Genomic DNA, 118174 nt, shown 5'->3' on the forward strand with positions numbered 1-118174 from the left:
TTGGGACATTCCCACAAGGGTCTCAGTGTGTGAGGCTCTGTCCTCCTGCTCTGTGAATGACCACAAGTGCCCCCCTCTGCCATGGGGCTGAGGTGGGGGGCGGGGCCTGCTGTTCTACAGGGGGGCCTAGACTGTGATCAGGATCTGAATGTGGTCAGAGCCCCAGAGTCCTGTTCCAGGGGTAGAGGACAGAGCTCTGCAATCTCTCTTCACTTCCCTCCCTAGGTTCAATGGGCTCATGTCCTGGGGGCTCCTGCTTACCACCTGCTTCTGTTCCTGGATCTGGGCTGTGCTGGCCACTTTGCTCTCTGTGTGCCCTGAGGGCTGGGTTTCTCTCTGGCAGAGGTCCCCTGCTGTTCCCCCAAGTTGTGCCTGGTGTTCCCCAGTGTGTAGCTCAGGAGACTCCCCCGCTGCTGTGAGCTGTGGCTCCCAGTGCCCTGGGGCTGCCTCCGGGAGGCTGAAGTTCCTTCGCTCTGTCGGGCTGCCCCTCCAACCCCAGGGAGCAGAGCCTTTCTGCTCTTTTCCAGGTTACCTTGAGTAGGAGAACTGCCTTACTGGGTCCCTCTGTGAGTTCTGTCTCTCAAAAGTTTAGAGTCCTTAGCTTATGAGTTTTGTGAGAGAGCACCTAAGACTCAATCCTTTCTTGTCACCATCTTGGCTCCGCCCACAACATTGAATTCCATGATTGAGATTAACCTCAAATCCAGCCTCAGACACTTAATATTTACTTAACTGTGTGACCTAAGGCAAGTCACTTAACCCCAACTGAACTTGCCAAAAAAAAAAAAATGGATACAAGCTCTATTTGTCTCTGGGTAGTCATTTTTGCAGAATAGGAGTTCGAATAAAAGACTCATGGGATGCTAGGAGAGACAAGATAGCAGGACTTAAAGCATTTGAAGAACAGTCAAGTGGAAGAGGGATTGAATGTGGTCTGTTGGCCCCAAGAAGGAGAAATCAGAGAGGCCAAGGCTTCATCCTAGGAATAAACTCCTAATAAAGCCATTGCAAAGTGAGATGCATTGCCTCAGGACATTGCAAGCTCCAGTCTGATCTTTCCAGCAAAGGCGAAATGAGCATGTGGGTGTTGCTAGAACATGATTCCCTTCAGGTCTGATGCTGTAGTTCCTTCCAACTTTGGAATTTTAGGAAGCCTCAGAAGGCAAGATGGATTAATCCCCAACTAAGTACATGAACCTCTGAGCAACTTCTGCTTTGGTATCTACAGTGAAAGAAATTCCTAGAGACTGGAGAAACCCTTTTCACTTTTTTACATGCAACCAGCTACTTCTTATTTGGTTTCCTAACAGAACAAGTTTAATTCTTCCATGACAGCAAAAATTGAGTATCACTATCTGGTCTCTATGTCTTCTCCAAGTTCTTTCAGCCTAATCCTCAAGCAGTCTTACTTCATCTCTGCCACCACACCACTACCTTCCATCATAATGTTCTTCCTAAAATGCACTCTGCTGCACATGTCCCCTCTAGGTGTAGTCTCCCCATGAGAGAACAGTTCATCTGCTCCTTTGTCCTGGACACTATGTCTCCCTTAATGCATCTAAAATCACCTATCTTTTGGGCAGTCACATTACACCTTTGCCATGTTAAGCTTGCAATTCATTATGACCTCTGAGATATCTTTTAAGTGAATTGATATAAAGTCAGGTCTATCCCAATCATATAATTTTTTTTTGAAAGGCAGTGAGGTTCTTGCCCAAGGCCACACAGCTAGGCAATTATTAAGTGTCTGAGGCCAGATTTGAACTCAGGTACTCCTGACTCCAGGGCCGGTGCTCTATCCACTGCACCACTTAGCTACCCCCCAATCATATAATTTTACAATTGACTTTTTTTTCACCCAAGTGTAGGAATTTAGGCAGTGTAATAAAATGAAAGGAACACAGGACATGAGTCAGACCAGACCTGGACTTGAATCCATATACCCTTTTTTGCTTACTAGCTTTTTGCTGTTCAATCATTTTTCAGTCATATCCAACTCTTCATGATCCCATTTGGGGGTTCTCATGGCAAAGATACTGAGTGGTTTGCCATGTCCTCTAGCTTATTTTACAAATGAAGAAACTGAAGCAGATGAGGTTTGGTGACTTGTCCATGGTCACACAGCTAGTGTCTGAGGCCAGATTTGAACTTGGGGACAGAAGTCTTCCTGTACCCACTGAGCTGTTTAGCTACCATATAATCACAATCATAATCCCTCTGAGCCTGTTTCTTCATCTGCAAAATAGGGTATCTGTGGTAACTAACTCAAAGTTGTTAGAATCAAGTAAGATAACATGAAATGGAGTTTGTTTAAAAAAAGTCTACATTACAGAAATGTCAGATGTTCTCACTACTCAATCCAGCTTGTTGGAATCTTTTTGGATCATAGTTCCAATAGCCAAGGTTCTAACTGTCCTCATTCATGTTATCTGCAAATATGAAACATCTGCCTTCTATTGAATGGTTATTATAAAACGTGAAAAGAGGCAAGAGACAAACAGAAAACTCCCTCCAGGTTGACAGTTATCCATTAATCATCACTCTTTCCATTAGGTGTTTCAAGCAGCTCTGTATCCACTCAATTGTACTTTTATTCAGCCCACATTTCTTCCATCATATCCACAAAGATAGTATAAGAGATGTCAGCAGCTTTTCTAGAGGTCAGAATTTTGTTATTTAAAAAATCCCTTTTTGAAAAGTGTAACAAATATTTCCACATTGAACCTTTTGTCATTGCTTTTATCCCTGACTCCTCATAGATCATGTTAACTATCAGTCACTTCTAAGTATGTTTGTTTTTTCCTGGATTCTGGGATGAAATCATCCTGGCTCTAGAAACATGAATTTATAAGGTTTTTTTTTAACTGCCTCCTCACTTTTTCGTGAACTCCTTTATGCTTATTCTAAGTCCTTCCAATTTGAAGACCATTTACCTTGACACCAAGCCAACAAGCATTAATGGCCTACTTTGTCTTAGACTAGTAGTGATACAAAGACCAAAATAGTCCTTGTCCTCAGAAAGTTTCCGATCTCAAATAAATTATTTTTATATTGATCCTGGAGAATCACTAGATTAATGGTGGGGCAGAAGAGTGACAAGACAAGGTCTGACTTAAGAATTTTAGGAAGATCACACTGATAAACAATTCAAGGATGAACTGAAAGGGAAAGACTTGAAGCAGAGAGATCAGCACTGCAATATCCAAGCATGAGATGATGAGTTCTTGTACCAGGGTGGTGGCACTGTGATAAATGTAGAATCAACAGGATTCAGCAACAGGAGTTGGGAGATATCTAGGATGCACACCCTAGGGACTTAGAGTACGTCTCCCAAATGGTAGTCTCCCAAATGGTACCGAGGGAGTTAGGAAGAGTTTAGCAGGAACATAATGATTCATTTTTAGACATGTAGAGTTTAGGATGTCTGGGATGCCTAATCTGAGATATGCAATAAGGCAATTGGAGATGCAAGCCTGGAGATCAGGGAAGAAGTTAGAGTGAATTAATAAATCTGAGAATCTGGTTAGATATTGAATCTATGGGATCTAATGATCATCAAATAATATAATAGGGAATGAGAAGAGGGTCCAGGACAGTCACTTTTACTGTGTTTGACCCAAATAAAGATTCAAGAAAGGTGACAGAGAAGCAGACATGGGTGGGAGGAGAACCAAGAGAGTGGTGGTCAGAAAACCTAGACAGAAGAGAGCATCAAGGACAGGGTGATCCACAGCATCAAGGGTTATAGAGAGTCACAAAGGATGAGGATTGAGAAGAGATCACTGGCAACTTTGGAGAGAATATTTCCAATTGACTGATGAAGAATTAAGAAGAAAACAGTCATTGGTTTTAAACAGCCTTCTCAGAGTTTAGCTACAAAAGGGATATGGGACACTAGCTGTCAAGAATGAGTGCATTGTGAGGATTGGGGGAATATATGTAGGTGGTAAAGAGGAAGCTAGGACATGGAAAGACTGAAGATTAGTGAGATATGATAGGAATAATAGAGAGAAGCAATCTGCTGGAGGAGATAGGATAGAAAGGGATTACTTATATGTAAACACAGAGGGATTTGCCATGGCAAGAAGGGCCACCTCTTCATGTGAGACAGGCATAAAGGAAGGTAAAGTGGGGGAAGGCATCTGAGTGGTGAGATGGGGTAGGGAGAGAGAAGAGGCTCCGTGAATGGCCTTAATTTTTTTTTTCAATGAACTCAGGCAAAGTTCTCATCTGATTGGAGGAGAAACCAAGGTAGGCTTGAGGGGGATGAAAAAGTTTGGAAGAACCACTGAAGAGTAGGACAGCAAATTGATTAGGGAGGTGTAAAAAGGATTCATTTGCTGCAACAAAGACCCAATATATAACATAAATTGGTTTATTAATTTTTTCCAATTTTGTTCAGCAATGTATGAATGGGAGGGAAGGCAGGAGTCAGTGGGAGTAATCCAAGATGTAGTTCATAGAAAATAAATAAGTTAAAGAACTGAAGAGTTAGAGATATCTGATGGAGTATATTAAGGTACTTTGGTATGAGAATAGTTAGAGAGAAGAGAAAGACTGAGCAAGCTGAATCCATTGAGGAAGGAAGGAGAATTGGTAGATAGATAACAGCCATCAGAATGTTGACAGAGAAGATAAGAATAGAAAAGACAAGTAGTTCTGCTTCCTCTGTTCCTTATTTAAAATTACAACAAGCAGTTGGCCTCTCCCTTCCTTATTCTTGTTCACAACATCACCAAAAGAGTCATTTTTATTGTTCTTAGCATTTTTTGTGATTGTCAGCTACATCTAAATTTTAACACTGTTGATGGTACTCTTTTTTTCTTACCAGAAAATCCCTTCAAATATTTATTCAACATTAGCAGTTATTCAGGTATTCAGACCAGTATTTAGTTTTTTTAATTTCACTTTTTCTAATTACATGCAAAAATAGTTTTCAGCATTCATCCTTTTCACATTTTTCTACCACTCTCCCTTACCTCCCCCTTCCCCATGGCGGCAAGCAATGATATAGGTGTACTTGTATAATTGTGTTTAACATATTTCCATCTTAGTCATGCTGTGAAAGAATTAGAACTAAGGGGGGAACCATGAGAAAGAAAGAAAAAACATAAAAGAAGTCTTAAAAAGTGACCATACTTTTTTCTCTAGATGTGAATGGCATTGTCCATGGCAGGTCTTTTAGGGTTGTCCTTGATCTCTGAACCTCTGAGACCAGTTGCATCCATCCTAGTTGGTCATCACCCCCATGTTGCTGTAACTGTGTACAATGTTTTGGTTCTATTCATCTCACTCAGCATCAGTTCATGCAAGTCTTTCCAAAATCTGGACACTCATGAGTTTTTTTAATTTATTTTTATTAAAGATATTATTTGAGTTTTACAATTTTCCCCTCAATCTTACTTCCCTCCCCCCACCACAGAAAGCAATCTGTCAGTCTTTACTTTGTTTCCATGTTGTACCTTGATCCAAATTCACTGTGATGAGAGAGAAATCATATCCTTAAAGAAGAGACAAGAAGTCTAAGAGGTAACAAGATCAGACAATAAGATATGGTTTTTTTTCTAAATTAAAGTCCTTGAACTTTGTTCAAACTCCACAGCTCTTTATCTGTATACAGATGGCACTCTCCTTTGCAGACAGCCCAAAATTGCTCCCGATTGTTGCACTGATGGAATGAGCGAGTCCTTCAAAGTTGATCATCACCCCCATGTTGCTGTTAGGGTGTACAGTGTTTTTCTGGTTCTGCTCATCTCACTCAGCATCAGTTCATGCAAGTTTTTCCGAGTTTTTCCAAAATCTGGCCACTCATGAGTTCTTATAGAACAATAGTGTTCCATCACATACATATACCACAATTTGTTCAGCCATTCCCCAATTAATGGCCATTCACTCACTTTCCAATTCTTTGCCTCCACAAGCAGAGCTGCTATAAATATTTTTAAGGTCTTTTTCTTTATTTCATGATTTCTTAGGATATAGACCCAGGAGTGGTATTGCTGGATCAAAGGATATGCACAATTTTATAGCCTTTTGGGTGTAATTCCAAGTTTCTCTCACTTCATAACTCCATCAACAATGCATTAGTTTCCCAGTTTTCCCACATCCTCTCTAACACTGATCCTTTTCCTTTTTTTGTCATTTTAGCCAACCCTATAGGCATGAGGGGGTACCTCAGTTTGTTTTAATTTTCCTTTTTCTAGATCAATAATAATTTGGAGCATCATTTCATATGTCTATATAGATATCTCTAATTTATTCATTTGAAAAATACCTATTCATATCATTTGACCATTTATCAGTTGGAGAATGGGCAGCTAGGCAGTATAATAGATAGATCACTGAACTTGGAGTCAGGAGGATGGGAGTCCAAATCCAACCTCAGCTATGTGACCTTGGGCAAGTCACTTAACCCTACTTGCCTTGTATCCAGGGCCACCTCCAGTTGTCCTGATTCATATCTGGTCACTGGACCCAGATGGCTCTACAGGAAAAAGGGAGGCCGGTGACTTAGCCAGCATTACCCTCATTCAAATCCAATTCTTGTGCTTGTCATGGCATCACCTCCCTGATGTCATGGTCTTCTTCAAGAATGAAGAACTATTATTATTATTATTATTATTATTAATAATAATAATAATAATAATTGAAGAATGACTTGTAAATTTGATTCAGTTCTCTATATATTGTAGAAATACATACTTTATCAGAAACAATAGCTGTGAAAAATTGTTTCCTAGCTTTCTGTATTCCTTCTAATCTTGGTTGCATTTGCTTTATTTGTGCAAAAACTTTTTAATTTAATAGAGTCAAAAATTATACATTTTGCAAATTATCATGTTCTCTTATCTCCAGTTTGGTCATTAAACTATTCCTCCTAACTGATTTTTGATATCACCCTTTATGTCTACATCATGTACCCATTTTTACCTTATCTTAGTATAGGGTGTGAGATGATGGTCTATGCCTGGTTTCTGCCATCCTGTTTTCCAATGCTCCCAGCAGTTTTTGCTAAATAATGAGTTCTTATCCCAGAAGGTCCAGTCTTTGGGTTTATCAAACAGTATAGTCATTTACTACTGTTTCTTTTGTACCTAATCTATTCCAACTTCTCTACTTCTTAGCCAGTATCAGACCTTGATATAGTATTTTTATAAATTATATTTATAATTTATATTATTAGTTATCATTAATAAAATTTTATTAAATATTATTAATATAAATATATAAACATATTATAAAGTATAGTCACTTTATAATATAGTATTAGATCTGGAACAGCTAAACCACCTTCCTTTGCATTTTTTTTCATCAATTACCTTGAACTTTTGTTGCTCCAGATGAATTTTATTACTATTTTTTCTAGCTCTGTAAAATAATTTTTTGGGAGGGGGGAACTAGGTGGAAAAGTGGATAGAGCACCAGCCCTGGAGCCAGGAGGACCTGAGTTCAGCCTCAGACACTTAATAATTACCTAGCTGTGTAAACTTGGGTGAGTCATTTAACCCCACTACCTTGCAAAGACCCAGAAAAAAACATTAATTCCATCTAAGAACCTCTGAGAAAAGAATATCCTAAGCACAAGGGCTACTAGAGTATCTGGGAGAAATGAAACAAAAACAGAATAGCTAGGGAGCAGAAAGTGGCATATAGAACAGAACTTAAACTTAGTAAACCTTACCCAAGAACTGAATACCCAGAAATTTAGAATGAATGAACCAAACAGAAAATAACAATTCAATAAGATGACAAGAAATATGAAAACAAAACAAAAAGATTGGCACCACCAGCCCCCCCCAAAAAGAAATTAAAAATGTAATATTAAAAGTATTAAAGTATTAAAAAATGATCAACCTGGGGAAAAGTTTGAATTAAATTAATTAACTAAAAGTTATTGTGCTCCTTGAAAATCATGACCAGAAAAATCTTGACTATCATTATAAATGAAAACTGACCAGAAATTTCAGAATCAGAGAACAAAGTAAAAATAGAAAGAAACTGTCTTCTGAAAGAAATCCACAAAGGGAAAATTCTCAGCAACATCATAGCTAAAACTCCTAAAGGAAATCCTTAAGAAATAGTACATCAAGAAACAAATCATAGGAAATTTTATCAACTGAGATAACATACCAAAACTTATGAAATATGACTAAAGAAATTCTTATGGGGAAAAGGGGAAATCTATATGTATTTTCATTGACAAAAGTGATAAATAACAAATCAATGAACTAACTTCAAAAAAACAAACCTAGAAAAGCAACAAATCAAAATCTGTACATTAAACACTAAAAATAGAAATTCTGAAAATAAGAGATTAACAAAATAGAAAACAAAAAACTCAAAACCCATTTGAATTGATAAAAAAAAGTAGCACTTATTTAAAATTTAAAAAGTAATAAAGTTAGCAAATTAAAATTTAAATACAAAGTAAAACCAAATGGTTCCTATCAAAAATCTAAAAGAAGAATTCACGATATCTGAAGAAAAAATAAATTGCCAGAAATTATTATAATAATTACATGCCCAGGGGCAGTTGGGTGATGCAGTGAATAAAGCACCAGCCTTGGAGTCAGGAGTACCTGGGTTCAAATCTGGTCTCAGACACTTAATAATTACCTAGCTGTGTGGCCTTGGGCAAGCCACTTAACCCCATTTGCCTTGCAAAAAAAAAAAAACCTAAAAAAATACTTAGCTGTGTGACCTTGGGCAAGTCACTTAATCCTACTGCCTTGCAAAAAAAAATTTTAAAAAACAAGATTATATCTCAAAGACCCACTTATATCTGTAAAGTAGATGAATAGTTACAAAACTATAAAACATTCCAAATTGTGTAAGAAGAAATATTATTATTTAAAGAACATAAAATCCGAGGGGGGGTAATGAACAAGCAATAAATGAACTCTCAAGAAGGGAAAAACCTTTAGAATCAGGATATATAAGTGAATTCTATAAACTATTCAAGAAATAATTAATTCTAGCATCATATATATGTGTATATATATATATATATATATATATATATATATATATATATTACTTACAACATTTAAGAAAACAATCTTTCCAATCTCTTTTTGTGGTACAAATATGTGTTTTTATTTTAAATCTTAATAGTATTTTTAATTACAGGCAAAAATAATTTTCAACATTCATTTTTGTTAAATTTTAAGTTCCAAATTTTTCTTCCTCCTTTCCCTCCCTCCTCTCCAAGAGAACAAGCAATCTGATATAGATTATACAGACAATTATGTTAAACACATTTTCATTTCAGTCATGTTGGAAAAGAAGAATCAGAACAAAAGAGAAAAAACATGAGAAAGGAAAAACAAATTTTTTTAGAAAAGGGAATATAGTATGCTTTTGTCTATATTCAGACTCCATAATTCTTTCTCTGGATGTGGTTAGCATTTTCCATTACAAGTCTTGAATTGTCTGATCTGACGATGTAGACAAGCTACATCTATCATGCTGATCATCACACAATTATTACTGGTTCTGTTCACTTCACTCACTCAGCATTAGTTCATGTAAGTCTTTCCAAGTTTTTCTGAAATCTGTCTACTTATCATTTCTCACAGAACAATAATACATTCATATACCACAATTTGTTCAGCCATTCCCCAACTGATGGACATCCCCTCAATTTCCAATCCTTTGCCACCACAAAGCTGCTATAAATAGTTTTGTCCATGTGAATCTTTTACCCCTTTTTTTCCTGATCTCCTTGGGATACAAGCCTAGTATCAGTATTGCTGGCTCAGAGGGTATGTATGTATAGTTTTGTAGCTTTTGGGGCATACATCCAAATTGCTCTACAGAATGGTTGGATTAGAATACAACTCCAACAGCGGTACATTAGTGTCCTAGTTCTCTCACATCTCTTCCAACATTTATCATTTTCCTTTTCTGTCATATTCTTTTCATCATTTCTTACAGCACAATAGTATTCCATTACATTCATATACCACAACTTGTTCAGCCATTCCTCAATTGATGGGTACCCCTTCATTTTCCAATTCTTTGTCACCACAAAAATAGAAGCTATAAATAGTTTAGTATGTGTAGGTCCTTTTCTCTATTTTATGATCTCTTTGATATACACAAATATGGTTTGATATATACTCTGGGGAGAGATAAAGCAGAGAAAGGAAACTATAGACCAATATCCCCAAACGTCAGTGTAAAAATATTAAATAAAATATTAGCAAATAAGCTATGACAAAATATTAAAAAGATTCTCAATTATGATCAAGGTAGATTTATTCCAAGAAGACAGGGTTAGTTCAGTCGAAGAAAGAATATAAGTATAACAGAGTATGTTAATGACAAAATTATTTTAAAAAACCACAATTATTATATCAATTGCTACTCAAAAAGTTTTTGGTAGGGGCAGCTAGGTGGCGCAGTGGATAGAGCACCAGCCTTGGAGTCAGGAATACCTGGGTTCAAAACCAGTCTCAGACACTTAATAATTACCTAGTTGTGTGGCCTTGGGCAAGCCACTTAACCCCATTTCCCTTGCAAAAACCTAAAAAAAAAAAAAAAAAAAAGTTTTTGGTAAAATCTAACATCTTTTTTTCCTGTTAAAACAACATAAAACACAGGAATAAATGAACTTTTTCCTAAAATGGTAAAAAAAAAAAGGAATCTCTAAAACCATGTGTCAATATTTTTTGTAAACAAAACAAAGCAAAATCCTAGAAACCTTTCCAATAAGATTTGGGGTAAAACAAAGATGCTCAGTATTATTGCTATTACTGCTAGAAATGCTACCATTAATTAATGGACTTAACATAGGCAAAGAAGCAATAAAACCATCAGTTTTTATAAATAACATGATGGTCTACTGAGTCAACCCAAAAGAGTCAACTAAAAAACTAATTAAAACTATTTATATCCTGCAAAGATGCAGAATATAAACAAATCCACATAAATCATCAGTTTTGTATATCACTACAAAACCCCCTCAGGAAAAGAAAGAAAGCCAAATTCCATTCAAAATAACTACACAATGGATAAAATACCTGGGAGTCTTATCCACTAAGACATACACAAAAGAATGACTACAACTATCAAATGACTTTTACAAGTTGAATGACCTAAATATTGGAAAAAATATTAATTGTTTGTGGGTAAGCCATAGCACTATAATAAAATTGACAATGCTACCTAAATTAACTTTCTTATGCCATATCAATCAATCTACCAAAGGATTATTTTCTTGTTTTTGTTTTTGCAAGACAATAGGGTTAAGTGGCTTGCCCAAGGCCACACAGCTAGGTAATTATTAAGTGTCTGAGCCTGGATTTGAACTCAGGAACTCCTGACTCCAGGGCCAGTGTACTATCCACTGTGCCACCTAGCTGCCCCCTACCAAGGATTATTTTATACAACCAGGAAAAAATAATGAAATTTGTCTGGAGGTATAAAAATGAATAATTTCAGAGAGATAATATTTTTTTAAAAGGGGGGTGCAGTTAAGTGGTGCAGTGGATAGAGCACTGGCCCTGGAGTCAGGAGGATCTGAGTTCAGATCTGACCTGAGATACTTAATAATTACCTAGCTGTGTGGCCTTGGGCAAGCCACTTAATCCCCTTGGCCTTGAACACACACACACACACACACACACACACACACACACACACACACACAGCAGGAAAAGAGTCCTAGCAATAACCAGGTTTCAAAATATAATACAAAGTAGTAGTCATTAGAATAATCTGATAATGGTTAAAAACAGAGAGGGCAATCAGTGGAACAAATTAGGTATATAGCCTCAAAAGGCAATGAACACAGCAGCATAATGTTGGATAAATCCAAAGATCCCATCTATTGAAACAAGAATTCATTATTCAACAACTGATGGGAAAATGAAAGCAGTTTGGTAGAAATTGGTTATAGACCAAGAATTTCATATAATGTATCAAGATAAGCTCCTAATGAGTACATAAATTATATAAACAAATTAGTGGAGCCTGGAAGAAATTACTTTTCAGAACCATAGATAGAAGAAAAGTTCATGACCAAATAGGTATGGAAAGGATAATGTTGATAATCATAAAATTTTGAGTTTTTGCATAAACAAGGAAAATACAGTTAAATGAGAAAGGAAATAGGCAATAAGGAAAAAACAATTGGTAGAAAATTTTTCTTATTCAAATCTCATATCTATGACATAAAAGGAACTGTTTCCAAATTTATATGAATGAAAGCCATTTCCCAATAGATGAATAATTAAAGGTTATGAATAGACAGTTGTGAAAGGAAAAAATCCAAGCTTTCCATAGACATAAAAAATTGTTTGAAATCACTAATATTTAGAGAAATCCAAATTAAAGGATTCTAAGATTTCTCTTCAAAGCAACCAAAGATGACCAAAAAAATAAAATGACAATTGTTGGGAGGGCTTCAGGTATTAATACACTGATGGTAGAATTATGGCATTCTAGAATGTTATAATTTGGAACCATGTTCAGAAAGTCACTCAATTTAGCTTCTTATTAAACCTATACCCCAAAAAGATCAAAGAAAGAGGAAAAGGACTTATAAGGTAGAGAAACATTTATAGCAACTTTTTGTAATGGCAATGAATTGGAGACTAAGGGATGCCTAATTTATTGGGCAATGGCTAAAGAAATTGTTATACAGGGCGGCTAGGTGGCGTAGTGGATAAAGCACCGGCCCTGGAGTCAGGAGTACCTGGGTTCAAGTCTGGTCTCAGGCACTTAATAATTACCCAGCTGTGTGGCCTTGGGCAAGCCACTTAACCCCCTTTGCCTTGCAAAAAAAAAAAAACTAAAAAAATTGTACAAATATAATGGAATAGTATTTCACCATAAGAAATTATTAATTTCAGAGAAAGTGAGAAGACCTATATGACTGATGCAGAGTGAACTGACCAGAATTTAACTAATCATTTATATAGTAGCCACATTATAAGGGTAGTTTTTGTGTATCTGTGTTGCCATACATGGGTCCACATGGGTCTACCTAGATGTGACTACGTGGACTCACAAGGATGTGTGATGAGGAGGTGGCAGGTGAGGCAGAGCTGAGCCAGGTGTTGGCACTCAACCTTTTACAATCAGAGGCAAGGTGAGGTTGTGCCTCACCTGCCGCCCCCTCACCACCTATCCCTGAAATAGAGGCATGACTCTTCCTACTCCTCTCCAAAGTAGATTTTGATTCCTGCCATGAAAGGTGTAGGAACCTGGGACTGGCCACTCTGCTCTCTTTTCAGAGAAAAGGCACCAGTCTAGAATTATATTTATTCACTTCCCTAAATATTGTGAAGGAAATAATTTTAGATTCAAACTTCACTCTGGTTCATTATTCCTTAATGGAGGAGTGCCCAGAACTTTAAGGCTTGTCTCCCCTTTCTACCAAATGGTGGACCACTCATAGCAAATAGAAAAAAAAAATGATCCAAGACAATAACAAATAGAAATCTGAGAAGTTATATAGATGAGAATATTCCAGAAAATACATGACGCAAATAGCTATATCCCATTGGGAAGAAGATATTTTGGTTCAACTGAGAAAGTCCCAGATCTCATCCAAGTAAAAATTACCCAAAGTCTCTACTGTAGCAGGCTGAGCATCAGCTCCTGAAGGGTCCGCTTCTTCCTGGTCTTTCTCTCCTTTCATGAACTTGTCCTAAAAGAGAAGTTAGAACCAAGCATCCCTCCCTTGAAGCTGGGAGTCCAAAGCCTGAGATTTCTCCTCTCCCAAGCTCTCACCAACCTTGCCGAGACCATCAAGTAATCGATCTCCACCAATAAAGAGAGGCTTACACAAAATAGACTTGAACCTCCAGTACACAAGGAAAAAGAACTTTGAAACAATTTAAGATCTAATCAATGGGGGCAGCTAGAGCACTGACCCTGGAGTCAGGAGGACCGGAGTTCAAATCGGACCTCAGACACTTAATAATTACCTAGCTGTGTGATCCTGGGTAAGTCACTTAATCCCATGACAAAAAAAAAAATCTAATGTCAGGGTCAACAAAAGGACTCATAAGAAAGCATAAACCCTTTTATTAACAGAGATTATGGACTCAGTACTTCTGGGGGAAACATGGGAATTTGTTTTGTTTGACTATGCATAATTGTTTCAAGGACTCTCCTTTTCTACAATGTGTTGCAGAAGGGAGTAGCTGGTAAGAGGGAAAGGGGGTTAGCAAAAGAGTAACCATTAAAAAAAAAGAAATGAATAGAAAGAGAAAAGGGCCATTGAGGCCATAGAAAAGAGAACAGATCAGAAAGACAAGGACAGCTTTGAAAGCTATAGGCTGAACTTCTTAAAGAAAGGCAAACTGTACATACTAGAGAGCTGGGAGTTCCATATGGTGATCCTCTTTCTGTTCTATTCTATATATGAAACTGCCCATTTTATTTGGTGGTTGTCAAGTTAGGAATAAAAATATTTTTTTTTTTAAAAAGAGAAGTGGAAGGAATTGGGAGGAAGAACACATGTTAAGAGGCTGGCCGTGGTAAAGAGAAGGGTCACCTCATTGTCAGAGACTGGAGGCTTTAAAAGGGTCTAGAGAAAAAGAGAGAGACAGAATACAGACAAGGAGAGAGGGAGACAAAGAGACAAAGACAAGGAGGGAGAGGGGGGACAGGAGAGGAGAGGAAGACAGGCAGAGAAGATAGGGAGGAAGGGAGAAAGTATATGTGTCAGAGAGGGGAGAGGCAATAGTTAGGTTTGAGGAGAGTAGAAGAGGTTTGAAATAGCTTCTGGAACAGAAGAGATAAGGAATCAATTAGGGAGAAATAAAAGCATTTGTGGTTTCGGGGAGGGCCCTATTAAGGTGGATGGCATGAATTTATAATGTACTCAACTGACCCAGTTATATGCTTCTTCTTGTACCACGAATTAGAGGCAGAGGACTCAGTGGGAGTCATTTAGGGCTGGAGTTTGACAAGGGATGAAAAGGGATTTCAAGACTGAACTGGTAAGGAGGAAAGAAAGCCTAGTCAGAGCTGGGGTACTGCCCCAGAAAGTAGGAGGGAGAAGGTTTAGTTAGATGGAGAAGCGGCTCGAAGGGAGGTGATGATCAAATAGAGGAATGTTGGAATTTAGATGAAAGGAATGGCACTCTTGGGGGTTAATGGTGAGGTCTGGTGTGCGTTTCTGTGTGGTTGTGGTCCAGTGAAGGAGTGGGCCCTGGGAAATAAGGAAGCCTAGGTACTGGAGGTTATGCTGAAGCATATGGGTAGGAATTGGGCTGGAGGAGGGAGACTGCGAGCCAGGAGCTGAACCTTTGGGAAAAGGAGAAGAGGCCCAGGGCATAATCATCTAGATGAGTGGAAAGCACTAATTCCATGTACTTTCAGAGGAGAGACTGTTGAAAGTCTGAAAGTGGCCAGAGGGAGCTCAACCACAGAGAGCACCCAGAACTACAGGGGGGGGGGGGAGAAGAGAAGGTGCCATCGGTGTGGTGCAAGAGAAGAGGGTGCACCAGTTATTCCAGAGATAGCAGTCTCATGGCTAATAGAAGGAAGTACTGTCAGAGAAAAGTCCAGGACAAAGGAATGAAGGGAAATCCATTTACAGACAAGAGGGTACAGTGGCTGGTGATTAAAAAGAACTGAGGGAGCAATTAGGTGGCGCGATAGAGTCAGGGGGCCCTGAGTTCCAATTTGATCTCGGACACTTACTCGCTGTGTGATCCTGGGCAGGTCACTACCCCAAGACCTCACCCAATACAACACAGTAATTGAACGCATCTGGCATTTGCTCGCCACACTTCTAGCCCCAGCATGTGGCACAGTGCCTGGCTCTTAGTGGGGTCTCAACTGTTTGCTGATGGATTGATTGACAGCCAGCTGCCCTGAACAGTTTGACGATCAGCAGTTAATTCTGGAAGCCTTCTAGGAGGCAAGTCTGCCTGTGGAGTGTGGGATGGGGTGCTTATCTTCCCTGGCTTAGCAGCTTCCTTATCTGTAGGGAAGGACCCCCATCTCTCTGTGGGGCTTGGATCTTGTTCATTTTTTCATCCAGAGAAGTCCTGGGCCCAAAGGTCCTTGTCTGTTTGGGGTTCCGGGTTCAGGAGGGCTAGGAGGCTCTGGGAGGGGCAACCCGGGCTGAGGAAAGGGAGGGGAATGGGCCTGCAGGTGGGCTTGGGGGAACCAGCTGAGAGAGCTCAATCTGAGAAATCCTCTGTGGAATGTGCTCTGTAGTGGGGGGCCAGGCTGGGAGTGGGAGGGAGGACAGCCAGGTCCTGCTTCTGTCGTCCCTTCCATGTCTCCCCCAGGATGGGCTTCCCGAGGCAGATGGGAGGGGAAGGGGAGAGGAGGAAGAGACAGGAGTGGTTAGCTCCATGATGAAATGAATGTGGGGGTGGAGAGCAGACAGCTGGGTGGAGCCCCACTGGCCCTTAAAAGCCAGCTGACAAAGGGCCAGCAAGGCTCCGGACCAGCCCCGCTGCCACCATGCACAGGGTCCATGAGGAGGTGGCCCTCCTGGCCACGGTCACCCTCTGCGGAGTCCTGCTGCAAGGTGAGGCTCAGACCCCAGGCCCTGCTCCTGGGGGTCCAGGGAGGATCAAGCTGGAGCATTCTGCTGGCCAAGCTGGTGCCCTCAGACCTCAGGGCCCCCTGGGGAGGGGAGCCCCCCAAAGCCTAGCAGGAGAGGAGGCTGCAGCAATTGGGGAGACCTGGGAATGGGACTGCAGCCAGGTGACTTGGGGGGGAGGCACCCTATGTGGCTATTTGAACAAAGACACATGGACTTCAGTCTGATCCAGTTCCCCAGCCCTACTGGTAGCCTCCAAGGTCTGGTCCCATGGGCAGCAGGGGTGGAAAGACCCCAGAAGAGTGTCTAAGGCAAGATCACTGGGGTCTCCCCACTAAGGTCTGGGCTGGGGGGCTGGAGGGGAGGGGCAAGGTAAGGATGGCTGGCCCAGAGACCAGATTTCATTGGGAGAGGGAATTCCTGATGAGGAAAGCACCAACTCCTCAGCCTTCTTTGGAGACTGTGGGTAACTTGCCTCCATGCTGGAGGCAGAATTTGAACCTAGGTCTTCCAGACTTGGTCTAGCCTTCTCCTCAAAGACTTTAGTGAGGGTGAGCCAGGGATTCCAGCACAGAGCCCTGGGGCGTCTTCTTCACCCTGCAAGCCCCTCCAGAGCTCTAGGCTGAGACACAGCTCCAGCACATCTGGACCCAGCCAGGACTTCTCCGTGATTTGACTAAATTTTGCAAACCAAATGAAGAGCAAGGTCCACCTGGGCTCACCTGCAGGAGACAAATGTGTGTCCACAGTGTAGCTGTACATCAAGGCGTCACCAGGAAGGTGCCCAGGATCCTCGGGAGATCCCTTCTCCTTTAGGAGGTCTTCCAGGGCAGCCTGGAGGCAGGGGGTGGGAGAGCTGACCCCATCCCACCAGGGTTTCTGACCGAGCTCAGTATGACAAACTCATTTCTGTCTTGGGTAAGCCTTTTTGAGAAAACAGAAGTTTTATGAGGCAACAAGAGAACTTGATGCTATCTCTAAAGAGAGATTGCTAACAGGAGGAGGACCAGATGCTAAGTCCCCTGCCCACTGCCCCAAGTGTTGGTGAGGGGACCCAGAGGCCCATCGGGTCCAGGGAGGCTGGAAAACTGACCCATTCTCTTCCTCTCCTCCTCAGCCTACTTCTCCTGGCAGGTGATCCTGGCGAGGAGGAGATATAAGGTGTCACCCCCAGCCACCACCGGCCCCCCTGAATTTGAGAGGGTCTTCCGAGCTCAGTAAGGACTCTCCATGTGTGTGTGTCCAGGGCTTTGCACAGGATCGGGGAACATGTCCAGGTCTCCTTGGCCAGCTCCTCAGCTGAGGTCTGAGGGGTTAAATCTGAGACCTGACTGATGGAGCAGATCCTGCCCTGGGATTTCTGGGGGCCTGGCCTTCTGGGTCAGAGGGAAGGGGGGTCCTAGAGCTAGACCACTGTCCCTGGCCCCACCTCCCTTACCCAAACCCCTCTTTGCTGTTAAGAATATAGAAAGAAGCTTAAGAGTTGACCCTTCCCTGAGCCCCATTTCACAGCCCTGAGAGAAAGAAGACCACCAAGATTGGCAGAATCATAGTCCCCTGTGGCTCTCAGCCCCCCAGCTTCTTCCTACGCCCCCTTCACTGCCCCAACAGAGACCTAGGGTGGGGAGAGGGGTCTTGGGTGAGAGGGGAAAGGCAAGCTCAACTCTGAGCCTCATCCTCCTCCTCCTGCCCCGTTCCCCCTACCTCCTGCTGCAGGGCCAACTGTGCCGAGTATTTCCCCCTGTTCCTGGCTGTCCTCTGGGTCGCGGGCATCTTCTTCCATCAAGGTATGGGGCTCTCCTCCAGGCTCACCAGGGGGCACTGGGTGTAGACTGAGAGGCTCCCCCCACCCCCAGGCCCCCTGCCCACTCCCAGGCTCTCCAAGCCACAGAAGGCATTCCTCAGCACCAGGCACTCCCATGGGTGAGGTTGCTGCGGGTCACCCCATTGGGCTCATGCACAGGATCAGGTTGCTGGGTGCCCCGACCCCCACTCTCTTCCAGGGGCTCAGAAACTTCTATTTTTTCTCTGGAAAAGGTACGGCAGCTGCCTGTGGCCTGCTCTACCTGGGAGCCCGGTACAGTTACTTCCGTGGCTATGCCGCTTCTGCCAACGGGAGGTGAGCCAGGACTCGGGGTGGGGAGGCAGAAGGGCCGAGGGGGCATCCTCGTGTTGATCTTTACCCCTCCACTCCACAGACTGGCCCCCCTCTACTTCAGTGCCCGTGTCCTCTGGCTGCTGGTAGCTCTGGCTGCATTTGGTCTGACCTTCCACTTTCTTCCAGCCTCCCTAAAGACCACCATCCTGAGGGGGCTGCAGTGGCTGGTTGTGATGGGGTAGGAAGTGGGGAGGGACTCCAGGAGGACAGAGGTATGGTTGGAGAATCCTGGCCTGGGAGATGGAGAGGGAAGTATAATGCAGACACTCAACAAGGTTTGAAACGGAATTAAACTTTTATTACAATTCACGTTTTATATAATTATATATCGACATACGTGAAAAAATCAAATGTATCCAATAATAAAAAACACAGCACATTAGAGTAGTATGATGCATTCCAGTGTACGGCCGCCTAAGCCCAGAGAGGCCCCCAATTCCGCCAGCGCACAGCCAGGGGCCAGGGCTGGGCAGCACCTTAGGAAAGGCCTGTCCCCTGGCACCCCTACCCCTCATCATGCCCAGCTGGGGGACCCAGGCACCCTGATCCCCGGCTCCTTGGCCCCACTGAGGAAGGGATAAAGGGCAGGTATCCTTAACTGTCCCAGGGCCCCATCTGTCTGGCCCAGCCAGGCCTGGCCCAGCCCAAGGAGATAGCACCAGCTCCTTAGGACTAGAGACCCCCATGGGGCCCGCCCACATCAGACTGGTGAGCGCCAAAGATGGCCTGGGGCCATGGGGCTCTTCCCCCACTCCCAGCAGCCCCATGTGTGACTCAGTTCCACTCTACCAAGGGCAGTGGAGGAAGGGAGGCCCCAGAGAGACCTCCCCTATCCTACCCTTTGCCCCCAGGGCTGTCTTTGGTCCTGTCACCTCCAGATCTTGTACCCTGCTAGCTTCTGGAGCATGGGCACAGGCTCCCCACAGGGTGCTGGGGAGATGCTGGGGCCGGATGGGGTTGTGCAGCCTGAAAGCTCTGCTCCCTCTGCCCTCCAATGCTTAATCAGCCTTTTTCAGGAAAATCTGAAAGAACAAAGCAGGTGAGGGTCTGGGGGACCTTGGAAGGACATATGCTAAAAGGCCTCAGAGATATGGGGACCTCCCAAAGACCATGATGTATAGAGCAAAATGAGAGAGAGGCCTTCAGGGACTCTTACCTCACTCAGGATGACCCACACTGGGGAGTCGGTCTGGATGGACAACCGGATAGCTTCCAGAGGCCCGAAGGCTGGATCCACCTCACCCTCAGCCACACCCTTGGAGAAGGAACCTGAGTGGAAAAGTACTTCATGGATATACCTGAGAGCCCCTAACCCTACCTGGCCACCTCAAAAAGGGCCCAGCTGGGAGCAGTGAGCAGAGAGAAACCAGCCCTACAAGATGGACACCAATCCCTTCCTCATAGTCAAGTGGTGAATAAGAGGTGGCATGTCTATGGTACTCTAAGGAATGCTCTACAAATGTCTCATTTGATCCTCTCAACCCTGGTGATAGGGGGCTATCATCAACTCCAGTTTACAGATGCAGAAACTGAGGCAGACAGCAGTGAAATGATATGCCACGCAGCTAGTGCGTCCCCTATCTGAGGTTGGATATGGAGTAAAATCTTTCTTATCCATGTCCAGGGTTCTACCCACTATCTAAGTGAAACAGATGTCCTTGAGGTTCCCTCATACTCATCTTCCTGACTTGGACCTACTCACCGATCTGGAGGTAGCCATCTGGGGTCCTGGGATACCTGAGTGTGGCCCCTCGGCCCTCCTGCAGGGCCTCCTTGTCCAACTGTGGATTCTGGAGGGCAAAGGGCAAGAACAGGGAGCAAATGGTCATCATGGATGAGCCAGGGAGATAGGGACAGAAGAAGTGATTCCACGTTGGGTCCCAAGGTAATCTGTCCAAAGCAAACCCTGGGCCTCTCCATTGTCCATCAACCCACCAAAGCTCTCTCTTGTCCCTCCCACCTGCCTGTCCCACCAAGCTACTCACATCAAAGGGCAACACCTCCACTGTGGTGTTGAACAGCTTGTCCTGGGGGTGCTCAATGTTTCCACTTCTGAAGAAAAACCTGTTTGACAGAGATTCACATGTTTGTAAAACCGGAGGCACCCACAGAGAAAAAGACAGAAAGAGAGACAGAGACAGACAGAGGCAGAGAGACAGGGTCAGAGAGACAGAGACAGAAAGACAAGAGAGAGACAGAGAAAGACAGAAAGACTCAGAGCCAGAGCCAGAAGGAGAAAGGGAGAAAGATAGGGGGTACACAGAGAGACAGGCCCCCAAAAGAGGCTCCAGAAGCAGAGACAGAGGGAGAGAGGCAGGGACAGGGAAACACTCCCAGATCAGTCTTGGATGCAATGTCCAGGGTGAGGTTTTGGGGGGCTCCCAAGTTGATGAGGGATGAGCCCCTTCCCTGGGGGGCAGGGGGCTGGGGGGGGCACTGACCTCTCAAGGCGCAGGGGCTGGAAGAATCTGAAGCGGATGAAGTCTCCAGCTATAGGTGTGAATGCCCAGAAGAAGTCTTCACGCAGATAGGCCTTCTCCAGGGTGAAATGCTGGTAGGTCTTGAGGCTAGTGCTGACCTCAGCAGGGGGGTTCATGTGCTCCTTTCTCAGGGCATGTTTACCAAAATCTTTGTCCTGGACACAAGCAGATGGTAGGGAGAATGTGTCAAGACCAACACAGTGAGCAGGAAGCCCCAGCACAGAAGAAACCCCCAGGGGGGGAGGCAGGGCTCATCTCTCCTGGCCTCTAGCCTAACAATGTCTAGAGAGGTCAGGGTCTCCCCTATATTTAGCCGAAGTTCCTCTGATACTGTTGACCCCGCCTCCCTCAGACCTATAACCTCAGGATCCAGCCCCTACCTAAAGGGCAGGCCCTGAAGGTTCAGGGATGACTTCAAAGGATCCCTTTAGTCAATCAATAGACAAACACTTAATCACCATCCACTCTGTGCTAGACATCACACTAGCTCTGGGAAGACAGAGACAAAAGACACTCTTCTTGCCTTCAAGGAGCTTACCATCATTTGTACAGATAAGAAAATAATAGAAAATAAAGATTCTTATGAGAGGGAAGCACTGACCACTGGGGTAAACAGGAAGAACTTCCTGAAAAATTCCAGCTCATTCCCAGACTCCTTTGCAAAGGAGAATATTGGATGTTACATATTTTTTGATACTTTAATTGGTTTTACTGGCGCTCTCTCTCTCAACTGGGGTTGACTTGCCAAGGTCATATACCAAGTGTCTGAGGTTGCATTTGAACTCAGGTCCTCCTGAGTCCAACGTCACCCTTTCTTATTTTTTAATTTAAATCATTTTGTTACAAGAGAAGAGGGAGAATACAAAGGAAAATAAAGATGATGTAAAAAAAACATATCAATAATTTTTTTGAAAGGAAAGTCCTCTTGAAGGAAGTAGTATTTGAGTTGAGCCAAGAATAGTGCTCAAAGTTAGAGGTTCTAATTAGAAAAGGAAAGAAGGAAGTCCCAAGCATGGGGAATAGCCAAGGGAAAAGTGTGAAGAGGAGAGACTGCATCTTCTGTATGGAGAATGGCAAGTAGGCCTGTCTGACTTGAGCCAAAGTCTGAAGAATTACGTATCATCATTCTGAGGAAAGAGGCTGAATGTAGACTGTGAAGGCTTTGAATGCCAGAGAAAAGTAATGAATTACAAAAGTGATGAAGAAGAAGATGCTAGAACTTCCTGAACACCAAGGTGACAAGGTCAAACTTGGGCTTTAGGAATATCAATATGGCAACGTGTGGAGGATGGATTGCAGAAGGGAGAGACCTAATGGAGGGAGGCCAAGGTTACATCATTCTGGTAAGAGCCAGTCTCAGGATCTTGGGCACTGACTCAACCACGGCCTTCCTGGCCATGGTCCTGCCGGTATCAAGGTGACCGTTCTCACCTGAGAGTTTATCTTTATCAAGGCCCAACCCCTCATCATCCAAACCCCTAGATCCCACTGCCTCCTGACCTTTCTGGAACTAGTTTGCTCATAGAGCATACCCACAATCTCTCTTTTGTCCTCAATCTCTCCTTGTCTATGGGCTCTTTCTATACTGCCTACAAAAACACTCAAGTCTGCTCCATACTGAAACTACCATTTTCTTTTCTGGTTCTGGAAAAGTGGTTCTCCCCATTAAGTTCTCTAAGTTCAACAGCTCTTTGACAAGGATCTAATCCATGACTTCCCAAATACAAGGCTGCCTGAAGCCCCAAATGACCATTTGTTGTTAAAGGCATAGTCTTGGTAAGAGAAGGTCAACTAAGACCCTGAGGCCTCTGCGTTTCTATAAGTGAACTGCTAATGAAAGCCTTTACCTTGACAATGAAAGTGGCCTTGAAGCTTGGCATTACCAGTTGAAGGACTATGTTTTGAGTGCCAAATGGACCAGAAGAGAACCCATTGCAAAGTACAGAGAATCTAGCCAGCTGGGGCTCTTTTATTGGTTCTATTTGACTTTCATAGCTCAAAGACTCTAGTCCCCAAGACTGACAAGCCAGAATTACTGGCCCAGTGCCCCCCATTATGCTGCCTTCATCCAACCACAATAGGCACCCTGAGACCTCACCAAGCCCCTGCATTATCTGTCCTGCCCCTTATGCCTTACCTTGACCTCAGCTCTATGGTGACCCCAGCACAAAATTTACAAAAGCTAGTAACACTCACCAAGGACTTCTGATGGTCCCAGATACAACATGAGGGTCTGGAACAAGGGAAGGGAATAATCTGGTTGTTCTCCACTGTGGTCAGACTCTTACTAGGTTCAGTTCTAGGGGCTTCAGTTCTTAAGGACTTTGACAAACCAGCCTACAAGGATGACTAGGATACTTAAATGGACTACAGACCAGGCCAAACAAGGCTCAGTTGAAGAAAACAGACTGGAGTAGAGAACACTTCAGTAGGAAGAGAGGATAGTTGTTTTCAAGGGTCTAAAGGGCAGTCAGAGACTTGTTCATCCGGTTGCAAAAGGCACAAAAAGTACCATTGAGCAGAAACTGCAAGACATTTTCATCTCAATAGTGAATATAAAAGACCCAATGACTAACACTGTCCCAAAGTGGAATGCATTCCCATGGGAGGTAATGAGCTCTCCATCAACAGTGCTCTTCAAATAGAAGCTGGTTGGTCACTTGGCAACAAGTTCTAGTAGAATTCTTTGCTCAGGAATGAGTTGAAATAGAATTCAGGTGGCAAACTCACAGCCCTCAAAATGTTGCTCTGATCAGATTGAAGTGCAATTGGGAAATGTTTTTAAAATACATCAAAATATAATACACTATGGGTAATACTAATTTGTGATGTTTTAAATCAACACAGATCTGTTTCTATTTCGGTTTGACATCCTGGGACTGGGTGACCTTTAAAGATGATGTGCAAACATTCTTGACCAATTGTGAAACACATGTGAGCGCTAAACCAAAAAATGAGAGGAGGAATGGTCACCTAGACTTACACATCCCACCACCACCCTAAAACCACTATACTTAATGCCACTGTTCTTAAGAGGTTCCATCCCATATGTCAGCAAACTTGTTGCAGCTATTTAGAAAATCTGGGGGGTGGGGGCAGTGGGTATTTTTTTCCTCACTATAAACCAAGGTAATGCCAGAAGCAGGTTCAGTCTCTTATTCCCCTTCTTGAGGAAGATTGGGAGGAGTGTGGATGGAATCAATGAACCCCCTTCTTTTAAAAGAATTCCCAGTCTAAGGGTCTGGATGGCCATCTTTTCGGTGGTCTTGAGGAGCAGAAGGGGCCAGCCAGCCTCAGCCTTTTGCTCTACTTCACTTAAAAAAAAATTATAGATACAATTGTTGTGGAACATCTACTTCCCAACAAACACCTGGACACTGCCCAGAAGAGTCAGTTTATCAATTATTAACACAACGGAGTGAGGTGTCCTTTAACTGAGTATGTTCCTGAGATTGATTACTGTATCTGATCTGAGATTTGCTGCCTCTCCACATCAACTTTATTTACATCATCAGTGTACCTATCTTTTAGTTTTACTTTCTTTGTATATGTACATTACTTCATACAAGTCTTCCTCAGTTTCTCTGAATTCTTTATATTTGTCCTTCTTTATATTCCATTACCTTCCACAATTTATTCATCCACATTTTCTAATCACTGTGGATATATTTTCTTTGGGTTTTTTTGTTTTCATAAAGAATGCAGATAGGGTCAGTGTGGGCACATGGATCTTTTCTTGCTGTCAATAATTTCCCTGATGTATATGCAATCCTGGGAAGAGGAATCTTGGATCTTTCAAAGCATATCTCCCAATCAGTCTTAATCACAGTAAAGCCCATTCACAGTTGCAGCAGAGAAACCTGCCTGTTTCCCCATCTTCTCTTCATCAGCCTGATGGGTGTGAGTGTAGAAGCTCAAGGCTGTTTTTCCTTTCCAGTTCCTTGTCCTGAATACCACAACTTGTTAGCTCAGCTAATGTTTCTGGGAACTTGGTGTCTACATTCCTTTCCTCTCCTACCACCCTGGGTCAGGCTAGGTCCTCCTATTTTTCCTTCAAGAGTTAAGTGAAAATGACTGGCAGGACATGCATCCCGGCCCCTGCCAGACAGATGTCCTATGTGTAATGGGTTCAAAGGTGGGGACACAAGAGGAACCTTGCAAGACATGGAGGTGGAAAGGGGTCAGCCTTCAGCCCTGCTCTAGCCCAGGCCCTGGGGTGAGTTATGTTTTTCACTTTAATTTTTTTTTTCAGGTTTTTGCTAGGCAATGGGTTTAAGTGGCTCGCCCAAGGCCACACAGCTAGGTAATTATTAAGTGTCTGAGGCCGGATTTGAACTCAAGTACTCCTGACTCCAGGGCCGGTGCTCTATCCATTGCACCACCTAGCCACCCCGATGAGTTGTTTTTCTTTCTGAATCCCAGGAAAGATCTCCAGGACTAACCAGTCTATCCACTCATGCTATAGAGAGGGAAACTGAAACCTGGAAGGGACGACAATTGTCTAGGTCTCCAAGGTCTTCTGACTGCTCTTTGGAGCCTGTATTCAGAGTGGGCAAGAGATCATGGGAGATGGGCTGGAGCACAAGGTAATGAGTGTTGAAGGAATGAGTCAGCAAAGTGTTTCTGGCCTTCAGTGCTGTGACCACAGGGAAACCTGAAGGTCTCTTGGGAAAATGTCTGACTCTGACTTAGGACTCTGGAAGGTTCCACACCAGCCTTGCCAACATCTCTGCCACCAGCCTGGACTGCTGCTTAGGAGATAGATCTACCTACCTCTAACTCACTTCTCACCCCACTGCCAGACTAATCGTTCAAATATATGTCTGATCATGATACTGTTCTTATTCAAAATTCTTCAGTGGCTTTCTATTGCTTACTGAATCAAGTTCAGACTCCCCTTTACCTGGCCTCCTCCTGCAATCACTCTTATCTTTTCAGCCTTCTTGTTCTCTATGTTCTGGTAGAATTCTATTCCTTGCATCTCTGAGCTAAATGAATAGAACGAAGGGACAGAAGGCAAGAGGCATTACCAAAGAAAGGCAGAGGTGTACCTTGAGTTTCTGGATCTTCCCAGCCAAGGAGGAATGGGTGCCCACATGCTGGAAAAGCGAAGGTTTGAAACGGATCCGAAGATTGGCCTTCTGTCTATCACAGTGCTTCTGGACAGATAGAGAGGGAAAGTTACCTTCAGCAGGAGAGAGTCAGAGAGATGGTGCAGACACAGAAGAACTGAGCTGCAGGTGGGTACATGTGGAAGGACGGACAAAAACATAATAGATATATAAGAATAGTGGTGGCCGTAACTGGCATTTCTAGAGATTTAAAGCTTGTAAAAAACCCTTACATATTTTATCTCATTTGTCTCTCACAACAGCTCTCTGAAGTAGGTATTGTCCTCATTTTTAAGATGAGAAAACGAAGGCTCTGCCACGGTTCACACAGTGTATCCATGTCAGGAAGAGGATTAGAAGCCTCCTCATCTTCCTGGCTCTCCAATTCACCCTTCTAACCATTAAACTACCTCTTGAACAGTGTATGGAAACCAAAGGTGATGAGGACAACAAGCTATGTGGACAGACAGCAACTAGACAACAGATGGAATGGACAAGTGGACAGACAGATAAGGCACAAGTGGATAGCTGGAAAGAAGAGGTGGCTAGGGAGGAGACAGGGAGGAGACAGATGTAGACATGGGACAAACAGAAGAGATAGATGATCAGAAGGGCAAGTTACACAGACAGCCCAGGCAAACAGATCAATGGGGTGGGCAAACAGAACTAAAGGTCATTGCTAGCTGGAGCAGAACTGAGGTAGCCCCCCAGCTCCCCCCTTCCAGGTGGCTCAGCACACACCCTCCCCACAGCTGGGGATAAGCTCGGTGTTTCCCACAAGTCAGTGTTCTGGAAAAACCTGTCCCAGCCCTTACTCCTGGGATGGTAAAGAGGCCAGTCCTTCTTCACCTTCCATGACCCTTGGTTAAAGGCAGGGAACTAGTCCAAGAACTGAGGTGTGCATGTCCTGGTACATGATCAGTAAGGAATTCTGGAGAATGTAAACGATTCAAGCCCCTTGCTTACAGCCAATAGCTCAGAAACTATGAGGCAAACATTAGTGAAGACTCTGATCAATTAATTAATTGATTAATCAGCAGAGATTAATTAGCCCAGGCCTCATGTTCTACCATTGGTTTGAGCTCCTTGTTACAGGTAGGAGGACCTGGGCTACATGAACTCATCTGAAAAATGGGAATGATAATAGCCCCTAACTCCCAGAAAGGGTTTTGAGAATAAACTTATATATTTATAAACTTTAAAGCTCTATATAAATCCTAGCTTAAAGAAATCATGCCCACAGACAAGAGGACAGAGACTGATGCCCCACAGGCCAACCTCCTGGAAAAGGGAAAGGTGAGGTGCTCAGTCTCCAGCCCCTCCCTCCTACTCACCGCATCCTTCTCTGGGTTGCAGACCTTCACCCACAGGATGTGGTCCAGAAGCCAGTCAATTGGCTTGTCCCGGTAGAACATGAGGATGAACTCCACAATCAGGCTCAGGTCCAGAGACTTGAACATCTTCCCTGAAAAGACCACCGATATTGCCTGAGCTGGGGGGGGGGGGGGAGTGGCGGGAACAGAAAGGAGGCCAAGGTGCCTGTGCCTTGCCCCACAGACCAGAACAAGGGACAACAGAGGGAGTTACCCAGAGGCAAAAATCAAGCTTTGTGTTAGGAAGAACTTCCTAAAGATGGTATTAATCTAACAGTAGAGCAGGCTGCCTCTGGGAGTCATGAGCTCCTCCTTCTCGAGCCAAGGGGGAATGACCTGGGAGCCTCTTAGGAGGGCAAGGAAATGCAGCGCAGGGCCAAGTGAGGGGCTGGACCTGGCAAGGAATGGCCGGGAGCCACCTCCTCCTGAACCCTGTCCTGGGGTTTTTGTAGAAGGATAGGGTGTGCTGGTCCTGAAGGGGCTGGCAGGAGGGGAGACTCTATCCCCATGTGCTCAGGCACCTGCTAATTAAGAGCATTACAAATAGTATCTTATTTGATCCTCACAACAACTCTCTTTATCTTCTTGTCCCTTATCCTATTATCCCGTACATTATACCACTGTTTGATCACTGTTGTGTCCTACTCTTTGGACACTCCTACCCATGGAATTTTCTTGGCTAAGATACTAAATAGTTTGCCATTTCCTTCCCCAGTGGATAACATGCATTATATTATTCTTTATCTCTTATTATCTTTACAGTTGAGTAAATTGAGGTAGACAGAAATAAAGCACCTTGTCCAGACAGCTGGTAAGTGTCTTAAGGCCAGATTTTTAATTTGGTCTTCCCAACTCTTGTCCCAGTGCTTGGTCCCCTGTACCAACAGCTGCCTCCGCATAGCCATGCTGCCTCCCCTGTAGAACCTAAGCTCTTTTGAGCCCAGAAACCCTGTCATTTTTGTCCTTGAATCCCCAGCAGGTGGTAGTGTCTGGTGATAATTAATCGTTGTTATTGAGTCATTTTCAATTTCATCTGACCCTTTGTGACCTCTACTGGGGTTTTCTTGACAGATATACTGGAGTAGTGTGCCATTTCCTCATTTTTACAGATGAAGAAACTGAGGCAACCAAGGTCACACGAGTCTAAGGCTAGATTTGAATTCAGGTTTTCCTGATTCCCAAGTGCTCTAGTCAATGAGCCACCTAACCCCTCCATTAATGATTAAGTGAGTGAGTATGGGGGAGCTTTAAGACCTATAGGTCATTCTGCTATCCAGTATACTTTATGATCTTACTAACTATGAGCTCCTGGAAGTGAGTTTATTGACTTTGGTTGGTCCAGGACAAAGGTATGCTTTGGAAACATGTGTTGAATTGGTTTCCAAAGACAGGATTTGTGTGTCACTCCCTAGGACTGTCTGTGATGAGATGGGGTTTAATTGTCTTTCTGGGCAGGTCCAGAGACTACCTGTGGGAACACACAGATGGTACAGCAGAAAACAAGAAGCAAAGGATCATAGAGTAGTGTCATCAGGCCTCAGAGGCCATTGGGACCAACCTCTTCATTAAATAGGAAAGGATATATCTTCTTATTCCTTATCCTATTATCCCATACATTATACTGTTGTTCGGTTGCTCTGTTGTGTCCTGTTCTTTGGGCTCCCGGACCATCCAGTCTACAAGATTTTCTTGGCCAAGATACTAGAATAATTCGCCATTTCCTTCTCTCATGGATGATATGCATTATATTATTCCTTATCTTTTATTATCTTTACTGTTAAGGAAACTGAGGTAGATAGAAGTGAAGAGTTATAAATGATATAAATGACAAGAGGTGGGATTTGAACTCAGGACCTCGGACTCCAAATCTAGTCATGAAAATCTAGCACATGAAAATCAGGAGGAAGAGGAAAGAAAAAAAGGAAAAGACAGAGGAGGAAGAGAAAGAGAAGACCTGGAGGCAAAGCAAAAAAAGAGGAAGAGGAGAAGGAAATGGAGAAACTGGCCTTGGGGCCAATCAGGGCAGGGGCACATGCGCTCATTACCAATGAAACCAAGCTGGGAAAACTCCAGGATCATCCATTCCTCAGAGGGCTGCTGTAGAGCAAAATTCTTCATGGTGCTCAAGTAGTTGGGTTTGGCCACAATGTCATCCTCCAACTGCAGAGGGGAGGGGAGGGGAGGGAGGCTCAGAAGCTGACCCCTCCCCATTCTCCTTCACCATGAGTGAATAAGGGTGTGTGTGTGTGTGTGTGTGTGTGTGTGGTGGGGAAGGGGTGTCAGGCTCCTCATTCCCCAACCCCTGGCTCTGCCCCAATCCTGCCCAGGACTATACTGGGATTCCCATACTGCCTCCTCACTGGCAGACTAGACACAGGATCACTTTCCAGCTGCCATCCTCAGAACCAGAGCCCCTCTCCAACATCTCCCTATAAATCTCCTCCCACCACACTCAACCCCAAGTGGATACAAACTAGAAGTGAAAGGACTTCCCCTCCCTTGCCCTCCACCCAGCTCTCCCGCTGCTGACCTGGACATAGTACATGCCCTTGGCCTGGGCATACATCATCAAGAAACAGTAGTCCAGGTTCTGCTTGGTTCTCCACCTGGGGGAGCGGAGAGGAGTGGCCAGAAGGTCAGGGGCCTGGACCCTGGATCCCAGCAAGGGTCAAACCTGTTCTGGGTAATCCCATGATGGGGGAATCTCTGTCCTGGGTTTACTGGGAGGGAGAGGGGTCTCTGGTTTGGGCTAAGGGTCAGCTCAGCTCCCTACTGGGACCCCCAGCATGGACTGCATCCCCATACTCCAGATGAGGAAAACCAAGGAGCATGCAGAGGAATCGGGAAGGGACTGGGTGGTTGCACTGATTACCTGACTCTTTCCTTAGGGTCTCCGAAGGACTCCCGGAGTCGAGAAAAGTCAGGATAAAAGTGTGGAGAAGGAGAAATGACTTCTAGGAGGCCAGAATGAATTTCAGTAGGGAACCTGGAGAGGGGGTTGAACACAGATCAGGAACCAATAAGAACTTCAGAGACCATCTAGTCCAATTCCTTCATTTTACACATAAGGAAACAGAGCCCAAGGAGGTTAGGTGACTGAGCCAAAGTGACACAGATAGTAAGTGGCAGGATTTGAACCCAGTCCCTATGTCTTTTTACTATACTCTACTGAGAAGGAGGCTACGTAAAACAGGATGGGCATATGGTCCCCAAATATTTATTATCAATCTGGCCCCAGAGAGGAGGGAAGTCCTGGAGAGAAGAGGAGGCAGGAATGTAGGGATGGACCCTACCAGGAGGAACTCTAGTTCAGGACCAGCCTCTTCTCCCTCTCAGAAGAACTCTAACAGTCAAAGTCCTGATGGTGTTGCCTACGACACAGGGAGGAAGGATATTCCAAAGTGAGCTGCCCATTCTGATAGGAGGCAGCCACAACGGAGGTTCGTGGGCTGCCAGAGCACAGAGGTGGGGTGGGTCAGAATCAAAAGGACCCTTCCCTACCTTAAATCAGAACCCCAGGTGAGGGTGCCTAGTGGGTGAAGCTAGACAGCCCCTTCTAACTGGACACCACCACACCATGCCCCAAGGCTTTGGTTGGCAGGGGGAAGCCCTGATGCTAAGGGAGAGCCCTGCAGATAGGCTGAGCCTGCTCCCACTTTTACCACATTTCTCATGGAAAGGGAATCATCAAGGAGCCATCCTGGTTCCCTATGAACACCTTACACTTGACGCCCAGCCTTATTTACCTTTCAGAGCTTTCCAGGCTCAGAGAAGAAAGCTGATGTGAAAAGCATTTTGGAAAGGAAGGAGGCTGTGCAAAATCAGACCTTGAACAACAAAGAATGGCTTGGAGGATGGGTGTGCATGTGCATGTGCGTGTGTACAAACAGATGTGAACACTGTATGCAGTGTCAGATTTTTAAAATTTTAATACTTTTTATTTTTCTTCCTCTTTTTCTTTTAAAAAATTATTTGTTATATAGAATGGATCTCTAGGAGGGGAAGAAATACAGGGGGAAATTTAGGCAAAGAAAATACAGAAGTTATCAATAAAAATCTATTAAAAAAAAGAAATGAAAATGAAAGAGAAGGATGGAGTGAAGCTATGTTGAGATGCTCTGGTCCGTGCTTTTATGGTGAACCAACTTCCTTCCCATGGGGCTAACCTTATTCCTACAGTACACTCAAGAGGGCTCTATTTTAGGAGTTCAAGACATCAATAGCAAGGTATTTTGAAAATTTCCATTTTTCAGTTGGCCAGACTTCTGTTCACACAGACTCCTGTCTCCTGGTCTTTCTTTGCCTTGGTCCCTAAGACCTGATACTGAAACCTCAAAAAAACTTGTGGGCTCTTGCCTTTCCCCTCAGATCCTGCCTCTAAGTTTAGCTCTAGCCCAGCCCCAGTGGTCCATGTGCAGTCCCAGCCATAGTCCCTTCTGGCCCTCCCCCACTCACAAGGATCAAGGGGTATCACTACTTACAAGGCCTTGATGTTCTCAGTCACCCCCATCGTGTACTGGGTATCTGTCTGTGAATGAAAACCAAGCAGTCTTAGTCATGTGCCCTTCTCCCCCAGACTGTGGGACCCCCAAAATGCCTGAAGGACCAGGTCTCCAGAATGTTATGTCTCCTTCCTTCAATACTTTTTCCCCCAACTCTGCCCCCCTCTCCCCTCCTACTGACAGAAATACAGATGCAAAAAATTTAAACTAAATTTTTAAATTTCATTTGGGAGGGGTGGCTAGGTGGTGCAGTGGATAGAGCACCGGCCTTGGAGTCAGGAGTGCCTGGTTCAAATCTGACCTCAGACACTTAATAATTATTACCTAGCTGTGTGGCCTTAGGCAAGCCACTTAACCCCATTTGCCTTGCAAAAAAAAAAACTAAAAAAAAATTTCATTTGGGTAAAGACTATCAGACTGCCTTCTGTGGGGGGTGGGGGAAGGGAGATTGGGGGAGGGGAATTGTAAAAATTCAAAAAGCCATTAAAAAAATTTCATTTGGGAAAGAACTGAGAAGCCAGGAATGGCCAAAACTACTGTATCATGGGATAAAAAAAATTAGAGTTGGATATAACCTTAGAGGCTCAAACCTAATTTTTATAAAAACAAAGTTTAGGTGACTTTCCCAAGGTCACAGAAGTTGCATGTAGCACGGCTGGGATTTGAAGCTCGGTTTTCTGACTCCCAGTTCAGTATCCTTCCCACTATCCCGTGTCACCAGACCAACTAGGCAGTTGGTGGAGAGGCCTTCTAAAATCATGAGCAAGAGGAAAGATAAGGAAGGAAGAAATCCAATGCCTGTAAGCTTGAGGACAGATGCCAGAGAGGAAACACTGCTCCAATCTCCTCAGTCAACAGGAAGACTCTTTAAACATCAAAGGGCGAGACAAAGGCTAAAAAGAGGGAACTGTAACCATCAGGAATTGAGGGTGAGGGCCTTGAAGGCTGTTTCATTTTTCACCTTGCAGCCTTGCATACATATAACAGGTGCCTTACTTACTAGATATGGTAGGCTGGGCCAGTCACTCTTCTGACTCAGTTTCCTCAACTGTTAAACCTTGGAGTGCTGTTGATAGGGATCAGAGTCCTACATCTGGTCCAAGGTAGCAAAGCTTATTACTTTCCCTTCCCTGCCATCTAGCTGGCCAGATGACTGGTTGGCTTGCCACTCTCAACGAATTCAAGATTCAGAGCTCAGAGAAACAAAACTTCAGGATCTTCAAATAACTCCAAGATGAGATCACCAAGCCCCAGTGACAAGCTCTGGAGATGACCTTATTTTAAAAAAAAGGAGATGAGGGTAGCTAGGTGGTGCAAGGGCAGCTACGTGGCACAGTGGATAGAGCACAAGCCCTGGAATCAGGAGGATCTGAGTTCAAATCTGACCTCAGAAACTTAATAATTGCCTGTGTGACCTTGAGAAAGTCACTTAATCCCACTGTCTTGCTAAAAACAAACAAAAAAAGGAGACGAGGGTGGACTTTGTGATGGTTGGTGAGCATGCAGAAAGGGAAAGGAGCCAACCCAAACTCCATCAAGAACAAACAGATGGAGGGGAGTGCCAAAATATTGTAGTGGAACACACTAGCTATGTGACAAAAGTCTCTTATGCCTTAACTCGGGACAAAACCAGAAAATGTGACAGACTGTAGGATGATATAGTCACATGGATGCCCAACTGGTTAAAAACCTGGCCCAAAGGTGATCTATGATCTGACTTTTCTCTTTGGGGTCTTAGCTTTGGATTTAATGGATCCACCTGGAGGGAGGCCTCAAATGGCAATTTCCACTCCGCCTGGTTCAACATTTCCAGCATTGATTTAGATAAAGCCACAAATGGCAGACTTTTCAAATTTATAGATGACATGAAGGCAGGAAATACAACTAATGCATTTGATGAACAAAGCAGGGGACAAAAAATGTGGGTCATAACAATGGTCTAAAGCCAAGAAGATGAAACCAGAGAGGAAAATGTAAAGTCAAGGCATTTAGGCTGAAAAAAAAAATCTAACTGCACTGGTTCAGGATGGGGAGGACATGGCCAGGTGGCAGTTCATATGGAAAAGACCTGGGGACAACTTAGAAAGGCTAGAACCCTGATCAACACAATGACCAACCATGATTATGCAGGACTAAAGACAAAGTATGTTCCCTATCTCCCGAAGAGAGGGTATTAAATCAGGGTACAGGATCAAACATGGCCAGTATAGGAATTTATTTTGCTTCACTATGCACATATTTGTTTTTTCTTTTTTTCCAATGGGAATACAAGGTGAAAAAAATAAAAAAAACCTGAAAAAAATTAAAGAAATGCTATTTTTTCAAGAAGCAATAAAAAAATTTTTTTAAAGGACCAAAGGATTTTAGCAACTACAATTCAATACAAGTTAACAGTGTAATTTACCAGTCAAAAAAATTCAATTTTTCTTTCATTAATAGCAGCAATTAGAAAAGGGGAAGTGACCAGTCTCATTGTACTCTGCACATCTTGAGTACTAAGGTTCAATTTGGGGCATCACATTTCAAGAGGGATATTACAAAATGGAAGGTCTCCAGAAGAGAAAAATGAGGATAGGAAGGGGACTTGAAACCATGACACATGAATATCAGTTGAAGCTATTGGAAATGTTTTAGCCTAGAGAAGATTGAGGGGGAACATAAGAGCTAAAAGGCTGTCACTTATTCATCCAAGAAACAGTTTCAAGAATGAATCATAAGGGTGATCCAAGAATAAATGAGGCAAGTTCCCTAAAACAGATAAGAGGGATTAGAATTGTTCTGTGGGTCCCCAGAAAGCAAATTAGGACCACCAGTGAATGGATGTTTCAGGAAAACCAATTTCAATTCATTCAATGATCCTAAGACCTAACAATTAGTTATTCAGAATGAACTGTCTTGTAAGCTAGTGAGCTTTCCATCATAAAAAATACTCAAGAAAAGATACAAAAACTTGTCAAAGACACTGTAGACAGGATTTTTGCAAAAGAAAGAAGGTTGGACATAACAATCACTAAGTTTTTTTCCAATTCTGTGACTAAAAGAAAAATCAAGTCACAAATGTAGAGCTAGAAGGGCCCCTAAGGAGCTTTCTAATCCAACCCCCTTATTTTACCCAGAAGGAAACTAAGGCCCAGACAGATTAAGTGATTTGCTCAGAGATTCATTGGAAGACAACTTGAGTACTATTTTGGAGTTATCCAAAGCTGGGTAATATGTGGCACTGACCCCGAGGACAGGGCCATCCATAAATGGAATGCCCCCAGTCCCTTCCTACCTTTCCACCTTCTTATACCTCATAACATCCTCCTCCCATGCTGTGATCCAGAGATTTCCCTAAAGCTTGATCAGGTGTGGCAAGGTTACCTACCTATTCCAAAATCTCCAGGGGCTTCATGTCACTTGAAGGATTAAATACAAAATTCTTTGTTTGGCATTCTGAGCTTTCATGACTGGCTCCTCCCACCTTTCCTGTCTTCTTGCACCTTACCTACATTCCCTCCTCATAACCCCTCCATGTACAGTACACCGGCCTCCCTCTGCTCCTGGAACAAGACTGGCCCTCTCCAAGTGGTTCTTTTCCCTGTCTGTCTTCCACATTTGGAAGTCTCTTATTTTGCTTCTTATTTCCATCTCCTGGTTTCTATCAATTCCAGCTAAAAACCTTCCTTTAATAGGGGGTCTTTCCTGCTCCCTCTGAATTCAGGCACTCCCCTTGCTGACTATTGCCAGTTTCTCTGGTAGAGAGCTTGACTGTTTGCATGTTGTCTTGGGGTCCCTGAGGCACTGTGAAGTCTCAGGGGTTTTGGGTTAAGTCGGCCTTTCTTCAGGCCATGATGTTTCACTCATATCTGACTCTTCATGACCCTGTTTGGGGTTTTCTTGACAAAGAGTCTGAAGCAGTTTGACATTTCCTTGAAGAAACTCAGGCAAATAAGGATACGTGACTTGCCCAGGGTCCCACAGGCAGTGAGTATTTGAGGCCAGATTTAAACTCAGCATTTTAAACTCAGATTTAAAGCTCAGCACCCTCTCGACTATAAAATTTAGCTACTTTAAGCTGGAGTGCAAGCTCTTGCTGTTGTTTGCCCTTTGTTTTTTTTTTTAAGGGTTTTTTTTTGTAAGGCAAATGGGGTTAAGTGGCTTGCCCAAGGCCACACAGCTAGGTAATTATTAAGTGTCTGAGACTGTATTTGAACCCAGGTACTCCTGACTCCAGGGCCGGTGCTTTATCCATTGTGCCACCCAGCCACCCCTGCCCTTTGTTTTTGAAGAGAACCAATGACATCACTGGGTGAAGTCTTGTCTTGGAGGAGCAAAGAAGGACTTGCAGGTATGAGAGACAGACAGGGAAAATGCCCCCTTGGAGAGGGCTGGTCTTGTTCCAGGAGCAGAGAGAGGCCTGTGTCCCTGGACCAGAGTACGTGGAGGAGGAGTTATGGGGAGGGAAAGTAAGGAAATTGATAAATTATATTTAAGTGAGGCAAAGGTCATCAGAGTCCAAGGACAAGTCAAGAGAACTGGCAGTGGCCTGGGATGCTGGGGATGAATGACCTTAGCGTCTTCCATGAGTGACCAGCTCCACGCCGTCCATAGTGCCTGCCCAGGCCACCTTCGTGGCCCTTGGAATAAGGTGTTCTTTGGCTTCCACTCTCCTGGGGCAAGTCTTCACGTGCTTAGACAGACACCTCTAGAGCCTGTCAGTCACCCTCAGCCCGGTTTAACTCGTCAGCTGAGCCGGTTTTACCAGGGTGGGAGCTCTGAGCATCCAACAGCTTCTTAGGGCCACAGGTGAGAATTGGGCAAAAGGTAGCTACCAGAGGTGAACAAGCAGCCCTCACACTGGAGAGGTGAGTCCATCCCTGCCTGGGGTGGAATGCAGGAGCAGGGAAGATGTGGGTTCAAATGATGCCTAGGACATGGACTAGCTATGTGACCTCAGCAAATCACTAAACATCCCTTGGGTCCTTAGTAAATGCTTATTGATGAACTGTGCTACGAACCCTGGTCTCAGAAATGTTATCAGGTGCAAGTGAGATGAGCAGAAACAGAAGAACCTTTTACACACTAACAACAACACAGGGCAACGGACGTGTTCATTTCAGCAGGACAATAATCAAAGGCAATTTTAAGGGACTTGTGATGGAAAATACCATTCATAGCCAGAGAAGAATAGTGGTGTTAAAATGAAGACCAAAGCTTATTATCTTCAATTTTTAAAAGTTGTCTTATGTAATATGTATTATGTAATTTTGTTATCTCTAATGTTTTCTTTCTTCCTTTTGGATTGGATTCTTCTCTCACAACTCGTTCAATTTTGATCTATGGTTCTCATGGTTACAAATGTAAAACCTAAATATCAGATTGTTTTTTGTCAGGGCAGGGGAGAGGGAATAACTCAAAACCTTTTGAAAAAAATGACTGGTAAAAACTGCTATTTTAAGTAGTTGGGAAAAAAAAAGTATTTAAAAAAATAAAATAAAAGATGTTATCAGGGCTGAGGCCTGGAGCCTGCAGGAAGAACCAGCCCTGTCTACCTGTGTTCAGTAAAAGGGTGGATGAAGGGGAGGTTCCTGAGCTGGGGCTGGTAGACCTGGAGACGAGTCAATGTCAAGGTCACAGCCCTCTCACACTTGCCTACCCCCACAGATCTGAGCCAGGTAACCTCTGGAAAGGCAGGCACACTCAGCAGGATCAGCCCTGCACCACATTCTCAGCCCCTGCCCCCTCCAAGGCCTCGGTCATAGGTGCCCCCCTCACCTCGGCAATCAGCACCACAATAACCGTATCCTCCTTCTCCTGGGCGCTGAGCTCCGAGATGAGTGAGTGCAGAGTGTCTGTCAGGTATGAGTGCACCTCCCGCCGAACACTCGGGATGCCCATCACGATGGACACTGCAGAGGCCCAGGGATGGGGGCTGAGGGGCTTCCCCAGCCCCTGGCCCCAGTGCTTTCCCCTTCCCACCATGCTCCACCCTGGCCTGGACCAACACCCCCGGAAGTCCTCCTCCTCCTCCACCCAGGCTGACTCAGATGGTCCCTCCCTGCCTGGCTACCTCCGGTGCGGCCCTGGCCCACGTGCAGGGCTGGCTGGAGGCTGCTCTCCTTGGACAGCAGGTGAGGCAGATGGTGGAAGACAGTGGGCAGGTGCATCACATGTTTGTGGGTGACGTTCCACAGCTTCAGCCTGGTGTCCTCTGAGGAGGAAGGGAAGGAGGATGGCTCAGACCCAGGGTCCCCAGGCCCATCTGGGCCCTTCCGCCTCTTCCCAGGAGCCAAGCTCCTGGTCCCCGTCCACTCACCAGAGAGGTGGCCCCAGGTCCGGTTGCCATCCATGTCCCGCAGGGTCTGCTTCTCCGACACGGCCCTCTTGATCTCATCCAGCACCAGGTTCAGCTCCTTGGAGCGCTTCAGGCTCTCTTGTTCAGCCGCGTGTAGGCGGTCACGGAGGGCCAAAAACTCCCGCTGATACACCTCTGCCAAGTCACCTGCAGGACAGAGGAGGGTGTCAGCCCAGGGAGGCCTTCCTGCCTGGCCATTGGGACCGCCTGGTCTGTGACTCTGGAGACATCCTGACCTTCTCTTGCCCCATCCTGGCCTCCATAACCATTCCTCAGTCACCTACAGACCCATCCAAGTCATGCTGCATCCTGATCCTACCCAGCCCTTCCAGCTTCCCCCAGGAGAAGCTATTTGAGAGCAGGGACCTGCTCATTTATTTGTATTTGTGTACAAACACTTAATAAATGTTTATCTATCTGTTTATAGGTAAGAAACCCTTTGCTTCCCTTCTCCTCTCCCCAGGTAATTGCAAGGTAAGTTCCTTAAGGGCAGAAGCTGGACCTGTGTTGCTTTTTGTCTCTAGCACACAAGTGATTAATAAATGTTGATTGATAGATCAAGTAGTTTGTCTGTCTTTGTCCTCCATGTTTCACACTCTCAGAAAAAAAGAACATTTCCTCTCTCCTTCACAAATTCCTCACATCTGCTCCTGCCCCTTTCATTCCTTCTACCTCATCCTACTCAGAGCCCCCTCCCCTGGAACTGGAAGCTCGACCTCAACACCCCCCCCCCAATCCATCTCAAGTCCCCCGATCTTCCTGCAGCTCATCTCTGGTCACAACCCCAAAGGCTCTGACCCTCCAGGGGCACCCTCTCTGCCTCCATTCCCTTATCCTGGCATTCCGGATCTTCCAGAGTCTGACCCCAATATTCCTGCCCCACCATATCTGCCCACTCCTATAGATGGTATTTATAAAGCAAGGCCCTGCATGATCTCACTAGAGGTGCATTCTGCAGGTATCTGGATTTCATAGTCTATGCTTCAGGAAATGAAGGCATCCTGCCCTCCTCTACCTTACTGCACCAGGAATATGGGAGGAGCCCTTGCCTCTTACTGACTCCCCTTCAAGGCTCAACCCACACCACTATGGTCTATGGGGGCCTTCAATAGCCTGGACCTCTCCAAACCGAGGCCTCTCTCCTTTTCAGTCTTTTCAGTATTTAACAATAACCTTTGTGATTACATTTCTATAGAGCACTTTGGCAAAGCTCTCTCCAAATCTTATCTCATTTTTAACTTCACACTCCCTAGGGAAGCAGGCGCTCTCTCCACCCCATCTTCCAGGTGAGTCACACAATGCAGCGCTTGTCTTCCCTCCAGGCCTTATCTTCCACCCTACATTAGGAGCTTCTGGAGGACAGGGACTAGGCGGGTCTCCCTCTGGAGTCTTAACCTCCTGCATCAAGGCAGGCACAGGTGTTGCTTTGTTAAGCAGCAGAGTGAAATGTTTCCAGACCTGCTTTGCAAGTCAGAGGAGCTGGGATCAAATCCTACCTCAGACAAGTGACCCTAGAACAAATCAATCTCTCTGGTCTTCGACTATGGACAATGCTATCTCCAGCCAGAGGAAGAAAAACAAAACAAAAAAAAGCTTCAGAATCTGAATGAACACTATAGCCACTTTTAAAAACATTTATGTATTTCTTTCCTATTTCATGGTTTTCTTTCTTTGAAGTATCATGTACAATCATCTTTTGGGTGTACTAAGTTGTGGAAATGATTATTTTATTCTATAAATTAAACATAAAATAAAATTTTAAAAATTAAAAATCTCTGTCTCAATTTCCTCATGTGTAAAATGAGGGGACTGGACTAGAAAGCTTCCAAGGACCCTTCCAGTTCCAGATCTACATCTTTATTCGTCTGTGGCACTGTGCTGCAGTCAATATCCCAATGAATGTTTACTGACTGATCACCCAAGCACCCACTACCCTGCTCTAGGCGCTAAGACTGTGAGACAAAAAAGGGCTTGATAGTCTACTGGCACTTTATCCTAATAAGTATGGGACAGGGAAAGTTGAGAATGGAACCACAGAATTAACAATGGGGAACTTCAGGGAAGGCTTCAAGGAAGAAGGGGAGAAAACGAGGAAAACTTGAGGAAAACAAGAATTGTGATCAAGGGAAAGGATGGATCTCATTCTAAGCTTGGACAAAAATCAGTGGTGAAGGGTAAATTTATAAAGGGAGCTGATTATAGTCATGCTTAGTTGGAAAAGAGAATTTTGTTTGTTTTATATTTAACTGCAACATTTTAAAAAATAAATTATTTGTTTCTCCAACTACATGGATAGTTTTCAACAATCATTTTTTGATAAAGTTTTGAGTTCCACATTTTTTTCCTTTCCTTCCCTCCTCTCTGCTTAACTAAGAGTAATCTAATATAGGTTATACGTGCGTAGCTATGTGAACTTATTTCTATATTAATCATGCTGTAAAGGAAGAATCAGAACAAAAATGGAAAAAATAAAACAAATTTTAAAAATTGAAAACAGTATGCACTGGTCTGAATTTAGACCACATAATTCCTTCTCTGGATCTGGATGCCATTTTCCATCACAAGTGCTTTAGAATTGTTGAAAAGAGGCTGTTTTAAAAGGAGCTGGTATAGAGACAGGGAGGGAAGGGGCTTAAATGACAAACGGGGGGGGGGGGTCTGGTCTCCTCCCAAAGCCACTAATGGTTTGGGAATACAGGAACGAGAGACTGAACCTTAATTTAAGAAGATTATTTCCACTCGAGCCAAGGATGGAGAAGTCTGAGTTAAGGCTAGGAGAAAAGCTGGGAGGTTGTTGACTTGGTCCAGGGGAGATGTGATGAGGGCTCAAACTGGAACCGTGGCCCTAAGAGCCAGGAAGAGTGAGAGATGACAGACACATGGACTTAGAACTAAAAATAACTCGGCAACCAACTGGCTACAAGAGAGTGAAGGAGAAACAAGACAAGGAGGATTCGAAGGTTATTAGGCCAGAGATCTCTCAACAGAAATGCAGAAGGCTGGAAGAGGCTGATTTGATTTTTGCCTAGGACATGTTAACAGATCTTCACTAAGTGTCTATAAGTTGACTTTCCAAGGGTATGTCAAGCTCGAGGAAATTACTATTTCAAGTCACTTAATTCAACATTCTAAGGATTTTATTATTAGCTTATGATGTAGACCATCTGATTTGAAGCTGGGCCTCAGAACACAGAATATTAAGAGTTGGAAGGGACATTGGGACACAGAAGGACAGAGTTGGAAAGGTCTTTAGAACATGGAATGTCAAGAGTAAGAAGGTCCCTTAGAACATAAAACATCAGGGATGAAAGGGACCTTAGAACACAGATTGTTGGCACTTGTTGAGGCCTTGAATGACATCTAGTTAAACCCATGATTTTATAAATGAGGAAACCAAGGTCAGAGAGAATCAATTTCCCTCACATTAAGTTCAGGCAGAGTCAGGCCCCCAATTTTTAATTTTTCATTGTACCACATGCTCTGATTTATTTTGACTAAAAATTATTTAATTTTTAACATTTTTAAATTTTTTTAATTTAAAAATTCCCAAATTCTCTCCCTCCCTATGCCAATTAATTTTAAAAGTTATATGATAAAATCAAATATTTTATATAGCAGTTCCAGGCTCCTACATGTGATCTTTTTTTAAAAAAAACACCAAAGCACACCATGAAATGTCCTAGTGATCTAATTTAATAAAAGCTTCACCTGATAAGAGACTTAACCTGGATATATGCACCCTGTAAGACCACAGAGCATAAGCTAGGGGACTTTGGGACACTGGAGTCTCTGAGCAGATTTTTTTTTGAAAGGTAGTATGGTTTAATAAATAGGACAATGAACTTAGATTCAGAAAGAATCCAGTTCAAATCCTGGTTCAGACATTTACTAGCTGTGTGAGCTTTAGCATGTTACTTAACATCTCTGTGCCTCAGTTTCCTCATTTTGTAAAATGAGGGGGGGGTTGGATTCATTGGCCTTCCAAAGTCCCTTCAGGCCTATAATCTTAGCTCTTGCCATCTCTTCTAAAAGGAAAAAAAAAACTTCTTTCTTGGTTGTGGAAAGAAATCACTAGCATTTCCTAATGGAATTCCTCTATTCTAAACCATTCCTAGGGCCGCTAGTGTGCTGCAGCCTGGGCCGTCTGTTCCTCAGGCCAAGGAGCATAGTCCTGGGTTGGCCCAGCATGAGTTTCCCTTTTGCAGGCCCTAAACATGTAGAATAATGTATATAAAGTATGCTGTAGCCAGGCAGTATTTTAAAAATAAACAACAATTGTGAATAGTCTACTTAGTACTAACTAAAGAGGTAGAGGGGATGCTAGCCTTGGACCAGGATTCAAATCCTACCTCGGATAATGATGGGCTGTCTGCCCCAGCCTGATACCCCTGGGCAGCTGAGAGCCACAGGGAGCCGGCTGGGAAGCCAATTTCCTGAACCTCACTAAACTTCAACTTCCTCATCAGTAAAGTGGGGGTAGTAATACTGGCAGTCCTAATTGCAGAGTTGTTGGGAGGCTCAAACAAGATAATATCTAGGTCAAGTGTTTGCTGAACTTTACAATGCTAGGCTAATTTTCTTATTATTCCTAGTTGACTTTTTAAAGCCCTTCACCACCTGGCTCCAGCCCATCCTTCCAGCCTGACTTCACAGGATTCCTCTCCATATGCTCTATGATCTAGCCAAGTTGGCCCACTAGCTGTTCCCCAGCTCCCAAATCCATGACTTTACACAAACAGTCCCCTATTCATGAGTCAATAAACATTTATGAAGCGCCCACTATGCTAACCACTGGGGGTCCAATGAGAAGCAAAGACAGTCCATCTCTCCAGGTGCACAGGCTACTTTGGAGACAACATACAAACCACCACGGACAAACAAGTTATACAGTATATAGGATTAATTGGAAATAAACAACAAATTTAAATCTCAAGGCATTAAAGGAGAGCTGGAAAGGCTTCCTGTGGGAAATGGGATTTATCAGGCACTTGAGGGAAGCCAGAAAAGCCAGGAGTAGAGATGAGGATGGAGGGCAAGGTCTGGCTTGGGCTGGGGGGACCGCCAGAGAAAGTCTCCAGAGTCAGGAGCAAAGAGGCTAAGAGGATTTTATATTTGATTCTGGAGGTGACTGGGAATCAGTGTTTATACTGACATCATCTTCAAACCTGACTTTAGGTCAGCTGGGAGGATATCGGACTGGAGTGGAGGTGGGGGGAGACCTGAGGCAAGATACACTCCCTCCTCAGTCCTAGGCTTCCTTCAAAGTTCAAGTCAAATGATCCATTCTACAGGAAGCCCAACCTTATTCAGCCCTGATACCATTTGTGGGTGGCCTCCCTCTCCCCAAAACTATTCTGTGTGTTTTACATTTAACTTTGTAGAAACTGTTTCCCCATTAGATTGTGAGCTCCTTGTAGGCAGGTATATTCTTGCCTTTCTCTATATTAAGAATACATGATCAGCCCTGAAGAAATATCTGCTGACTCCTTAAATTCCCCCCCTTCCCCAGCCGGGCCCAGTAGGATGTAAGCTCCTTGAGGACAGGGACTGTTTCATTTCTGTCTTTGTATCCTCAGTGCTTAGTACAATTAGGTCCATCTTATAGTTAGCACTTAATAAATGCTCACTGAATTAATGATTGTTATTATATATAGTATTTATTTTACTTGTTTATATTATTTAATATATTATATATATATATTATTATTAGCTCCACCTTGTTCTGTTCTGTTACCCAAGATGAATCATGAGGCAGTGTTGCTTCCATCTCAGAGGCTGAATGGAGAATAACACCAAGGAGATGGGCAATGGGCAACAAAGTGTGACTGGCTATGAGAGTGGGTGTGATTTCTTCATATAACCAAATGATAAAGCTTTCCTATTCCCTCACCTACAAAAGAGGAATGAGGGGAATCTATTGAGAAACAGGGTTGCACTATGTAAAAGGTGGTCCTAAAAGAATAAAGAAAAGAGGGATAGTAAATAGGACTGAACTTGAAATCAGAAAGAATTAGGTTCAAATCCCACCTTTGACAGTTATTAGCTGTGTGTCTACAGGTGAGTCACTTGACCTGAGACTCATTTTCCTCATCTGTAAAATAGAGAAAAGGAAACTTGTAGTACCCACACCACGTTGATACTGTGGGGATCAAATGAAATGATGTTTGGAAAGCACTCTGGGGAATTTTTAAGCACTTATGGCTTGTTGCTACTGGGACAATAGTTGGGAGAAAAGGGTATTCCAGATCAAGAAATTCATTTTTAAGTTATAAAAGGCTATTAGGGAAGGGAGTCAAAGGAGAGTCAGGTATTCTGAGGGTCAAATGAAAGGACATGTGTAAAATATAATTGTTATTTTTGAATCATTTTAGTCCTGTATGACTTGGTTTTCAGTTGGGGTTTTTCTTGGCAAAGATACTAGAGTGGTTTGTCATTTCATTCTCCAGGTCATTTTACAGGCAGGAAACTGAGGCAAATAGGTTTAAGAACCTTGCCCAGGGCCACACAGCTAGTAAGAATCTGAGGTCAAATTTGAACTCAGGTCTTCCTGACTCCCAGTCCAGTGTCCTATCAACTGCACCACCTATCCCTATAAAAGACAGTTCTACTGAAGCCAATAGAAGGGTGGTTCTAGGGTCCCCCAAGTTGCCCACTGCTCCCTCCTCCCTAAGAGATCCTTAGTATCTAGGACCCAAAGCCTACATTAGGTCAGGCACAAAGGTCTGGAGAAGTAGGCTACTTTAAGCTTATACTGGTGTGAAATGCCTCCTCCCTTTTGTTGGAGAGGTGGGGACCACGGGTATGGGATGCTGTACACATTACCAGACTTAACTGAAGGATGGAAATAACATATAATGGAAATGACACTGTATTGTGAGTCAAAGAACCTGGATCTGAATCCCAGTTCTGCCTCTTATTTATTATAGTTATGATATTGGACCTCAGTTTCCCTATTTCTAAAATGGAGGAAGGGAACCTGATGGTTTCTCAGAGTTCTTTATTAAAAAGGAAATGCACAACAGGGAAGGAAGCATATACTCAGAAAGGACTATCAGTTATAAAATTAATAAAAAAAAGTTAATTAACTGCTATGTGGTAAAAGACAGCAGAGAAGATGGAAAGAAGTTGTTCTAGATCCCTAGACTGGAGACCAGATTTTATAAGGGGGGTGGGGCAGGCAATGAAGAGGACTCCACAGGAAACATTAAGAGAGGGTCTTAAGGGAGAATTTGCTGATCCCAGCCAACCTCTCTGAACATCCTGTTTTTCTGCATCTGTTGAATGTTTTTATTTCTTGTTTTAGGGGACTAAGCAATAAAAATTCCTTTTTTTAGCCTGAGCTTGGACAGGCAGATGGGAGGAACTTTTAAACAATAATAGCTAACATTAATACAGCACTTTAAGGCTTAAAAAGATACCGTCATTCGATCTTCACAACATCTCTATGAAATAGGGGCTATTATCCCCATTGAATGATGAAAAAGTTGAGGCTGAGTGAAGTTATATAACTTGTCTAGGGGGTCACAGAGCTTTTTAAATACCTGAAAAGCAGGAGGGAAATTTAGGTTCTCCTCAGTTCAAATTTACCACCTCGCTATCTTTTTTCTAGAAGTGGCACAATGAGTAGAGTGTTGGGTCTCAGGTCTGGAAGACTCATCTTTGTGGGTTCAAATCCTGGGTAAGTAACTTAACCCTAACTGCCTCAGTTTCCTGATCAGCAAAATGACCCAGAGAAGGAAATGACAAATTACTCCAGGATTTTTGCCAATAAAACTCCAAATGGGGTCAGGAAGAGTTGGATACAATTGATATGACTCAACAATTTTTTCTAGCGTCATGACTGCTCTTTTACCAGGAAGCTCCTAAGAAAACAGACTTGCAGCCTACCCAAGAAAAGTTAGTCCAGTGTCTTCGTGAGTCTGGAGGACAACAGCCAGGCTGGACTCCAATCTTCCCTTTCCCTTGGAGCAGGCTCTTGTGTTTAAGGTTTGGATTTGCAGAAGCTTCATGCCTCCCCCCAGTTGATGAGTGTCCCCAGGAAAATAGAGACCAGAGCTGGTGGCATGTCCTGGGCATTTACAGGGGAAGGAAAAGATGGGGAAGTGACTCCAGCTCCTTCTTGATCTGTCCAACTCTGAACAGTCCCTGGGCTCATCCCTCTAGTCACCACAGAGAGGGCCTCAGCACCTGAGCCAGTAAGACCAAGGTCATAGAGTCAACTTCCCTTAGCCAGTCAACCTTTGTGTTCTACAGTCACAGAATAAGACCTGAGCATCTGATCTTGTTAATAATGTCTGTAGGGGAGAAGCCAATCATAATCCTAGCCCCACAGATCCCACATGGCTCTCGTCATTTCTTCTCTCCAAGGTCAACAATAACCTTTTGAGAAGTAAATCCAATAGTCTTCTCTCAGTCCTCCTTCCTCCATGAGGTTCTTGGCTCTCTCCTGGCTCTCTTCCTATCTTTGTAGGATCCTCTCCTATGTTCCACCCCACCATATGCTCAAATCCTCTTTTAATGCTGTTTCCCTGACTCCAACAGTAACCAAAGATATAACTATTATTTCTATGCAAACCACTCCCAAATCTAAGTATCCAGCCCTCCATTCTCTCTTGAGCTTTTGGTCACCTCCAGACTCATGTCTCAAATTCAATATATGTACAACAGAAATCACTGACTTCACCCCAAAGCCCACAGTTCTTGGTTGTTTATTTTATTGTCAAAGGCCCTGACACCATTCCATCATCTTGGTTCACAACCTTAGGCTCCATTCTCCATTCTTAATTCTCCCCCTTGCCATCCTTGTCCACCATCAGTTGTAGAGCCTCTGGATTTGATATACAGACTTCTCACATCTGTCCGCTTCTCTTCCCTCATTCAACCCCCAGCTAGTTCAAACCCTCATCATCTCTCTTCCTAAGACTATCCCAATAGACTCCTTGAGGACAGATGCAGTCTCATTTCTGTCTTTGTCTGGATCCCTGTGGCCTGCACACCAGATATTTGGTAAACATTATAAATGGAAGGTCTGGTGCAAGACAATGGGAGACAAGTAAGGAGAGAATGTAGAAATTCCCTCCTGGAAATGGGAGAGCGTAGGAACTGGACACTTGTGCACTTTTCTAAGCTGTATATTGTAATACAGAAATGTCACAACTGGAAAGAGCCTGGATGATTATTTAGCCTCTCTTTTTTACAGAGAAGGAAACTAAGTCTAGCAGATATGACCAATGGCACACAAAAGTAAGAGGCAAGATCTGAACTAGATCTTCTAACTTTGAATTCAGAGCTTTTTCCCATTAGGCCAAATTCGAGTTAGTTACCTGTGTTTTATTCTTATCCCACTAGTAGCCTACGAGATCCTTGAGAAGAGAGATAGTTTTATTTAAATTCTGAATCTTTCCTGGTGCCCTGCAAATTACGGTACCCACATAAGCACTTAGATGTTTATATTTCCCCAGTGTTTGTGCATGGGTCCAAGATCAAGTACGATGCTACTCAGAAAATCAAAGAAGGGATCTTCAAGATGATATTTGGTAAAATCTCATAGATTCCTCCTCAAGGAAACACAGCTACAGACCTCAGAACTCAACAGACTCTGGGTTTCTGTCATAATATTTTAGAGACACACTGCTTCCCAGAGCTAAGACTCAGCAAGGAGGTTCTGTTCTGAGATTGGCATAAGAACAATCCTTTTGGCTCTGGTGCTCTCACCCCCTGCCAAAGTGTATTGCTTTGACCAACCCCATTATTCACTGAGGGACTTCTAATTACAGCTCCCCCTATTTCCCAGGGACCCAAAAGCCAACATCTAATACAACTCTTGACGTGCTCACAGTCCCTGCTTCTTGAGACTGAAGCAGGTTCTGCCCTCTTGTTCCTGTCCCAGAACTCTGGTTCTGGACCCCCCAGATTAATCATGACCCCCAAGACTTGAGACAATCAACTTAAGAGCTGTGCCCCCAAAACACTGGAATTCCAACACATAAAATGAACCTGCCATGGGAACTGTAACTCAAGACCTAGAAGTGAGTATGTCATGGTCCAGCCCACTCAGATTTTGATATACATCAATAATACCTTTCCCGCAGCGAGGTAAGCCCTTCTCCTCCAGAAAACTTCCACTTGCAAGCATCATTTTCCTCACTCTGAAATTAAATACACCAGTTTGACCCCTGGCTCTCCAGCCTCTAGCCTGTTCTGTCTGGCTCCTGAAGTCACAGGGTTAGAGGCTGGTTCCAGACTGGTGGACACTCCTTATTGACCCTTTCTTGGACTACTTCAAAATCACAAACTACAGGTCAATAGGTTGGGATAAACCAGTGCACACGCAGCTCCACATAGCCTATCTCCACCCACTGAGACCCAGATGAGAGGATGTTGCCAAAGCTTTTGCAACTGAGGTGGGAGGATGCAGGGGAAGACCTCAAGGCAGGGCCTAGTCTTAGTCTCTATCCTCATCAAGAAAACCCAACCTGCTTGCTTGCTGGAAATGACCCCTAGAGGCCTAAAAGGACCTGACCTTAGATACTTACTAGTTGGGTGACCCTGGGCAAGTCACTTAATTTCTATGAGCCTCAATTTCCTCATCTGTAAAATAATGGGGAGTTCTAGTCCATGACCTGTAAGATATGGTCTTTTCCAGCTCTAAGTCTAGGATCCTACGACTTTAGAGACATGGTAGCCTATGCTCCATCCTGAGTTAGACAATGACCATTCCTTAAATCACCTAACCTCTATGAGTCTCAGTTTCCTCCTCTATAAAATGAGGATAATGATTCCTATTGTTCTACTCTCACAGTTGTTTTGAGGATTAAGTGAGATAAATTATAATACTGAGCCTTGTAAATTTTGTAATACTAGTTATTTTATTATTATCCTCATCATCAATGCTATCATCACTACCATAGGGCTTGTGAATAGCACAGAATCTTCCAAAGGCATTTTGGATCCTTCCAACCTCTTGGATTGTGCTTCACCCTTGGGAAGAGTAGGGGAGGTGAAAACTACACACATACTCTTTCATAAACACTCATGTTCTCAAATACTTTTACACTCACATTCTCACACTCACACATGGACACAACATTGCACACATACACACTCTCACACACATACTCTTTCTCACACACTTATACATGCTTTCACACTCATGTTCTCACACACACACACAGATTCTCACATTCACCCACGCACACATAGGGGCCTAGGAGGAATGAATCAGTACTTTGTTCCAATTAGTGTTTGTTTTTCTTCTCCTCCTTTCTGGCCCCCTTCCCTCTCAAGTAAACAGAACCTTGGTCACAGGCCCCTCCCCAGAGCCACCTTAGGAGATCTGTCTTCTATAAAGGTTCTCCTCACCACAGCCCAAGGAGGTTAAATGATCCATCCATCCATGAGCATTGATTTAAGCACCTACTCCTTGTTGTTACCATTTTAAAGACAAGAAAACTTAGACTTGGAGAGGAATCCTAGATTTCTGGGCAATGGAGCCCCAGGGAGTCAGCTAGCTCAACCAACCCCCTGCTTTAGGAGACAAGAAAATGTGGGTTTATAGCCTGGCCAACCTGCTCTCTTTCTTATCTCCAAGACCTTACTCTGGGCTCCAGCCATGTCTCCAGGCTCTCCCTCTCACAGGACACTCCCCATTCTGGCCACCTCCACTGGCCTCCGGCCTCCAGTCCTGGAATGTTCGCCCCCTCATCTCCGCCTCCCAGTGTCCCCAGACTTCTGCAAGAAGCATTTCCTAGCTCTCCCGGCTGGAGATGAACTCCAGTCTAGATAGATCTTATTCTGACACACCTGTCCGTGTGTCCTCTGGCTCACTGGGCTCCTTTGCTTGGATCCCCAGCAATTTCAGCTGTGTCTGACTCTTTTGTGACTCCATTTGGGATTTTCTTGGCAAAGATACAGGAGTGCCGTTTCCTTTTCCAGGTCACTTTACAGATGGGGAAACTGAGGCAAACAGGGTTTAAGTGGCTTGCCCGGGATCACACAGCTATTAGGTGTCTGAGGCCAGATCCAAACTCAGTCTTCCTGACTCCACTGCATCACCTAGTATATAGTTGGCACTTAATGCTGATTCGACTTTGTGAAGTCACTTGTCCATGATCTCACAGTTAAGTACTACCTCAAGTTTTCCTGACTCCAAATCTAGAGAAATTTATTGGACAGGGTCTGGATTAAATTGATCTTGGATACTGGTTTGGAGGCCTCTGACTCCCTTGCCTTTGCTAAGAGGGGCCAGGCTGACTGGAAGGTGGTAGCAACTAGATGTTAAGGTAAGCCACCTGGCAAAAGGCTGGAGGAACCCAGTATGAGCCCCTCCCTGGAGGGGCAGCCCTGTTCCTATGACCACAAAAGATGTTCTCTTAATGGTTGATTCTGTGAAATCTCCCTGAACAGGGACAAGGTAAACACAGGACCAAAAAAAAAAGAAAAAAAGACAGGACCAAGTAAACAAGGAACTGGTTCAAGTGCCCCTCCCTTCTGCCTGCCCCAAGAGGAAAAATAGATTATGCCACACACACACACACACACACACACACACACACCTAAATTCTGACTACCTCAGAGCTATATGAACAATGAGTTCTGCAGAGCCCGGGGACTCCGGGTATGGTCGGGCCGACAGAAGTAACCGGCCTCTGGGTTAGTTTTGTTGATCTGCTTCTGTTCCCCTTTCTTTTTTAGGACAAGGGTTGGCTCTTTGACTCATGGAGGAAGAGGGAATATTTTGGGAAACAAAAAGGCCATAAAGACAAAAGAAGTCAATAAAATTTGAAATAATAACAATGTTCTCTCACACACAGCATATTCTATGGTTATGAAAACTCTTTGCCTCCATCCTCCTGGTGAGAAAGGTCTTGTAAGGAGCATCCTCAGTTTTACAGATGAGGAAACTGAGGTGCAGAAAAATGAAATGTCAGAAGTCACAGAGGCCAGCACTTAAAAGGTCCCTTGCATGTTTAAGATTGGTGTCCTGACCACTCTTCCAGGCTGTGACAAGTCCCTTTCCTAGCTCCAAAGAAAGGGATCTGGGAAGGAGCAGCACCTAGGAAAGCCATCTGAGAGCTCTCTGGTTAGCCCCAGGCCCACCAGTCCTCAGAGAGCAGCCTCCCCAGACTTAGAGGGCAGGATCTGGTCTGAGTGTCAATCAATCAATCAATCATGAAGCATTTATTAAGTAACTACCGTATGCTAGAACTACAGTTCTAGGTGCTGAGGGGTGCAAAAACAGAAATGAAACAATCCTTGCCTTCAAAGAGCTTACATTCTGACAAGAGGAGACTACACAAACCTAAATAAATACACACAAATAATAGCAATAACTATGCTAGCATACAACTATATAAGGAATAAAATACAAAAGGGTTTTTTTGTTTTTGTTACAGAGAGAATATTAGTGGGGGCGGGGAGGGAGATCTGGAGAAGCTCCTGGGTCACTGGGATAATTTTGCAGGAAACAAGGGATTCCCAGAAGGGGAGGTGAGGGAGGAGTCCCTTCCAGGCAGGGGACAGCTGGTACAAAGGCTTGGCTGGAGGTCAGGAGTTTAAGAGAGGTGATAAATCAGCAGGGAGAGCCAGCCAAGAGCCTGTGCCAGAGGCCAAGGAGCCCTCTGCTTATCACCAGCTTCTGCAGCCGGGCAGCTGCAAAGCCTACCCTAGGGCATTCCCCAGCCTTACATCCGGCCCATCTCACTGGGAGGGACACATCTGGGAAGTGACAGAAGAAACCAAAATTTCCTATAAAACCCAAGCACCCACCCTGGAGCCTAAGGCCTTCTCAGAGCCCACCCTAGGGAAATGAGCCAGAGTAGGGGAGGAACCCCCCCCCATTGTTGAGTAGGCCTCACTACTAGGCCAGGCTTCTCCCGGGAGACTTTCTCCGCAGAGCTCCCTGGCTGGCTCAGGGATCAGCTAATGAGCCTTCCCACTCTGTACAGTCACGAGGCTTCCCTTAGGGAGCCAGGCCCACGAGCAGGCTTCCTGAGGATGATGCTGCCGGCTGAGATCCCAGGGATGGGCTGGACAGTCCTCCTACAGAGAAATTCCAACAAGAAGCAGTGGACAAAGCACTTTGTCTGGACCCATTTACCCAGACTGCTCCAAGTACCTGCAGGCACGCTAATTAATTTTTCTGGGCCTTAGTTTCCTTGTCTGTAAAATAAGTTGTGATCTAGTCATGTTAAGACTCTTGTGACTCCATCTGGGGTTTTCTTGGCCAAGACACTGGAGAGGTTTGCTATTCCATTCGGCTCATTTTAGAGATGAGGAAACTGAGGCAAGCAGGGTTAAGGGACGTGCCCAGGGTCACACAGCTGGTGTCTGAGGCTGTTAATTAAGTCTTTCTGACTCCAGGCCTGGAGCCACCTTTCTCAAAAAAATAAATAAAATAAAATAAAATAAGAAGGTCCCTTCCAGCTCTACATCTATGATCTTATCATCACATGAAAAAAAGACAGGGTCTTAAGGGACCACACTGGAGTTCAATATGAAGCAGCAGTATGATGCCACCCCCAATCCTGATGATGCACTGCTAGAAGCCTAGCCCTATGGCAAGGTAAGGACCTTCCTGCTCTTCTGTATCCCCTGGGCTCGGGCCAGGATATTACAGTGGAAGAACACTGGAAATGTGGTCAAAAGGGTTCAGAACGTAGGTTCAAATGCCATCTCGGATGCTTCTACCTAGGTGACCTTAGATAAGTCTTTCCAAGAGCCTCAATTTTCTCCTCTGTAAAATGAGAGGGTTGAGCTAGATGACTCCTGGAGAAGGTGAAAAGAGGATTCAATCTGGACCTTAGGGAGCTGGGTTCAATCTTTGGGGTAATCAGGTGTTAAGTGACTTGTCCAGAATCACACAGCTAGAAGTGTCTGAAGGTGGACCCGAACTCAGCGCCTCTCGACTCCAAGGCTGGGGTTCTCTCTAGCCACCACACTACCTAGTTGCCCCTCTGGGTTCCAATCTTAGGACTTATGTGGCCTAACCTCACCAGGCCTGACAATGGTCTACCATTCTTCCTACTCACACTCACCAAATTTTTATAAAGAGAATGTGCTTTGTGAACCTTACACAGCCAAAGGAACAAGAATCCTATCTAAGGAATCCTCATGAGAAATCAAGACCTAAAAACAGATCTAAAACCAACTGGGGGGGGGGTTCAATTCAGCATGAGGGAAAAAAAAACCTTTTTGATCCTCAGAACTCTGACCCTTAGAACTGGAATGGACAGGCGTTAATAATAATCACTGACACTGATATAGGTCTGAGCAAAGCAACTTAAAATTATCTCATTTGATCTTTAAAAAGGGCAGAGAGGTGTCCTAGAAGATAAAGCTTCAAGCCTAGAGTTGGGAGGACCTGAGTTCAAATCAGGTCTGACACTATGTGACCCTGGGCAAGTCACTTAGCCCTGTCTGCCTCAATTTGCCCATTTGAAAAATGAGCTAGAGAAGGACATGGCAAACCACTACAGTATCTTGGCCAGGAAACTACCAAATGGGGTCATAAAGAGTCATATATGAGTGAAAAACCATTGAGCAATAACTCTAATCCTTGAAACAACCTCTGGGGAAAAAAAGACGGGCAGCTAGGTGATCCAGGAGATACAGCACCAGCCCTGGAGTCAGGTGGACCTGAGTTCAAATTTGACCCCCCACACTTAATAATTGCCTAGCTGTGTGATCTTGGGCAAGTCACTTAAACCTAATACCTTAAATAAAAATTTTTTAAAAAAGAAAAGAAACAACTCCCAGAATGAATCTCATTTTACAGGGGAGAAAACTGATGCAGACCTGCCTAGAGTCACACAGCGAATGTCTCTGGGCAGATTTGACCCCATCTTCCTGAGAGGCAAGGTGCTTTTCCCCCTCAGGGAGATTATACCAGGGATTTCAGGCCTGGAGAGAAATCCAGAACTTCAGACTCTCTCTTTGGACTCTCAGATTGTTCTGAGTTGTTATCTGAAGCTGCAGTCCATGCTAGAAGGCCAGTCTCCTTTGTGTCTAAGGACCAAGAAGTTCAATGTTAGCAAAGGCTGTTTCTTTAGCCAGAGGTTCTGCACTCTGGGAGGGCTGGGAAGGGCAGAAACTCAAGAGTGTGAAAAGGTGGGGAGTCTGTGCTGGAGAAATGCCCCTGCCCCTCCCTCCTGGGAGGAATAGCCACTAACTAGGTACAAGGGAGCCTAGTCTGGGGAAGACCTGGAAAAAGGCCGTGCCCAGCCCGGAATGCAGAGGCAACCGCCCTCGGGGCATTTTTCTGTTGCTTAGTTCTGTGAAGGCCTCCGTTTGATGGGCCCAGAAAAGTATTCCTCTCCCCTCCATGGCCTTCCTCCTAACCAGGGAAAGATCACTGAGAGCCAGCACAGAACCAGCCCCGATGGACCCAGAGGGCCAAGGAGGCGCAGGGAGGAGAGAAACCCCCAGGGACGCCAAACAGCTTGAATCCTTCCCCCACAGGAAGGCTGCGTCTGGGTCAGACCTGGACCAGACCTGGGCCAGCCTGGCTGGCTGAGCCGCTTAGATCATTATCTGGAGCCTTTTCCATCCCATTAGTGGGTTTCACTCCTGGCCCAGATACCCTTAGCTGATTGCTCAGCCATGTCTGCTAGCTGCTTGTCTGCTAGCTGCTTCTCTATCTCAATCAGAATTATCTTTGTCCTTCATCTACTGGAAAGAAGACAGGAAAACTGTTTTGGAGGCCAGCCACTGGGGCAGCATCCCTAGCTACCCCAGCATATGGGTCCTCCTCACCTCCCCACCCCCACCACAGTCTGAACCCCAATTGCTGCAGCTGCCTTGGGTGAGATGGGGAGGGGGAGACTGTGGAAGTTCAGGACCATCTGAGCCCACAGAAAAGTACACAAAGCAACTCTGGCCTTCTGGCCCACTATCAGTGAGGAAGAAGCAAAAGGCTCCTGCAGAAGTTACCCAGAATATGATTTCTCTCTCATTACATTCAACTTAGATCAATGTATACCATGGAAACAATGTAAAGACTAACAGACTGCCTTCTGTGGAGAGTGGGGGAGGGAAGCAAGATTAGGGGGAAAATTGTAAAACTCAAAATTAATAAAATCTTTTGGGGGGGAGTTACCCAGAAAACTCCTCCATCTACCCCACCCTCCCAGGCTGCAGACCAGACCTCAACTCAGCAGGACTTAACTGCAGGCTGTGGCAGACTTTCTTCCTATGAAAGATAAACTTGAAGACAGAGACTGCTTCTTTTATGTCTGTGTATTCCCAAAGCCTCAAATGTGAGTTAGGTGGTGGGTTCCAAATGGAAATCAGGAATATCTGAGTTCAAATGCAACCCTGGATTGTTAACAAGGTGACCCTGGGCAAGACACTTAACAAATACCACTGTCTCAGTTTCCCCAACTGTAAAACGGACTTGATCATAGTACGTACCTCTCACAATTGTGCTGAGAATAAAATTTGGATAATATTTGTAAAAAGGGCAGCTAGGCGGTGCAGTGGATAGAACACCAACTCTGGAGTCAGGAGGAACTGAGTTCAAATCTGATCTCAGATGTTTGATGCTTGCTTAACTGGGTGACCTTAGGCAAGTCAACAAAAAAAACCCATATTTGTAAAATATTCTGTAAAACCTTAGAAATACTTTATAAAGATTAAGTACTTAATAACTGTTTGTAGATTGACAGTGGGCAGAGTGCTACATTTGGAAAATGGAAGACTTGGGTTGGGGGGAACCTGGCTCAGACACACCTTTGCCATCCCAGGAAACCCACTTAAACATCACAAGTCTTAGTCTCCTTCTTTATAAAATTGGAATAGCAGCACCTAACTCACGGGGTTTTTGTTACAATCAAATGAGAGGGGAACATATATATTATGTATGTTTGTATGTATGTATAGAAACTTAAATGATATATAAATATGAATTATGATTATTTCTTGTCTAGGCCATGAGCTCTGTTTTCATTACTGAACTTAGGCTAGCATCAGGATTCTGGGCTGCCATTTAAGGGAGGGGGTGACAGGGTGGCCCTCTGCTTGGGGCTACCCTTATAAAGTGCCTACTGAGGGTAACTAAGTGGCCCTAGAGCACTAACCCTGGAGTCAGGAGTACCTGAATTCAAATCCAACCTCAGACACTTAATGATTACCTATCAGTGTGACCTTGGGCAAGTCACTTCACCCTACTGCTTTGCCCCCCCCCCAAAAAAACAAAGTGACCGCTGGCCAGCCATTGTCCCTGATATGGCCTGAGGATAGAGGTAGCCTCAGAGGAGAAAGAATGCTAGATTGTTTTTATCTGGGGAGGGAGGAGAGGGTTGGTCCTCCCCACAAAATACAGGTCCTCTCACAACTCAATGAGCCTCCTACATCGGCCAAACACCCTGGCCATTAGTCATAGAATTCTTGGCTGGGACCCTTTCTTCACCTCCCACACAGTGTACCAGGGAACTTAGGGTCTAATGCTGACTTGTGAAGGAGGGCACAATGCACAGTCATACAAGGACAAATAGCTCCATGGCCAAGTCCCCAGAAGCAGAAACTCCTGACCTGGCGGGGGGGGGGCAGCTTAGCAGACCCAAAGGCCTCCCTACTTCCCTGGCATCCTTGTGGACACTGGACACCCAAGCTCTAGGATACCAGACACCACCTGTGACCAGTGTCAGTGGAGTACAGTGGTATCCTTTACAGCTATGAAATCAAACCCAGCTCAGGCTGGGTGTGGACTCTGGTTATATTTATCCACTCAACTCTGGGAAATTTGGGGGGAACAACAGGCAGGGTGTAACAGGTAGCATATGTTGACCATGCAGATGACCATGACACAAGATCTCTGAGGGAAGATCCTGGAAGAACCTCCCTGGAATCTCATGGGATCCTACATCAAAGGCAGTTCAGCAACCTGTCTGATGATAATAGGATCATGGACAGAATTAGAAAGCATCTGCAGAAACCATACATGCCAACCCTTCATTTTGGTCCCATCAGACTGAACAACCAATTTCATGGGCAAAGAATCAAGAAAACCTAAGAAGTTCTCAGGTCCCCCTGGTGCCAAGATCACTGATTACCCTCCAAGATCACAGATTACACTCAGTTCTTTCCAGATGGGGAACTTCCCTTGCCTATGTGGTCTCTTGTCTTTGGAGGCTACAGGACACACTCCCCCACTGGGATTAATCCTAGGTTATATTCCAAAAAACACAAGTTTGGAGTCCCAGACAGACATGCTCTGAGCCTTGAACCTGGAAAGCAGGGAGATCTTTGTGGTCTGTCTTCAGGGTCTGTCTGAGCACCCTAGCGTCTGACTCTGGAGAGGGCAAAGGGAAAGACAGTCAGCCAAAACCAAATGTGTTCCCCTCAGAACTGGGAGGCAGGGCCTGGCTTTTGGCTTTCCTGACTCATCCCAGAGGAGGAATGTTTCTAGAATGAAGCATCCATCTCTTGGCACAGCCCGATGCCTACTCACAGCACCTGTTTGTCTAGGGTTGGCCATCCAAGGATACCTCTAACTAGAGCTTTGGGGGTTGCCTTGGTTGGCCCACAGAGAAAGGGGGGAGTTTCACCCCCAAATTCAAAAACTTGGATGAACTGAACTATGGGGTAGGAAGTAGAACTGGCAGAACAAGAGACAAAATGATTTCAATAATATAAATGAAAACAACTACAAGGAGCAGCTGAACTCAGTCAACAGCAACAGCCCCACTTGATTCCAAGGAACAGATGATGAAATATGTTGCAGCTTCCCTAAGGAAAGAGGTGGGGGGGGGCACAAGAAGAATGGGAGCATTGGGTTTTCTAAATTGGCTTAGTTTCACTCTTTTCCAGAGGGTATATATTGAGAAATGAGGGTGGCATAAAATATGAAGGGCATCAATACAACTAAAAATGTGTGTTTCGAGTAGCTTTCAATTGTGTCCAATTTTTTGAGACCCCATTTGGGGTTTTCTTGGCAAGAATACTGGAATGGTTTGCCATTTCTTTATCCAGCTTGTTTTATAGATGAGAAATTGAGGAAAACACAGTTAAGTGACTTGCCCAAGGCCATCCAAATAATAAGTGTGGGAGGCTAGATTTGAATTGAAGAATATGAATCTTCTTGATTCCAAGTCCAGTGTCCCATCCACAGGGCCCCTTAGCTAACTCACAACTTAAAAACAAAATAACCATAATCTTAAAAAACAAAAATTCAGACAAGAGAACCAGTCAAGAAATAGACTATGTTCCTGGATCCTCAGCATCACTAGAACAGCATACTTTACCCCCTCCCCCAACACCCCACCACCCACCACAGTGCCTCATCAGCATCCTCAACTAAAAATCACCTCTCCAAGCTCCCCACGGGCTTTCGAAACAATCACTTTGCAATTAGTTCCCAAACAAAGTTGCAATTCTGGTGGTGGTGATCAGTGTTTTTTATAAGGATGCAAATGAGTTTGACTCTGCAGGGGAAAAATCAAATTAGTCAGAAGGCAGAAACTGAAAGATGGGAGTCATTAGAATCTCAATCCAACTCAGTCCACATCTGCTTTTTCCTAGGCCACTGGAGTATCAGCCGCCAGTCCGTCCCTGCTCTGTTTCCACTAGCCTGAAGTCAGCAGGAAGGACCACAAACAAAAGCATCTCCAGATACCTTTAATGACTCTGTAGCCTAAGGGATAACAGAACCTGCTTAGCCCAGGATCTGAGGAAAGGGAATAAACAGCCTGGGTCAAAATGTGGTCTAGCCTTCCTTTATAGCCTTCACCTATAATCCAGGATCTCCAAACAATTGAGGATCTCCCAGGTTCTATACTTTCCATTTCCACACTTTTGCCGGTAATAATCTTTCTTTCACCCATGCTCACTCTACAAAGATTTGCCTCAAGAGGCCATCTAGTTCAAAGCTCTTTTCTTAAGTGCCTCAAATAAGGTCACACAGGTAAGGATCCAAACAGGATTTGACCCAGGTGTGTTGACTCCTTCCTCTGTAACCCTTTGTTACATCTCTAATCCTACCCAACTTCAATAGGGCAACCCAGTCCAAAGATGAAATGGTCAGAGCATTGGGCTAAACAACAAAAGTCATACTTCAAAGCCCAACTCAAAACCCACTTCCTCTATGAAGTCCTCCTTGACCATCCCAGCCTTCCTCTTAGCTTCTAAGGCTAACTCAAGGCCATGAGGATTAGGAGTGATGCCTTCAGGATCCCCACAAACATGGGACATGGGAGTCAGTCCAAGGAATGACAGGATTCTTAGGCTGCAGAATGGATTCCTATGGATTTCATTCATTCTCTGGGTATCAAGAAGAGGAAAATGAGTGGAGATGGGAGGGGGCAACTAAGACTGGTCACTAATAAGCTTAATGGATAATAAGGGCTGCTATTTCTCATTGGGATTCATTCATTCACCCAATACTGTGAGTTTCTATTGCATGCAAGGTCCTATGTTGGAGATATTCCTCATTGGATTAACCTCACAGGTTCAATCCTACCTGAAGCTGATCACTACAATATCATCAAGTGGTTCTTCTAGAATGTTACTTTTCTCCAGAAATTCCTTGTGATTACATTTGAACCTCTCTTGCTCTCCTGGTTAGAAAGTCTTTCCTAAAAATGAGCTTAAATTTGATTTTCTCCTTCACTCCACTGCTGTGAGCTAGCCTCGGGATCAAACAAAATAAATCCACTTCTTCCAAAAACAGCCCTTCAAATATTTTGACTTTTGTGAGATTGTTGTGGGCATTCCCTTCCTCAATTCTGACCATGTGCATTTCCCTTTCCATTCTAGGTGATTTTTAAAAAAAAATCATTAATATCTTTTTGTTTTTACATCATCTTTATTAAACTAACCAGTATTCCTTTCCCTCCCACTTGCAGATAACTTTAAAGTAGTCAATCAACATTTAAGATACAGACATTGTGCTAGGTGCTGGGAAAACAAAGAAAGACAAAAAGTCCCAGCTTTCAAAGAGTTCACAGTCCAATAGGAGAAACACAGGCACACAGATTCTGTACAGCCAAGATAGAGCCAGAAAAAATTAGACAAAGTCTCAGAAAGAAGACACAAAGATTAAAAAGGAACAAAGAAAAAAAGGGGGGGGGAGCAGTTTAGAAAAACGAATATATCAGCTGAGTCTGACAGTACATACTTTTCACGTTTATAGTCTTCCCCACCCCAACCTCTACAGGAAAAAAAAAAAGGTTCTCTTGTGTATTTTTCTCATCTCATCTTTGGGACCATTGTTGCTCATAAGTATCCTAAAGCTCATGAATCTAGAATGGAATCATGGAAACAATGCAGGGATTTTAACCTAGAGGCTATTAACTTTTAAAAATATATATATTTAATAGCTGTTATTTCAATATAATTGGCATCCTTTATAATCCTGTATTTTTTGTTTTATTCATTTAAAAGCACCCCAGACTGCCAAAGGACTCTGTGACACACAACAAAGGTTAAGAACCCCTCTTGGAGGCCAACTGTCTCAATTTATAGGTGAGGATACAGAGCCCAGAGAGGTCAAGATCACAGTGTCAGAGGTAGCCTTGGAGCTCAAGAGTCCATGTTCTCTTTCCACGGTACCACACTGCATCCCAAGGAACTTAGGTAAGTATTGGCCATGCTTGCCCATAGATTCTCTGCTAGAGAAGCCACCTAACGTGCTAAAGGATTTCTTCTAAATTTTTTAGCATTTGCAGAGTACCAGGGTAGTCCTAGGTTGTGACATAACTGTCTGGTATACTAGCTTTTCTTTTGTAAAACATAAAATTTTGTTAATATCTTTTCATTTTATATTATCTAGTTTTCCTATTCTTTCACTACCTAGCAAGTTGCCCCCTATTACAAAGAATAAAAAAGGGGGGGGGAAATTCAATGAAACTATCAACAAATAGGAAAATAATCTGATATAAAAGCAGAGTGGGGCGGCTAGATGGCACAGTGAATAGAGCACATGCCTTGGAGTCAGGAGTACCTGGGTTCAAATCTGACCTCAGACACTTAATTACCTAGCTGTGTTGGCCTTGGGCAGGCCACTTAACCCCACTGCCTTGAAAAAAAAAATCTAAAAAAAAAAAGCAAAGAGTGCTTTACTTGGGAGGGAATATATATATATATATATATATATATATATATATATATATATACACATACACACACACACACACACATATATGTATACATACATACACACACACAAACATACACACATAAACACATATATAGGGAAGTAATTATAGTAACTATTTCACAGGATTGTTGTGAGGATCAATTGTGAAATAATTATATATATATATATATATTTGCAAAAAAGAACTTAAATCATAAATGATTATACCCTTTCCTTATGATTTTCCATCATAAAATAGTTGATTCAGTGCTAGACCTATAGTAGAAAACCCTGAGTTCAGGTGTTTTTTCCATATATGTGTGTATATATATATATATATATATATATATATATATATATATATATATGAGAAGTAAGGAAATTTTCCCTAAACCAGATTTTCGTATATAAATATACACATATATATTTATATATGAAGAGAGAGAGAGATTGTTCCCTGCACCAGATGCCGACTTCTGCAAAGTGGAGAGGACACCTGTTTCCAAGTAGACATTTCTTGTCCTTTTTTCTTGTCCTTTACATTACTTCTTTTGAAAAGGCCTTGATCACAAATATGCATAGCCTACTCACTGGTCACCAGCAAATTAGATTCTTTGGAGATTATGACATTGCATGATTCCACCTATACAATAAGGAGGACAAATCTAATTCCTCTCCTTCTCTGGATGCTAGAGACTTTAACATTAGATGGCTTGAATAATTATCCAAAAGACCCTGGAAATCCTAGATACATTTTCAGCCTTTTACATGTTGGAGAAAAGAGGTCCCCAAGTTTCCTCTCCAACAAGGTGGAATGTCCTCCTGGGTCAGGGTTCCTGACTGGCACCTTTGGCTTCCCTCCTCCCTCCCCAAAAGGGGCTTGAGAGAAACTTGGAATTGGAAAGCTACTGAGGGAGCCAGAGGTTCCAGTACCTTTAGAATATTACCTATGGGCATTTGGACCCTTGATGCTGCTCAACCCTATTGAAGAACCTAAAGCCTCAAGTTCTCCCCAAACCCCTAACCACTCCCACCCCAAAGCTTGAAGGAGATGATTTAAGCATATTCCTCAAAGGATACTGAAGCCATCCCACAAGAGCTCTGCCATCCTCCCTCCTTCATTCCTCAAATATTCTCATAGTCCTCACCCACTCTCTCCTCCCTCCTTTCTACTCAGGGGGGCATCCTATTCTGTGCCAAGGATGTTCTTGCTTCCTGGTCTCTTCCTTGGTAGAGATCCTCCTATTCCCTTTTGCTTTCTTTAGGACCTAGCCCCAACAATCATCTCTTTTTTCTTCAGTTTCTTTCTCCTACCTTATTCTCATCTGCTTAAAACCCACCCTCAAATGAGTCTCTACAAGCCTTCCCTCACCTCTTCTACACCACTAGTACCACCCCATCTCTCTATTCACTTTCAATCTTCTGGGAAAAGGTGGCAACGACCAAAAGACACCTTTAATTAAGGATAAGTGGTCTGATCACGGTGAAGTGGAAAATGAATGTTGGATGTGGAACCAGGAGCCAGGATTTGGGCACAGGCGTTTCTACCCAAGACCCAAGACCAGCACTTAATGTCTCTGGGGACCCACTTTCCTCATCTGTAAAATGGGGGAGTTGGCCTCCATGTTGTTTTTGTTATTGTTGTTCAGTTCTTTGAAACTTTTCATGTCCCTATTTTGGGATTTTCTTGGCAAAGATATTGGAGTGCTTTGCCATGTTCTTCTCCAGCTCATTTTTCAGATGGGGAAACTGAGGCAGACAGGGCTAAGTGACCTGCCCAGGGGCACACAGTATCTCAGACCTGATTTGAATTCATTTTCCTGACTCCAGGCATTCTAGCTGCTGTATCAACAGATCCATGACCTAATTCTAAACATATAATCCTAGAGATACTTTTAGATTTAACACTTTAACTGTTTGCCTCAGTTTCCTTAGCTGCAAAATGGAGATAATAGCATCTACTTTACAGGATTACTATGAAGGTCAAATAATTTCAAAATAATATGATATATATATGTATATATACATATATATTTACAAAAAAAGCATTTAACTCATAAATGATTATTCCCTTCCCTTCCTTTAGAGGTATCATAAAATAATTGATTTGGTAATAGATCTACAGTAAGAAATCCTGAGTTCAAATCCTACCTCTCTTAGTGACCCTGAACAAGTCATTTATCCTATCTGGGCCTCCATTTCCTCATCAGTAAAATAGGGATAATACTACCTAAGGTAGTTGAGTGAGGCTCAAATGAGATATATAAGTCAAAGCTCTTTTCAAACCTGAAAACTATCTGAACAAATAAATTGTTTTCAAACAAAAATACAAATTCACAAAAACAAAATGAGAAAACATTCCCAATAACCAATTATAAGAGAAATGAGAGTTAAGGCAACTCTTAAAGTTTCCCTTCTTCTCTAGCTAAATGGGAAAACAAAAATAGCATATACTGGAGGGCTTGTGGTTGATTGGCACACTAAAACTCCATTGGTGGAACTGCAAAGTAGTCCAACTCTTCTGGAAAACAATTATGGAACCAGGCTAGAAAAGTGAATAAATTATTCAGATCCATTGACCCACAGATATCACTCTTGGCATATTATCCCAAGTAGGTCAAAGATAGAAAGGTCCCATATATGCTAAAATAGTCCTAGCAGCCTATCACTCCCTCTAACATCTCTCCTCTCTCATTAATCTTCAGTCGTTCCCAATCTCCTGGCTGCTTCTCTACTGGCCTACAAATATCTTCAAAAAAAAACCCTCCCTTACTCTGTCTATCCTGCTGGCTATTTTCCCCTTTCCCTCCTCTCTTCTGTGGCTAAACGCCTTGCCATCTACAGTGGGTATCTCCACTTCCTTTCCTCTCACACTCTTTGCAGTCTGCCCTCTGACCTCATTATTCATCTAAAACTATTCTCTCCAAAGTTACTTTAAATCTCAGTTGCCAAATCTAATGGCTTTTCCTCAGTTCTCACCCTTCTTGACTACTCTGTAGCCTCTGACATTATCAATCCCTCCTTTCTCTTTGATCTTCTCCAGATTTTTGTGTCATTGTTCTCTACTGGTTCTTCTCAAGTCTCCTTTGCTGGAACCTTACCCAGGTCACTTGGATAACCCTTGCTGTCCCACAGGGGTCTGTCCTGGGTCCTCTTTTCCTTCTAGACTATCTCACTTGGTGATCAGCTCCCTTGGTTTCAATTATCATCTTTACACAGGTGACTCTCTGATCAGCTTATCCAGGCCGAATCATTAGTCTTCTATCTCTGTCAATTGGCTATCTTGAGCTAGATATTCCAGACACCTTAAAGTCAATATGTCTAAAACTAAACCCATTATTTTTCCCACTAGACTCTCAGATCTTCCTAACTTTTCTAATACTGTAGAGGGCAACAGCATCCTCCCAGTCCCCAGGACATGATGATTTTAGGTAACATCTTCAACTTTTCATTCTCTCACCTTTTATATTCACAGTTGCAGAGCTGTCATTTCAGCTTCACATCTTTCACATGTGCTCCATTTTCTCCTGTAGGGCTGCTGCCAGCCCAGTGCAGACCCTTGCCACCTCATACCTGGCTCACTCATGTCACTTCATCTCCAGATTCCCAATTTTTTTCACTGGAAATGCCTAGCCTTCTCTCCCTTCTCACCTCCTCCTCCGGCTTGTTTCCTTCAAGTTTCAACTAAAGTCTTCTCTTCTTCAAGAAGCCTTTTCTAGTCCTCTATTACCTTAATGCCTTCCCTCTTAGAGCACCCCCCCCCATCCTGCTTGTGTCTTCTTTGTAGAGAATGGTTTGAATGTCAGCTCTCCCAAGGGACTGGAAGCTCCTGGAAAGCAAGGACTGTTGTTTTGCTTAATTTTATTTTATTGTAGGGGAGGATTCTCAGAAACTGATAGCAATATTTTTTAAAAGGAAAACATAACAATAAAACTTCTTTTAAAAGGTAGTCATACCCATTGTGGATTTTAAATATTCACTTTCTCCTCAACCCTTTACAATCTGGTTTCTGTACCCAATTACTTTACTGAAATTGCTTTCAATAATGGCCAAATCCAATGGCCTTTTCTGAAATGCTCACTCTCCTTGACCTTTCTGCATTCTATGACATCCACCTCCTCCTCCTTGCCATTCTCTCCTCCCTTGGTTTCAGCTGCCATATTTCACAGGTTCTCTTCCCATTTCCTAATCTGTTCCTTCTGTTTCATCTTCTTCTCAAGCCCTTAATTCTCTAAGGTTGCTCCTGTCTCTCTCCTTTGACAATCTCTTTCCCACAATTTCACTTAGTATCTCTATGGAACTAGCCCCATCTCTTGGGGCTAGCCTTGATCTCTTCTGAGCTTCTACTCAGATCTAAGTCCTACCCCACAACCTGAATGGCCCATTGGCACCTCAAAGACCACAAACAAAGCAGAACTCCTCAGCTTTTCCCCAACCTTGCTCTTCTCCTTGATTTCACTATTTTTTTTTAACCCTAACTAGCCTGGAGCACCTTGGAGCTTGGTCTCAGGAAGCTTCCATAGGAAGGGCATACTTTTTCCCTGCAGTGACCATTATTCTTATCTTATGGTCCTCCACCAATCCATGTACCCTCAAACTTCTGCTCCCTAGGGTCCCATTATCACAGACTCTTGAATGATGCTCTCCCTCTCCCCATCTTCAACATCAGTCACAGTCTTCCATATCCCTATTGCAATAACTTGACCTGTACAGTGGGGTCTGTAGGCTTGGTTTCTTTTTTTTTTTTAATATTTAGCTGTATTTCAATATATAGCTGGTACACTGATGACCTAAGAGAAGCCTTCATTACTATTTACATGGATTATTTCAATAGCTTCTATAAAAAGAAGGTTCTCTAGCTGTGTTCTTTTCCCCCTGCACTTCATTCTTTACATCATTATCACACCAATCTTCCATATACATATGGATTTGTTCAAGCTTGCTGTGGGATAAATGTCATTTCTTTACTCAAGAAAATTCAATAGCTCCCTCTTGAACACAACTAAAATTCAAACTCCTTTGAAAAGCATTCAAGGCCCTCCAGGATTTTTTCAAATTTATTTGATAAGTATACCATTCAGCAAAACTGGACAAGTCTCAGTCCTATAAACAAACAAAAATCCTTCTTCCCTTTGGCTAACACTTAAACCCAAATTTTTATATACTACAAGAGTTTAATAAACGTTAGTACTGAATTAGTCGAAATGATTTAATTTCATCCTTGACAGGTTTTTGCCCTACCTTAAAGGAATCCAATCCTCTCACTGACCTTTCCAGCTCCCTGCTGGAGTCCTGCTATAGAGTGATCAAATGGTAGAGGCTGTAGGGTCTGCCCTGGGGATGTGTCCTCAAACCCAAGTAGTCCCTATAGATGGGTATCCCTAGGTGGAAAAAAAGCATCCCATATGGTCTCTTCCTTGGGCAAGAGGGGAATTCAGCTTTCTATAATCAGCTCAAACTAAGTGCTCCCCCTAAAACATTTCATTGGGTCACAGGGAATCATGAGGAAAAGCTAAAAACTACTTCTACCTACCAGCTTGGAGATCCCAATCCTAGCAGTTTCAAGGTAGACACATTCTTCTGTGGTCTGGGAAACATTTGGTCTGGTTTTCTAACCAGATACTTTCCTGTCCCAAACCCACCAGCAAATGGCAGAGAATAAGGTGCCTCCCACCCCTCCACCCCCAATCTGATCTGTAACTGGTTGGAGCCATCACAAGGGACTGTTAAAGAATCCTCCAGAGCTCAAAGTATTTCTGGCTTGCACTCAATGCTTTTCATGCCAGGATTCTGAGGTCTACATAGGCTTTAGGGGCTGGAAAAAATGATCTGAACTTGTCCTATCTCTGGAATGGGACCTACCTAAATCAATCTATGGACTACCTATGGGGAAAGAAGATAAGACAACCTCAGTTTTTTTGTGGGGGGATGGAATCTGAGAACTTCAAAATTCATTTCTTACCAGACCATTATATGGAGACAACTGCCTAAGAGGAGAAATGACTTGCTTTTCTGAGCTTATTCTCTCTTTGAATTTATTAAAATGGCTGAATCTTTGCTTCCCTGGCTTAGACAGTAAAATGTTACTTCCTGCAGGAAGGAAGGGAGGGAGGGTAGAAAGAGGCCCTAGTCCAAGTCTGGGGGATGCACAGGGCCTGTGGTTTCCTCACCCACCCCTGGAATCAACCACCAGACTGAAGTTCTCCAAAGAAGTGTCCAACCACAGCAAACTGAAGGAGGCCTCTGCCTGCAATTATTAAACAGTCTAAGGGGGACTACGTAAGTGAGTGGGGGGGGAACCTCAGCTCCAGCATAGTCTCTCATTTGACATTTGAGGAAGTTAAGGCCCAGGAAGCGGTTGTGACTCTTGCTTGCTCCCCTTTACTGGTACTTCCGCATCTGGGATCCCCCAAGGCTAATGGCTTCCTGTGATACAGATGGACCCACAGGCTACTATGGCAGAACAAACAGACGACTTCAGGAGGGCCAGAACAAAGCTGTAAAAGCTATGAGTTAGGTCTTGGAATGGACTGAAAGTCCTTTTATTCATTCAGAGCATTTATTAATTACCTATTATGTACTGGCCAGGCAAAGTGTACTTGGCACTGCAGAAAGTAAGACAAAATAGAAACAGCTGACATTCCTTCAGTTTTGCTAAGTTTGGAAATGTTTATTAGGGTGGGGGGAAGGCAATGACACCCGAAATCCAAGCTTCTCCCAGGTTTTCCCAAAGCTCTTTAGTGCCTGTGCCTTCCTTTAGTGATCATTTTTCTGATTTCTCCTGTAGATATCTTATTTGTACATAGTTGCTTGTTTTGTCTTCCCCAGGAGATGATGAACCCCCTGAATAGCAGAGATTGTTATTGTCTTTCTTTACATCCCCTAGAACTTAGTGTAGTGCCCTGTACACAGTAGCTGCCTAATAAATACTTGTTAGGGTAAAGAGAATCCAAGGCACCTCCTAAAAGGAATTCCAAAATGGAAACTTCCAGGTACTATAATATAACCCCAATCTGAGATAGCAGGTCAAACAAGAAATGTGTGTAGACCAAACTGACTTCCTCTGGCCACATTACCTTGCATGGAAGAACAGAGGTCAAGACACTCCCATGAATAGAAGGAATGCCTCCACTGATGCAATCTGGGATTCCTGAAGTATTTAAGTTTGGCATGTCCTTAGAAGAGAGCCAGCCTGAGATTCAAAAAGTTCTAGGTTCAAGCCTTGCCTTAAACTCACTGGCTATGTGACTCTGGGAAGACTCTTTAACTTCCAGTGTTCTCTCTTCTCTCTAAGACCAGACCCTGCAGAGCAGGTGCCAAACTATCTATTCTGAAGAAATCCCAGGAACAGACCCATCTCCATTGCCTGTAACTCAAGTTAGGATGGGAATTTTGGTCTTGTTTTCACCAAATCAAAAAGGGTAGTAAATGAGTATTATTTAATTCTCATTCTCTCATTTTCTCTCTCCCCCCCCCCCACCCTCTCTCAGAACAGCAAGCTCAGTAAGTGCTCAGGAGGGATGTTTATTAAGTCACACAAGCCAGTTGATCAGTTGATGACAGACTAAAACCAGTTCTCCTGACTCCCAAATTCAGACTCTTCCCCCGTTGCCAGCTGTCCTCCCTCGCTAGCTAGTGACAGGAGTGAATGCAGAAGAGTGCCCTTCAGCCTCCTCCCTAGCTTGGGTGGGCAGGGTGTGGGAGATCCTCTTGTCCACCTCACCCAGGTACCAGGCTCTCCCTCCTGCCCCACCTCACATGGTGTGATAGATAGGAAACTTTCCCTGGCTTGCCTTTCTTCCCCTCCACCCCTATTCCTAGGCCCTGACTGAAAACCAGAACCACCCCCCAAACTCCCCCCTCTCCCCAGCGGGGGCTCCTTTCTCTTGGACACCCAGGCACATTTGACACACTTGAGCCATGCACAGCCAAAGCCAGGAGTAGAAAGCTGCCCCTGAAGCTGGTTTGTCTTTTTTCCCCCTGCTCTCCTGGGACAGCCCCAGAGAGGCAGAATAGGGGTGGGGGGGGGGAGTGGGAGGGATGTGGAAGATCTGATTAGGGATCAAGTGTTGTTTTACATAACACAGACAGAGCCCAGTTGGGGTGAGGCCAGGCCAGGCTGAGCTCTGGGCGGGGTCAAAGAAATAAAGGGGAAAAACTACATCGAAATTCATTCATTGGACAAACAGTTCCAGAGCTCCTGGTTGGTGAAATGCAATTTTTACACACTCTGAGACAATCACAACTCCCTCTCCCCTACCTCAATAGAGAAGGACTAGATATTCCCATGGTCCTGGCTGGGGAGGAGGGGACCCTGGGACAGCGCTGTCACAGAGAGAGCTCTTCCCCACCCCCATGGCCATAGTACCCTCAGACTCAAGTAAATAAATTAGATTGAAATCTAGGAATAATAAGAACATTATATTTAGAGTCTGAAGAGCTTTGGTTCACTCCTTCACAATCTGCCGGGTAATATGGTTGTGACTATGGGCAAGTGACTTTCTCTAAGCCTCAGCTTCCTCATCCAAAAAAATAGGGGGAAGAGGTCGAGCTGGAATGGAAGAATAGGATGATCTGTAAGGTGGCTTCCAATTCTAAATCCTATGAGCCCATGACTCGCTGTTATATAAAGGACACCAGGAGACAAAGCTGCTTTTGAGATGGGACCTGCTCTCCAGTGTAAAACAAACTAGGAAGAAGGATATGCACACAAATAATGATGATGCTAAGCCTAAAGGAGAGGGTCACATTTAAGGAGAGAGATTTCATTTTAGTGGGAGAGAAGAGTCAAGGATGGGTTCTCAGAGGAGGTAAATTGTGAGTATAGCCCCTCACCAGGGCCTCTTTGGGGCTGGCACAGAGATGCTGGAAACAAACCACATCATGGGTCCCTCCTCCAAGCTTCTTCTGATCTGCTAGAAATCAACACAGGCCAAGCCAAGATCTGAGAGAAGGGAAAAACCTAGAGCCTCAGAATGACCCATGGAGCTTCCTCCTGGCTCAAGGGGAGTGAGAAAATATGCCCTACAGGTTATTGCCAGGGAGTTCTTATAGGCTGAAAAGGAGGTCAGTTCACCACCCCCCCAAAAAAAACCCCAACAGTCACACACTAAATGCCCCCACCCTACAAAAATCCTGGCTCCAGACCAGAGCCCAGGCAGCGTTCCAATTCCTGCCAGTGTCTACAAAGAGGAAAGGGTAAGTATGTAGTTCATTCAGGACACTGGGGGATGGGGAGGTTGGAGGCACATTTCTGAATCTACATCTTACACTAGGATTTGAAAGTATATTCCTATATACATCTAGGATTCCATCAATGGCGGGAGATGCAAGGGTGGACCTTCCCTCTAGCATACGGATCTGCCCCTCGTCTCCAACTTGAGAGAGGCAGGGGAGGCCACAACTTGCTAATGGTCTCACCAACAATTTGGATCAGAGGCAGGGCCTGATGCCTAGGTCCTACTGACTCCAAGAAGAGCCCCTCTACCCACAATGCCACACAGACTCTATAGTTTTAAATATCATCCTAGGATCATCGATTTAGAAGAGGTTCGGGGACCTTGAAGGTTCTCCTTATTTGACAGAGAAAAAAACGAAGGACGGGAGACACTGAGTGACTTGCCTAGGGTCACACAGCCAGGAAGATAGGGTTCCTGATTCTAAAGCCAGAGACCAATCCCCTTTAGCACACTATCTCTCCAGGTCTAAGAATCTGGTTCTGGGTCACAGGATGGCCCAAAGAAATGATCATAGCTGAGAAGGATGGTTCTGAAGAGAGGGGGCAGGTAGGCAAGCCAGAGGGTCAATAATGCCATGGGATCCTTGCTAAGGGGCAAGATGCAACCAGTTCACAATGCCCAAGATGACTGGTCAACAGATGATCCGTGCCCAATGATGACTTTAAAAGACTGTCACACCTTGGAGCTTAGGAGCTCTATAAATATACCTCCGAGTTTCAGGGCCAGGATGCTGGATCAGGAATCGGAGAAGCAAGAGACTCCGGGCCCCCTGAAGAAACACTTGGGGCTAACCCAGGGGAAAGGCTTTTAGGCAGTGTTTAGGGAAAGGGAAAGCGGATCCGGGGATCCCTCTGCAGCTCCTCCCAGGACGGATGGCCCAAAGGGCCCCTGGCAGGAATCGGCCAGATGGAAGAACTTAACCCTGGAGTCAGCAGCCATGTTGATTCCCAAAGGACCCCCCACCGCACCCGGGCAGGAATTTCCCAGACCCCCGGGAGGGTGAGACAAAAAGACAAAAACAAGGGAAAGGGGGTGGGGAGCAGGGCAGCGAGTCTGGGCGGTGGGTCCCACGGACTCTTCGTCACCCAGCGCCGGTCTGAAGAGAGGGCACGGGCTGAGGGAAGCTGAGGGGGGCAGTGCGCCGGGGGTCCCTTCCCTCAGCGCCGCCCTGGGGCAGGCCTAGGGCGAGCGGGTGGGCGCCTTCCCCTCGGCCGGGCCGGGCCGGGGGCTGCCGCCTGCCAGGCGCGGACACCGGGGCCGGCCCCGGGGGCGGGGAGACAAAGACGTGCCCTCCAAGTCCCCTTGAAGACGGGGGGCGCGGGGCACGGCAGAAGCCAGGCTCGGCCCGGGGTCAGGGTACGAGCGCCGAGGCCGCGGCTTCCTCGCCCGGGCCCGGGGCTCCGCGGCTCCGGGGCTCCGGGGCTCCGCGGCTCCGCGGCTCCGGGGCTCCGCGGCTCCGGGGCTCCGGGGCTCCGCGGCTCCGGGGCGGGGAGCCGGCCCTTCCCGGCCAGGTGGGGCGGCGCGGCCCCCTCGCGGAGGCCCTGGGCGGGGCCCGGGGGGCGGCAGGTGGGCGCCCGCCCGGCCCCTTACCTTTCTGGCCGCTGAGCGCCGCGTACCAGGAGAGCGAGAGGAAGGCGCACAGGCAGCCGAGCAGCAGCGTCAGGAAGGTGCCATGGCGGAGCCTCATCTCCCCCGGCTCGGGCGCGGCGGCGGCGGCGGCGGCGGGCGAGGCCGCATGTCCCGGGCCCGGCGCGGGCGGCGGGGCGGCGGGGCGGGGCCGGGGCCGGGGCCGGGGCCGGGCGGCGGCGGGGCCGGGGCCGGGCCCGGGGCGCGCTGCTCGGCGGGCGGCTGCGGCTGGCCCGGGCCGGGCGCCGCCGCGGGGGCGGGGGCGGAGGGGAGGGCGGGGAGCGCCGCCGGCTCGAGCCCGCGCGCGCGCCTCCCCGCGAGCCCGAGGAGGGCGGGGGGCGGGGGGCCGCGGCCGGGGCGGGGGGCCCGGGGGCGGCCGCGGCCGCCGCTTAAAGGGGCCGTGCTCGCCGCCCCGAGGGGGCTCTGCCGCCTCACCCCGGCGGGGGACGGGCCAGGGCTCTGGAGACTCTAGACCGTCCTGTCCCGGAGGCTGGCAGGACCCCCCCCCCTCCGCCCCGGCCGGGGTCCTCCGGTGCTGAGAAGGGAGCTCCGGCCCCGAGGAGAGGGAAGGGAGCGGGCCCAGGAGGCGCACCCCGAGGCAACACGAAATGAGCCCTTGAGCCCCTCGTGCCCTGGGCTGGGCACTGAAGGGGAGGCCGGAATGGGAGCTCCTAGACCCCGGGGCGAGGAGGATGAGGCAGAGAGAAGTGAGCAAGCGAAGGGCTTTAGAGGTGGCCCCACAGCGCACTGGGGCCTCTGGGATGGGAGAGCCAACTTCCACCAAGATCAGAGCATCATGGACTTAGAGCTAGGAGATGCCCAAGAGGTCAGCCAAGTCCAACCTTTTCTTTCTTTCTTTCTTTTTTAAACGGATGAGAAACTGAAGCCCAGAGAAGGGAAAGGATGGGAGTCAGAATTCCACCTTTGTGTCCCTCTGACTCAACGTTCCAGCAACTCTTCCATCGACAGCGCTGCCTCTGAGGAGGGGGCCTTCCAGGGACAGACAGCTAGGGCAAAGACCCACCCAGCAGAAGTAATGGGAAGCTCCGGAAGATTCCTCAGTGCAGGAAAATTGGGAACCAGAATAGCATCCATAACAATAGCTGACATTTTCAATCACACAAAACCACATTTGAGAATAATAATAACACAATGCCTCAAGCAACAAGGATCGGAGCAAGCATTATTATTATCCTCATTTTATAGATAGGAAAACTGAGGCTCAAAGAAATGAAGAGACTTGCCCGTGGCCACACTTACGAGTAAATACCTCAGACAGGATTTTGACCCAGTTTTCCCCTGCTCAAGTTCCGAGGCCCTTCCCAGGAAACCTTTGATGTCACCTAGTCTTCATTAGGAAGAATACACAGGCCCTGGGGGGTGACCTAAGGATGAAATAGGCAAAGAGAACTGCGAGGAAGCTGTTCTATAGACCAGGTGAGAAGTAACAGGAGTCATGAGAGGAGAGAGCAGCTTGGATTGCAGGGAGGGAATCAACTGTTGGATGTGCAGGTGCCGCAGAATTTGTACATGGTTAAAAGGAATGGTGTGAAAGACAAATCAAGTTTTAAACTCAGGTAGCTAGTACGATGGTTGTACCATCAACAGAAACAGGGAATTTGAGAGGAAAAGCAGGTTTGGGCAGGGGAGACAAGATGATGGGTTCCACACTGGCCATATTGAATTTGAGATGCCAACAGGACATTCATGTAGCTAGTAGTAGTCTATTAAAAAGATGGAAAGATTGGTGAGCTTTGTTCCTGCTGCCCTCCCCCCAATCTGGTTGCATAACTATACTCCAATCAATACTGCCATTGCCCAGGGAAGGGTGTGTCGATCTACTCCCCACTGGCCATCCTGGTAGCTTTCCAAACCCAAGTACTTCTCCCTAGTCACCACTGCCCTATATGTGTTATCTCCCCCTTGAGGACAATATCTGTCTTCACTTTTCTAGGGCTTAGCACACACTGAACCACACATCATCCATGCATTTCATTCATTTATCCATTCACTCATTTCCAAATCCATAAGGTTAAACAAAAGAGAAGGTGAATAAGATAAGTCAGTCCTCAATCAGGATCTTGGAAACTCTTGATACTTAAGGGACAGTAAAGGATACAAAAGAACAGTCAGAAAATGGTTGTTCAGTAGAAAGGGTTCTGGATTTGGAATCAAAGACCTGTTTGAATCTCAGCTCTGCCACTTATTGTGTCAGTTTGGACACAAATTCACAGTCCTTGGGCTTCAGCTTCCTCATTTATAAAATCTAACTTAATGAACTGAGGCTTTTTTTTAACTCTAGATTTCCGGCAAGTAATTGCTTATGAGCTCCTTGGAAGACAGGGACTATCTTTTGCCTCTATATCCTCAGTAGTGCCCAGAGAGTAGTTGCTTTTTGTTGTTGTTCAGTTTGATCCCACTGACTATAGCATGCTAGGCTCTTCTAGCATATAGATATCTATCTTCCATCCTTCCTCTACTGTCCCCTTTTCCTTTTGCCTTCAATCTTTCCCAATATCAGGATCTTTTCCAATGAGTTCCATCTTCTCATTATGTATCCAGATTTTTTAAGCTTCATCTTCTGTTTCTGACCTTCCAGTGAATAGCCTAAATTAATTTCTTTTAATTATTGACTCACCTTATTGCCTTGCTGTCTAAGGGACCCTCAACAGTCTCCTCCAGCACCATAATTCAGAAGTAACAGTTCTGCTGCAATCTGCAGCAACTCTCACAGCCATACATTGCTACTGGAAAAATCATAGCTTTGACTATATAGACCTTTGTCAACAAGGTGATGTCTCTACTTTTTAGTAAGCTGTCCATATTTGCCATAGCTTTCCTTACAAGGTGTTTAATTTCATGACTGCCGTTACTGTCTGCAGTGACCTTTGAATCCAGGAATATAAAAATCTGACACTGCTTCCATTTCTTCTCCTTCTATTTGCCAGGAAGTGATGTGACCAGTTGCCAAAATCTTGATTTTTCTGAATGTTACTGTTAAACTAGTTAGGAGGAAAATGAAGAAAGAAAGGCTTAATGAAAGCAAAGGGAAGAAGATTAAGATGGTCAAGGTAATTTCCTATTATAGGAAGACTAAGAGAAGGCAACTGAGGGGAAAGAGAGACATTGGAGAGAGGCAGCATTTAATCTAATAGAGAGAGAGAGAGAGAGAGAGAGAGAGAGAGAGAGAGAGAGCTAGAAAGACCTGGCTGGGCGCAAGGACTGTATGACCCTGGACAAGTCACTTATCTTTCAGTGCACCAGATAACACTTTAACACAATAAGTTGCAGGGTAAGTGACAAACTACATTAGTAATTATTCCAGCTATATTAGCATTAGTCGATTGTTCTCTATATTAATGAAATCACAGATGAGGATTTATTTTTTTATGAAGTTTATTTTAAATTAGAATCAAGCATTTCCAAGATCAGTATCCATCTTGAGATTCCTTGAGAAAGCCACCAGTCAAAATCTGATGCCCCCCCCACTCCCTCTCCTCTCCTTTTTGAACCCCCTGAAATTTGTCTTCTAACCTGGTCATCTACTGCCCTCTCCATAGTTACTAACAAGTTCTTATTTGACCAGTGTCATAATGGCCTTTTCTCAATTCTTATCCTCTGAAACACTGGATGCTGTTGATCTCCTCCTGAATATTCAGAAGTGTTCCTGTACTCAGGGTTATATTTAGTTTTTTTTTCTGACACTACTATCTCAACTCCTCTATCCTAACAGCTCCATCTCAGTCTCTTTTGCTGGTTCTTCATAGAATCAATAAATTACAGTGGTTCCTATCACCCTCTGGACCAAATATAAATTTCTGTTGGGAATTTAAAACCTTCCCTATGACATTTATCTTATCTGTAACGTGGGGAAAGGAGGTCAGGAATTCTTTAAACCATATCCAACAATTGGTCATTCAAATGTCCATTAAATGCTTTGAGTGGAGGAGAACCCCTTGCCTCCCAATGCAGCCCATGACACTTTTGAATAGCTGTGATTGTTAGGAAGTTTTTCCATCTTTTCTTCCATGCTTCTCTGTCATTTTTACCCATGAATCCTAGTTTTGCCCTCTGGGTCCAAGAAAAACAAAATCACATGACAGCCCTTTGAATAGTTGTATGATAGATATATGTCCTCAGCAAAAATAAATAAAATCGGAGCAGCTAGGTGACACAGTGGATAGAGCACCAGCTCTGGAGTCAGGAGTACTTGAGTTCAAATCCAGCCTCAGACACTTAATAATTACCTAGCTATGTGGCTTTGGCAAGCCACTTAACCCCATTTGCCTTGCAAAAACCTTAAAAAAAGTCTACCATTTTTTAAAAAGTTTAAAAAAGAAAGAAAAATATAAAATGAACAAAAACAACCATATACATGGTCATTAAATAAAGGTAGTTTGGGAGAAATGGTACTAGCAGTGGGAGTGATCTGGAAAGACTTCATGCAGAAGATGGCACTAGAGGGAACAATTTTTACAAATAGTATTTCTGACAAAGGACTCATTTCTAAAATATACAGAGAACTGAGTCAGATTTAAAAAAAAAAAAGTCATTCCCCAATTGACAAATGGTCAAAGGATATGCAAAGGTAATCTACAAATGAGGAAATCAAAGCAATCCATAGTCATGTGAAAAATTGCTCCAAATCATTACTTATTAGAGAAATGCAAGTTAAAGCATCTCTGAGGTACCACCTCACACCTCTCAGACTAACCAATATGACCAGAAAAGACAATGATCATTGTTGGAAGGGTTGTGGGAAATCTGGGGCACTATTACATTGTTGGTGGAGCTATGAACTCATTCAACCTTTCTGGAGAGCAGTCTGGAACTATGCCCAAAGGGCAACAAAAATGTGCATACCCTTTGATCCAGCAATACCACTACTGGGTCTATACCCTGAAGAGATGATGGAAAAGGGTAAAAACATCACTTGTACAAAAATATTCATAGCAGCCCTGTTTGTGGTGGCAAAGAATTGGAAATTGAGTGAATGCCCATCAATTAGGGAATGGCTTAATAAACTGTAGCATATATATGTCATGGAACACTATTCTATTAGAAACCAGGAGGGATGGGAATTCAGGGAAGCCTGGAAGGATTTGCATAAACTGATGCTGAGCAAGATAAGCAAAACCAGAAGAACATTGTACACCCTAACAATAACATGGGGGTGATGATCAACCTTAATGGATTTGATCATTCCATCAGTGCAACAATCAGGCACAATTTGGGGCTATCTGCAATGGAAAATATCATCTGTATCCAGAGAAAGAATTGTGGAATTTGAACAAAGATCAAAGATTATTACCTTTAATTTAAAAATAAAACGTTATCTTATTATGTAATTTTGCTATCTCTTATGCTTTATTTTTTTTCCTTTAAGGATATGATTTCTCTCTCATCACATTCAACCTAGATCAATGAATACCATGGAAACAATGTATAGACTAACAAACTGTCTTCTGTGGGGGGTGGGGGGGACGGGAAGCAAGATTAGGGGAAAAATTGTAAAAATTAAAAATAAATAAATTAAAAAAAAGAAGAAGGTACTTGAGCTGTGTCTTTAAAGGAGAGAGAGAGGGATCCTATGAGGCTAAGGTAAGAAGGAATGGAGGGAGGAGATGGAGTATTCTATGTGTGGGACTCAGAGAAGTCAATTTGTCTGGAATTGCAGGAGGGGAAGTACTATCCCCTTTCTAGTAATTAAACTAGAAAGATATGTTCCAGTCAGGTCATAAGAGTATTTTAAAAACTAAACAGAGAAGTTCAGATTTTATCCAGGAGGAGTATTAGCTACATTTTCCAGTTTATTTTGAATGGGTAAATTTCACCTATGCCTTCAACCAAGTCACTGATAAAAAAAAAAAAAAATTGAACAACCCAGACCCAAGAACAGAACTCTGCAGAATTCCACTAGAGACCATCAGATCATTAATGACTCCTCTTTGAATCTGGTCATTCAACCAGTTCCAGGTAACTTAATTTGAATTAATCAGCTAGGCCCCAACAGTTCATGTTGTCCACAAAGCCAGAATAAGAGATTTTGCCAAATATCCAAATGTCCCTTTCCAGATTTGTTTTTTTTTTTTAGTAGATAAAAAAAGATCATTTTTTTGCCTCATTTCTTACCTGGCCTTAATCACTGAATGGTTATGGTCCCAGACAAACTAAGACCTGAGAAAGACCTTAGCTCAAAAAGGCTAAGGTTAAAAAAAAGTAAAATAAAATAAAAAGGCTAAGATCTCCCATTGCATCCAGTACCCTCGCCAGTCACAGTCATCCTATTCTATATCTGGCCAGACCCATATGGCTTCAGGTCAAAGCTGGTGATTTCTCACAGCCCTGCCTTACTTAAATTCATTTCATTCTCAAATCAATACATCACCTTCCTGATATCATTGATCTTCTTTGAGAAGGAAGAACAAACAACAGACAACAGTAACAATCTGCCAAAATCTAGGCAAACACTATTTAGAGCAGTCCCCTGATTTGTCAGTCTATTAACCATGTGGAAAAAAGAAATGAAACTAGTCTGGTATGACCTGTTCCTGATGAAACCATATTGGCTTAGTGATCACTGCCTTCCCAGCTCACTAACCATCCCATTTATAGAATATTCTAGACTTCTGAGAGGAACCAATGTCATTGGTCTGTAGTTTACAGATTCTACTTACTTGCTTCCCTTCTTTTTGAAAAAGTGGATCCTCCAGGTCAGCTGGGTGGTGCAGCTAGGTCCGGTCCTCCAAGAATATGATAATTGCAACTATATAAAAACCAAATGGCAACAAAATTCAGATTTAAAAAGGTAAATAAGATTGGTATTAACATACAGCATATTTTCCCATTTTTTTTACAAGCAAGCAGCTAAAGTACAAGGTCATATGTATTTTTAGTTGCAATCTCTCTTTTTAACTTAGTTTTACTTAAGTGTCTGGGGGCAATATGATTTGTAGAGTTTTCAATTTTAAATCCATTAAATGTGTAGGATATGCCAAAATAAAAATTTATCTATAAAAAAAAATTTTTAAGCAAAGAATATTGAGCCATTTGCCCTTCTCCAATCCTGAGATGCCTGTCCCATTTTATACAATCTTTCAAACACCATTAATGTTAGCTCATCAGTCACAGCTGCTTCCATTCTGTACTATGGACAGTAATTCATCCAGGCCTAGTGACTTGAACTCATCCCCAGAGAGCCAAAACAAGTGTTCTGTTGGTAGAGGAAGAAGGTGGAATAGTGGAAAAAATAATGACTTTGGGTTTAGAAGAATTCGGTTCAGTTCTTGCCTCTGACCTTGGACAAATCATTTTATTCTCACTCAGTTTCCTCATCTGTAAAATGCAGGGGTTGGATTCGATGGACTCCGGGGCCTCCCACAACTCTAAATTGGTGATCTCATCTCCATTCTTATCCTGAGCTCTGAGCTCTGACCTCTTATGTTAACCTACTTTTGTTCCATCCACTTAAGTCTTTCCCATTGCCTCCACTAGTTTAAAGATGACCTGATAGCTGAAGGATCAACCAAGAGTATGTTCTAGAAGGGTCTGTCAAGCTGAAAAGACTTTTTAACTAAGGGCCAGCATTTAAGGATCAGGTGAATGAACAAATCACTAAAAGGAGAAAGGATAAGATTCAGAATTAGCGTTAACAAAATCAAAATTAGATAACAATAGAGCAAAAGCATCCTGTTTGTACCATGAGACATTAGTAAGAAGCAACCATTTTCCTCTGTGATAAAAACCATACTAAGCAGATAAAATACCAGCTGGCTGGCCACAATATTTGGGCAGAGGAACTGTGGGAAATGAGAGAGACACCAAAGAGATGAATAAAAGGATTTGGAACAATTGTATGCAGAGCTCAACTGGGTTTAGAAGGAATGGATTTATAGCAGACTTAAGCAGCTAGTGGGGTTTGTAACTTTTTCCCCAGTACAGCTGGAATACCCAACTGAGAAATTAGACATCAAATTAACTCAGGGTTACAGAGTTGGGCACAGGAAAGAATAACAAGAAATATATTGGAAAAAAAAATACTAGCTCATGAATCCAACTCAAGCACCTCCTTTTTATATCAGGAAATGTTTCTTTAAAAATAAAAGTCAGGGGGTGGCTAAGTGACATAGTGGATAAAGCACCGGCCTTGCAGTCAGGAGTACCTGGGTTGAAATCCAGTCTCAGACACTTAATAATTACTTAGCTGTGTGGCCTTGGGCAAGCCACTTAACCCCATTTGCCTTGCAAAAACCTAAAAAAATAAAAATAAAAGTCAGTTCCCTCCCTTCTTTGCTACAGTGTGAGACTATCCATGTGAATATTTCATATACTATCAGGAATGATGGATGTGTTGGTTGGGTTTGTTAGGGTTCTTTTTTTCTCTCTTAATCTGTGTTATAAGGGATGACTAGACAGGGAGTGGAAAGAAAGAAGAATATATTCAGAAATGGAGTGTAATTTACCTCCTGACAAAGAGGTACTGAACCTACTTTTCAGAGGGAGTTTACATTTTCAAGTAGTCCAATAATTTTTAAATTATCTCTTTTGGATCTGTTTTCCAATGAGATATTTCACATTTTCTTATATTTTTAATTCTTTTGGTTTTGTTTTATTGTTTCTTGATGAGTTTACATTTTCAAACTGAGCTTATGTGGGAATTTCTTGAGCCCAACTATGCAACCATATATTGAAGGCTTAAAATTTTTGTTGGGGGTGGTGGTGTTAAATGTTCTCCTTGTGAGGGGAAAGAAGTAGGAGAAACAGATTACTTTTTAAAATGTTTGTTAATTAAAATTTTTTAAATAAAAGAAATTAAGGTGATATAAAAACAAAAGCTATTAAAAAGAAAATTAGAAAAAGAAAATGCATCAAAATAGTAGACAGCAAATAACTTCATAAAAAATAAATTGACTCTGTCTTAAGAGACAGGAAATGACTGTTTACTGTCATGGAGTCATTTCCAAATCAGCTGTCTCTGTATGCAGTTAGATCATTGAAACTTTGGAGCAAAGGTCAAAATCAATAACAATTTAGAATGACTCTGCATGCAATTATGGCTGCTTCAATAGGGCCTGTGCAAATAAGCTATTGACTGCAAAAATGGGACATAGACAAAGGCAGTAGCATTAAAGATGAAGATGACAAGTTTAATTAGTCTAAAACATTAACAATGAGGTCAAAAGAGCCCAGAAATCATCGGAACCACAAAATGCTTGGACATTTTACCAAATGGCGAGATGTGGCAGCCAAGGGGAGCACCAACTCATTCATAAATGCACAAGTACACAAAAGAATACAAGCTTATTTGTAAAATATTATGGAAGGGTATGACTGAGGAATAGGAGCAGAATCAATTCACAAAACAGGGAGAAGCAATGGAAGAGAAGACAAGTCTGAACAGAGTTTGGCAGGATACTCAGCTAAGCTAGACCATTCTGAGAATATCTGTCAATGAAATGGGAAGTCAGTAAATCAATAAAACACTTATTATGTGACTACTATTTACCACTTATGTCCTGGAGATTCAATGAAAGGTAAGTGTCTCCTAATTTAATGAGGAGGTCACAGGAAGGGGAAGGAGGAAGGTAATGAAGTATTGAGGATGACACCTAGTTTACAAGTTTCCCAATACCTGGGAGGATGATGGTCTCCTCAACAGTAATAAATTAGGAAGGGAGGAGGATTTGAGGAGAAAGATTATTTCAATTTTGAACATGTTGAATTTGAAATGCCTATGGGATATCCAGTTCAAGATGTCCATCCCATAAACAGTTAGAAATGTGAGACTAGAGGTCAGATTTAACAGCCATCTGCATAGAAATGATAACTGAAATCAATGGAGCTTATGAGATCATCAAGTGAAATAGTATAGAGGGAAAAGAGAGGCTTAAGACAGAGCCCTGGAAGACTTCCACTGTTCATGAACAATATCTACATGAAGATCCAGCAAAAAAGCAATCAGATAAAACAAGGAACAATCAGATAAAACAAGAACCTGGAGAGAGTAGAGTCACATAAACCTAGAGAAAAAGAGTATAAAAGACAAGGAAAGATTCTAGAGAGTTCAAAAAGGATGAAGAGGTGTTTACTTTGGCAAGCAGAAAGGCTATTTCTTCATGTAAGAGAGGAATGAAAAAGGAATTTAATGGCAGAAGGCAACTGTAGTATGAGATGAGGAAGAGAGGAGAGAGAGCTCTCAGTGAATGACCTTAGGTTTTTTCAGTAAAATATTGACTCTATTACATTTTCAAGCAGTCCGATAATTTTTAAATTATCTCTCCTGGATCTGGATACAAAGGTTTGGAACAGCCACTGTGGAGAATGGGATAGTATATTAATGAGGGAAGTGTTAAAGGAATGCCTTGCAACAGAGAAAGCCCAATTGGAGTTATGCAAATGTAGTCACTTAGTCAACAAGGTTTCATGGTTTTCTCCATTATTTTTCAAGAGCACATGTATAGCAGCAAAGGCATAAATAGTGAGAATGATCTAAAATTGAGGCTTGGCAGAGCAAGATCAATGATAGGATAAGGAGTTAAAAGAGTCAAGAAAAGGATAATGATAGAGTTGAACTGACTCATCAAGGGATCAAAATGGGAGAAGGAAGGAGGAAATTACTTTGACCTTGGAGAGAACTGTAGATAGAAAGACTAACGATCACAATGTAGAATTGTAGATGAAGAAGAGCGTTTGTGTTTGGAAGGTAGAGGGACAGGTGAAATGACAATAGTCTGTGATTAGACAAGGGGATTTTGGAGTTCATGAACAAGGAAGTAATATATCTGTGGGTGAGATCAAGGTTACCAAGACCATTTTGGGGTGTGATTGAGGTAGAGTGGAGGAGTAGGCCATGTGAAATGAGTAAACTCAGGAATTGTAAGAATAGGGTGTTTGAGGGAGTATCCATATGCATATTGACATCCCCAAGTATGAGGGCAGGTGTAGAGTTGGAAAGACCATGAGCCAGGCATTGAACTCATTGAGGAAAGAAGAGGTGTGTTGTGGAGGTCAATAGACAGCAGGTAGTGAAATTTTGATTAGAATTGAGTGAACCTCAAAGTAGGAAACATTACTGAGTAATAGTAGGGAGAGAACATAGACAGAGCAATGGAGAACAAGAAAGTCCAACTCCCTCATCTTAACCAGTGATTCCAGAGGAATGACTAAAAGTACAGTTAGTGCTTGAATTGGAGTATTGGAAGCTGTGTCATCTGGAAGGAGCCAGCCCTCAATAAGAGCCCGAAGATGGAAGGAATGGGAAAGGACAAGTTTTAAATGAAAGCAAATTTCTAGAAGCAGGTATTTCAAAGGAAAGGAGGACATTGAGTAGATTTGAAATAGAACAGCTCTATTGGCATAGAGATCCTTTCCTATTAATGCTGACAGGAAAACCACCACATTTAGACTTTGTACCAAATGGACAATGAGACAATGAGGCAATGGATAATGAGAATGTTGTAATGAAGTCAGGAAACTTAGTTGGACCTGACCAAGTACATGCAGGAAAAGCCTATGCTTCTAACAATACAAATTTTAAAATAATAAGGACTCAGTTTTCAGATATATCAAGGCCTAGATGATCCTATGAGAATAGAAAAAATCAGAGCAATTTAATTTAAAATAAACAAATAAATAAGAAAACATACAAAACCACCAATTCATATTCTTACTTTCTGACCTCTATAAAATCTTTATGAGAATGGTCTATGCTCCCATTGAGGAGATCATCGATGAGAACAGGAGAAGGGAACAAGTTGTTATTGTTCAATCATTTCAGTTGGGTCCAACTCTTTGTGACTGTTTAGGGTTTCTTGGAAAAGATACTGGAGTGATTTGTCATTTCCTTCTCCAACTCATTTTACAGATGATGAAACTGAGGGCTATATGTTGAAGTATTTGCCCAGGGTCACACAGTTAATAGATATCTGGGGTCAGATTTGAACACAGGAAGATGAGTCTTCTCAACTTCAAGCCTGGCAAGCTATCCATCATGGCACTAAGTTGCTTTTCACAAATAATTTTCTACAGGAAACCACTTCATAATCACAAAACTAAGATGTGTGGTGATTATAAGATCACACTCTCTCTTGCTTGATTATAAACATCTGATGTGGCAGAGCAAAATAAAACTTAAAATGAAAATAAACATACCTCATAAACAAGGTATCTTCTATACATATTTTAAAAACTAAAGAAAATTCCATGACAGCTGTAGCCAGGAAGATAACGTTATTCAATAATCTGCTGATTATCAACATCGAATGAAGCATAAAAGAGAAAGACATATGCTTACCATATGTTCATCACTGTCAGAGTGGATATTCTATACAGTCAATTAGAAGAGGGATTCTGTATAGACAGTAAGAGTTTCCTATTTTCAGATAACATTGCACTGAATATGTTGAGCCCCAGAACACTAGAAGACGTCTTGAGTTAGATTCTCTTCAAAGAAATTGGCCTAGCCATACACATAGGAGAAGTAGAGTGGATGAAGGATGCATGTTACCTATATGATACAAGTAGATTACTCCATCATTTCATGGATCTCATATAGACACTGGAGATGGGTAATGCACTGGACCTATCTGTAACACCAATATTCTCCCTGTGATATTATAAGGTTATAAACCACAGAATTCAATTTCAGGAAAAGCATAACTTTAGATCAGCCAAATAGTAATTGATAGATGGCTAGTGGCTATAAGACTCAATATTTTAAATGCTAGAAATGGTACCAATTAAACCCAGGGGCATCAAGGTTAATGAGTCATAGAATAAGAAAGGAGGGAAAGATTGGGGACCATGAAAGAGGGCAGATTGATCTCAAAGGAGATGATAAAGAGATCCAAGTTGGAAGTAGTTGGAAGCAAATGGAGTTCACGAAGTAAGGTCTCAGGTCTGTAACCATATACAAAAATATTTATAGCTAATTTTTTTTAGGTTTTTACAAGGCAAATGGGGTTAAGTGGCTTGCCCAAGGGCACACAGCTAGGTAATTATTAAGTGTCTGAGACTGGATTTGAACCCAGGTACTCCTGACTCCAGGGCCAGTGCTTTATCCACTGCGCCACCTAGCCACCCCTATAGCAATTCTTTTTTGTGGTGGCAAAAAAATGGAATTTTAAAGGATGCTTATCAATTAGGAATACCTGAAAAAGTTGAGAATATAAATGGAATATTGTGCTATAAGAAATGATGATATGGGCAGCTAGGTGACACAGTGGATAGAGCACTGGCCTGGGAGTCAGGAGTACCTGGGTTCAAATCCATCCTCAGACACTTAATAATTACCTCGCTGTGTGGCCTTGGGCAAGCCACTTAACCCCATTTGCTTTACAAAAAAAAAAACTAAAAAAAAAGAAATGATGATAGGCAGATTTCAGAAAAACTTGGAAAGATTTGTACGAATTGGTGCAAAATGAAATGAACAGAAGCAGAAAGACATAGTACATGGTAACAACAACACTGTGTGATGATAAACCATGAATGACTTGGTTCTTTTCAACAATACAATGATCCAAGATAATTACAAAGGACTCATGATGGAAAATGCTATCCATATCCAGAGAAAGAACTGATGGACTCTGAAGGGAGATTAAAACATTATTTTCATTTTTAGTGATTTTTTCCTTTTAGTTTGTTTCTTTTTTCACAACTGCCTAATACGGAAATATGTTTTTACATGATCACACATATATAACTTATATCAAATTGCTTACCATTTTAGGAATAGAGGAGGAAGGGAGGGAGAAAAATTTTAAACTCAAAATTTTGTAAAAATGAATGCTAAAGCTCTTTTTGTAGTGGCAAAGAAATGGAAATTGAGGGGATACCCATCAATTGGGGAATGGTTGAACAAGTTATGGCATATGAATGTTATGGAATACTATTGTTAGACAAGAAATTATAAATGGTTTGACTCTCGAGAAGCATGGAATGAATTACAGGATTTAATGCTGAGCAAAGAGAGCAGAACCAAAAGAACATTCTATACATTAACAACAACATTGTAAAAAAAAGAACAACATTGTGAGATGATCATTCTTGATGGATACAGTTCCTTTCAGCAGTTCAGAGAGCTAGGACAACCCTCTTATCCCCATCCAGAGGAAGAAAAATAAAAACAAAACAAAAACAAAAATCCTTCAGAATCTGATGACTACTACATTCACTTTTTAAAAAAAAAAATCTAATGTATTTCTTTTCCTTATTCCTAATTCCTCATACCAAAAATGATTAATCTATAAACATGATTAGGCAGAGCCAATATGGCAACAAGAACAGATCATGTCTTAGGCGTTCTCTCATGAATCTTCGAAACTAAGGACTCTAACTAAATTTTCAAGAGACAGAACCCACAGAGGGACCCAGTGAGGCAATTCTACTCAAGGTAACCTGGAAAAGAATGGAAAGGCTCTGCTCCCCAGGGACAGAGGGGTGGCCTGCCAGAGGGGTGGCCCGCCAGAGTGAAAGAACTTCAGCCTCCTGGAGGCAGACCCAGGGCGCTGGGAGCCCCAGCTCACAGCAATGGGGGAGTTTCCTGACCTATGCCCCAGGGAACACCAGGCACAAACTGGGGGAACAGGGGGGGACCTCTGCCAGAGCGAGCATGTGAAGTCCAGCCCTCAGGGCACACAGTGAGCAGCTCCGCCAGATCTAGGAAACAAAAGCAGGCAGAGCCAGTAAGCAGGAGCCCCCAGGCAATGAGCCCATTGAACCTAGGGAGGGGAGAGAAGAGAGAGAGAGACTGCAGAGCTCTGTCCTCTGCCCCTGGAACAGGACTCTGGGGTTCTGACCACATTCAGATCCTGATCACAGTCTAGGCCCCCCATAGAACAGCAGGCCCCCCCCCACCTCAGCCCTGTGGCAGAGGGGGGCGCATATGGTCATTCACAGACCAGGAAGGAGGACAGAGCCTCACACACTGAGATCCTTGTGGGAGTGTCCCAAAAGCTCAGGAAGCACCCCAAAAACAGGCATAGACTGGGAAAATGAGCAAGCAGAGAAACAAGAGGAAGACCACTGAGAAATATTTTGCTTGTGAGCCCAAGAAGGATCAAAACACTCAGTCTGAAGATGAGGAAGCACAAGCTCCTGCATCTAAAGACTCCAAGAAAAACAGAAATTGGGCTCAGGTTATGACAGAGCGCAAAAAGGACTTTGAAAATCAAATGAGGGAGTTAGAAGAAAAACTGGGAAAAGAAATGAGAGAGATGCAGGAAAAACATGAAAATGAAGTCAGCAGATTAGTCAAGGAAATCCAAAAAATGCTGAAGAAAATAGCATGCTAAAAACCAGCTTAGGTCAAATGGATAAAACAGTTCAAAAAGTTATTGAGGAGAAGAATGCTTTAAAAAGCAAAATTGTCCAGATGGAAAAAGAGATAAGAAAACTCTCTGAGGAAAACAAATCCTTCAGACAAAGAACAGAACTCAGGGAGATTGATGAATTTACCAGAAATCAGGAATCAATACTTCAAAACCAAAAAAATGAAAAATTAGAAGAAAATGTGAAACATCTCATTGAAAAAATGACTGATATGGAAAACAGATTTAGGAAAGATAATTTAAAAATTATTGGAATACCTGAAAGTCATGATCAGGAAAAGAGCCTTGACATCATTTTCAAACAATTACTATAGGAAAATTGCCCTGATATCCTAGAAGCAGAGGGCAAAAGAGAACCCAAACAACCAACCCCTAGGAATATTATAGCCAAGTTCCAGAACTCCCAAGTCAAAGAGAAAATATTACAAGCAGCCAGAAGGACACAATTCAAGTATCATGGAGCTGCAGTCAGGATCACACAGGACTTAGCAGCAACTACATGAAAAGCTTGAAATATAATATACCAGAAGGCAAAAGAGCTTAGAATGCAGCCGAGAATCAACTACCCAGCAAAGTTGAATGTCCTCTTCCAGGGAAAAAGATGGACTTTCAATGAACCAGGGGAATTTCAAATATTCCTATTAGAATGGTCAGAGCTGAACAGAAGGTTTGATCTTCAAATACAGGACTCAGGTGAAGCATAGAGTGGAGGAGAAGGGGAAAATATGAGGGACTTAATGATGATGAACTGCATGTATTCCTGCATAGAAAAATGACACTGATAATACTCATATGAACCTTCTCAGTTAAAAGAGCAGGTAGAGGGAGCTTTTATAGTTGAAGCACAGGAGAAAGCTGAATTTGAAGATAAAATATGGTGTAAAAATGGAGTCAATAGAAAAAAGGGAAATGTAATGGGAGAAAGAAAAAGGAGAGGGGGGAATAGGCCAAGATATTTCATAAAATAAGATTTTTCTTTATTACAATGAGCTATTGTAATGATATGGAAGGGGGGAAGGCAAGGGGGAATGAGGGAATCTTCGCTCCCATCAGAGGTGGCTAGGAGAGGAAACAGCATATATACTCAATGGGGTGTAGGCATCTAGAATAAGAAGGAGAGGGGGGGACAGGGGGAAGGGAGGTGATGTGAGTGATGGAGGAGAGGATGGACCATGGGGGGAGAGTAGTCAGATATAACACATTTTCTTTTTTACTTCTTGCAAGGGACTGGGATTGGATGGCCTGTCCAGGACCATAGGACCAGATGGATGCTGGGCCTAAGGAGTGGTATGGGGGCTCCAAGCCTCTTGACCCCAGTGCCAGGGATCTGTCTGCTGCACCACTCAGCTACCATCCAGAAGAGTCAGAGTGAAAGGAGAGAGAAAATATAGTATATGGTAGTGGAGAAATATGAATGGAGGGAGTTGCGATCAGCAAGGGCAATGGTGGAAAAATATGGAAGTAACTTTTGCAATGGACTTATCATAAAGAAAGTGATCCACCTGTGACAGAGTTGTTGTTTTTGGAACAAAGACTCAAGCACATTTTTTATTATTATTATTTTGGGGGGGTTCCAGGGCAAATGGAGCTGGGTGTCCTGCCTGGGGACCCATAGCAGGGTGATCGTTGGGTGTTTGAGGCCAGATTTGGACCTGGGTGCTCCTGGCTCAAGGGCCAATTCTCTGTCTGCCACCCAGCCATCCCTACTATTATTACTATTTTATTTTATTTTGGGTCTTTTTTTCTTTTTTTTTTTGGTTTTTGCAGGGAAATGGGGTTGGGGTGGCTTGCATGTCACACGGCTGGGTGATTGTTGGGTGTATGGGGCCATTGCGCCACCTGGCCATACCCACAATTATTACTATTATTTTTTTTTTATTTTAATTTTTTCTCTCCCCTTTACTTTATCGCTCAAGCAAGTCTATATTTTTTGGGGGGAGGGGCTATTTTGTTTACTCTTAAACAAGAATATTTTATTAATGTACAAAAAACATTATTTGTACAAAATGATAGTAAATAAATATTAAATAAACATGATTAACACAAAATGTATGTACAACAGTCATCTGACTGTCACTGAGGGAGGTGGTGGGAAGGGAGAGTGGAACAAAACTATATAACTTAAAAACATACATATGCACATGGATGCATATTGAAAAACTTTTATAACATAAAATAACATAAACTATCAATTAAAAATGAATGCTAAAATTATCTTTACATATAATTGGGAAAAAATCCTCTTTAAAAAATATTAAAAAAAAAAAAAAGGATGGGGCAACAGGGCTAGACAGTCTTAAAGTAAATGAGAGAGTCCTGGTTGGTATTGGCTAAATTTTAGAAAGGTTTGGGGGTGGGGATTAAGGAATGATAGAAAAATAGATTCAAAGGAATGATCTAGAAAAACCTGAGATGAATGAGTCTTTGAGTAGTGGATGATCTCCTAAAACCTATTACACACCCTCATCTTAATCTCTAATCTTTCTACCTTTTAGTATTTACTCAGGTTGTTGTTACCCACTTCTTTGAATTCATTTTCCTCTCTTCCCCAACTGGACCCTATAGTTAACTAATCCAACCTTCATAGTGGTTCTCAAATCCCTTACTTCCCAGTCCTACAGACTCTCATGCCTTGCCAAAACCTCAACCCTGGATCACTGCCACCTACTCAGGTGTCAATGGACAGAACTGGAGGAAATAAGATAATTGATCCCCTACAAATTTATACTATCTAACCTCAATTGGACCCTCCCCAAAGAAAATTCCTGTCCTAATTGATTTCCTCTCATTCCCCACTGAGATTGTTCCAAAACCTTTTCTTCTCTCTTCCAACTACTTTCTGCCTGCTTTCCCCACCATTTCAGCTGAAGACTTCACCTCTTACTTTACCAGAGAAAATTGGGACCATTTGATGGGAGCTCACTACTTCTCGGCTTTCTTTATCTCAGAACTCCTTGACAGATTGAGACATATTTTCAGATACAACTCAACTAACCTGGGAATCTGTTGCTTAACTGTTCATATTTATTACAAGGATTTAGTTCTTGTTTTACTTTTTTTCCCTGAGGGGAGGGGCAATTAGAAGCAGAGGAAGCTTTTTTACCAAAAAGAAAAAAGAAAAAGAAAAAAGAATCATTGAAACATCTTTTCAGAAGAGAACAGAAGGAAGGCCAGAAGGAAAGAGAGAAGCAGTAGAACTTTGAAAATTACATGTTGCATGTATAATCCTTAAAAGGAAAGTAAGCTGTATGTAAAAGATATTCACAGATTTGTATAAGATCCTTTTGTAAAAACAAGTAATTGTTTTTTATAAGGAAATATTAATTTTATTTAGTGTTTAGAAGGTTCAGAATAAAATAACAACAAAAATGTTTTAAACCCTTGACATTATCTCCTTTATGGAAATCTCTGAAAATGGAATGGCCCTCCTACTTGCCAAGGCCAATCCCTTAATGTGTGTACCTTTGATCCCATTCCTTCCCATCCTCTCTGGCAGATTGCTCCTTCAACTATTCCCTGACCTTTAATCATCAATCTCTACCCATCTACTGATTCCTTCCCAGATGTCATTAAACATGCAAGCCTTTAAAAAAAAAAAGCTTTCATTAGATCCTATCATCCCCAGGTATTGTCCTATCTCTCAATCACATATGGGGGGGGGGGGGGGACAGGGACTATCTACTGTCTGCTTTCACTTCATCCCCTTCTCACTCACTCCTCCACTTTTTGCAATATGACTTCTGACCTTGTCATTCATCCCTCCATACTTTCTTCTCTGTAAAGTAATCAACAATCTTTTAATTGTCAGATTTTAGGATCTTTTCTCTGTCCTCATCTTTCATTACTTCTCTGCTATGTTTGACACTGTTTCACCACTTTTTCCTGGATACCATCTCTGGGTTTTCTTTTTCTTTTTTTTTAGATTTTGCAAGGGAATGGGGTTAAGTGGCTTGCCCAAGACCACACAGCTAGGTAATTATTAAGTGTCTGAGGTCGAATTTGAACTCAGGTTCTACTGACTCTAGGGCCAGTGTTTTATTCACTGTGCCACCTAGCCGCCGTCTCTGAGTTTTCATAGTAATCTTTCTCTCCCCACCTCTCCCCTTTTCTATCTGTTTCTCTGTCTCTGTATCGTGTGTGTGTGTGTGTGTGTGTGTGTGTGTGTGTGTGTGTATCTGTCTCTCTCCTTTTTGTATATCTTTGATTGATAATTCTTTGCCTCCTTTGTTGGACCTTCATCCATGTCCCCTAATTTGAGTATCCCCAAAGGTTCTACCCTGGACTCTCTTTTCTTCCCATATTCTCACTTGCTGGTCTCATTTGTTCCATTGGTTCAGTTATCATCTCCATGCATATGACTTCGAGATCTTACGTAGATCCAGTCCTACTTTTTCTCTTGAGCACTGGTCTTGCATCATAAACTGCCCATTCAACATTTGAAGCAGTATGTTCCATAGACATCAAAAACTCAACATGTACAAAACAAAACATGGTATCATCCCCCTCCCTGAACCCACACCCTCTTCCAAACACTACTATTTCTGCAGAGGGCACCACCCCTCTTCCTGTCTCTCAGATTTGTAAGCTGAGTGCTATTTTATTCCTCATTCTCTCTCACCCTATATATAGAATCAGTTGCCAAATCTTGCTGTTTCTCTCTCTACATCTCTCTAATTTGTCTTCTTCTCACTACTCACACAGCTAACACCTTAATTCTAACTCTCGTTTGTCCTGTCCAATCTACTGCAATAGGCTCCATCTTCTCGTTTATTCTCTGACTTCAAGTCTTTCCCCAACTCCAATCCATTCTCTCACAACTGTCAAAATGATTATCCTTGAGCCCAGATCTGACCGTCACTCTACTAAATGCCAGTTTCCTCTGGCATCAACTATAAACCCTTGTTTGCTCTTCACAAACTGATTCTAACTTATCTCTCTAATTTCATCACCTATTACCTAGTTTCAGGCAGAGTCCAGGATCTAGTCCAAAATTCACTTTCTTGCTATTCCTCGTTTGTGATATTTCATTTCTCTTATCTCTCCTTTTGCAAGGATTGTACTTCGTTGCTCCTTAGGGTCTTCTCCAGGTGCTAGTGGGGAGGGGTGGTAGAGAACAAGGAGCTGGCAATCCGGGCTTGGGTTCTTTGAGTCCAAAGGATACTGAGTTCTCCCCTTTGGTGAACCTCTGGGGAATGCAGTTCCAGCCTTGGAAGAGGCAGAACAAAGGAAGACTCCCCAGTCTGGGTGGGGAGGCATTCACCTTGGAACTCTTCCCCTACATAGTTACGCAAAGGTTGCCTTTTAAATGCTGTTCCCCACACAATCCCTCCTCCCTCCCGCTCCCAATGACCTTCCCAGAGGAGGAGGAGACAACTCCCAGCAGCCCCCTTAAGTCCAGTAAAGGGCACGCATTTTGTAACAGACAGCCAGACCTTTGGTCGCTTGGAGGAGGCTTCCAGAAAGTCAACCTGGCTGGACTGGACAGGAAGGTCAACTCCTGGGTGTCGCCTGGACCCAGAGTGGGGCCAGGTCAAAACTGAACCCATACAAGAAGTGACCAGCTAGGATGAGAGAGGGGAGGGAGTCCCTGGGCAGGATGTGTGGATATGGGTCCAGAGCCAGTGGCCTGCGTCCCCTGCTGGTCATGCCTGTGGGCGGCAGCTTGGGGTGGGGCAGAGCTGCCCCATGCCTGTATTTGTTTGTGTGTTTGTGTTTATTTGTACAAGTCTAATTCTTTCTCATTTCTTCTTCCATGATGCTCCTGAACAGGGATACCCCATTGCCTCCGTATGCTGGGTGAAGCAATAGTATTTTAGGCAGCTGGAAGCTGGGAGTGGAAAAGGATAGCTCCCCTTAAAGGCTAGTCATATGCTTCCTTTACTTTTCCAGCGTCTAGTAAAGGAGCCCCTGCTTCTATTCACCCCAACTTCAGCTTAGAGCAGATCTACCTTGAGACCAAGAGCAAAGGGGACTTAAATGTTCCTAATCAGACTTCAGTCGGTGTTGGCTTGTTGGTTTCCTGCCATGTTTGTCCCTCTCAACTCAAAATAGTCAGGAGTATGGTGTCTAGACCATAGAACTTGGTGGCCCAGATTGGGGAAGGGTGAGGAGTTTCAGGAGGGGAAAGAGAGGAAAGAATTTCCAGCTTTATTCTCAGGTTTGGACAGATGTTCACTTGATGGAATAGAGACCCCCAGTCTTTCCCCTTCCTTTTTTTTCCTGTAAGACAATAGGGTTAAATGACTTGCCCAAGGTCACACAGCTAGGTAGATTAAGTGTCTGAGACCACACTTGAACTCAGATCCTCCTGACTCCAGGGCTGGTGCTCTATCCATTGCATCCCCTAGCTGCCCCTGGTCTTCCTCTTCCTAGATAATCCCAGTTGCCCCATGATATTTCCTGAGGGGAAGCATAATAGAGACAAGGGGATGACAGGGAAGAAGAAAAGGACTTGGGCTCAAGTATGGTGGAAAGAGCGCTAAATTGGGAGTGAGAAGACAACTAGAGTTAAATTACCTCTAGAGTATACATGTATGTATGTGTGTGCATGTCATATGTGATTACATGAATGCAGAGGCAGCTAGATGGTCCAGGGGATAGCTTGCCTGGCCAAGAGTCAGGATGTTGTTATTGAGTCATTTCAGATAAGTCCAAAAAACTCTGGGTTTTTTGGCAAAGATACTGGAGTGGTTTGCCATTTCCTTCTCTGGCTCATTTACATATGAGGAACTGAGGCAACAGGATTGAGTGACTTGCCCAGAATCACAGCTAGTGGGTATCCAAGCTCAAATTTGAACTCAGGTCCTCTTGACTCCAGGGTCAACACTCAGTAATCAGGAAGACCTGAGTTCAAATCCGGCCTCAAACACTTACTAGCTGTGAGATTCTGGATAAGTCACTTGACTGACTTCTGTTTGCCATTGTCTGCTGGAGAAGGAAATGGCAAATGGGATCACAAGGCGCTGAATGACATACATACATATGTACACTATATTCCAATATGCAAATCATTGAACAGCTATGGATCATAATCTCATCAGTAAAATGGGCTTGGTTCTTATAGTATAACTATAACTTATCTTTTAGTATTCAACCCACAGATTTTGCCTACAATAGTCTGTTAAAGAGATAAAACATTTAAAACACTTTGTAAAGCATTATGTTACAATTATTGTTCTTAGATTTGTTCAATCCACATAGCTAGGTGATAATGATATTTTTTGTTTTTTAGGGTTGAGTTTGTTTTAGGTTTTTTTAGGGGTTTTTTTTGCAAGGTAATGGGGTTAAGTGACTTGCCCAAGGTCACACGGCTAGGTAATTATTAAGTGTCTGAGGTTGTATTTGAACTCAGGTCCTCCTGACTCCAGAGTTGGTGCTCTATCCACTGTGCCACCTAGCTGCCCCTCTGTCCATTGTTCTTGAAGAAGACCATATCATCAGGGAGGTCGATGCCATGACAAACACATGAATTGGATTTGAGGGAGGGGCTGTTGTGATAAGTCACTAGTCCCACTTTCTCCTCCAGAGCCATCTGCATCCAGTGGTCAGATATGGATTAGGAAGACTGGAGATGACCCTGGATGGGAGACAATCAGGGTTAAGTGACTTGCCCAAAGTCTCACAGCTAATAAGTGTCTGAGGCTGGATTCAAACTCCTGTCCTCTGACTCCAAGCCTTTTGCTCTATCTACTGCACCACCTAGCTGCCCACAATTAGGTATATGATACAAATCAACATATATATATATATATATATATATATATATATATATGCATATATATACATATATATGTATGTATAAAATAATCCTAGCTGACATTGCAATATCACAAACCAAGAACAACTCTAGAGCTAAGAGAGTTCAGGAACCATCTAGTCCATCCCAGTCATCTTAGGGAAACTGAGGAAATGGAAAGCAGGGAGAGAGGAAAGAGCAGCTTGCCCAAGTTCAGAGAGTTAACATATGCCAGAGACAGGAGCTGTTCAGTGTCCTCTGACTCCAGGCTTCCTCCATACCTTCCACACCTGGTGGGCCAGTGCTGGTCTGCCCTGGGAGTGTATAATCTGAGGGGAAGTGGAGAGAACAGACATGAGAAACATTATGCAACACACTCAGTTCACTCTGGGACCAGGCCAGCAGACCATGATTCTCCAATTCTCAGTCATTGGGTCATCTCTATCTTCTCTGAACTCAACAGACTTTATTTCCTGACTCTGCTTTGCCCTGCTTCTTCGACAATCATCCCTGTGCTAGAACCTCCACCAGAGAGATGGACGACCAGGGCAGGACCTTGTAAACACAGGCAGCTCAGGCACCTGCTGTTGTTTGTTACTTGTGTTCTCTTAGAAGAGGAGGGTTCAGGTAGGAAGGGTATGTCCAGAAATAACTAATGTAAAAAAACAAAAAGCATCAGTAAAGCTTAATCTTTGTTTTTTAGGTTTTTGCAAGGCAAATGGGGTTAAGTGGCTTGCCCAAGGCCACACAGCTAGGTAATTATTAAGTGTCTGAGACCGTATTTGAACCCAGGTACTCCTGACTCCAGGGCCGGTGCTTTATCCACTACGCCACCTAGCCACCCCTAAAGCTTAATCTTTGAGAGGGAAAAAAAAAACATTGTGCCATCTCTTCTATTATAGTTCTGGTTAGGGCATGAGTCTTATGTTCTGTATCTGGGCACATGTTTATAAGTCTGACGTTATCTTCTGAACCAAAGTGTTTATCTTGAGATCTGGGTCAAGTCATAAGATCATTAGATCATAGATCTCTGGCCAGAAGGGACCTCAGAGGCTATGAGTACAACCCACTCATTTTATGGATATAGAAACAGAAGATGAAAGAGACTAGCCTTCTTGGTACTTTTTCTTACTAGCTGTGAGATTCTGGATAAGTCACTTGACTGACTTCTGTTTGCCATAGTTTGCTGGAGAAGGAAATGGCAAATGGGATCACAAGGAGCTGAATACCTCCTGTCCCTTTTTTCCCTCCCTTTTCTATTTCCCCTTCTCCTCCTCCTCTCCCACTACCTCCCCTCCTTCCTATCTCTTCCCCTCCTCCTCTTCCTCCTTCCCCTACACCATGTTCCTTCTCACACTTCCCCTCGTCCCCTTTCCCTCCTCTTCCTCCCCCTCCTCCTTATTTCCCTTTTTTTGTTCCCTTTCCACTTCTCCCCCTCCTCCTTCTCTTCAATCTGGCTCACAGTCAAGTGTATAGGAAACCTATAGCTCAGCAGGGAAAAAACATAAGATGCTGCTTAGAATGATGGATTTGGAGTCAGGGAGCCCTGGGTTCATATTCTGCCTCTAATACTTACTTAGCACCATGCTAAGCATGTGCAAATTATTTCAGTTCTCTAAATCTCAGGTTTTTCTCATTTTTAAAATGGGTATAATGCTCATACTTTCAATCTGAAAGTATATGGAAAAGTGAATTTCCATCTAAAGAACTGTCACAAGGACAGTTCTGTGTGACCCCAGAGGCCAGGTAAAAAAGATTCCAGGATGATATGCGAATTGACTTTCTAACACTTAAAGAAAATGATACAGTGAGCTACATTAGGGGGTTATATTAGGGATTCCATCCTTCCCTAGAAACTTGAATTCAGGAGACTCAGAGGCCCTTTTCCTTGTCTGTGGAAAAAAAAAGGAGAAAACATCTATTTCACTGGATTTTGGTTAGGTCCACATGAGACGGTGGATAGAAAGTAAAGAACTTTGCCTTTTCAGAGCATTTTGGAAATATTATCATAGTCATTATGCATGTGAAAAAAAAATGTGGTATGTCCCAGGACGTTTTGATTTCCTTTTGTCTGTTGTGTCTTTTTTTCACATTGATGTCAATGGGTGAATGGGTCTGTCTATACCTCTACAGGGACTCTAGGCCTTCTGTGGAAGAGAAAGGTAGGTTACCCACCCTATTGTTCACAACAAACATATGGATCATACATATTGCTCAAGCACAAATTTCATGTGATTCTAACCACTGAAGGAAAAGATAACTCTTTAGGGCCCCACTCCTACTATTACTTTGCACCAGTAGTCCATATTTCAGAAGAATCACTCCAGAGGATCCATCCAGATAAGATAGCTTCCACTTAATTCAATTCAGTAAGCATTGAAGGACTATCAGGTCCAAGACACCATGCTTCTTTTTAGAGCATCGAGGAAAGGATCTCTAAGAAATGTCACAAGAACTTGGGATCTCAGGGCGGCTAGGTGGCACAGTGGATAGAGCACCGGCCTTGGAGTCAGATGTACCCGGGTTCAAATCCGGTCTCAGACACTTAATAATTACCTAGCCGTGTGGCCTTGGACAAGCCACTTAACCCCATTGCCTTGAAAAAATCTGAAAAAAACAACAACAACAAAAAAAAAAAAACTTGGGATCCTACTGGCTGGGCACCTTACAAAATGCTTACCATTCTAGATTATTCCACATCATTCTAGGGGAAAAAAAGGGTTGTATATCCTGTAAAAGAGATAGATGCTTGAATTATAGGAAGGAGGGAGGGTGCTGATGAACTCTGGGAAAGTTAGAGGATTAATCATAATATAGAATTTAGAGCTAGAAGGAATCTTGGAAATCATATGGCTTAATCTCCTTGTTTAACAAAAGAAAAGAAAAAAGAAATTCCAAGAGATTGCATGACTTGAACATGGTCACATAGGGTGATAATTCAAACAAATTTGATGGCAAATCCAATATTTCCTTATAGAGGCTAAAAAGTAATTTAAAATGCCAAGGTTCCCCAGGACAGATTTCTTCTACTTTTTTTTTCCCCCAAGTGCAGATTTTTCCAGACTTTTGTCCAAAAGGCAGAGGTGGCAGGGAGGGAACCTTCAGTCAATCCTACTATCACCACTTTGAGTTAAATCCTTTGGTATGTCCTTGTCACTCAGTATGCAAACATTTCTGAGGCCCCCTCTGAACTGATCAGGTCTTCACTGGGGAGCTATGCTAGAGCTAGGAGAATTAAAAACTCCTAAACTGACTGAATAGTGGAGATACTAGATATTTACAGTGAATGAAAAAGATATATCTCATTGGTCACGTAAATAGCCCCGTGAATAAAGCCCAAGGTCCAGAATCAAAAGGAACAATTTCAATTCCAGACTAAAGCACTTATTAGCTGTAAGATCCTGAGCAAGTCATTTAACCTCTGTTTTTGCCTCAGTTTCCTCATCTATAAAAATGAGGATAATAACACTTCCCAGACTTGTTGCAAAGAGCCAAAGTATTTTGGCATAATGAAAAGTTTTATATAAATGTTAATTATCTCCACCATCATTCCCAGCCCCTAAGTACAACTATGGGATGAGTGATATTTATGAATTGGGTCTAATCCCTGGGACCCAGACTCTTTACCAACAGCCAGTCTCTGATATTTAGACGATGGTTGTAGCAACACCAGCCTCTGTCAGCACCTTGGAATATAAAGAACCCAACCAAAGGCTAATAGGGAGGTACCTCCTGCTCCCCTAATCCCAGTGATTTAGAACCCCTCTTTCTCAAGGCTAAAAAGTCCTTTTCCCCCTACTCTTCTCTCCAACCAACTCAGTTCAATCACTTATTAGTTACTCTATGCCCTCCCTTTCCATTACTATCCTGAAAACTTCATGTACTTTTTACCAAACCTTCCTTCCTCTTTATTCTCCTATTATTATATTCTTTTCTCCTTCTTGATGAGATCAACAAGTTAATGTGGCCATTCAGTGGGAAAATTTCTGAATCTGGGACTACTATGTCCAAGACAGATACTGTACCAGAATCTGGGGATATAACACCATGCTGCCTAAGACATTTCTCCTCTGCCATTAAGGGTATGTTGGAGAGCCATGGAGCTCTGATATGTTTTTGCAAACTACTCTGCTAAAGACTTAGCTGCTGAGACTTCTTGGACTTGAAGCCTACTCTATTAGAAACTTTCTGCTTGGGCCAAGTGACAGACCTGTGGTTGAGCACATGGGCCTCCCATGTGCTTCTGGTTTATGGACAGATTTTCTCCTTGCCCCCCCCAAACCAGGTCTGCTTGACTGCTCTCTGATAACTCTGAACAAAGAAAAGGTGAACAAGAATGAAAGATCTTTCACCTTACTCACTTTTATAAGCCAACACATAGTTTCTTAGTCAATAGTTTTAGAAAGCCAAATAATCTTAGGGGTAGCCTCAGTGACTGAAACCTGTCCCCTAGAAGCACCCAGCTCCAAATTAGACAGCTATCTAAGTCTCTGAGACTTAACTAGGAATTGTCTTTCGTACTCTTCACAAAATACTAATGGGGAAGAGTGAAAAATGGTAGATTAGCAAGCAGGGGGAAGTAATACAGATCTGCTCCACAAAGATCTAGAAAATGCACCAGACTGAATTCTTAGCAGGAAATTCAAGAAAAATAAAAATCAGTCAGTCATTTTTCCAGCCCAGATTAAACAAGAGAAACAGAGAGATCTGCTGAAAATAGAGACTATACTCTGTGTTGAGGATACATGTCTTCCAGAAATATTTTTATTAAAATTAAAGTAATCTAAACATTTCTGCTTATAGAGAGAAGAGTACAGTCAGCCTTCCTGTTTCTAGACTTTCATTTCTGCAATCCATCTTTCATCAAAAAATCTACCTCAATATTTCTTCTAAAGTTTAGGACTGGTTATTTAATCCCTCTGCTCAGAAACTTTCAATAATTGCCCACAGGAAAAATTGTAAACTCCTCAGTCTGGCTATTTATTCCATACTCTGAATTAGGAAGATTCCCATTCATTTCTTACCTCAGATTGACTATGTGAGTCTGACCAAATCAAGTCAACTAACTGGTCAACAAATATTTATCAAGCACTTTCTATGCAATCAGAATGCTGAGGATACAAAGAGAGGAACTTTCCCTGCACTCAAGGAGCTCATAGTCTAATGAAGAAGACAACAGGCAGAGAGGTATATGCATACAAGATATAGATAAGACAAAATAAATTATAGGAGATCTCAAAGGGATAACACTAGCATGGAGGATGAGGGCCATGCTAGAAAATGCCTCTGCCTCTTGTAGAAGGTAGGATTTGAGTTGGCTCTTGAAGAAAGGAAGGAAGGAAGGGAAAAAGGGAGAGAGAGAGAGAGAGAGAGAGAGAGAGAGAGAGAGAGAGAGAAAGAAAAGGAGAGAGGGAGGGAAGGAAGAAGGAAGGAAGGCAGGAGAAGCAGCATTGACCAACTGGAATTGACCACTTGACCAGCTACTACTACTCACAGATTATTGTTTGTCCATCGTTCAGGAAGAGGACGGGGTTGGGGCAGGGGGCCGAGTTGTGCAAAGTTGTCAGTCCTATAGTCCTCAAGAAGTTTATAATCTAATAAGGGAAGATAACACACAATAGGAAGCTGAAAGAGGAAGACGGCACTAGACACCAGAGGGATATAACATTCTATGGTGTCCAAACCCAGCAGAGCTATTATTTTAGAGACACCCTATTTTCAGAGCTAAAATCTGGCAAGCAGGTTGTGCACTGGGATTGGCATAAAAACAATGCTTTGCACTCTAATGATCTCACTCTCTGGTAAATTTATTGCTTTGATCAGCCCCAGGTATTCACTGAGGAGCTTATGATTTTAGATGCCGCTATTTCCCAGATTCCTGAGAGCCAACTTCTATCATATCTGTTAACATGTTCACAATACTACACTCCTGTTCCCATCATAGAACTTTGGTTCTGTACCCTGAAAAGTAATCATGACCCCCAAGACTTGAGAACATCTACTGTTCCCCACAGGACCCAGTAATACCAGGCAGGAGCCAAGTAAACAGCAACCCAAGACCTAAGTGGTTTGTCCAAGGCCACACAGCTAGGTAATTATTAAGTGTCTGAGGCCGGATTTTAACCCAGGTACTCCTGACTCCAAGGCCAGTGCTCTAGTCACTGTGTCACCCAGCCTCCCCTAGCATCTAAATTTTTAGAGAAAATGAATGAGTTACAGGATGACATAGACAGCAAAACTCTACTGCGGGGAGATCTCAACCTCCCACTCTCAGATTTGTTGACTGTTTCAGATTAATCCTGCTTATCATTCTAAGGAACAATCCATTTTTCCTATGCTCTCTAGTGTTTTCATAAGAATGGGTGCTGTATTTTTTCAAAGGCTTTTTCAGCATCTATTGATACAATCATGATTTCTGATAGGTTTGTTACTGATATAGTTAATTAAACTAAAAGTTTTCCTAATATTGAACAAACTTTGCATTCCTGGGATAAATCCTGCTTAGATCTACCTGTAAAATAAACAAGAAGGAAGTTAAGGAGGTAAATAGAATGTAAGAAAACCTAGACATGGTAGACCTTTGGAGAAAGTTGAATCGGGATAGAAAGGAATATACTTTTTTTTCCCCACAGTACATAACACTTACACAAAAATTGACCTTGTACTAGGTCATAAAAAGCTAATAATCAAATGCAGAAACACAGAAATAGTGAATACATTCTTCTCAGATCATAATGAAATAAAAACTCATATGCGATAATGGGTTAGGGAGAGACTGACCTAAAACTGAATGGAAACTAAATAACCTCATTTTAAAAAATGATTGGATCAAACAACAAATTATAGAAAGAATTAATGATTTCATTGTAGATAATGATAATAATAATAAGGAGACAACATACCAAAACATGTGGGATATAGCCAAGGCATTTGTCAAGGGATGTGTTATATCTTTAATTGCTTACATGAATAAATTGGGGACAGCTAGGTGGCATAGTGGATAAAGCACCAGCCCTGGAGTCAGGAGTACCTGGGTTCAAGTCTGGTCTCAGACACTTAATAATTACCTAGCTGTGTGGCCTTGGGTAAGCCACTTAACCCTGTTTGCCTTGCAAAAACCTAAAAACAAAAACAAAAACAAACAAAGAAACATACATGAATAAATTGGAGAAGGAAGAAATCAATGAACTAAATATGCAACTAAAAAAATTAGAGAAAGAGCAAATTAAAAACCCCCAATTAAATACCAACTTAGAAATTCTAAAAATTAAAGGAGAAATTAATAAAGTTGAAAGCAAGAAAACTATAGAATTTATAAAACCAAGAGTTGCTTTTAAAGAAAAATCCAATACAATGGATAAACCTCTCATTAATTTGATTTAAAAAAAGAAAGTAGAAAACTAAATTACCAGTATCAAAAATGAAAAAGGTGAATTCACCATCAATGAGGAGGAAATTAAAGTAACAATGCAGAATTATTTTGTCGAAATGTATGCTAATAAATTTGATAATCCAAGTGAAATGGAGAAATATTTACATAAATATAAGTTACCCAGGTTAAATGAAGAGGAAATTAAATATTTAAATAATCCTATCTCAGAAAAAGAAATTCAACAAGCCATTATTGAAATCACTAAGAAAAAATCTCCAGGGCCAGACAGATTCACAAATGAATTCTATCAAACATTTAAGGAACAATTGGTTCCAAGTCTATATAAACTCTTTGACAAAATAGGTGAGGATTGAACTCTGCCTAACTCTTTCTATGACACCAAGATGGTGCTGATACCTAAACCAGAAAGAATCAAAACAGAGAAAGAATATTATAGACATTACATTAAATTAAAAAACCTTTGCACAGACAAAACCACTGTAAGCAAGATCAAAAGAAATGCAGTAAATTGGGAGACAATTTTTACAACTAGCATTTCTGACAAAGGACTCATTTCTAAAATATATAGAGAACTGAGTCAAATTTATTTAAAAAGAAAAGCCATTCCCCAACTGACAAATGGTCAAAGGATACATGGAGGCAATTTACAGATAAGGAAACCAAAGCTATCCATAGTCATATGAAAAATTGCTCTAATTAGAGAAATGCAAATTAAAGCATTTCTGAGGTACCACCTCACACCTCTCAGACTGGCCAATATGACTAGAAAGGACAATAATCAATGTTGGGAGGGATGTGGGAAATCTAGGACACTAATACATTGTGGGTGGAACTGTGAACTCATCCAACCATTCTGGAGAGCAATTTGGAATTGCTCCCAAAGTGCAATAAAAATGTGCATTACCCTTTGATCTAGCAATACCACTATTGGGTTTATATCCTGAAGAGATCATGAAAAAGGGTAAAAACATCACTTGTACAAAAATACTCATAGCAGTCCTGTTTGTGGTGGCAAAGAATTGGAAATTGAGTGAATGTCCATCAGTTGAGGAATGGCTGGACAAATTGTGCTATATGTATGCTATAGAATGTTAGTGATCCTTGAGGACCACATTTGTGAAATGACAAAGGTAATATGTGCGGCCCATAACGTGGAGCCCCCTAGGGGATTAGGGGAAGATTACTTCAACCACAGGGTGGTTCAGCCTCTAAATTAGTGGTGCCTGAAGCAGAAGAGGACTCCAGTTGCAGCCCCAGTGCATATGGACTGGTGAGGTAAGAGAATTCTTATCATGAGACAAGTACTAGGAGTTTCAGATAAAGAAACTCATACAAGGTTATTACATAAGGCTTTGAAAGAAGCAGGGATATACAGTACAAATTAGAGACATAAAGAAACATTTGGAAGTTGTTTATAAAGCATCTCCCTGGGTCTTACATAGGATGTCAGAATTTACAGAAGGCTGCAGAACTGTGATAGCCTCATTAAACCCAGGAATGCAGGGTGCAGTGGCTAAAAGTATGGGGGATCTCCCTGGAGTAGATTCAATGTTAAAACAATTGATAAGAACTAATTGCAATGCTGATTGTAAAAAAGCCTTAATAGGGACTAGGTGGGATGCTTCACTGAAGGAAATGATATAGCTGACAAATTATTGTTTGGTACAGTAGAAGAGGCCCATAAAGTCCATGAACGATTTCACCTTTCAGCAAGGTCTCTTAGAATTTCATACCACATTTCTAAGGAAGAGGCTAGACAGATAGTAAAAAGATGTGTTCAGTGTGTCCCATTCCACTCACCTGATTTGTCTTTGATCCCAAAGAACCCTAGGGGTGTATTCCTTAATGATCTGTGGCAAATGGATGTGACTCATGAGCCTTCATTTGGAAGATAGAAATATGTACATGTCACTGTGGACACCTTTTCCTCTTTTATTATGGCTACACTGTTAGCAGTGTAGTTGTTTCTCGGCTCATGGTGTTCTAGTTTCCATTAAAACAGATATTGGTCCGGCATATGTTTCTAAATCTTTGGGGAACTTTTGCAAGGAATTTAATATTATACATATAACAGGAATACCTTAAAATCCCGATGGCCAGGCTATTGTAGAATATGCCAATAGGATACTGAAAACCTTTCTTCAAAAACAAAAGAAGGGTAATTTAGGTTACAGACCTAAAGTTAGGATAGACGTGGCATGTTATACATACAATTACTTAACATTTAATGAACAACATGTAACTCTGGCCATGAAATACTACTGCCATCTTCCAGTAAATGGCAATAGCAATTCTAACAAACAACTTGTATAAAAGGTACATAATGAACAAGGTATGTGGAAAGACCAGGATGGAATATGGAAAGGACCTAACAAGGCATTAACAAAAGGGTCAGGTTTTCTTTGTATCTCTACAGATGGAGGTGAATGCTGGATTGCTCAAAGAAATGCGAGATCTATCATTGAAGAAGATCACATGAAAGGGGTAAAAAGAAAAACAAGCAGAGGATACAAAAACTATGGACTGTTGTGATGCTGTTATCTCAAATGCATACTAGCATGGCAGAATGCCCAGAGGGAGAAAAGAGATGGTTTTTTTTTATCCTCAACCACCTTGGGTCCAAGTTGTGGAAGAAGGAGAAAAGATCCTTAAATCTTTCATAAATAGTTCAACCACAATTTGCACATGATTCATTTTACAATCACAGTAATCCTCCTGTTTGATTGAATTTTACTGGATTATCACCAAAATCTCCTCTCTGTTTCTCCAAAATAACTGCATGTGTATTTCAGTAGTTCAGATAACTTTTCAACTAACAGAGTTACCCAATGACATTATTCCTTTCCTGCAGACAAGCCACCTGCTATAACAGATATGCTTACATTTTATCATGGATCCCCTATTCCATTATATATAGATAGGTGGGGAATGACTTTAAGAGAAGGCTGGAAAATAGCTATGATTATGAGAATCAGCAACATCACACAAAGAGATACTTCCAACAGAATCACTTCACATGAAACATTGATGGGGAGGACTTGTCTGGGGAACAGTTATGCTTTTATGTATGGATTTACTGTAAATATATCAGTAATGGATGGTTATTACAATGTCTCCTCTGTTTAAATTGTACTGTAACAGAAGGTATTGGTAGTAAAACCCTAGGAACAATATTTATCATTACTAGGCCAAGGTATGTGATGATACCCATGAAAGACTAGGGTTGGTATCAAAGTAGCTCTGATCATTTGTTTTCTGAAACAGAAAAAAAGGATTTCTCAATATCCTATATAAAGGATAGGGAAAAAAGATGCATTACATGTGTTATTCTAGGAATATCTTTATTAATATCTATTATTATTTCATCAATGTAAGAACTGTAAAGAATGAAATAGTACAGGCTCAATTTCTAAAAGAGTTAGCTAAGAATGTCTCTTTGGGATTCAAGGAATAGTGAACTATAAATGAGGAATTTTATAAAGTCATCAAAGCATTAAGGGATACTATTGAGCATGTTAGGGATAAACTAGTTATGATAGAATATAAGGCTAGTTTGACATGTGATTATCGATATTCATCTTTTTGCTTGACAAAATTGCAATATAATGAGACTCATCACTCATGGGAAAGAATTGAGAATCACCTTTTCTCATTTTTATTTTTTTTTGGAAGGCAAATGGGGTTAAGTGGTTTGCCCAAGGTCACACAGCTAAGTAATTATTAAGTGTCTGAGGCTGGATTTGAACTCTGGTACTCCTGACTCTAGGGCCGGTGCTCAATTCACTGCACAGCCTAGCTGCCCCTAAGAATCATTTTAATGGAATTATAGATAATGGTAATATTTCTATGCAAATTGAAGATTTATATGATTTAGCACCACAAATTAATGATGCTTCTAAACAAGATTTTTTACCAGATAAGACAGCTCAAAAATCAGTGATTATTTTAGTCATCTATTTTTCCCCTCTTGGGGACAGCATATCTTATACACCATTGTTACCACTATAGGAGCAACCCTTCTAGTTTTAATTTCTTCCTCAATTTGTGTGGTCTGCTTTGCAGAACAATCTTGATCAAACGAAGGCTCAATTATGGAAAAAATAAAAAGGGGGAATTCTTAGGGATCCTTGAGGATTTCACACAATTGTGAAATGACATAGGTAATGGTTCAAAGACCTTCTTGGCCTCCTGTTGTTTTGCAAACACACATTGGCTCCCTTCCTCAGGAGACCAGCATAACCCAAACCCCTTTGCTTTTCCATAAGATCAGCATGACCCAGTTCCTTTGTATCTCCTGGCATTGATCAAGAATTGCATTATAACAAAAGCAATGAAGTATGCATAAGAATGTGTAACTGTTTAACCACTGTGTAATGATCTAACCAATGTGAAATCTTTAATATGATTGGTGCTTAAGCTGGTAGCATGAGTAGTCCACGAGTACAGAAGTAAACTAGGACATAAGTGGCTATGTGACCCTTATAACATTGGGAGTGCTTTACCATCTCTGCCTCCCATCTCACTCACTGCAAGCTGAGAACAGTCCTCTGATGGCCAAAGGACTCAAGCAGCCAGTGCACTGTACAATAGAACACTATTGTTTTATTAGAAACCAGGAGGGATGGGAATTCAGAGAAGCCTGGAAGGATTTACATGAACTGATGATGCTGAGCAAGATGAACAGAACCAGAAGAACATTGTACACTCTAACAGCAACATGGGGGTGATGATCAACCTTAATGGACTTGCTCGATTCATAAGTGCAACAATCAAGGACAATTTTGGGCTGTCTGCAATGGAGAATACCATTTGTATCAAGAGAAGGAATTGTGGAATTTGAACAAAGACTAAAGACAGTTACCTTTAAGTTAAAAAAAAAGTTATTATATAATCTTGCTATCACTTATATTTTATTTTTTTCTTAAGGATATGATTTCTCTTTCAACACATTCAATTTAGATCAATGTATAGCATAGAAACAATGTAAAGACTAATAGACTGCCTTCTGTGAGGAGTGGAGGGAGGGAAGCAAAATTTGGGGAAAAATTGTAAAATTCAAAAATAAATAAATTTATTTTAAGCATTAAAAAAAATCACGGACAGGAGGATTTTATCAAAATCTATAAAGACTTAAATGAACTGAGGCTGAATGAAGTCAATAGAACCAGACAAACATTGAACACATTAACAGAAACACTGTGATGATCAACTGTAATAGATTTACTTCTTCTCAGTAATACAGTGATTAAAGACTATTCTAAAAGACTTGTTTGGAAATGCCATCCACATCCACTGAAAGAACTATGGAGTCTGGGGGGCGGAGCCAAGATGGCGACAAGAAAGGATCCAGTCTTAGGCGATCTCTGATAAAACTTTGAAACTAAGGACTCTAACTAAACTTTCAAGAGACAGAACCCACAAAGGGACCCAGAGAGGCAGTTCTCCTACTCAAGGTAACCTGGAAAAGAGCAGAAAGGCTCTGCTCCTCGGAGGGGTGGCCCGCCAGAGCGAAAGAACTTCAGCCTCCCTGAGGCAGCCTCAGGGAGCTGGGAGCCCCGGCTCCTAGCAGTGGAGGAGTCTCCTGAGCTATACCCCGGGGAGCACCAGACACAAAGTGGGGAAACAGCGGGGACCTCTGCCAGAATGAGCAAGTGGAGCCCAGCCCTCAGGGCACACAGTGAGCAATGTGGTCTTTCAGCAGCAGCTCAGATCCAGGAACAGAAGCAGGCAGAGCCAGTAAGCAGGAGCCCCCAGGACATGAGCCCATTGAACCTAGGGAGGGGAGTGAAGAGAGAGAGACTGCAGAGCTCTGTCCTCTGCCTCTGGAACAGGAATCTGGGGCTCTGACCACATTCAGATCCTGCAGTCTAGGCCCCCCCATAAAACAGCAGGGCCCCCCCACCTCGGCCCCGTAGCAGAGGGGGGTCCTTATGGTCATTCACAGACCAGGAGGGAGGACAGAGCCTCACACACTGAGACCCTTGTGGGAGTGTCCCAAAAGCTCAGGAAGCACCCCAAAACCAGGCCCAGGCTAGGAAAATGAGCAAGCAGAGAAATAAGAGGAAGACCATTGAGAAATATTTTGCAAATGAGCCCAAGAAGGATCAAAATACTCAGTCTGAAGATGAGGAAGCACAAGCTCCTGCATCTAAAGACTCCAAGAAAAACAGAAATTGGGATCAGGCTATGACAGAGCTCAAAAAAGACTTTGAAAATCAAATGAGGGAGTTAGAAGAAAAACTGGAAAAAGAAAGGAGAGAGATGCAGGAAAAACATGAAAATGAAGTCAGCAGCTTAGTCAAGGAAATCCAAAAAAAGTGCTGAAGAAAATAGCATGCTAAAAACCAGCTTAGGTCAAATGGATAAAACAATTCAAAAAGTTATTGAGGAGAAGAATGCTTTAAAAAGCAAAATTGACCAGATGGAAAAAGAGATAAGAAAACTCTCTGAGGAGAACAAATCCTTCAGACAAAGAATAGAATTCAGGGAGATTGATGAATTTACCAGAAATCAGGAATCAATACTTCAAAACCAAAAAAATGAAAAATGAAGAAAATGGGAAATATCTCATTGAAAAAACAACTGATATGGAAAACAGAGTTAGGAAAGATAATTTAAAAATTATTGGAATACCTGAAAGTCATGATCAGGAAAAGAGCCTTGACATCATTTTCAAAGAATTACTACAGGAAAATTACCCTGATATTCTAGAAGCATAGGGCAAAATAGAAATGGAGAGAATCCACCGATCCCCACAAGAAAGAGATCCCAAAAAACCAACCCCCAGGAATATTATAGCCAAGTTCCAGAACTCCCAAGTCAAAGAGAAAATATTACAAGCAGCCAGAAGGACACAGTTCAAATATCGTGGAGCTGCAGTCAGGATCACACAAGACTTAGCAGCAACTACATTGGAAGCTCATAGGGCTTGGAATATAACATAACCGGAAGGCAAAAGAGCTTAGAATTCAGCCAAGAATCAACTACCCAGCAAAAATGAATGTCCTCTTCCAGGGAAAAAGATGGACTTTCAATGAACCAGGGGAATTTCAAATGTTCCTGTTGGAATGGTCAGAGTTGAACAGAAGGTTTGATCTTCAGATACAGGACTCAGGTGAAGCATGGAGATTGAAGGAGAGGGGGAAAATATGAGGGACTTGATGATGAACTGTATGTATTCCTGCATAGAAAAATGCCACTGATAATACTCATATGAACCTTCTCAGTTAATAGAGCAGGTAGAGGGAGCTTTTATAGTTGAAGCACAGGAGAAAGCTGAATTCGAAGATAAAATATGGTGTAAAAATGGAGTCAATAGAAAAAAAGGGAAATGTAATGGGAGAAACAAAAAGGAGAGGGGGAATAGGCCAAGATATTTCATATAATAAGATTTTTCTTTATTACAATGAGATATTGCAATGATATGGAAGGGGAGAGGCAAGGGGGAATGAGGGAACCTTTGCTCTCATCAGAGATGGTTAGGAGAGGAAACAGCATATATACTCAATGGGGTATAGACATCTGGAGTAAGAAGAAGGGGGGAGCAGGGGGAAGGGGTGGGGATGTGAATAAAGGAGGAGAGTATGGACCATGGTGGGAGAGTGGTCAGATATGTCACATTTTCTTTTGTACTTCTTGCAAGGGGCTGGGATTGGAAGGTCTGTCCAGGACCATAGGGCCAGGTGGATGCTGGGCCTAAGGGGTGGTATGGGGGCTCAGGGCCTCTTGGCCCCAGGACCAGGGATCTGTCTGCTGTGCCACTCAGCTACCCTACAGCCGAGTCGGAGTGAAAGGAGAGAGAAAATATAGTACACGGTAGCAGAGAAATAAGAAAGGAGGGAGTTGCGATCAGCAATGGCAGCGTTGGAAAAATATGGAAGTAACTTTTGCGATGGACTTACCATAAAGAATGTGATCCACCCATGACAGAGTTGTTGGTGTTGGAACAAAGACTGAAGCACATTTTTTGTTATTATTATTTGGGGGAGGGTGCAGGGCAAATGGGGCTGGGTGTCCTGCCTGGGGCCGCATAGCAGGGTGATCTTTGGGTGTCTGAGGCCAGATTTGGACCCGGGTGCTCCTGGCTCAAGGGCCAATGCTCTGTCTGCCACCCAGCCACCCCTACTATTATTACTATTTTATTTTATTTTGGGTCTTTTTTCTTTTTTTTTTTTTTTGGTTTTTGCAGGGCAGTGGGGATTAGGTGGCTTGCATGTCACATGGCTGGATGATTGTTGGATCTATAGGGCTGGATGTGGGCTCAGGTGCTCATGGCTCCAGAGTTGGTGCTTCGTCCATCGCGCCACCTGGCCATACCTACAATTATTACTATTTTTTTAATTTTAATTTTTTTTCTCTCCCCTTTATCGCTCAAGCAACTCTATATACATGGGGGGAGGGGGTATTTCATTTACTCTTAAACAAGAATATTTTATTAATGTAAAAAACATTTGTACAAAATGAGAATAAAAAAGAAAATAAAAAAAGAACTATGGAGTCTGAATACAGACTAAAACCTACTATTTTCACTTTATAATTTTTTTTCTTGTTTTTTTCCTTTTTGTTCTGATTCTTTTTACACAACATGATGAATATGGAAATATGTTTAACATAATTGTACATGTATAATTTATATTAGATTACTTGCTGTCTTAGGATAGGGAGAAAGAAAGGAAGGAGGGAAAACATTTTGGAACTCAGAACCTTACCAAAATGAATGTTGAAAATTATCTCTACATGTAATTGGAAAAAAATACTATTAACTAAAAGACCTGGAAGACATGAAATGATACAAAGTGAAATGCACAGTATCCGGAGAACCCTGTATATAGTAACAGCAATATAGTAAGGATAATCAACTGTGACTTAGCTATTTGAGAAAACAATGATCTAAGATGATTTCGAAGAACTTATGATGAAAAATGCTAACCATCTTCAGTAAAATAACTGATGGAGTCTGAATGCAGACTGAAGGATACTTTTTTTGAAGGATATTATTTTTCTTGGAAATTTTTATTTTTCTCTTTTTTCTTTCACACTATGACTAAGATGGAAATATGTTTTGCATTACTGCACATATATAATCTATATCAAACTGCTTACCTTTTCAATTAGGGAGCAGGGAAAGGAGAGAATTTGGAACTCAAAATTTTTCACTTACATGAAATTGGGAAAAAATTAATAAAAATTAAATGTAAAGAGAATGAACTTACACACTATATCTTCTCATTTTGATTCTTTCTTCTAACTTGTTTAATTTTGATCTTTAGTGAGATAATAGTCAGATTGTATGCAGACAACTAAATGAGAAATTATTCATATCATATCTGTTAAAATACAGTCCATTTTAATTTTCATTAAAAGTGTTTGTCATGCCTAGCAACTTCTGTGATTTGTAGTTGTGAAACTTCTATATTATTTACAAAACTTTGGCCTCTTTTGTTATTGTAACTGAATCAGGAGTTCTTAGCCTTAGTCAAACTATGAATGGTTTGGGGGGGGGTTTTTACAGTGATAACTTTTTTCAATAAAACTTTCCTTTTTAACCATATGTATTTTGTGCATTTACATATATTCTTCTGAGAAGTTCTTAGGCTTCACCACACTACCAAAAGAACCAGGACACCCACAAAATGCTTAATAATCCCTAATTTAAAAAAGAAAAGGGGAAAAGATCCATATAGCAGGATTTTTTTTATGATTACAGACATTTGGAAATTGAGGAGGGAATAGGATATTCATCAGTTGGGGGAAGGGTTGAACAAGTTGTGGTAAAAGATTATGATGGATTACTATTCTACTATAAGAAACAATGAATAGGATGGTTTCAGAAAAAGAGAACTGATGCAAAATAAAATTAGTAGAACTACAAGAACACTGTGTGAAGTAACAGCAATATTGTGATGAGGATCAACTGGGAAAACCAAGGCAATTCCAAAGTATCTTAGATGAAAAATCTTCCCACCTTCAGAAAAAGATCAGATGAACTCTAAATGCAGATTGAAACGTTTTTCAATTTCTTTGTTTCTTGATTTTTTTTTGTAACCATGGCTAATAAGAAAATATGTTTTGCATGTCTTCACATATATAATTGATATATCATTTGCCTTCTCAATGGGTGGGGGAAGGGAAAGGAGGCAGAAAATTGAGAACTTAAAATTTTTTTTTAATGATTGCTAAAAATAAATCAATTTTTAATAAAAGGATCCCTGATCTAGCCCATATATTCTAACACATTTTTCACCTTCCTCCCTTATGACAATCTTTGTATTAAAATCATTTAGTCATGCTGACATAATTTTTAAAGATTTTTATCAAGTTCTTTGTGGAATTTCCCTATCTTCTCATTCTTGGTCACAGATGTGAGTACAGAAACTGCAATTATCTTCAGTATTTTTTTGTTCACACTTATCATGACACTACCTGAGTGACCTGACAGTAATCATTTAAACTTTTTAGCTTATAGCTTTCTCATCTGTAAAAGGAAGATTTCTGAATTTCCTTCTAGTTCAAGGTTTAAGATCCTATGTATCTTGTTGTCTTTGGGTATAGGATGCAACTGAATCCACTTTATTTGCTTTTCTAATAACCTGTAGGTTTAATGTTTTGTTTAGTTGTGACTTTCTTTAGAATTTTGGTTATATTTATTATTTGTCTTCTGGAGAACTGTTTAAAATCATTTTGAGAGACAAAGTTTTTGGGCAAATTATAATCAATTTTTTCAATAATGGTCTGTCAGTCATAGAAAAAAGGGGTCAAAGAAGATGGTTCAAAGAAGCATGGCTACTTTCCTTGGAGGAGAGATGTTCCAGCAGACTGCTATCAACTTTGACTGGTTAACAATTAATGAAAGGTAGACTTTACAAAATGAAGTGAAATAACTCTGATGAGGGGCTGAGAATGGCATCATGTCACTCTTGGGGGAGAGAGAGAGAGAGAGAGAGAGAGAGAGAGAGAGAGAGAGACTGCAGAGACAATCCCTATAACCAGACCATCCTTAGCCTTGGGCAATCGAGACCAAAGGATCTATTCTCCATCCTAGATAGATTGAGTGGAATTCAATTTAGACTAAAGAGTCCTTGTAAGGGGTGGCTAGGTGTCTAAGTGGATAAAAAGCACAGGCTCTGGAGTCAGGAGTACCTGGATTCAAATCCAATCTCAGACACTTAATAATTACCTAGCCATGTGCCCTTGGGCAAGCTGCTTTAACCCCGTTTGCCTTGTAAAAACCTTAAAAAAAAAGAGTCCTTGTAAAGTCAATGGGGTCTTATAGTGGAGAAAATTAGCTCAATCTTCAGAGACTGAGGTTTTGAAATTAGGAAAAACAGAAAATGGGGGCACTCTGGATCTCTTCAGATTGGTTTTTAAAATTTTTTTTTAATTTTGAACTCAGGTACTCCTGACTCCAGGGCCAGTGCTCTATCCACTGTGCCACCTAGCTGCCCCATGGATTGGTTTTTAATAATCATTTCTCTCAATATGGTTAATTCTTTCAATATGGTTGCTGGATAAGGTTCTCACTTGGAATGCCAAGTTTAAATGAATTGACATTTTCCTCTTCTCCTGTTCCATTGTTCTCATTTTAAAGCACAAGGGGACAACTGAAGCCCAATAGCTATTTTTTAAAATAATATTTATTTTTCCCATTTGCATACAAAAACAATTTTTTAATAAATTTTTTTATTAAATATATTATTTGAGTTTTACAATTTTTCCCCCAATCTTATTTCATCCCCCCCCACAGAAAGCAATGTGTCATTCTTTACTTTATTTCCATGTTGTACATTGATCCAAATTGAGTGTGATGAGAAATCATATCCTTAAGGATGAGACTAAAAGTCTAAGAGATAACAAGATGAAACAATAAGATATCTGTTTTTTTTATTCTAAATTAAAGGGAATAGTCCTTGAACTTTGTTCAAACTCCATGGCTTTTTATCTGGATACAGATGGCACTCTCCATTGCAGACAGCCCAAAATTGTCCCCGATTGTTGCACTGATGGAGTGAGCAAGTCCTTCAAGGGTGAACATCACCCCGATGTTGTTGTAAAAACAATTTTTAACATTCATTTCTTTCAATATTTGAGTTTCAAATTTTCTCTCTCCTTCCCTCATCTTCCTCTTCCCTGAGATAGTAAGTAATATGATATGTTTAATCATGCAAAACATATCATCATATTTAGTCATCTTGTGAAAGAAGACATAGACCCAAAGGAAAAGAAACAAACCACAAAAAAACACATTAAGTGAAAATGAGTATAGTTTGATCTGCAATCAGACTCCATCAGTTATTTCTCTGCAGGATCGATAGAATTTTTTACCATAAGTCCTTTAGAATTTTCTTGACTGATAACCATTTTTAATTGTCCATTTGATGAGTTCCATTCAAATCCATTCAATTCAGCAAATATTAATTAAACATTTACTATGCCACAAGACAATTTACTAGGTGAAAGAAATACAAGGAAAACAAAAAAACAGTCCTTGGTAAGGGGAAAGAGTACAAAACTGTGGAAATAGAAGATGGAATTCCTAGGGATGAACAAAAAGGAGTCTAGATTCATTGTTGAAATCTCTATGTCTGAAACATATTGTTTGAAAGAGGAAATAATGTGAAATGATCCTGCAAAATTAGACCAAAGTCAGACATTCTGGATATTTTAAGCATGAGGCATTTATATTTTATCCTCCAACAGGAAGCCTCTGGACACTTTTAAACAGGAGAGTCAGATAGTCAAACTTACATATAAGGAAGATATTTTGGCAGATGAGTGAAAAATGGATTGGAGAGAGGACAGACTATAAAGGGAAACAAATTAGGCACTGAATGTAATAATGCAAGTAAGAAGGGATAAGGATTTGAAATAAGGTGATTAATTAATTGGATTAGAGGGAAGGGGTGAGAGAAAGGGAAGAGTTGAAGATGAATCCCCACAAAGATCAAAGAAAAAGTACCATATGTACAAAAATAATTACAGCAGTATGTGTGTGTATGTGTGGGTAAACCTAGTAGGTGTCTATCAAATATAATAAACTACAGTATATACATATATTGAAATACTATTGTGCTGTAAGAAGCAGAGGATAGTTTCAGAGAAAACTGGGAAGACATATGAACTTATGAAGAGAGAAGCAAGCAGAATCAAGAGAACAATTTACATGATAACAGCAATATGGAAAGACAAAGAACTTTGAAAAACTTTGGAACTGATTCTGGAGAACTGATAATGAAGAATTTAAGTATCTCTTGGCAGAGAAGGTAAAGACTTAATGTGTAGAATGAGACATACATTTTCTGGATATGGCTAAAGTGAGAATCTGTTTGCTTGACTTCACATCTTTGTTATCACAAGTTTATTTTTCTTTTTTCTTTGGGGGGTGTGGTGGGTAAGGAGAAAATAAATGCAGGTTAATTTAAAAAATAAAAAGAGTTGAGGATGAATCCCAGGTTGTAACTTTACAGAACAGTAAAATAAGATTAAACCAAGAACTTTTATTATATATTTTTATCAAATGTATATTAAACTTAATACAATAATGTTGTAAAAGTATAATGACTAAACTTGACTCCAAAGAAGTGATAAAAGGAGATAATTCCACTTGCTTGCAGAGGTGGGAGACAAAAGGTGAGAAATTACCTAAAGGGATAGATAGGTATTAGGGTGCCTTTTAGTCAGGAGGACCTTTATGTAGGAACTTTCTGTAGTAACATGTGAACTTTGCAGTTATCTGTGAATTAAAAATCTAAGCCTTTCGTTCCTCCAGGGTAAGATGATCTGTTTTTCACTTAAAACGAACCCCTTTTGTCTGAGTACATTCTACTTTCCCATCATCACAACCTCACTAACTGTGTGACTTAGCAAGTCACTTAATCCCCATTGCCTGCAAAAAAAAAAAAAAGAGAGAGAGAAGAAAAAATGCTATTTCAAATGTAAGACATTTTACATGTATTATTTTTCTATCTTTGTCATTAGGGATAGTTCTCTGAAAAGGCCATATTGGGAAAGATAGATGACAATAAAAAGAAATGGAGGCAAAGGCAATAAGTTTTGATTTGGACATGTTCAATTTGAGAAGTCAGTGGGACAGCTAGGTGGATTACGGGAGCTGGTGGGTTAATTGAGGATTCAGGTCTATATTGAAGGAGAGATTCTGAATCATGGCTAATGTCTAACCAATTGAGGATGGGAGTTTGGACTGATTCCTTGACACAACAGGCTATCTGAGCCTGGACCACAGAGGCCTTTCCAGCTCAACAAAAGCTGCCATAGATTTAGTTCAGGCACCCTAGGTCACCTCTATTCCAAAGAGGGAATGGGGAGACCTTTCCTGGATGGCTGTCAGATGCCTCTGACAAGAAAAATTAAAAATAATGTATGTATGCAATAAAGGAAGATATCTAAGACTCAGTCCTGTGAGGGATGGTGTCAGCTGATAGAAGGGAAGTAAAGGTCAACTCCAGCGCTTGGCCTATGTCACCTCTTTCAAGTTCCAGGTGTCAGGAGGTTTCCAGGTCTTCACTTTCTATTTCCTCCCCTTTCCAATAAGTATCAGGTTCTCACATCCACAGATATCCCCAGCTAACTGGCTCTCCTTCCAAGGAAACTGAGAAGGCCCCTCCCTTTGAAGCTCTTTCCCCTTTTAGCCTTAACGGATTTTGGGACTGTTACAGGGTTCCTGAAAGTGTCACAGAAACCTCTGGGGGGAAAAAAAGGTTTAGAAATTTACTTCTTACTAACAAATGCACCACCAGTCCCTCAGGAGGACTTCCCTCAACCTCTTCTTCCTCCCCCTAGACTTGACCCTAGAGGCTGTCCAAATCCACTTGGTAGTGGTCCCATGCTCAGAGTCTGAAACAATTTTGGGTCCATTTTCAAGGGAGTCAGGACTTCCTTCTTATGGGGTGTCCTAACCCTGCCCCCACACGGCCCTCAAATTTCTGGACTCCAGGTAACTTCCTCACCCAGAGGATTTCCCTTGGACTCCCTCCTATTGATCTAGGCCAGATGATCTTTTCTGGACTATCTAGTGGTTTCTTATATGGGTAGAGTTGGGTGCTCAGTCCAGGAAGTCTCTGGCCCCTGAATCCCTGCCCAACTGGCCCCTGAATCCCTGCCCAACTGGCCCTCTCTCTCTCTCCCCTGGGCAGAGACAACTCTTGGGAGCCTGAGGGCCCTGGGGGAGGACTGGAATCTCTACCCAGACTGGGCTGGGCTGGCCCTGACTAGGGGGCTGCCCTGGAGCCCCCAACCCGGCTCTGCCACTCTAGCCATAGCTAGGATACCCGCAGATACCCCCATTTTA

General features: G+C 42.6%; 2 protein-coding genes across 7 annotated transcripts; one reads left to right on the forward strand and one right to left on the reverse strand.

Annotated features, from left to right (window-relative positions):
* The first annotated feature begins 16333 nt into the window (after window positions 1-16333).
* LTC4S (leukotriene C4 synthase) lies at window positions 16334-21062 on the forward strand. Its single transcript, XM_074212183.1, is given in 6 exon segments — window positions 16334-16385; window positions 16388-16504; window positions 17637-17736; window positions 18236-18306; window positions 18557-18638; window positions 18718-21062. Coding segments are annotated over 6 exon segments (564 nt in total). The 3' UTR covers window positions 18860-21062.
* MGAT4B (alpha-1,3-mannosyl-glycoprotein 4-beta-N-acetylglucosaminyltransferase B) lies at window positions 18548-72492 on the reverse strand. Of its 6 annotated transcripts, XM_074212182.1 has the most exons (17): window positions 48561-48617; window positions 46368-46548; window positions 44508-44571; window positions 38442-38627; window positions 38196-38336; window positions 37901-38034; window positions 32123-32169; window positions 30514-30627; window positions 30172-30247; window positions 29687-29801; window positions 27603-27733; window positions 26209-26316; window positions 21119-21312; window positions 20663-20741; window positions 20380-20467; window positions 19834-19946; window positions 18939-19699 (listed from the first exon to the last, which is right to left on the reverse strand). In XM_074212182.1, the coding sequence occupies exons 3-17, from the start codon at window positions 44569-44571 to the stop codon at window positions 19676-19678; spliced, it is 1614 nt and encodes a 537-aa protein (XP_074068283.1). In that variant the 5' UTR covers window positions 46368-46548; window positions 48561-48617; the 3' UTR covers window positions 18939-19675. The 6 variants fall into 6 exon arrangements, with proteins under 6 accessions (XP_074068279.1, XP_074068283.1, XP_074068278.1 ...); XM_074212178.1 differs by lacking the exon at window positions 48561-48617 and having other exon boundaries at window positions 18548-19699; window positions 26209-26313; window positions 46368-48545; XM_074212177.1 differs by lacking the exon at window positions 48561-48617 and having other exon boundaries at window positions 18940-19699; window positions 46368-48543.
* Between the last annotated feature and the right edge of the window lie 45682 nt (window positions 72493-118174).

Source organism: Macrotis lagotis, chromosome 1 (assembly GCF_037893015.1).
Source record: "Macrotis lagotis isolate mMagLag1 chromosome 1, bilby.v1.9.chrom.fasta, whole genome shotgun sequence".
Lineage (NCBI taxonomy): Eukaryota > Metazoa > Chordata > Mammalia > Peramelemorphia > Peramelidae > Macrotis > Macrotis lagotis.

Bases quoted from the DNA above. Each gene is read 5' to 3' on its own strand.
- MGAT4B (XM_074212177.1), bottom strand. From the start codon at position 46,556: ATGCCCAGGACATGCCACCAGCTCTGGTCTCTATTTTCCTGGGGACAC. The intron at 44,572-46,367 runs GTAGGCTGCAAG...TCTATTTTACAG, and splicing joins ACTGGACTAACTTTTCTTGG to ATGAGGAAAATGAGTCTCAG. The intron at 30,628-32,122 runs GTAAGTAGTGAT...CCCCCTCTCCAG, and splicing joins ACTGAGAACATCAAGGCCTT to GTTCCCTACTGAAATTCATT.